The 137,119-nt window shown below is 49.6% G+C and overlaps 8 protein-coding genes and 1 long non-coding RNA gene across 17 annotated transcripts in view; 4 read left to right on the top strand and 5 right to left on the bottom strand.

Annotated features, from left to right (window-relative positions):
* SSH1 (slingshot protein phosphatase 1) overlaps positions 1 to 27,087 on the bottom strand; it is a 39,175-nt gene extending 12,088 nt beyond the window's left edge. The window contains exons 1-8 of one of the 4 annotated variants that reach the window (XM_069871192.1): positions 26,980 to 27,087; positions 21,280 to 21,320; positions 6,395 to 6,498; positions 5,015 to 5,079; positions 4,249 to 4,370; positions 2,057 to 2,125; positions 1,560 to 1,625; positions 111 to 305 (exon numbers count right to left, since the gene is read on the bottom strand). In XM_069871192.1, coding sequence (XP_069727293.1) covers positions 111 to 305; positions 1,560 to 1,625; positions 2,057 to 2,125; positions 4,249 to 4,370; positions 5,015 to 5,079; positions 6,395 to 6,498; positions 21,280 to 21,320; positions 26,980 to 27,045 — 728 coding nt within the window. In that variant the 5' untranslated portion in view covers positions 27,046 to 27,087. Of the gene's footprint in view, positions 1 to 110; positions 306 to 1,559; positions 1,626 to 2,056; positions 2,126 to 4,248; positions 4,371 to 5,014; positions 5,080 to 6,394; positions 6,499 to 7,901; positions 8,180 to 9,129; positions 9,526 to 21,279; positions 21,321 to 26,979 lie in introns of those variants that run through there. The other 3 variants (XM_069871191.1, XM_069871193.1, XM_069871194.1) reach the window with 3 other exon arrangements.
* Positions 27,088 to 28,623: 1,536 nt separating this feature from the next.
* DAO (D-amino acid oxidase) lies at positions 28,624 to 37,196 on the top strand. Its single transcript, XM_069871237.1, has 11 exons — positions 28,624 to 28,795; positions 30,109 to 30,314; positions 30,430 to 30,544; positions 30,904 to 30,980; positions 31,442 to 31,507; positions 32,104 to 32,158; positions 32,438 to 32,542; positions 33,177 to 33,259; positions 34,726 to 34,843; positions 35,702 to 35,800; positions 36,124 to 37,196. The coding sequence occupies exons 2-11, from the start codon at positions 30,121 to 30,123 to the stop codon at positions 36,253 to 36,255; spliced, it is 1,044 nt and encodes a 347-aa protein (XP_069727338.1). The 5' UTR covers positions 28,624 to 28,795; positions 30,109 to 30,120; the 3' UTR covers positions 36,256 to 37,196.
* LOC138728134 (uncharacterized) lies at positions 34,312 to 39,517 on the bottom strand. 2 transcript variants are annotated; one of them, XR_011338674.1, is made up of 3 exons: positions 38,399 to 39,517; positions 38,179 to 38,279; positions 34,312 to 34,767 (listed from the first exon to the last, which is right to left on the bottom strand). It is a non-coding gene; the product is annotated as an uncharacterized lncRNA (long non-coding RNA). The 2 variants fall into 2 exon arrangements; XR_011338675.1 differs by lacking the exon at positions 34,312 to 34,767 and adding an exon at positions 37,424 to 37,540.
* Positions 39,518 to 42,008: 2,491 nt separating this feature from the next.
* On the bottom strand, positions 42,009 to 63,181 carry SVOP (SV2 related protein). Of its 2 annotated transcripts, none has more exons than XM_069871235.1 (16): positions 62,990 to 63,181; positions 60,079 to 60,239; positions 58,367 to 58,452; positions 57,214 to 57,312; positions 55,596 to 55,667; positions 54,717 to 54,841; positions 51,982 to 52,045; positions 50,986 to 51,111; positions 49,868 to 49,996; positions 48,555 to 48,628; positions 48,162 to 48,238; positions 46,961 to 47,068; positions 45,483 to 45,594; positions 44,812 to 44,893; positions 44,491 to 44,580; positions 42,009 to 43,837 (listed from the first exon to the last, which is right to left on the bottom strand). In XM_069871235.1, exons 1-16 carry the CDS (start codon positions 63,022 to 63,024, stop codon positions 43,631 to 43,633), a joined length of 1,647 nt encoding a protein of 548 aa, XP_069727336.1. In that variant the 5' UTR covers positions 63,025 to 63,181; the 3' UTR covers positions 42,009 to 43,630. The 2 variants fall into 2 exon arrangements, with proteins under 2 accessions (XP_069727336.1, XP_069727337.1); XM_069871236.1 differs by lacking the exon at positions 62,990 to 63,181 and adding an exon at positions 60,589 to 60,746.
* A 1,370-nt stretch (positions 63,182 to 64,551) lies between these two features.
* Positions 64,552 to 77,313, top strand: USP30 (ubiquitin specific peptidase 30). 2 transcript variants are annotated; one of them, XM_069871316.1, is made up of 13 exons: positions 64,552 to 64,682; positions 65,470 to 65,579; positions 66,263 to 66,445; positions 67,172 to 67,275; positions 68,153 to 68,251; positions 68,996 to 69,035; positions 69,289 to 69,383; positions 69,914 to 69,973; positions 70,420 to 70,506; positions 71,120 to 71,200; positions 72,227 to 72,446; positions 73,125 to 73,230; positions 74,289 to 77,313. In XM_069871316.1, exons 1-13 carry the CDS (start codon positions 64,624 to 64,626, stop codon positions 74,551 to 74,553), a joined length of 1,509 nt encoding a protein of 502 aa, XP_069727417.1. In that variant the 5' UTR covers positions 64,552 to 64,623; the 3' UTR covers positions 74,554 to 77,313. The 2 variants fall into 2 exon arrangements, with proteins under 2 accessions (XP_069727417.1, XP_069727416.1); XM_069871315.1 differs by having other exon boundaries at positions 68,993 to 69,035.
* Positions 68,141 to 79,961, bottom strand: ALKBH2 (alkB homolog 2, alpha-ketoglutarate dependent dioxygenase). 2 transcript variants are annotated; one of them, XM_069871317.1, is made up of 5 exons: positions 79,696 to 79,961; positions 79,059 to 79,257; positions 78,196 to 78,923; positions 77,625 to 77,737; positions 68,141 to 69,618 (listed from the first exon to the last, which is right to left on the bottom strand). In XM_069871317.1, exons 1-3 carry the CDS (start codon positions 79,904 to 79,906, stop codon positions 78,614 to 78,616), a joined length of 720 nt encoding a protein of 239 aa, XP_069727418.1. In that variant the 5' UTR covers positions 79,907 to 79,961; the 3' UTR covers positions 68,141 to 69,618; positions 77,625 to 77,737; positions 78,196 to 78,613. The 2 variants fall into 2 exon arrangements, with proteins under 2 accessions (XP_069727418.1, XP_069727420.1); XM_069871319.1 differs by having other exon boundaries at positions 68,143 to 69,618; positions 78,508 to 78,923.
* Positions 79,962 to 80,387: 426 nt separating this feature from the next.
* UNG (uracil DNA glycosylase) lies at positions 80,388 to 86,160 on the top strand. Its single transcript, XM_069870681.1, has 7 exons — positions 80,388 to 80,506; positions 81,413 to 81,613; positions 81,969 to 82,064; positions 82,812 to 82,909; positions 83,578 to 83,666; positions 84,230 to 84,408; positions 84,911 to 86,160. Exons 1-7 carry the CDS (start codon positions 80,417 to 80,419, stop codon positions 85,049 to 85,051), a joined length of 894 nt encoding a protein of 297 aa, XP_069726782.1. The 5' UTR covers positions 80,388 to 80,416; the 3' UTR covers positions 85,052 to 86,160.
* Positions 86,161 to 86,519: 359 nt separating this feature from the next.
* Positions 86,520 to 113,123, top strand: ACACB (acetyl-CoA carboxylase beta). 2 transcript variants are annotated; one of them, XM_069871229.1, is made up of 53 exons: positions 86,520 to 86,664; positions 87,464 to 87,846; positions 91,063 to 91,195; positions 91,616 to 91,754; positions 92,020 to 92,129; positions 92,292 to 92,373; positions 92,794 to 92,892; positions 93,114 to 93,223; positions 93,432 to 93,542; positions 93,714 to 93,923; positions 94,138 to 94,308; positions 94,855 to 95,016; positions 95,256 to 95,419; positions 95,962 to 96,112; positions 96,192 to 96,295; positions 96,732 to 96,813; positions 97,303 to 97,448; positions 97,525 to 97,675; positions 97,825 to 97,959; positions 98,671 to 98,817; positions 98,994 to 99,182; positions 99,495 to 99,595; positions 99,681 to 99,769; positions 99,853 to 99,977; positions 100,371 to 100,484; positions 100,566 to 100,679; positions 101,049 to 101,138; positions 101,226 to 101,344; positions 101,557 to 101,694; positions 102,034 to 102,133; positions 102,225 to 102,332; positions 102,510 to 102,566; positions 102,968 to 103,009; positions 103,088 to 103,303; positions 103,408 to 103,563; positions 104,197 to 104,400; positions 105,120 to 105,275; positions 105,676 to 105,798; positions 105,994 to 106,263; positions 106,567 to 106,664; positions 106,833 to 106,953; positions 107,138 to 107,248; positions 107,761 to 107,904; positions 107,988 to 108,108; positions 108,265 to 108,361; positions 108,558 to 108,654; positions 108,886 to 109,021; positions 109,151 to 109,328; positions 109,785 to 109,897; positions 110,109 to 110,263; positions 110,501 to 110,671; positions 111,425 to 111,561; positions 111,691 to 113,123. In XM_069871229.1, exons 2-53 carry the CDS (start codon positions 87,473 to 87,475, stop codon positions 111,815 to 111,817), a joined length of 7,098 nt encoding a protein of 2,365 aa, XP_069727330.1. In that variant the 5' UTR covers positions 86,520 to 86,664; positions 87,464 to 87,472; the 3' UTR covers positions 111,818 to 113,123. The 2 variants fall into 2 exon arrangements, with proteins under 2 accessions (XP_069727330.1, XP_069727331.1); XM_069871230.1 differs by lacking the exons at positions 86,520 to 86,664; positions 87,464 to 87,846 and adding an exon at positions 89,282 to 89,440.
* Positions 113,124 to 115,259: 2,136 nt separating this feature from the next.
* FOXN4 (forkhead box N4) lies at positions 115,260 to 130,819 on the bottom strand. Its single transcript, XM_069870877.1, has 9 exons — positions 130,737 to 130,819; positions 120,071 to 120,234; positions 119,104 to 119,219; positions 118,893 to 119,006; positions 118,571 to 118,698; positions 117,783 to 117,879; positions 117,496 to 117,703; positions 116,125 to 116,508; positions 115,260 to 115,510 (listed from the first exon to the last, which is right to left on the bottom strand). Exons 1-9 carry the CDS (start codon positions 130,817 to 130,819, stop codon positions 115,260 to 115,262), a joined length of 1,545 nt encoding a protein of 514 aa, XP_069726978.1.
* Between the last annotated feature and the right edge of the window lie 6,300 nt (positions 130,820 to 137,119).

Genomic DNA, 137,119 nt, shown 5'->3' with positions numbered 1-137,119 from the left:
AGAAAAACATTTTTAAAGATAGGAAATTAGCCAATGAAGGAATAAAAAGGAGAAGGGGAGATTCCTTTCATGAGCCAAGCCAACTTTTTGTAAGAGAATTCAGAACTGACTTGTCAACAAACAGGGCTGGAGAGTCAGGGCGAGTGGACTCCAGGTCCTGCATCGCGTTCCACTCGTTGATGCAGCTCTGGTCGGAGCTGATGCAGCTTTCGTAGTACGTGGCCCAGACCAAGGCCATCCCACCAGGGAAGTAGTTGTACCTTCTTGCAACTTCACAGGCTTTATGGAGGATCTGTAAAGCAGACCTGCAAGTTTGGAGAACAAATGTGAGTGGCAGGAACAGACAGAGCAGTATCTGGGAGGTTTTCATAGCAAAAAGACGACTTTCAGCAGTAGATTTATTGTATCAGCACACAAAGAGGGCACAAAGTGCACCTTGGAGGCCTTCTCAGGACCCAGTCCAAGGCAGAGGCCGAAATCTTCTCCTGATTAACAGGCAAGCACAAGGCATGAGTCGCGCTGGGATCTAATCATTAGCTAACTTGTAAAGCCAGACCAAAGGAAAATAAAGAACATGGATAATTTTCAAACCACCTTCAGCAAGGAGTCACATGCGTATTTACCAGCACTCTTGGCCCCCGACATGCTCCAGGGACAAGGCCTAGATTGGGTCATTTGTTTTTGCAAATTCTAGCACTATTTTTTCCTTCCTTCCCTCCTCTTTTTTTTTTTCTTTTTCTTTTTTTGTTAAGGCTCTGCTCCGAAGATGTCATCATACTGAATACATTCACCACAGCTAAGGCTGCCAACAGGAGGGGCTGAGTCCAAAATTGACGGGAACAAGAGCTTCTGCACCAAATCATCCCTAGCACAACATCCTTCTCTACATCTGTGTCTTCTCTTTATCAGATTCCTCAAGGACAGGGATCTCTCAAGGCTCCAACAGGAGCCAGCAGACTGCCCAGGCCAAAAGAGACGCATTTGTTCTGCGTGGGAATGGGTAGCAGCCTCTCCAAGGAGGAATTTGCTGGCACAGCTGCTGCTGATTCAGTCACCTCTGCTTCAGTGTTTTGGAATCCCTGCACAAGGGAGGGGTGACAGGAGCTGAAAGGTGAACACGTACCCGGGACAGCACGGAAAGTTTCCGTGCAGCAGGAGCCCCAGCGATGAGGCAGAACACAGGGAACGCCATCAGATTGGCAATGGGACCCGCGACTCCTCCTTAGCCAGTTAGAAAAATAAGCAGAGAAAGGAAAGACTGGGTCTGCAGCCTGATGAATTTGAGTTGGTCTTTCATGTCTATTCACCTCACCAGCGCCTTTCCCTTATAGCGAAGAGCACATCGCTGCTCTGAATAGAAGCGAGACCCTGATTTCAGATCAATATTCTCACAGTCCCTTTATGGTACTGCTACCTGCCGGCACGGGCAAGCAGCATCTCTGCTGCAGCTCACTAAACATCAATTACTGGGAATGCTAAAACGCAGTTCGTTTATCCATTTTTAATTTATTCACAGCAATGACAGTCTCTTTCTCAATAAAGCGAATTAACGCACATACCACATGGCTTGCACTGACACCGGCTTGAAGATGTGCATCCTCCCTGCGGTGCTCACGCTGAAGCCACTAAGAGAGCGGGAAAAAAACCAGTAAAAAATGTCTTCTCTGCATCACAACCTGCACTCTATAATAAACAGCTACTGCATGGCAGCTACAGGGGCACTCACAGTCAAAAAGAATCAGGGATGAGGATTTGTATCTCCGATTTTCCAACATCCTCCCAAATAAGAAGGGCAAGCGGACACCCTTGCCGGGGTTGGGCTGCTGGGAATGGGAGCTCCACCCCTTGAGGGGGATTACAGGAACATTCTTTGGGTAACACAGGTTCCACCGAGCAGTACGAGGGCAGCAAGACAAAAACTCACTGTCTGAATAAGAGGACTGCAGCCACGAATCCAAAATTGGAACTTCATTTGCAAGGTGATGGAGAATCTCTCCTAGAGCAGCCCCCAGTAGGGAAGGACATTGACATTTATCCTTTTAATATGGTTTCTTACCCATCACCATCGAGATGGATTTTAGTATCGCTCCACAGGCGAAGAACCATTCCTATAGTGCAGCTTTTACTGGAAGAGAGACGGTTATACAGGATGTTAAATACAGGCCGCAATGCGGTCACACCAATACCCTGAATTATTAATACTCTTTAATTTTTAAAACCCTCAAGTCTTGCTCTAGCAATTCCTGGTAATATCTTAGGCCATCAAACGCACAACACACGAGGAGACTGGTGGCTGAAGTCTAAAGATCTGCTCCGATATCAGCATGCTGATCGCTCCACGGGGCTGGGGAGACATCAGAAGCAAGGGTCAAAATCACCAGCTCTCCTCTCCCTCTCCAGAACCCGCTGCGGCGTTTGCCCCATCATCTTTCCTGCTCTCTCACCCTATAAGCTCCGAGCGAGGCAGCTCCCTAACAGGACATAAAAGCAGATCGCAGCGATCTGGCTGCAGACGTTCGGCTCGCTAAAGCCAGACGGAGAGCAAGCGCTGGTAGGTGGCAGAGCAGCCGCCTGCCCTTCCCAAAGAGGAGCCGAGGGGCCTTTCAAAGGCTTGCACGCTCCGTTTTCACTTCATCACTCTGGCTGGTAGAAGAGACAAAAACAATTTTATGAGTTTCCCTAACCCAAAAGAACACTTTCATTGCAGAGATGCAATCTGGCAAGAAAACCATATTACAATGGGAGCCAATAACTTTCAAATAGTAAATAATTAAGCTACTGAGATATTAAAGTTTTAAAGGAAATTGGGATGCATACAGCAACAGCCAGTTAGCAAAGACGTCAGTTTTTTTGTTCTTTTCTTTTCCTTTATAAGCCTTCAGCCACTTTCTACAGCAGGATCAAAGGATCTGACAGGCCGGTTTGAACACACATACATGGACAATGTGCACTTCAGAACTTTGCAGAAAAAAATGGTTTTATTAAACACATGTAAAAGGAATCAAACCCACAAAAGCGCCTGACTAGTCAAACTGTCAGCAGTCAGAACGCTCGCAGCTCAGCTGTGACATTTCAGCCCCAAAGAACCACAGAGACCCTCAGTAAATTCACTAATGCCAACTGACTTACCCTTAATTAACAAAAACTTTGGCTTTCAGGGGAGGCAGTAACTGAAACCGCAGCAAACCTTACAGTTTGGATGGATTTGTCATAACTTTTCTATCTCTCCTCACATCAATAATCACCGGGAGCAGATTATTGCAAGGCAGTTTCAGAGATGAAGATGACGTGGCACTTTCTCTGCTGTCACACACTCACTGTGCTGTAAGGACACGCTACATCACAATTCCCTCCATAACTCAACCAGCAGTAACTCGACAGCAGATATAAGGAGCAGCAGCAAAGCCAACCACAATAATCTTCTCAAGAAGGCACGGCTGGGAGTTTCCCTACAGGTCTCGCTGCCACCCCCGACCACTTACGCAAGGGAAACAACCGCTAAGGTTCTCCAGAAAGAAAACGAGTCACACAGGGTGCTCCAGCACAACACAGCAGCCTGCTCGATCACCGGAGAGCAGAAACAGTCTGGAAGGTCTGACTTCTAAACCCAGCTCTGCCAAACCAGCCCCATCTCTCCACACCAAGAGTTTTTCTGCCTTGGTTTACTCACCCAGAACTGGAATAATGCAAGAGGGGTCTGTGATAACAAAGTATTTTATTTGCGTTTCAAAACATTACATGCTCTTACCAGTCAGAAAAAAGAGACAGCTCATTACGGACACATTTGTTTGTTGGTTTTGGAGGTGCTTTTGCAGTATTGTGGGAGTTTTTGATGTTATTTGGCAACTAAGCTCCTCCCCCAACCAGCTCCATTATATCACAACATCAAGAGACTTGAAGTCTGGTGGACAGAATAAGTTCCAGGGTTGCAAATGGGTCTGCAAGAGCATTTTGCAGTGAGCAGACAGCGAACCACAGATGAGGTAGATGCCACAGCCCTACAGATGGATTACACGTGAACACTTTGCCCACAACTGCCCAACGAACTCCGAGATTCCAAGGAGACTGAAAGCTCCTTGAACAAACATCACCCTCTCATACTCTCAACAGGTCAGAAAACTCATCACTTATGTCCTCTCTCTTGCTAGATGCGTGAAAACGAACTGCTCGGGGACAGGTTGGTGTTGACAGGCTTTCCATAGGAAAGAGCCTGCCTGATTTCCAAGCCCAGCCTTGCCTCAGACATACCTCTCCTTGCTGGAGAAATCCACACCCAGCAGAATATTCTCTTCTGTGTCCTGTCGCCCGCTGCTGTAGACAACCACCATGTACCGGACTCTGTCTGTCCACACGCTTTCCAAACGGACAGCCTAGGAAAAGGTCACCAAGCTCTGCAAACTAGCTTTTGGATAATTACTACTTCCTTTACCACCTAATAATTTTTTTTAAGGTGTAATTGTGCCCAAAATCTTTATCTAGCTGCAGTATGGAAGACAGAGGGAGAGATGGTCCATCTTCCAGGAAGGCTACGTGCCGGTTCAACTTGGCACTGTGTGGAGAGAAGATCAGCCTGTGTAATCTGCCCCAATTCAAAAGACTACAAAATGTAACCTGGAGATTTCTTTAAGAGAGTTTCAACTAGAAAGGTGGTAAAAACACTGGTCCTTCACTGAACTGAAAACAAAGGCAGGCTCAGAGCAGTCTTCCACTCATCAGCCTTCACTGAATAACACTGGCCGTGCTGGAATGGATAAATGACACAGGCTTTTTTGTGATGACTTTTATAGCCTCTGCAGAACTCTTTAAGCCCAGCCCTATTTGGCTGCAGTTTCAAGCCTGACTTAAGAGCCTGACTTAAGCACAGTGGACAGGAAAACACTGTAGGCTTTGCAGACAGCACAGAGTTAAGCTGACTCCGCAACCTAGGATTTGAAAACACTTTTTGTGAACCTCTACAGGTCTGTTTCAAACACCTCCAACAGAAGAGAGAGCAGGAATATTCATCTTTTCTTACCAGTTTGATCCTGTCCTCACAGCGAAGGAGGTTGATCATCACCTGGAGGTGCTGGGGCAAATCACCTGCAGGGAAAGAAGAGGAATAATCAGAAAGAGTCTCTCTCTGTAGGCAAGAAACTGAACAGGAGAAACTTCTGGGCAGGAAGGGCTGCAGGACAGTCCCAGTTTGGGTGATGGACTCCTTCTATCTCAAAGTGAATGCAGCAACCCCCTTAGGCTCTCAAGGGGTGGTTGCATTTCTGTTTGGTGAAAGGAAGCAGAAGGAACAAGGAATCTGTAAGAAAACAAAACAAGCTTACATCTAATAACTCAGTAATGCACTCATAACTTTCCATACAAGATAAAATTCCTTCCGTAGGATGTTTGCTGGGTATATGAAATTGCTGACAATTAAAGAAACCCAAAGCCAAGCTTGGCATTCAAACACCCTCTTTGTGCTTAGAGTGTTTACTAAGCAGCAGACACACAGTACCACACTGTGCCTTTCCCACATGCTCCTGCACTCAAAATGCTCCGATGATCTTATTTTTTCTTTCCCAGTCATCACTTATTCCAAAACCGTCAAAGGCAGAAGGCACAAAAACACTGGGTAAGTAGAACCCACTTTCCTGAACCCCATTATCTGCTTATCAATCATTACATTTACCAGATTGTGATGAGTTAACTGAAAAGGGGATTTTCCTGAAACCAGGAAAGGGGATAGAAGGGACTAAGAAACCTCCGTCTACCCAGAGAACTAAATCCTGTTAAAACATTCCTCACTCTTAGTGGCAGCATCAAACCAACCCAGCAACATGTAGCTTCAAAAGAACAAATGCTGTGAACTGGCACCAAAAGTCCCAAGCTTCAGATTTTTGGAAGTGGGGAGACTGCTCAGAGAAATGTCCCTGCTGTGCTTAACCAGCACCTCAATAACTACAGAAAAGGTTCTAGAGCCTGATAACTCAGCCTGCCCCCATCTTTCTCCCCCCAGGCCAGAGGGAAGGCAAAGATCAAAGCACTGAAGCAGAAACAAGTGACGTTCCTTCAGCTGCAGCAAACAGAGATACGTACCCCGCGCAGAGCTTCTGGCTCAGCAGGCTTCCCTGCCTAAGGAATGCCATGCTGAATGCCACTGTCTGCACAGAACAAAGCTCGACTCCAGCTACACTTCCGAGATAATGACAAAAGTTTAAACCAAGACTCAATAATTACACGTTCCCATTCGATTCGAGTGGGCTGAAAACCTGGTTTTACTCAGCAGGCTGGACAAGGCCCACGGTGACAACCAGAGGAGTCACCCACCCACCCACACGTGCCATTAACCTGCCTGTGTGGACGGCAGGAGCAGCAAAGCAAGAGGGAAAACGAATTTCATTTAGACGATTTAATCCACTACCTGCGTGTTTGTGAGGATGCTGGAGACTTCGCTGGCCCTGGGAGCTGTTTCCTTGTTGTAAGAAAAGGGCTGCGCCTTTCACCATGAAAAAGCTCTCGCTTAGGCTGGAAAACAAACGAGAGGAAGTTAAAGTGAAGGGAAATATCAGCTCAGGTCCGTACGGCTGGGGAAGGAAGGGCTTCTCTGCATTAAAACGTAGCAGGATTTTGCCCTGAGAAGCTGTTCCCAAAGTCTGATCCTGCCACTCGCGCAGCACGGCTGCAGGTTTACTCATGGATTATTGATGTGTCATTTCCCACCAGCATTTTAATACTTGGCCATTGCAGGCCATATTTGCCTGAGCTGTCACGGGCTGGAGATGACTTTATCATTTGATTATCAAATTCTGCAACTTAAACACAGTAGAGGGTAAGACTGGTTACAGGCTTAGACCTGTGCAGTGACTGACAATCAGGTTCCGAGTCAATCAGTCCCCACTAATTTCAGTTCTTGTGATTCCTCTGGAATGCAAAACCAAGAACACGCAACCATCAATTGTGTGCAGATTCAAAGAGGAAGGGAGGGCAGATGAAACCCTGCACATCACAAGAGAAAGGAAGCTGCACTGAAACCTCAGGGGAACAAACAACCAACACAACAGCAAAGGTTTTGCTTTGCTCTAGCCAGAAACGGCCGTCCTGGAAAACACCGCGGAGAGCAGGCAGCTCACAGACACAAAACGATATTTCCAGAGTCAAGTGACACCCAGGCCCAGAACATCACTACAGAGAAGGCTGAACAAAACCAGCAGTGACAGTCAGCACCAGCCTAATTACACAGTTCCATAAGATACTCGTGTTTTAGAAACAGGCTGGGATAAGCGGTAAAATTAGCGTTTCCCACAGGGCTGAAAATCAACATCTACTGAGCCACCTTTTATTTTACCCAGTAACTGCTTACACAGCATCTCCTCCGCCACTCAGACCATCACAGGAGACATTCCTTGTTTCAAAAGCCAATTTTCTGCCGCCTTCTACTTCCAAACACAGACTGTCATTAATTATTGTCTGCTATCTACTAAATATAAATGCTCCATTACAGACTGCGCTGCTTAAGAGTTACTTATGCTTCGGAAAACGATCCCACAGGAGCTCCTGCTCCCAGCACTCCAAAAGCAAGTGCTAATGCTCCACTCTGCCTTAGTATTTTTGTGAAGATAGACGTGAATTTCACATCTTTTCAGCTTTTGCTGCAAGTTGAGCTTTTCCCTTCTCTGAGAACACAGCCAAGCTTCCCAGGCAAAGCTTCCTCCGTTTTCAACTGAGTCTTACGGTACAAAATTCCCAGAAAAACCTGGATCAGGTTGAAATTGGAGATTTCAGTCACTTTTTAAAAGTGAACTAGAATTTTCACCTAAGCTCCAGGCTCCACGAGAGAGAGATCAGCTCGATACAATGCCAGCAGGACGACTGCACTCTAATTAAGCCAATCTCTTCTCCACTGACGCTCCCGCAGGTCTAGCACTCACCACTCGCTCCACTAGCACAGTGGGTCTGAACACGAGCCGTGCAGAGCTTCCTTGTGATCCAAAACGCCGGCTCCGGCTCAGCTCCGCCTGGCACACAAGCTAGGAGCGAGAATTTCTGCAAATAAGAATTGGGTTCATTCCATAAAAGAGCCAGGAAGAGTCTGGTTTCCTTCGCACCCCAGATCTCACAGGAAAGCGTTCAAAGAGGCCAGAAGTTACACAAAAGCAAGGACACCACCACGTCGTGCAGGATACTTGGCTTCACACACATCTGGTTTTTTTCACTAGGAGGATGGGAACGGGCAGATAACACACAAGGAAAGAACTCACTGTATCTCCGCTTCAAGAATGTTGGGAAATATTTCTTTGGGAAAGTGAAAAAACATCCCAACGGATATTCTTTTATCCCAAATAAAGCACCAACTGGGATTTCTACTGCAAGAAGCAGCACGGCAGAGACAGAGCTCCTTCCTAAAGGCATCTAGCTCCTGCTCAGACTGTTCATCTTGCCTGATGTTCCCCTCTCCTGCAGGCAGGAAATCTTTCACAATAAAGCAGAATATTCCCAGTTGCAGGCAAATGAGAAGGCAGCACTGCTGGAGCAGAACGCGACTGCAGGAAAAGGACAACCCACAGAGCAAAATTTTTGTTATTGTGTACTCATCTGCATGGAAATGAACCAGAAAGCAAAGCCAAAGGATCTGTAGAGAGCGAGATTGTATTTTTTTAAGGGAAACGCTTGTTTCTGAACTGCACACCGACCTTACAAAGCGCAGCTTGCCCTGACTCCAACTGCCTGCACGTCCCAAACCGATAGCACAGAAGCTCCCGTTCCCATCCGGAAGGAACGCATCCAAGCACCTCGCTGCAAACCTTCTCTGTTACACCACCCTGAAACAGCAACATTACCCGACACCGTCCCTTATCTTCGCTCCGGGAACGCGCTCTGCCCTCAGTCGCTTCACACAATTGCTCTAAAAGACAACTAACAAAATCAAAGTGAGAAAAAGGCTAAGCACAATATTCCAACCCGGTTTTAAAAGACCCTTTTAAATCCTGCAGTCCCAGTAAACAACTAAACTCTGACCTTTTTGAAAAGAAATCTCTTCCAGAACAGAAAAATCCACTCATTAAAGAACACCCCCAACTTTTGACCCCTGGAAGCAGTGATAAACGCCCCAGTAAGCAGCATTTGTTAGCAGCATAAAAACGAGTGGCTTATACATACTAATTTGGACTGGTTTTCTTTGAACAGCAGAAGCATTGTGCTGGCCCAAGAGTCAGACAGAAGTCAGTAAATTCAAAAAGATTCATAACGAGCTGTAAAACTCACATCCTTTTGCTTCTAAACCCATTAATAAAAAAAAGAAACCAAAACAAAAAGGAAAGAAGGAAAAGAAAAGGTTGACCGTATATTCTGCCGGAGCAGAGCAATCGCGTCTGTTGATGCTCCCCAGGAACTGGATGACTTTTACAGAACACTGTGTCTTGCGCTGATATCCTGGCTTGAAAAAGCACTTGTCCTAACATATCCTGATGAAAGAGGGCCATTCAAGAGGGGAAAAAACCAGCTGAGGCTCATCTAATCATTTCCCTCCTCCAGACTTGTTTGTTTGTTTGCTTCCTCCCGCATGCTCGGAGCGCCTATCAGCGCCCGCACCGCGCACCAGCCCGGCTCTACGGAGTCCGGATGCCCTGGGACACGACTAGATAAAAATCATCATGTTAATTAATGCCTGCTTGGTGTTTTTACAGTTACAACACTGCATGCCACCGCTGTAATCCAGATATGACAAAGGCATAAGCTGTCACATGAAAATACTTCTTCACTTACTGTACAGCTGCCACGGTTTGATTTGCTCTTTTGCAGGGTGACTAATGAGTTACTAAGCTCCTACTGAACAAGAAAGTCTTTCAGGTGGCTTGGTATTTATTTGTTAGCAGCTGGCAACAACCAAATTCACTGCAGGCTTTTTCCTGCAGACCCCTGGACTCTTTCTCCAGGCATAAACCATCACCACGCGCTGGCATCTCACCGGTACCACCAGCCTAGAGAAGCAGCTTTCTGTTCAGTCCTTCCCCAGCTCGACTGGCATGCGCTGCACAAACCACCCATTCCTCAGACGCCTTTCCAGGAATCCTGACCACTACAGGAGTCACCTCAGGCTCTCAAATAAATGCAGAGCCCATGGGTTTTGACATAGCCCCAGGACCCTGGTGCTCCTTGGTGCTCTAGTACAGCTGAGGACCAGTCCCCCTTCCATTCCACAACCTCAGCTTGCCAAACAGGGTAAAAACCTTTGCTTACAGGCATCTGGGAAATGCCAAGGGTGCCAGTAGGAGGGTTCAGACAACTACAGTGCTTTGCTGTCTGTAAAGCAGGGGCCCTTCTGCACCCAGAGGGATGGTACAGAGAGAGTGCTTAATGGCCTCAGCACCGCTGAAAAAAAGGTTTCAGCATCTCCTGCTTCACTGTCCCTTGCTCCATCCATTGGCTCCGTGCTGCTCAACTTGAAAAGGAAATATTTCTTCCCCTTTGGGAAAGCTCCAGAAAAGCTGCAACAGACATCAATTGCAGTTGAAGATGCTCGAGAACACAATAGGCAGAGCCTTTTAATCGGTACAAAATGCCACCGCCCCACGTCCACAAATGCCAACAAGCAGTCTGCTAAAAATACAGGGTTTCGAAACAAGAGACAGAGCTGCTAGCACTACTGGACAGACTGACAGAGCTGGAAAGCAGCTGCCAGGCACCAAACAACCTTCCCTAAGCAGCTCGCTTTGCCACTGGGGCTTAGGCTGTGGTGTGTCCCAGGAATAGACCTTGCGCACCTCGGGTGTTTGAGTGCCCTGTTGCAATGGGAAAGCTCACACAAGCTGCAAACATCTTGCAGGATACAAGAAAACACTCTATTAGTTTACAGCTCTATAACTCATCTCAATAGAAACACCCATACACAGGAGATTAACCTTTTTTCTTCAGCAACCTCCATGCTGTTGACCTGTTGTGTGCTTGTGCAGCTTGGGAACACAGTTTTATATTCCAGAAAATCTCTGCAATGAAGCCTTGCCCAGACCCAGGCCGTCATGCTCTCCAGGCACTAAATCTCTGTCAAATTAAGTTTCTTAATTCCCCCCTCATTAATGGAACAAAACACACACGATGCGGGGGCAGAGAAGGTCATCCATCCACCAGGGCTGAGCCAGAGCGCTTGGGCACAGCGATGGGCTTTGGGATCACCCCGCACCCGAGCGTCCGTCCGGGGCAGGAGCAGGTACGTTTGTCCTGCCTTTCCTCCCCATTCCACGAAGATCACTCCTTGTGCCCAAAGGAGCTGCTCTCCTGCAACTGTATCTGTGTTTTAGACAGAAAAAAAAGGTGATACTCACTTCTCTCAAAGCTGGCTGCAAGTTCACAAAGCTATGAGCACAGCAGTGTCTATCACTTTCTTGGTTTTCATGGCATCTTCTGCTCATAACGTCTCCAAACTGATAAGGTGAGGAAAAAAACACGCTTCCTAAGCGCCACTAAACTAAACACGCTTCCCTTATCCACAGCCACTTCGATAAGGAGAAAAAGAACTGCTTGTTTTCCCTTTCTTATCCCTCTATTTTCTGGTCAGTCTGGGAAACCCTCACTGTCCCGAGGCAAGTAAGGAAGAACATGAAACGAAGCAGGTAAGCAAGAACATGAATTGTGGCCCCAGAGAGGGGTGTCTCTGTGCACCCCTCACCCTGGAGGCGCGACTCGGGGAGGCAACAGCCCCCTGGGATGCTCCAGCAGCCCAGCACCGCGCCGGAGGGTGCTGGTGAAGACAGGGGCACTGCTGCAGCGAGGCAGAGGCTGGTCACACAGCCCCATCAAAACAGCAACACGAACTGAACTGGAAACCTGCACATCAAATAGAAAGGAAGATGTGGGGAGAGGAATAGCAGGAAGACGAGGCAGCAGCTGCCCCTGCTTCCCAAGCCAAGCCAACAATTCAAGCATGCTGGCCGCTTGCTTTGGCTCCGTAGGAGGCACATCACATAACGCTTCCTGACCAAGAAAAGGACCTTGAGAGGTGTCTCAGCAACACAAAACAGCGCCAGGGAAAAATAAACTTCAAAGCCGCTCACTTGCATGCTACTGCACAACCTGAGGAACAGAAATAAGAGCGTTTAACAGCAGCAATGCGTCACTTCTCAAGCTTTTAAGAATTTTGTGTTTCCAAGTGGCCTTTGCTCTGTGTCACAAACAGAGGCCAGTGGCACAGAAAGATGAAATGAAACAAAGAAATCACCTCCACAAACACAGCTGAGGATATTGTCACGACACTCCTGTGCGCTCCCCACACGGCTGGACTGAGACCTGGTCTCAGCACGTGAACCATCATAGAATGGTTTGGGCAAAACATTTCTTCCTAAAATCTCATCTCAATCTCCCCTCTTTCAGCTCAAAACCGCTCCCCGTTGTCCTATCACTGCCCTCCCTGATCCAGAACCCCTCCCCAGCTTTCCCGGAGCCCATTTCAGTGCTGGAAGCTGCACTACGGTCTCCCTTCTCTTCTCCAGGCTGAACAACCTCTCAGCCTGTCCTCATACAGGAGGTGCTCCAGCCCTCGGATAATCTCCGTGGCCTCCTCTGGACTCCATGTCCTTCCTGTGCTGAGGACTCCGGAGCTGAACTCAAGGCTCCAGGTGAGGTCTCAACGAGAACGGAGGAGAAGAATCTCCTTCCTCAACCTGCTGCTCATCCCTAGGTGAGCTGTGGACCACAGCAAGGTCTGATATTCCTTCAGACATGCAGAGAACATCTCCTCGTCCTCAAAGACAGCCAGGGCACCATCCCACAACAGCAAAAAGTTGCTTGCGAGGGGGTCAGGCTGCAGCCCCCGCCGAGAGGGGGGACCTGCAGTGATTCCCCCAAGAGACCAACATCTCCCTCGCTATTTCAAAGGACAGCAAGACGTCAGGCAGGCAGGAAGACCCGGCAGGCTTCGCTCTCCTGTTTTTAGCAGCACAGCAACAAAAGGGGAGTCTGAGCGCGTATTGTTTGGCTGAAAGGCGTGGGCCACATCCACAGCGCAAGAATGCTAAGAAGGGCTCGAGACACTGCGGGCCATTCACAGCGCCAGATACAAACCCTTCTCGAGCACAAAGGGGAAAGCAAAAAAAATGAAATCAATCATGAAGCCCACAAAAGCTAATTTCCTAACATAAATAGACTGCTGATGATGTGCCTCCAGCCGCTCCTGCGCACCGGGGGAGCGATGCAGCGGGTCTGGGCAGAGCTGGACCAGGGTGGCACAAAGCTCCAAGGGCAGAGCATGACCCAGGCTGTGCCTGCGAGCAACACCAGAGCAGCTCTGATGAACCCAGAGGAAGAGCAAGGAGAGGGAAACAACCACATTCTCCAGATTGCTCCCGGTTCCAGCCGACTTGCGCAAAGTAAGTTAGCAGAACAGCTCCAGAACGGCCAGGAAAGAGAAAATTCTAGGAATCCCTAGTACTTGGATGGTGAAAAGCCAAATAAAACAAGAGATTGTTTCGCAAAGAAGAAGAAACCCTTTTTGCTCATCTCATTAATCGCAGAGTTCAAAAAGGCACAAGGCCGATCACAGCATCGTCCAGCTATGTGATGTGCTTGAAAAAGGAGCATTTCTGAGATTCCCGCTGAAACACAGCATCATGTTTGTGATGGCTGCTGTCTCAGGAGGCCAGAGCCAGATCCACTCCGAGCCCCAGCCTGCACGGCTGCCCAGCCAGCTGCTATGAAGAACCTTCCTCTCACTCTTGGGTGAGGAGAATTAACCCTACAGAGATCCCCGGTGGGAGCCTGGGGACAGATCCCAGCCTCTGCGATCCCCACGCCCACAAAGCTTCCCCATACGGTTACACAGAGCAGCTCGCGCTTCCCTAGGCTCACGGACTCAATGGGCCAGGCTGGAAGGCAGGACAGGGAAGCACGAGAGGCGTATACAGAGCTCCCAGCATTATCAACAACATAGTTTTCCATCCCAGTGCATCCCTCTGCCACACAGCATCCTGGTGGTCCGAGGGAAGACAGCTACTCCCAAACCACTAGCTCCCTTCTTCTGCCCCGAAGACCTAGCAGATGCCCTGTGTTTTCCTACAAGACACTTTTTGGGGACATTGTTGTTGTTGCTATGTTACTGCCATAGCTGTTCGGTGACCGCAGGTAGGGAGGAGGACAGACCACAAGCCTGGGAGTGCTGTGGAGGTGTCTCGGAGCCGTGGTCCAAGCAAAAGGAGAGGTGGGATAATGTCATCCCCCAGGCTCCTGCCGGGGAGGGCACATCAAAAGCAGAGCATCCCGCCCGCGCTCCCAGGCAGGAGCTGATCCTGCTCCTGTCCTCCTCCCCAGCTGAGCTGTCAGCACGTCGGCCAATCCTCCTGCATTCCTCCTGTCAACTCACTGTTTTAATCCTTTAAAACTATTTTATTAAGTCACCCCACTTCACCCACTCAGCGGTTTCTCCCAGAGACAGGGCAGAGAAACGAGTGGAAACTCTCCAATGGCGCCACTGGAAAAGAAAAGGAAGGTGAATAATAGTTTCAAGGATTAAGAAAGCAGCTTCCAAGTGGCATGCGCGAAGGTCAGCCAGGACACAGACAACAGCAGCAGAAGCACAACTGAGAACCCTACAGGCAGCGGTGGCACAGCTACCCAAAAAATAGCTCAGCTGCTGCGCTTCAGAACGACTCCAAAAAAGGCAGCAAGGACCAGGGAGCACTCGACACAGGGGTAACACGCAAAAGTAAGATGTAGGCGGATCACACGGGGTAAAAAGCAGAGCAAGAAAAGTTCTAGTTCAACCCCAAGAGCTGCAGCAGTGCTGAGCTGGACCACAGCCTGCCTTCCCAGCGCCCTGGGGCGTGCAGCCAGCACCCCACGGACAGCCGGCGCAACCCACAAATGAGGAGCCTGCAGCCAGGGGTAAAGGTACCACAAGGCAGAAAAATGTTGGTAAAAATCTCAGGGTCATCCTTCTTCCCAACCCGTCTTTTACAAGCAGAACTGATGCTGCAGAGAGAAGCAGGTATCTGTAGCACAAGAAGTTTTCCCACATGGAGGGACGCTGCAAGCAGCCCCAAAGGCAGCAGCCTCCGCAGGGATGCGGGTCTTGGATGGGACCGTTTGGATGGCAGACAGGGAAAACAAGCAACCTGGCAGCTTTCCGCAAAATTCAGCTGAGAGGGATGTTTTGTCTCATTCCCTGCATTTCTGGATGCCTTGGCCCCCGATGCGAAGCCCCAGAGGTTTCCTACCCAGTGGTTAGCAGCTCAGCGCCACGGATCCCCCAGCAGCTGCTTCCACGAGCGATCCTTGCAGCAAGGATTTCTTCCAAGAAGCATAGGGGAGCTGCTGTGGGTTTGGCAGGTCCCTCTGCGCAGGGACCTGTGCCAGCGAGGTGAGTGTCAGGCACAGACTCCAGATCCTACAACAAACATTACATCAGTACCGGGGCGTTGGGGAGAGCTTGGTGCAATGGGCAATTCCCAACAGCAAGGACTGAGATGGGAACAAACACGCAGCACAGCGGCTGCTCTGCAGGCATGGCTTGTGCTCCTGCTCCCATCCCAGGGCTTGTGGCAGAAGATAAACCTTTGCACTGCAAGGGGTGGATGTCTGAGCACACAGGCTGCTCCGGCAAAGCTGGCAACCATGGCCAGTTCACACCCTGGTTATGGACAATCCTACCTTACGCCACGGAGAGCCGATGCGGAACTGCATGGGCTGCACAAGCTCAACACCGTGGACATCAAGGAGGGCAAAAAGGCTGGTGAAGGGTCTAGAGAACAAGTCTAATGAGAAGCAGCTGAAGGACCATGGGGCACTTTAGTCTGGAGAGGAGGAGGCTGAGGGGTGACCTTATCACTCTCTGCAGTTCCCTGAAAGGAGGTTGTAGTGAGGTGGGTGCTGGTCCCTTCTCCCACGTAACAAGGGATGAGAGGAAACAGCCTCAAGTTATGCCAGGGGAGGTTTAGATAGGAGGAAAAATTTCTTTACCAAAAAAGCGGTGAAACATTGGACCAGATTCCCCAGGGCAGTGGTGGAGTTTCCATCCCTGGAGGGGTTAAAAAAACATGTAGATGTGGCACTTCCAGACATGGTTTAGTGGTCAGGTTAGTACTGTGTTGGACTTGATGATCTTAGAGATCTTTTCTGACCTTAGTGATTCTAGGACTTCTGCCTGGATTGCAACTCTAAAACTTTTGAAGAGGGAAGACAAGCTCTGCAGAGAAGAATCCTTCCGATCCTAGATACACCTAAACAACTAACAGATGCAGTTTGCATGCTAATCCATTAGAGGCTGGCCTTGCTTTTGGCTTATTTTGCTTTCTGGCTTTTTTTTATGTACCAGCAAAGTGATTCTGCATCAGGGATTCCAGTGATGCAGAGGGATGAGTAAACGTTTGGGAAATAAAAAACTCCACACTTTAAAAGCAAAGCCATGCCCATGGAAGCATTCTGTCCTTTTACATTCCCCAGAAACATCTTAAGGGCCCTTGTCAGGCAGACCGTAACTCTGATCGGTATGAGAAATCCCTGACTCACAGATCTTGGCAGCTGATTATCAAAGACTAAAGTATCTAAAATCAAGAGGCATTTGGAATCAAAATGTTTTCCTGACCCAGCTCTAACACCTAAATAAACAGTAACCGCACGGGCCCTTTACAGCAAAAACCGTTCAGTGCAGAGGCAGCACACCTTCGACAGCAGTGCCAGCTGTGTTGGGTTTCATCAAACTGCTGGGTTTTCACGGAAAAAAAAGAAGAAAAAGAGATTTATATACAATTCCAGAAAGGGTCTGATCACCACCTCTCTGAACTGGCAAGCCTCCGGCTCTTCCTCTGCCCACAGCCAACTCAGCTCCTCACGTTGCTCAACTTCAAGTCAGCAAGAGTTTCCTGGAAAGGGCAGATCTTAAAGAAGTGTCAAATAAACGCATGCGTCCTCGGCTCCGCGGTCTCTGAACGTCCTCACACAAGACACTGCAAAATGTAAAGGCCTAATTATATCTCTGTCGGCTTCCACGGCCACACCTACGGGCCAGAAAGTTACTGAGGGTCAGGAGCCTGTGACTTTGCCTCCCCATTGTACGGAGCACGCTAAGGCAGGATGCCGCAGCCCTGCCAGGATGTGATTCAGCGTCCTGTTTTGAACAGTTAAGAAAGTCAGCAACTTCTGCCCAAAGATCTCCCCCCAGATACCTGGAAGACAATAAATCATAGAATCACCAGGTTGGAAGAGACCCACAGGATCATCGAGTCCAACCATTCCTATCAAACACTAACCCATGTCCCTCAGCACCTCATCCACCCATCCCTTAAATCCCTCCAGGGAAGGCAAATCAACCCCCTCCCTGCGCAGCCTGTTCCAGTGCCCAATGACACTTTCCATTCAGCCTGACCCTCCCCTGGTGGAGCTTGAGGCCGTTCCCTCTCGTCCTGTCCCCTGTCCCTTGGGAGAAGAGCCCAGCTCCCTCCTCTCCACAACCTCCTTTCAGGGAGTTGTAGAGAGCCATGAGGTCTCCCCTCAGCCTCCTCTTCTCCAGGCTAAACACCCCCAGCTCTCTCAGCCGTTCCTCATAAGGCCTGTTCTCCAGCCCCCTCACCAGCTTCGTTGCTCTTCTCTGGACTCGCTCCAGAGCCTCAACATCCTTCTTGTGGTGAGGGGCCCAGAACTGAACACAGGATTCGAGGAGCGGTCTCACCAGTGCCGAGTACAGAGGGAGAAGAACCTCCCTGGCCCTGCTGGCCACGCTGTTTCTGATCCAAGCCAAGATGCCCTTGGCCTTCTTGGCCACCTGGGCCCCTGCTGGCTCATGTTCAACCAACACCCCCAGGTCCTTCTCCTCCAGGCAGTTTCCAGCCAGACTTCTAGTCTGTAGCTGCTCAGGGTTGTTGTGCCCCAAGTGCAGGACCCGGCATTTGGCCTTGTTAAACCCCAATACTGCAGCGAGTGGGACTTGTCAAGTACATAATGAGCCGCAGGCCCCACAAATAAACCCTGAAGGTGGCTGCCCTGGTGTAGCCAGCCCCGTGCACCTTCCCAGGACATAAACACAGCTCGAAGCTGTGGACACAAGCCAATCCATTGGTGCTGCCAACAAGACATGCTCAGAAATCCCTAAAAAAGTTAAAGATCAAAGTTTTGATACATTAGAATATAATATACAATACATTATTGTATGCAATGGGGCCCTGAGCAGCCTCAACCGGTGGGAGGTGTCCCTGCCCGTGGCAGGGGGTTGGAACTGGAAGATCTTTAAGGTTTCTTCCAACCCAAACCATTCTGTGATTCATTCTATGATTCTATAAAGTATAATGCAGAAACATCCCCAGCTGCAGTGGGCACTCAGGCTGTGCAGAGCAAACACGCGGCTGCAAGGAGAAGAGCTGGAAGGGTAGGCTGGGGCTGTGTATGCTCTGAGTTTCCAAAAGTGAAGAGGACAACCATAGCGCCAACAAGAAATTAGGCTTATTACAGGGATTTTAACAAAATAGCCTCCCTACAACAAGGCCTTCAGCCTGTGCCAGCCAGGATGATGCTCTGCAAGGAGTCTGGCTGAGCTGTAAAGGGAGTTTTCATCAACTTGAGGGCTCCACATAATCCCTGCAGCAGACGCTGCAGTCCAGCCACTGCCATCAGACCTGCAAGCTGGCTGCACCAGCTGCATGGAGCCCAACTGGGCTGTTAGATCTGCATTTGTGCTCTTTTTCTTCTGCTACAAACCTCTACCCAATGGGGAGCAAGATGGACCCTTGGCTGTCTGCTGGACACAGCGTGGATGGGACCTTACCCAGGCTTCTGCACAGTTTTTGGAGAGTAAGAGAAAAGAAAGACTTTAAAGCATATTAATGTCTAAGAAAACGCAGATAATAACAGTATTTTTGAAAGAAAAGCTGGACCTAGAACCCCTGCTTTATGTTAGGGTAGAAGCTGTTTCAGAGAGAAAACAAGGAAAATCATTTTGGGATGACAAAAAGCATAAACAAAGCCTGTTGCTCTTAGATCAGAGAGCAGCAAGGCAAGAAGCTTCTTTTAAAACCATGATACAGGCCTGTTCCTCCAAGAAAAACATCAGATAACTCATAGCCAGACCCAGCTATGCAGTCTTGAATGAAAATCCTGGAATTTCTTGGAATGAAGGAAAATAATCTGTTCAGCAAGCAAGCAAGTGATGTCGTAAATGAGCAACAGCACATTCATCCTGTATCGATGAAACGCAGTTTGAGCTGGTGGCAACACGGGGTCTTGTTTCCAACAACCCTTCTTTCTCTTAACCACCCGGATCTTTGAGGTCTGCGAATTCAGGTGCTCAGGGCACGCGTGACAAAGAAAAGCTGTCACCTAAGTCTCCACCAAGGCCTAACTGGGATTTGAAGGTTCACAAATGTCATCATAACCCGCTCCTGCACTTGTTTTCAGAGGAGCCCCGAGTTCAGCGGTTGGAGAAGAAGAGGTGAAGTTGAACAATTCTGCCACCCCATGGGCACCGGGTAAAGTCTCCACGAAAGGATCCGGAGCTGCTGCCAGCAGGACAGGGGCAGGATCGACCACCTCCCTCTATCAGGAGCTTCATTTATCACCCACACTGCATCCACACTTTTTCCTCAGTCCTGGGCAGTGTCTTCCCCCGGGTACAGCAAAGACGCTGCTCAAGGACTATCCTTTTCTAGAGGTCTATCAAGTGATTTAATTACCAGATTCTTATCCTGAAAACTGAATAGAGAAGAGCAGCCGCAGGAGACTGAGGAACAGAGGAAGCTCTTGGGATCTCGGTATCTAGAAGCATTTTTCAACAGCCAGTAGAAAAGCATCACCCTTTAAGCTCAGTCTCACTGCATCCAATCTCATGATTGCCCTGGTGAGTGATGGATGCACACGCTTTAGCTGCAAAAAAGACCAAATAGAGCAAAGGGACCCACAAACCCAATGATTTCCCAGCAATTTACCTGTATGTTGTCCCTGAGGTCATTGTAATGAAAAGGGATAAAGCTGTTTTTCCTTTTTCAGCACAAAGAGACCATCATCTGCTTGGTTAAGTGTTACTATTAAATACAACATGTAAAAAAGTACAAGAATTAAGGATGCGTTGCTATTCCTGACTTGGTGGGCTCGTGTGTGAGCCCTGAACTGTACAATAAACCCATGCCTGAGCTGGCAGAAGAACCAGGAATCCTGAATTTTGCTTTTATTGATACAAAACGCATTCTCCGGAAGACAAGCTAATAAATGACATTACAGACTGCCATTAAACGCTCGCACAGCAACTAACCACACCACTTCTGAGCCGTGTGCATGCAAGCAGGACAACTACCAAATACCAGGCTTCCCAGATCAAGCTGCATCCATGGCAAATCCACCTTGGGACAGGGAAAAGGCAAGGCTTGACCCTTTCCTTCTCTGTAAAGAAGCAGCTTTGCTTCTCTGGTCCCTGACTTCGCTCACAGGGTGAAAAGAGTCCGTACCTTAACATCTCCTCGCTGCTCCCAAAACCACAAGGTTAACCAGACTGCAAATCTGCTTTGTCCTCATCTCAGTCCATCCAACCGCAACAGAAAACCCACCGCCACCAGCGTCTCAGTTTATCTCTCACAGCACAAAATGGGATGGAAACAACAGGATCGAACCCCACGCGGCATGACGAGTGGCTTTGTTTTTACCAGAAACCAGGAAAATTGAAGTAGGAAGCAGGAACAAGGAGAGACCAAGCCCGTTGAAGCACTCTTGTGCTCCTACACTTTCACTCCCAGATCGCGGTTTACAGGTCAGAGAGTGAGAGCTGTCTGCAGCAGCTGGGTTCAGAGTGAACAATCCCCATGATTAATTACCCAGAGCCCCGTTATGCCAGGGTCCCACCAAACCAGCTTTACCGTTACCACTTCTGACCTCACCATGACATCAGCTAGGAGTCTCTCTCTTCTCCAGCAGGACATCTCAGCCCTTCCCTCCTCCTTGCTCTACGCAAACCCAATATCAAAGGAATCAAAATCCTGAGAATTCCTCAGACCCCAGGTGCGTCCCCCACCTTCCACACCCCGAGGCTTGAGAGCAGCAGCAGAGATGCTGTGATAACAGTGAAGGACTGTGGCCACAGTCGATGAGAAATTTCCCAATTCCTTCCCACCATGGAAAAAAACCCCCACAAACCCTCTTTTATACCTTCAGTTCATGAAATAAATCTTCATCTCAAAACTAAACCAATAAGGTAGAGTGCACCCGCGTGTTCAGCTCTCCACACAATCCCCTCCAGGCAAGCGTTCGCACTCGAAGCCGGAGCCCTGCGCAGGACCAGGTCTCAGACACATGGCAGACAATTAAAAACAGCATAAACGATGTTTAGAGCCAAATAGCTCTGCTTACCTCACATTTAGTTTACGCTCTTCATCACTGCCAACCTCCAGCTGAGGAGAGAAAAGAGAGATACAGAGAAGGTTACGTGCTGGTTGTTACCACACTACAACTTCAAAAAGCCCCACAGTTTTTAAAGCCATCCCTGCGAAAACTGGGTTTGGGTGGTTGCTCTCCAGGGGGTTTTATTTCTGGTGCCAGGGATAAGTGAGACTCCCTGGCCACCCATGCCATCAGCACCCGGTGGCAAAGGGGCTCACGGGGATTTTAAAGCTATTAGGTCCTAATCCTGCAAGCTGGTCCTAGAGCGCAGATGGGTTTGAAGATCGCCAACCTCAACGTCACCCAGAGTGCTCCCCACTGAGCGCACACGTGAGGGCAGAACCTGTCCTGGGGGAACGGCTGCCAGGGAAGAGCTGGGCTCAAATCAACGCGCTGCCCTTCAGGGTGCGCAACGACAGCACAAGCTCTCGACTGGGGATGCGACCAAAACTGCCTGGCTGGGAAGTGTATGGAAACAGCCACTTCAGCAGATGCTGTTGGGAAGTCCCCCTGGAAGCACATGTGGCATGACCAACCCTTACACTTTATTTACTCTCTTTAAAACAGAAGTGAGCTTGCTGACTTGAGTCTACCTTCAGAAAGAACATTTTCACGTTGCTGTGCTTTCCAGCCACCTCCCTTCATCTTCTCTATGAGCTTCTGGACAGAATTCCTTATTAAAGAAAACCACAGTTGGGGCTAATTGCATTCAGAGCTGACTAAAGGCTCAAAAATAAGTCTTCTCCTTTGGTTCTGCCAACGTAGACAGAAGAGAAAAGGCCCTCGGAGAGCAAGGTTGCACAGAGGAGATGGGATATGATTTAGTATGGTTGGGCTTGATGATCTCCAAGGTCTTTTCCAACCTAGTGATTCTGATTCTACGGTTCAGACCCACCAAGAGAAGCTGGGACCTTATGGATCGCCCTGCAAAGGGAAAAGCTTCAGACTTGTACCACAACAGCCACCAGAGCCTAACAAAGCTGGAGAGACACAAGCCTTTAAGAAACATGCTCCATCAGCGCTAACACTCAGGGAACGCTTTGTTATTTACTACAACATTACTTAAAAACCCACATCAACAAAAGGCCGCTCTAAGGGTTTCCTGTACTCAGGTGGTTTTGTAGGAATTAAAAATAAGAAAAAAGTTTCACATGAAACGATCGGTCTTGAAGTTCTATGTGTACAGGGTCTGGGTTGTTACCCACAGCCCAGGTCAAGACCCAGGAGGGCAGAGGGCACCAGAGTCACTCTGTTTATAATCTGTGAGAAGCAAGTGATGCCAGGAAAAAGACTCCAAATGCAACCGCACAGTCCGGATCTCAGGAACATAGCGATTTGGAGGGGAAGAGATACGCACAGCCCGTCCAAAACGACTGCAGCCGATGGCCAGAAACATACCATCGCTATTTTTAGTCTGTTTACACTGTGCAGGCAGCACAGAACCAGCCTGGCCAGGGCAGCAGGCAGAGCCCCAGCAACGCCCCAAGTGCCCAGTGCCCCCTGCCAGAGGGTCCTTCCAGCCCTGGGAAGGTCTGGCGGGTTTTTGGCCTCTGTAAGGTCACCCTCCTGTTTGTTTGGGTCTATCACATAGCAACAAAGGGGAGAAAAACCTTCTTTTTCTTTTTAAACAAATGTGACTGTTAAGTCATGGGTGCCGTCAGCTGAGGCTGGGCGGCAGAGCTGGCCCCTGAATCTCCTCCAGGCTCATCTTTTGCAGAAGCTGCCTTGCTTTCAAAGTCAAACATCCCTGTTTTTTGCATTAAAGAGCTGAAGTAAAACCCAAACAAGGCAGGAGGACTCAACAACGTTGTTGCTGTTGGCCATGCCGAGTCCTCCCCGAGTTGTTTTGGTTAGAGCATCCCTCCAAGCTAGCAGGTTTTAGGTGCTCAGCAGCATCCTGGATCCCACCACGGACACCAACAGACTCCGCTAGCCGCCTCCGCGTCCCAGGGACCGTGCCAAGCGCGTCCAGGCTGAAGGACCCAGCACGCAGCGGGAGGTGGGGTGGCAGCAGCACTAACGAGCACACAAGAGTTTGAAAGTGTGTGTCAAGGACTTTCTCCTCCTAAGAATTTACAGCACGCTATGTTAACACAGCAGAAAGCCTCTCGCAGGCAGCAGCATCCATTTCATACATTCCTTCAGGCTTGTGAGCAAAGAGAGGCTACAGCAGTGTTCTCATCAAGCACAGAATGGTTTGGGTTGGAAGGGACTCCAAAGCCCATCCAGTCCCACCCCTGCCATGGGCAGGGACACCTCCCATGGATCAGGGGCTCCAAGCCCCATCCAACCTGGCCTTGAACCCCTCCAGGGATGGGGCAGCCACCCCTGCTCTGGGCAACCTGGGCCAGGGCCTCCCCACCCTCACAGCAAAACATTTCTTAGAATCATAGAATCTTCAGGATGGGAAAGACCTTCAAGATGATCAGCTCCAACTGTGCCTGTCCACTACTAAATCATATCCCCAAGAGCCTTATCTACCTGACTTTTAAACACCCTCAGCAATGGGGGGTTTCTTCCTAAAATCTCATCTCAATCTCCCCTCTTTTAGCTCAAAACCTCTCCCTGCTCTCCCTGATTCAGAGCCCCTCCCCAGCTTTCCTGGAGCCCCTTTCAGCACTGGAAGCTGCTCTAAGGTCTCCCCAGAGCCTTTTCTTCTCCAGGCTGAACAACCCCAACTCTCTCAGCCTGTCAAATTACCATTCAGCAAATCAGTCTAATTGTCACAACTAGGAAGGATGTATGGTCGTGATTTTCCATTAAAAAAAAAAAAAATCTTCTAGTAAGTAGGCTAAATTCTTGAAGAGCCCTGATTTTCCTTGCAAGAAAGACCTTCAAAGATACAAGGCCAGTGAAGGGTCTGGAGCACAAGCCTTATGAGGAGCAGCTAAGGGACCTGGAGCACTTTAGTGTGGAGAGAAGGAGGCTGAGGGGAATCGTAATTCTACAATTCTGAGGGGAGACCTCATCGCTCTCTGCAGCTCCCTGAAAGGAGGCTGGAATGAGGTGGGTTCTGATCTCTTCTCCCAGGCAACAAGGGATACGACGAGAAGAAACGGCCTCAAGTTGCACCGGGGGGTTCAGATTGGATATAAGGCAAATTTCTTTACTGACAGAGTGGCGAAGCCCTGGCAGAGGCTGCCCAGGGCAGTGGAGGCATCTCCAGCCCTGGAGGCGTTCGAAAACACATAGATGTGGTACTTGGGGACATGGTTTAGAAGACACAGTGGGGTTGGGCTGGGGGTTGGACTGGATGAGCTTAGAGGTCTTTTCTAACCTCAACAATACTAAGATACTAAGGAGCAGGCTAGCACTTTTTAATGGAATTTTTCTTTGACATTAACTTTATAAAAAGTAACACAGTGAATTTGGAAAAGGAGGGCTTGCAGTTTTAGGGTGCTTCATGCCAGAAGGGACCAGTCAAACAGAACGGGAGCCGATGTCTTCTTCTGGGAGCCACCAAAGCCCTGGGTGCTGGTGGCAAAAACGCCCTGGCAACTTCAAGGCAGCATTTTTGAGAGAGAAAGGGAGAATTGTATGGTCACTGCACTGACAAAATAACCACCAGGGATCCTACATGATGCAATGTCAAACACTGATGTATGTAACGAGCTGAGAAGCAACTGCTTTGATACCTCTCCTGCTTGCACCAGTTTAAATCCAGCCTAATTCCACTGCCTGCAACAGGGTTACAGCTCATTTTCATCTGTGTAGATCAGGTTGCCACTAGGTCGCAGTTAAGGCTCTGTCTAACCAAAATCCAACTGAAAAACCCTTGGAAAAGCATAAGTCCTGTCTCCAAGCTTCTCAATAAACACATTGTGGTCCAAACACTGGGTCCCTGCAGCCTGAGGAGCCCAAATCAAGGGACATGGATCTACCTACAGCAAAAAGGTCAGCAAAAGGAATGGATGAGCCACATCTCCAGCCAAGGCTGTGCCAGGAGAACCCCTCAGGGAGAGGGAGAACCCATGAGCCTTGTGGCACCATCCCCCTTGCGTCTAACCCCCCCTCGGACCAGCTAATCGGGGGAGTCACAGGGACCTGACAGGTGACAAATAGGATTGTTTACCTGGCAGGAACGGGGCCAGAGCGCAGCCACAGGCGGCAGGCGCCAAGGGGAATCGCGGAGGGGAGAGGGATGCACAGGGAGGACATGCAGAGAGACACTGGGCCCACCCTTCGGGGTCACCAAAACATGGGTTAGGAGGAAAAAGGGCTGCGCAGGGAAGAAGAAAAAGAAATCGGAGGGCGCAGCTGTGTTTGGATGGCGTGCGGTGAGGGAAGACGCTACGCTGGGTCACGAAGCCTAATGGTGAGAGAGGGGTTAGCAGGGCAGAGGCAGGTTCCTGGGGTGGGAGGGTGACCAGCAGAGCTGGGACGCTCTGGGTGCGTGTCCCAGGGATGTGTGGGGTGAGGGGTTACAGGGGCAGAGGGTTACACGGCGTGCACGCGGCTACAGAGGCGGCAAGGAGGAGTGGGCAGCGCGGGACACGGCACAGCTATGGGGCAGAGCGGGACAGGAGCTGCTCCAGCAGTGGGGAAAGGATCACAGCCACCTTGGGGAAGGACCAGCGGGAGCTCCCCATGGGGCAGAAGCTACAGCTACAGCAGGGAAAGATGGTGCCCTTGCAGGAGATGGAGAAGGGACACGGAGATGGGGGAGATGGAGAAGGGACACGGAGACGGGGGAGATGGAGAAGGGACACGGAGACGGGGGAGATGGAGAAGGGACACGGAGATGGGGGAGATGGAGAAGGGACACGGAGATGGGGGAGACGGAGACGGGGCGCATGGAGACGGGAAATAGGGGGGATGGAGATGGGACATAGAGATGGGGGAGATGGGAGATGGAGATGGGAGATGGAGATGGGGGGGATGGAGATGGGGGGGATGGAGATGGGGGGGATGGAGATGGGGGGGATGGAGATGGGGGGGATGGAGATGGGGGGGATGGAGATGGGAGATGGGGGGGATGGAGGTGGGATATTGAGATTGGGGGGAATGGAGATGGGACACAGAGATGGGGGGAGAGGGAGCATGGAGATGGGGGGCCATGGAGATGGGGGACACACACACGTGGAGACGGGGATGGAGATGCACACGGAAATGGGACATAGAGATCATAGAATCATGCAATCACCAGGTTGGAAAAGACCCACCGGATCATCGAGTCCAACCATTCCCATCAATCACTAACCCATGTCCCTCAGCACCTCGTCCACCCGTCCCTTAAACCCCTCCAGGGAAGGGGACTCAACCCCCTCCCCGGGCAGCCTCTGCCAGGGACCAATGACCCTTTCCAGGAAAGATTTCATCCTGCTGTCCAGCCTAGAGATGGGGGGCATGGAGATGGAGATGGGGAGGGGAAACACACACACACACGGAGCCGGGGAGGGGACGCGGAGCCGGGGATGCGGAGCTGAGGGGGACGCAGAGTTAGGGCCTTGGAGCCGGGGCGGAGACGCGGAGCTGGGGCGGGGGGGGACCCGGAGCTGGGGGGGACGAGGAGCTGGGGGGAACCCGGAGCCAGGGCCGTGGAGCTGGGGGGGAACCCGGAGCTGGGGGGAACCCGGAGCCGGGGGGGCGCGGAGCCGGGGGGGACGCGGCGCCATGAAGGACGCGGAGCGGGGGGTGCGCGCAGGCCCCGGGCCCCGCGGCGGCGCTCACCTCGCTGGTGCTGGCGGAGGAGGCGGCGCTGGGGGTCGGCGACCGCTGCAGCGTTACCAGCGCCATGGCGGCGGCTCCCGGCGCGGCGGAGCGGGGCCCGGCCGCCTCCCGGCCCGGCGGCTGCGCAGCCCCGGCCCCGCGGGAGGGGCGAGAGGGGCGGGGCGGGGGCGGCTCCCCGGCTCGCTCACCCCGCCCCCTCACCCGGCCCCCTCACGCGGCCCCACCGGGGTGGGGGTCCTGGCTCCCCTGTCTCGCTCCACCAAGTCGTGGGGCTCCAGCCACAGGGCGTTGAGGGCTCCTAGAACCCCCGTCCCGCCCCACCTAGCTTTGGGGGGCTCATGGGGTCCCCGCTCCACCAGGTTGGGGGGCTCCAGGCCCTCCACACCAGGGGGTCATGAGCCCCATCACCCCATCCCACTGGGTTGGGGGCTCCTGGGACCCCCACCCCATCCAAACGGCCTCTCTGAATGGGGGGGATTCACAGGGTCCCCATCTCACCAGCTTGGGGGGCTCTCGGCACCCCTGTCCCACTCCATCAGGATGGGAAACTTCAGCCCCACGGGGTTGGGGGCTCCTGGTACCCCCGTCCCACTCCACTGGGTTAGGGGGCTCCAGCTCCACGGGGTTGGGGGCTCCTGGTACCCCCATCCCACTCCACTAGGTTGGAGGGCTCCAGCCTCACGGAGTTGGGGGCTCCTGGAACCCCCATCACACTCCACCGGGTTGAGGGGCTCACAGGGTCCGCACTTCACCAAGTTAGGGGGTTCCAGCTCCACTGGGCACGGGGCTCACGGGCTCCCTACCCCACCAAGGTGGGGGCTCCAGCCCCTTGGCATGGGGGGCTCATGGAACCCATCACCCCAGCCCCTCAGCACAGAGTGGGTCGTGGGTCCCATCACTCCAAAACTTGTTGGTAAAGGCTTGAGCTTCACCCCTAAAACATGGGAAGAACTTTGGGGCACGGCAGCCAGGAGCATCCCTCAAACCCAGGTGAAGAAAGTGCAGGGTCAATGGTGCCAAATGCAAGAGGCAGATGAGTAATGGGGTAATTAGTGTAAGAGGCTTTGCTGATTGTATGTAAAGCCCTTAACAGTTCAGGCGTTGGGTGGCTGCCTCCCCACCTCTTCCTGCCATGCCCCGGGGTCCGAGGGGCTGGATGCGCCATCAGCTCCAAGGGATTTCTCCTGGCTGCGTCCCTGGGAGGATGCGACCGTGGGGCAGCACATGGTGGATCAGCCTCCTCCCCCATGGCACCTGGAGAGGGATCCCGAGCTCTGGCATCACCAGGTGCCACCCTTGAGGGCCGGCTGGGCAGCGTGGATGGTCACTCGCTGGTGGAAGCTGAGGGCACAGCTCCCAGGAGGGAGGCAATGCTGTTTCTCTCTTACCACATGAAAATCAACACCAAAACATCCACGTTTCCCAGATCCCACAGGAATCAGATGGCTGGGGCCTCCCAGATTTGCGTCCCCATCAGCCAGGACCTACTGGAGCAGCCAGAAGTCAACATGGTGACAAGTGCCAGCGACGGTGTTTTGCTGTGGACCGTGGTGACCCCGTTTTCCTTTTGGAGGAGTGACTCCAGGGCCAGCCGGCGGCGGCACGCGGGATCCGGTGGAAGAACTCCACCTCCTCAGGTCCAGAGCACAGACTTTGGCCCCACTGCCTGGAGGCAGATGCAATCCCACTGCCCTTGGCGCTTAGACCTTGCCCTGTCGGTGGTTTGCTGGGCTGTAAACAAGCTGCCCTGAGAAAGTGGCTTTGTTGAAGACTCTGCAAACTGTGGTGGGTGGCCAGAGGACCACGCACTCTGCAGGTAAGTTGGTGAAAACCGTGTGTTTCCATTATTTATTGACCAGCGAGGCGGATTCCTCCTTGGCTGGCGCTGCAGGGGCAGCCCGAGGCGAGTCCCCACGGCTGCAGGTCGAGGAGGCAGTGCCGGTTCCTGCTGGACCCGGGTTATAAAACCACAGCAGATGGGAAGCAGCGTGGCTCTCCCACTGCTTTCAGTGCTTCGCCATCCCTGTGACTCATCCCTCCATCCCAGCAAATGTCAGTCCCGCTGCGGGCTGCCTTTTGCAGCAAAGATGCTGCACTTCGCCTTGTCCAAATAAAACTGTGGGTTAGAATTTGCTCGGGCTGCCCAGAACCAGGTCTGCTGTGCTGCTGCCATCCCTCCTCTACCCACGCGCTGGCAGGGAGGTGACCCAGGCTGAGGTGATCTGCCCTCCTGTACCCCCAGCCCTTCCTCATGTGGGTCCTTGGCCACTCTCTGCTCGGACGGTGACCACAGGGCTTTTTCCAGGCTGCAGGGCAGGGAATCTCCATCAAGAGGGAAGAGTCAGGGGACTGAGGGAGCTGCTCACCAGCATTTACCAACTGTCGTTCTCCAAGCCAGTACAGGAAGGTTTTGGAGGGTGTCACAGCTGCCTTCACGGCGTGAGGACCTGTCCTTGCGCTGATCACACCTGGCATCGCTCTCTAGAACACACTCATTGTTTCTCATTTCTTTTATCCACACCCATCTCCTTTGTCTCTTCTCTGGGGAGAGGTAGGAGCACCTTGGAGCAGAATTGGGTTGCTGGGTGCGGGGGGCTCATGCTGTCCTGTAGGAGATGGTGCGAGGTTGTGGGTGCTCCTACCTCTCCCCGGCTGCTCAGGCGCTGCTGGGAGGGAGAGAGGAGGATGCCGAGGGCTGTGCCACTCTTGCAGGGCACAAAGCAACCGTGGCTGTTTCTGCCAGGCAGAGGAGTGCGGCCACAGGCAGCTGAGCCGCAGCTTTTCTGCTCACCCAAGGGCAGAGCCAGAGATGCCGCCCCGAGTGCAAGGGCTGCGAGCAATGAGGAAACATTCCGCTGCCACTGTGGCAAAGAGCATCCTCCCCATCTGTGATTTCAGTGCCTGCTCAGTGCAGGCAGATATTGAGGAGGACTTGGGAGGCTTTACAAGAAGCTCACCCAAATGCACCAAGAGTTCAGCTCCTTCCGTGCAGCCCAGCTCTGCTCCAGCAGCAGCGCCGAGGCCAGTTGGATCTTGCAGGAGCTGATACCCTCCCTCCCTGGAAGCCCCAGTTTGTTCAAGCAGCTCCTTGGCCCCGGTGCTGCCCTTCAGGTGTTTCTTAACCTGCAGAGAGCCAGAACCATGCGTGTGGCCGTCATCGGGGCTGGGGTCATCGGGCTCTCCACCGCCCTGTGCATCCACGAGCAGTACCACAGCCTGGTGCCCTCCCTGGAGGTGGAGGTCTACGCAGACCACTACTCACCCCACACCGCCAGCGATGGGGCAGCTGGCCTGTGGCAACCTTACGTGAGCGACCACGGCAACCTGCAGGAGACGTAAGTGGGGAGGAGGCGGCTGGTGACACGTCCTGCCGGGTGCACGAGGGGCTGAGCTGCACGGGCACAGCTCCGTGGGGCTGGCAGAGCCACCGCTCCTCTGTTTTCATTGCAGAGTCTGGAATAAAGAGACATTCGATTACCTCCTTGGGCACCTGGGCTCCCCGGCAGCGAAGGAAATGGGACTCTACCTTATTTCTGGCTACAACCTGTTCACACAGCCGGTGCCGGTAAGGAACAAGTCACAGCCAGGGCTGGGAAGGGCTCCAGCTCGGAGGCTGCCGGGGTGTGGGCAGGGTTGTACTTCTTCCCAGGCGATGCAGTGAATGCTCCCAAATCCCTCCAAGTTTGTCTTGTGACAGTTTGCCCGGGACTCGGTGTTTTCTGGGTCCCGTGGTGGAATATTGGTGTGAAATCAGGGCTGAGCCCTCTGAGAGTGGGAGCTGGTGGAGCCTTGCTGGCCGTGTCCCACAGCTTCACGCATACCTGTGCTCCTTCGAGGTGGCCTGTGTCCCCCTATGGCTTCTGTCCCACCATTGCACGGTGATTTGGGTTCATCAATGAGCTTGGACCTTTTTCCCTCTTGCAGGACCCATCTTGGAAGAACATCGTCCTGGGATTTAGGAACTTGACACCAAAAGAGCTTGAACTCTTCCCTGGTTACAGGTACTTTTCATTCTGCTTGCTGGACAGTCACTGATGTGCTTTCCCCCAGGCAGGATGGGTTTGGCTGGATGGTCCCACAGGTCTGGTTGGATGGTCCCAGACGCCTCCCTCAAGGGGAAGCAAAGACAGGAAACTCTGGGTGCAGAAGTGGCCTTGCTTCATTATAGCCTCTTTCTGTAAAATAAGCAGAAAACACCTGAAATAAGCCAAAAAAAAGCAACAGTCCAGCACAGAAACCATTACAGCTTCTCATACTTCACCAGATGTTGTTAAGCTAGGGGAAGAAAATCAGCAGAAGTTGCTTTGTGCTGTAAACAGGGGGGAAAAAAATCATACACTAATGCAAGGGGGAATTGGGATCGCAGAGCTGCGGTGGACATCAGGAGCATTGGGGCAGGAGGTGGCTGCTGGTGTAAAGCTGCTGCAGGTCCTCATGGCTTCCTCTCCTCCTCTGGTTTCAGCTACGGCTGGTTCAACACGGCGCTGATGCTGGAGTGCAGGAGTTACCTCCCTTGGCTCACCAACAAGTGAGTGTGGAGCTGCTGCTGCACCTCTGAGCTGCTCCGAGCGGTGGCTTCCATGTGGCAGCGCCCACAGGGGACCTGAGCATCCTCCCCTGCTCGCAGCAACCTCACCTCGCATCCCGCAGCAGCACAGCACGATGAGCCAAAGGAGAGGGGAGGCAGGGATGCAGCCTTGAGAAGTGGGAAAAAGGGTCTGGAATTCCCACTCGTTGCCCCAGTGGGGTGACAACTCCCCAGTTTAACAGTCAGCCCGGGAGTGTATTTTTGCAGGATTAAAATGAAAGTAATGGGATGCATAGAACTGCATCTGAGCGCTCTCCGGCTTGCGGCTATGGGACTGGTTGGGGGACTGGTGGCATTTTTGTCGTTTCTAACATGGAGTGGGTGCCCTACCAACAGCACAAAGCCCTGATGCAGGGCTTTGGGCCGTTAGGGAAATCAATTAATGACTGGAGACCATTAGGAACCACCGATAAGACCATGGCTGTTTATTACAAGGAGCAACAAGCCGTCCTTTCTCTGGGCATCAATTACAGGTGCTAATTTGAACAGTACATTTCTTTTAATTTGTCGGTAACAAGTGAACTCATTCTTCCCAGGTTAACGCAGGGAGGAGTGAAGTTTTTCCATAAGAAGGTTGAATCTTTCCAGGAGGTGAGTGGTGATGTCAAGCAGAGCAGGGCAGCTGGCACGGCCCCATCCCAGCATGGAGAAGCAGCATCCAGCAGGCACGTGCTGCTCCAGGATGTCCCTCGGCATGGGGATGGGCCAGGAGCCACTTGCAAGACTATGCCAAGATCCGGGAAACAAATTCTGTCAGGGAAGACAAAGGCTCTTGGGCATCAAGAGATGGCTGAGGGGGAGGTGGAGATGCACCCTCGGAAGCATCACTGTGTGTTCACTGCTCACTGTGTCATGTCTGTCTCTCATTAGATGTTTGCCCAGGGTGTGGATGTTGTAATAAACTGCACAGGGATGCGTGCGGGGGAGCTGCAGCCCGACCCAGAGCTCCAGCCTGGCCGTGGCCAGGTCATAAGGGTGAGGGGGATGCAAGACTTGGGTCCCTGCTCTTTCTTCCAGAAGAGCCATTCGTTAGCTTATCTCATCTTATGAGATATCCCCCTGTGGGCTGGACCCACACTGGGATCAGATTCCCAGCTAACAGTGGTTGTGGAAAACCTTCCTGTAGGGGACAGAGCAGAAAACCTGGATCCCATTCCTGGTTCAGTGGTGGGAACGCCCCGAGTCTCCAGCCTGATTCTTGGGTGGGTGAAAGTGGGGGGAGGCCAGAGATATAATGCTAATAACACAACATAAAATGCTTGGTAGAAGAGGATGATTATTTGTGAAGGAAGCTTCTCTGCTTGCCTGCCTGCTCTCCTATCTCCTTGTCTTCCCGCGGCAGCAGCACAGGGAATCATAGACTCATAGAATCACCAGGTTGGAAAAGACCCATCGGTCTTTTCGAGACCATCGAGTCCAACCACTCCTATCACACACTAACCCATGTCCCTCAGCACCTCGTCCACCCGTCCCTTAAACCCCTCCAGGGAAGGGGACTCAACCCCCTCCCTGGGCAGCCGGCACCATGGTGTGTGCAGAGCCCGCTGCCTCCTGGAGCCGGGGACCCTGCTCTCCATCTCTCTCTGACTCTCTCCCCTTCATCTCCCAGGTCCTGGCCCCCTGGGTGAAGCATTTCATCATCACTCACGACATCAAATCTGGCATCTACAACTCACCGTACGTCATCCCGGGGTAGGTGGCAGCGGGTGCGCAGGGTCTGCCTGGCGTTAGCGATGCTCTGCTCCCATCCTATTCCAAGGAGCAAATCCTTGGCCAGGTCCTCAAAAGACCCAAACACTGATGGTGAGGCAAAGATTTTGGAGGAGATCTTTTGTTTTCATGTTCACACCCAGTTCTTTTATCAATGCTGTTGTCAAAACTGCTGTAGAGCAGCTCATCGTCATCCCCATTAAAACCAGTGGCAGGAATCCTTTTTACTTTAATGAAAACCTACCCTAAAAAGCTCAGCCTTCCCTGCACCGTTACCCTGAGCTGTGCCTGCATCTGTTGGTGAAACGTCTCCTGAGGGAGCCCCATCTGGTTTAGCACCCACACAGGGCTTTTTGCCACCTCCCTGCAGAAACTGAGGAGAAGTTTCAGGAAAAAAAACCTTATTTCTGTGTCCTCACAGGGGTGAGGAGGCCTGAAATGAGATTTTGGCTCTGAAAGCACCATCTCAGCAAGTGGCAGCGGTCGTGCCCAGGCAGAGCCCAGCTTCTAGCACTTACCCTGCACTTTCCGTCTGCTTCCCACCAGCAGCTTTCTTAGGGGATTTAGGATAAATTTGAGGCGGTGGCGTATACATGTACCCAGGGAGATAAACTGCAGGATAAATAAATGTCTGCTGTTCATCCCGCCTCTGTTTCCTTCTGAGAGCCCTTCTACCCCGCTTTGGCAATGGAGAAGGGAGTTTGAGCTGTGAATTGAATGCTGTATTTCTGTCACATCCTATTGTGCTGATATTTCAGGATTAGGCAATAAGCCATTATTTAAATAGGAACTTTGTATGCTCACAGCCCCCAAGCAAAGTATTCTAGGCGGTTTCTGCTCACAGTCCCAGTTATATATGAATTCCTCTCCCTGTGTTTAATTTAGCTTGAGCTGTCATAGCTGGGCACCAGGCTGGCTCCCAGAGGAAGCACTCGGATCCAGCACTCGCACCTCCTCCGCCCCCGGAAAGGAGAGCTCAGCCCCAGGGTCTCTCCTCCTGCGCACCCCTGGCATTCAGCCCTTTTGTCTTTGTGCTTCCCAGAGCTTATGCAAGGTTTTGGAAGGGTCCAGCAGGTTCAGACACCCCCAGCTCCTCCAGCCTTATCCCGTCTCTCATCCTCTGCTAATCCACAGGAGGTTTTGGGGCACAATCTGTTTCTTTGTGCTCCCTGCTGCAGGCATCCCATTCCTTCAAACTCTCTTCCCAGGCAGGCAGGAGCAGACTGCTTGGATAGGAGATGACACGAGCTGTTGGGTTTGCCCAGGCCTTTAGGGTTCTGAGTGTTTAATGACTTGCTGAGGAGCAGACGCTGCTCTTTTGCCTGCATGAGAGTTTCTCCAGCAGGAATACACTGCATAGCAGGATCCATAAATCACACACCCACAGCATCCCTCCACGTGATGGCCCAGCAAGGGATACTCACCACCATTTATCTCTCTTGGTGCAGGAGAGAGTTCACGGTCTTGGGAGGGATTTATCAGCACGGCAACTGGAATGAAGAAAACAGCGCCCAGGATCACAAAACCATCTGGGAGAACTGCTGCAGGCTGCTCCCCGCTCTCCAGGTGGGTGACCTTGACCCAACACCAAACACCAGGAGGGACGGAGGAAGGGGGCATGGGAAGGACAGGTGCTTGGGATGAGATGAGGCTGCAGGGGAAGGATGCTGAGGACAAATTCTGATTAAAATCCAAAATCTGAATCTTTATATGAGTAACACACAGCACCTACCTTCAGCAGGCCAGGAGAGCTGGAGGGGTTCCTGCAGAGCAAACCTTTACTTGTGCAGTGTCAGCCCCCACACCAAGAATCACACCAGCAATGTGCATGAACAGAACAACCCTGGTCTTTTTGTGTGCATCCCAGAGCAGAACCAGGCACTTGATGAGAGGGTAAATCACAGGGTGGTGGCACGGCTCGGTGTTTGTGGGTTGCTGGCTGTGTTCACCCTGCACACATCAGGCTCGGTACACCTGGTGGACAGATGGACAGTGTCTAGGGCTGGCGTTACTTTTGAGACAAGGGTTGTAGGAAAAAAATAATCACCTTATAGCTGGTAAAAAATTAGAATAAAAGCTTTGGAGGTCCCCCCAGCCTTTTGGCTCTGCTGCACTAGAGAAAGGCTGGGGTATGGTGAGGGTGGTTTATCTCCATTCCTGCTGCCACCGTTGCACCCTGGATTAGCAGCAAAACCAGCACAGGGGGTTTGCACGGAGGTTTGCCTTACTGGTTCTGCTGATCCAAAATTGTTCTGCCCAGTCACCCCCTGCAGCATCGCAGGAGCTGGAGCAGCAGTGGGGATGGGGGAGCCTCTTTCCCTGCTCCGTGCGAGAACCTCCTCTCACGGATCACTGAGCGCTGCAACCTTTGGCCATGGTAATTTGGAGAAATGCTGTCAGGTGCTGATGTGCTTCTGCTTTCAGAAAGCAAAGATCGTAGAGGAGTGGAGCGGCTTGAGACCTGCGCGCCCCTGCGTTCGCTTGGAGCGGGAGACCATCCCTCATGGGCATTTCCACACAGAGGTAGTTCACCGGGCAGCATGTAACGTGTCGTGCTCTGAGGAACTTGGGCGTGAGCTCCGCTGCTGTGTTCTGGGGTGGCTGGAGCATCAGGAGCAGAGGATGTTCTGGGATCCTGCTGAACCACATGGAATTGCTTCTGCCTTTCCAGTGGCTTTTGGAGGGAGGGAAAGAGCAGCAGGTCACTGAGCTGTGCACTGGGAATTCTCAGGTCGATCCAAAGACACCAAGGACATTCCCAGCCACTCTCATGGCTCCTTGCTGCCCCAAACCCCAGAGGGTCCAGCGCAGCTTTCCCAGCACCGATCCTTTCTCCTCTCCCCCAGGTGATACACAACTACGGCCACGGCGGGTTCGGGATCACCATCCACTGGGGCTGTGCCATGGCAGTGGCCAGGCTCGTTGGGAGCATCCTCCAGGAGAAGAAGCTGGTCAGATTGCCACAGCCCCGCTTGTGAGTTGCCCGCTCACCTGGGATTATTGTAGCTTAGAAGTCACAGCAGAAAGATGCGAATAAACAGTGATGCACGTTGGCCATTCAACCCTCCCGCCAGCTCCCCCTCTGGATCACGGCGTCTCATTTTCAGGTCACTGCCAGTTCTGTCGCTGCCGTTTGCCAGACGGCGGAGCTCCCTCCGCCCTGGCCTTGCACAACCTACCCAGAGGAAGTGCATTGAAACACGGACTAATTATCTGTGGCAAAGCGCGCTTGTGTGCGGGGGATCAGTCTGCAAAGGGCAGGCAGGGTTCAGCTGAAATCTCGACAGCCCTGCAGTTCATCTGCGTGATGGGACAGGATCTGAAACTGAGCCGGTGCCACCCGAGGTCTTCCCTGACTGCTCCGACACCCAGCATGTAATTAGATTTGCAAGCTTCCCCCAGGAGGCAAAAGCTCCTTAGTAGGAAGACGCTCTGAAGCTCCCAGGGAAGTAATAGCGGCTCTAAAAGCATGTGCTTCAGTTACAACAGCTTTTCTTACATTCATGCCAGGACAAAGCACGGATCTACAGCACCTGGTTAGTGTATCTGGCAATGGACGGCAGCGATTGCCTAAAATGGGCTTTCCAAATGATGTCTTTAGCAACAAAAGGAACATGTTCCAGCCTCGTGTACTTGCCAGACACTATATATAGCGGAGAGCATGGGCAAAATAGCTGTTCTCGTCCTAAAACCTCCCATGGGCCCTTCAGTTCCTCATTCCTCCAGTCGTGAGACTCTGCAGCTCTGGGAGAGGAGGTAACTGCTGTCAGGTTGTGCTTCCCAAGGGAGCTGGGCATGGATCCGGGAGTGTATGGCTCTCCGAGGGTGTTCAGTGATGCTGCTGGAGATCCAATGCTCTGTTCTGAAGGTACAGTTTGGCTTCTCTTCCATGCCACGCAGCTTCCCTGCTCTAAAAAACATCACAGAAAAAAGCGCTGAGGGGTCAAGAAGCCTCAAATCCAAAAGACAGCGGTCGTCCCAAGCCTGACACAGTGCCTGGCTTGCTTTGCTCTGCAGAGAAACCAACTATTTCTTACTCCTCTGCGACGCAGCTTCTCTCTCCCCTTGACTCCGTGTGCCAGAAATAGCTCATCAACCTGGTTTGTGATGTACCAGGCAGCTGCATCTGGTGAATGAGAGATGCTGCAGTGCAGCTGGGCTCGGTTTACCTCCTGGGCACCTGGATTTAAGCATGCTTCCTGGCCACAGCCTAGCACCAGTTGTTCCTTGCAGAAGGACCCGTCTCCTGATGTGCTGCTTCAGCTTCACCAAGGAAGAGAGGAATTTGTGAAGGCTTTGTAGATGCGATGACCACTCGGCACTGCTGGAGATTGTCCAGGCAGAGATCTGCTGCCTCGCATACACGATTCTAGTCACATTTTCAGTGCTGTGGAGGTTACTGTGCCAGCACAGCCCTTCCAGTGACCTCCTTTTCCACTGAATGCTGTGTGACCGTTGTGTTGTTCTCCAGCTTGCAGACACTGAGCAGTCAGAAAGCTCCGATGAGCTCTGCTGAGTGCATCTGCTGCTTGTCTGGCCTTTTAGAAAAGCAGCAATGTTACTTGTGCCATAACAAAAAGAGGGAGACGTAGGAAAATTAGGAGTCCCTGCCATGCCTAGTTTGTCTATCAAAAGGGTTTTCCACTTCATCTGGCAGCTCACCTGATAACACTGCAGTCACATTCCAAGGGATATAATCAAGGAAAGGATATATAAAAAAGAAAACAATAGCTGGAGAAAAATTACCACTGATTGATGCTAAACCTAACGGTCTGTGATATCGCTTCAGCAGAAGCCATTCAGTGAAACAGCCTCCACTCCATTTCACTCAATGCAAATATGAGATATTAAGGACCATATTCTCCTCCCATTTGCACTCCTGTAAATCCCAACCCACTTACCTGATTTCAGAAGAGCTATGCTGGATTAGCAAGGGTGTAGCTTGCAATAAGGCAGTTGATTCTGCTGATCTTGGGGCCCGCGGGAGCAGCTGTCCTGTGATCTGACACAGAAAACAAGCAGAAATGATTAGAAGTGTGATTTATTTGCAGTCTAATTTTGCTTATTTTCCAGAAGGCCAAAATTTAATCTGTGTGCACAATAAAGGTGATATTCAAATACCTCGTGCGTGATGCTTTCTCTCCTTAGCGATGGCATGGATGCTAATTCCACAGGAACATCCCAGTTGATCACCTTTCCATGTCTCCCCGCACATTCTTCCTGAACATTTCACCCTGCAGGAGGATGAGCCGTCATTTCAGACTCTGAGTAGACAAATAAACTTGAAATACGTGTGAAATTACTCGGTTGCCTGCATATTGTTGCTAGTAGCCCCCAGCCCATGAAGAACTCGCTCCCGTACAGGAGTGTTTGGTATGCTCTGATGTAGCTCAGTGGATCTCTCAGTTCTGAGAACGAGAAAAGGTGTTTTACAATGTTGGCAGCCACAGAAGAGACAGTGAGGCAGAAGAGTCATGAGACTAGAGCTCATGGTCGTGGCGAGGTGCGAGCGGGGGGTCTGGAAGCCTCTGCACAAAGCGCTGTCTCCAGCGGGCAGCATCAGCACATTTCATGAACGCAGAGTCCTCAACAACGCCTGCCTGGGACACAGAACAAAGCTGGAAATACATCAAGTATCAGTAAAGTTATCCTCTGTAAGCAAACAGCAGCTCTGGCATTTTGGAAAACAGAATGAGCTTTAGAAAAGGCTGAGGGTGCCAAAAAAGCTCACACAAAACACAGAGGGATGAATATTCCCCCTAAGTATTGCTTCCGCAACACAAACCCTCCTGCAGTTACCAACTGTTTCCATTCCCAGAACTAAAACTCCTCATCCCAGTGGACTTCCAGCGGCTGCACAAGCTGTGAGAAGGAAGATTAATGCACGCTGAGATGAGAACACTCTGTATTAGCATGCAAAGTATTTGCAGATCATTAGTCAAGTCGACTGAGACATGAACCACCTTGTCTGTAAATTACTGGACATCAGAATATCATCTAAAGGGTAGAGGAACACAGCCAGGGTGCACTTAATTGTATTTTATAAAAACAAAATAGGTAAAAGAAAAGTTTACATTAAAAAGTAAATAAATAGAAGGAACCCTCCCTGCCCTGAAGTCCAGACACTGAGCCAACTCCTCCCAACACGCCTGTGCGATCAGCATTAAAGGCTTGGCTAGAAATCACCCACAGGCAAGAAGCAAAACTGACTGGTTTTTACAGTCTCAACTGAATTAAATGCAAGAAAAGCAGCTATAGGTCCTAAAATAATTAAAATATTTAGCTGTAAATATCAATGAGGTGACTTATAATGCGACCATGAATCTTATGACTTTTCTTTATGTCCGATGTACAGAATGGACACACAAAACGAGTCAGATCTGCAAGTGCTGAGCTGTCGTGCATCCCACTGAGTCCACGCAGCAGCATTTATCTCAAATCTTGGGACACTGAGACAATGATAAAGTTACTGACCCTTCACCCAAGTCCCACAGAACAGCTGAAAGCATTTTTACTGAAAAAACTATTTATTTGTTTAACATAAAATATCTAGTGTGGAATTAAACTATCCAATGTCACATCAGTAACATAGGAACGAAAAGAGTATTTTACAACAAGCTCGAAATACACAAAGTTTTGAAACATTAAAACGTATCCAGCTTAGAAACTGTACATTCAAACACAGGAAAACATTCAATGTTCTTTCGGCAAGCATTTAGGAATAATAAATCATTCCAGCAAAGCACACTTGGAGAATTATTTTTCCCACAACAGCTTTGCACATTAATATCTCAGACAGTTAGCAAATCTCTGAACCCCACAGTTCTGTTTGCTCTCGATTTGAATTCAAAATTATCTCACTTGATTGTTTTAAATGAACTAGCTCTAGTAATTCCTTCATCAGTGAAAAATACTTGTCAGTGTGGAAAACAATCTTTGGAAGCTTGTTATATACATCAATGGTGTTGTATATTAAAATATGACTGGTGTTTATTTATAGGCTATTGTGGATCAACCCAAATGCTCTTCGGTGTTCCAGTGAACAATCTAATACATCCTTCCATTATTTGTAACACACAAGGACCCGTAAAACCTGAAATTCAGTTTCTTCAGTGCCCAGTAAGCTCCTACTGATGCCGGCGTGGTGGGATCCGCTGTGGCGGGCTCCTACCTGTCCTCCCCTATCCGGCTGATCCAAAGCCCACAGATGTCCAAGGGAGGTTCTCCCAGACTTCAGGGAGCTTTGGATCAACCTTTAGGCATCGCTGTCTTTAAATCAAAGACCCCAAGTGAGAAGTTGTCTCAGCAGGACCAGTCTTGGCGTTTCTATCATTATATACATTTTCAATGCAGAATTACTAAAAAGTGAAAAGCAAAAAAATCCCTTTGATTTTTTTCAATACTGTAAATGTCACAGATTAAAACTGAGCTAATCAACAGCATCAAAAGGTTTTGCATTACCTATAAATCCTTACCTGGGAAATACTTTATTTGAAGCACATGTGCAAATCTGTGAGATCTATCTACTTCACCTACAACTCTGCACGCTTTGAAGGCCATTGCAACGCAGTCCTTTTAAAACTGCTGAAAAAAAACTCCAAAAAAATGAAGTGATACGTGAACATTAACACTGGAAAAGCAGACTGTTAACCAGAGGCGCTCAAGAGGAGACAAACCCAGCAGCTAGGCTGTACGGTGGCATTCATAGAATCAGAGAATAACCAGGTTGGAAGAGACCCACTAGATCATCAAGTCCAGCCATTCCCATCAGTCACTAAACCATGCTCCTTAGCACCTCGTCCACCCGTGCCTTAAACACCTCCAGGGAAGGTGACTCAACCGCCTCCCTGGGCAGCCTGTTAACAGGATAGACAAATACGAAGGATGCATCACATCAGGCCACAGATTTAACGCACTGTATATTCGTTCTTGCCTCTAATGCAGGCTTACACCCCATGGAATTCTTCTAGGGACCATCTAAACACAGCTAGTGGCGAGCCCACCTGGTGAGAGGCATGGAACTCTGGATGTGTCCTCATCAGGTGTGGACAACGTGCTCCGGAGTGGAGGAAGGAGATGGTAGCCAGAACTGTCATTAAAGGTCAACACTCCATCCTATGCAAAGGCACAGCAGGTTTTCTACCCTCCAATATCTGATCTAAGCCCATCCAGGAATCGCTTCCTCACTGTCAACATCCCATCTACCAGAGGGACGGTGCAAGGGAAACAAGTCCATCCATCCCTACCTCGAGGCAGCACTGAGCAACCCCGGTTGCACAGCGCATTAGGGAGAATGATCCAACCACAGCCCCACAGGAGATGAAAACAAACAATCTGACAGCCCTGTCCGTTAACTGGGGATCTGGACTGGACCTTGAGCTTGCTGGTGACTGAGCACACAGGATACAAAGACAGCAGAGACAGGGGTAACCAAACCACCAGAACAGACAGCGTTTGTGTCCTCAGCCACATCAAAAGTGGGATCCCCTGTGAGATGAACTGCCTTTTCCTACTACTGCGAAAAGGAAAGCTTGCCTGCTCAGACCAATCGCTGCTGGAGTTTTTCATTGCAGCTGAACGTTCACCTCCCTCAGCAGCAGATACCCACGCACAGAACATCTATAACCTCTTTGGCCTTTTTTGTCAGTCTGAGTTTCCTCAGTTTCTTTAAGGAATTATCCACTTGTAATGTTCCTTCAGTGCTATAAACAAACAGCCCAACATGGCTTGGAGCATTACCCTGCGCTACAGTGCTGTGAAACCCTAAGTGAAAGATGAACCCCAACTGTGTTCATTTGTATTGCACCCAAACGCGGACTCAGTGACCTATCCTGGCCCCATAGAAAAGGGGCCTGGTTCCCAGAATACTTAAAATATTCTACTGTGCAAAAACTTGTTGCACACTAACCTATGTTTATGTGAGACGACTGACCACACACACTATAAAAATGTATTGCTTCCCACAGCCTAGTGATTAGCATTTAGTCCATCTCACTTACATTTGGTTCTGTGTTCCAGTCTGGAGTCCTGAAAATAAACTGAGACATGGATGAGACAGACACGTCTCAGCTTCCTTACGCTTTCCCTCACTGCACATCCGTGGATGCCGATACCCCATTTCCTGCACAGTGAAGATTTCTGACAAACAAGACAGACTTATCCTCACTGGACTCTGTTCTATTCTCCGACAAGTCCAGGATCATCAGCCTCGAGGAGCAACATCTGAAGGAGTGAAGCTCCTTGTCGAAGGATGATTGCAGTTCAGCTCTTCCCATGACTTTCGCTCGTTTATGACACGATGCCAAATACATTCCTTCGTCACCAGAGAGATGTTACAGTCAATGCACAATCAGCAGCTATCGAAAAGTTCCATCCTGCTGTCGGGAGGGCAGCTTCTCTTGGGAGACACTTGAAAGCAGCTCCATCCAAAATGCTACGCGCAGTTATCCAAACTGAGGCATTTTCATCAAAGGTTTTGGCTACACCATCGCGAGAACATACTTAGGCAAATTGAGCGGAAACATACCTGGATCCATGCAGAAAACCACAGCATGCATCTCCACACACAAAGAGACACCAGGACAGCTGAAGCAGTCTTCACCAAGCCACAGACAGAGTGCTCAATGATTCCAGGAATGGTAGAAAAGGCAAATGCTGCCCCAAACTGTGAGGATTTACATTTCTTATACAAGGTTCCATCTATGCAACAAACGCCACTCCTCACTGACTTAAGCTACCTGTCCTGGGTGGGAGAAACATTCAGAAAATCGTTCCCAAGCAACCGGTGGCCATTAATTCTCAAGGAATAGAACCCATAAGCAAGGGAACTAGAAAGCATTGGTCAGTTTACCATTATCACATTTTGTTGTTGTTGATGATGGTTAAAAAGTGCAAGGCAGGCATCTAATTCATAAACCCTATTCTGTAGTGTATGGAATCCGCCGTGTGCTATGCCAGGTACACAATAAATATGAATCTGTTGGTTTTAGGCTTCAAGAGTACATTATTTTACTTACAGCTTATACTGAGTTGCATTCAGTTAGCTATTTGCTTGACACGGGACATTTGAAGCTGAATAGCTGACCATGCAAGCACAACGGACTTAAGAAAAACCCTTCCTGATAAACTTCAAATGATATCTGGATCAAATGCCTCTCGATACAGACGTAAAGTTTTTATGAAAGTGAGCGAAGAGCAGCAGAGACACAATTTGCTTGGGTTCAACCCGAAGGTTCCTGCGGTTTGACACATGACATTGGCAGTGACGGTATGGTCAGCTTTCTAAGCTTCAGGGTTGGATTGTTTGTGATCTTGCTCATATCATCCATTCTTTCAGCAGGTTTTCATGTCCCCTCATTCCTGGGATCCAGAGTTTGACCTGGTGCCACCTGGGGAATGAGATCCTCTCCCAACCATCTCCTGTCCCCATTCTTTGTGGCTGGACTCCTGTAAACCACGACCTTTTGTTTCGATGGGCAAGAAGCAGGAAGCCACCGCAGCCAGGAGGCAGCATCCACTGTAAACCACCAGCGTTAAATAGACTGAAGATTCCAACATCACCTGCAGAAAAAAGGCAGAAAATACAAAATAGCATCCCTGAGCCTTACCACAGAAAGAAATACGAATACTACTGCAGTGGTAGAAATGTTAATTACAGTATTACTGTGTATTTTCTTTCCTTAGTGCTTATACACAGCTATTAAACACTGACAACAGTCTGGATTATAAGTACCGTGAGGTGTTGCTGCCCTTCTCTATCAGACAGGAGTTAAAATCACAAGTTTTCTCCCTGTCCATCTGCAGAGCCAGGTGCTTCTGATGCAGTTCTGAGTCCTGTCCCGGTGGAGCCTAGGGCTACCAACCTCCCTGTCCAGCACTTTCCATGTACCTTGAAGGTTTGTAGCCTCCAGGACTTCAGCCTGGGGTTTGAAGAGAAAGGTGGTATTGCACCACTCGCAGAACTTCCTGCTTCTCACAAACCCCATTTCTGGATGTCCTTATACCCATCCAGCAACCTGCTTCTTGGTGATTTATCCACCAACATATGGAGCTCTGGATCATGAGTTAAATTCAGAGATTGAGCCTGAAGTCTCCTGAAGGAGCAGGCAACAACCACCCTCCTCCAGCACATCATGCACTGATCGCCCTTCGCTTGGCCCAGCTTCTCCACCACCTTCCTGTACCCACAGTCTCAGAAGGAGAAGGAATTTTACCTGTGCAATGAATGGGGTTATGAGGGCTCCCACTCTGGCCATCCCACTGCATGTTCCCAGCCCCAAAGCACGCGTGGCTGTCGGATAAACCTGTCAACAAAGTATAAGCTCGTTAATGCTAGTGGGAAGTTCTTGTCCCTCCAGCCTCCTAAAGCAATAGAGATTAATAAGCGGTACTACAGCAAGTTCTATTAGACAACGAGAATGAGATCATCAACTCATATCTGGTGTAAAGCCCACTGTGAAGAGGTCATAAAAATGATGCTCCCACCATGTTCTCACTCCCCTTAAATGTTCTCATTATAAAAACAATCACCTTACCTCAGGAGTGTAAACATAAGCAGCCTGAAATCCTCCTGAAATAAAAGCTCTTGCAATGAAGAGCAGCACAGTAAGAACATTTCTGTGGGAATAAAAAGGAGAGCAGTGTTTGGGATTGTTCTGTACAATCTGTTTGTTTAACCTGGAGGCAAGTGCAATAAAAATGCTAAATCTGTCAGAACGATTCCTTTTGTTTTTTTAATGAACACTTGGTATTTTTTCTGGACCTTTAATACAACAATGATGCCAAACAATCTGCATTCCCACAATCACATCAGCTTTCTAACTGCATTCCTTCCAACTGACAGCTGTGGCTTATTGAAATAAGCAGTAAACGCCAAAGCTTATCTAAATAAGAAAAATATATTCCACATTATGAATGGTGCTAAGAAAACAATGGCACACATGAGAACAAAACGAGAGTGCTGCCTTCCTGTTTAAAAGACCCGAACCTCTGTCCACAAGATAATAGCAAAAGATTTCTCCTCTCCTGCTTCTCTTAGTTTCCTTATAAACTTGGGTGAGAAAACCTAACACCGTCCTTAATTCTTCCTCCAGCTGAGCAAGACCATCTCATGGCTTTTCAAACCATCACTTTCAGTTCTCCTGCTGTAATCAAGACAGAAGGTGGATGAATCAGATATACCAGTTGTTCACCGTGTTTCACTTACCTTCCAACACAGAGAAACAGCAGAAGACTGCAAAATGAGAAGACAAGAAAGGACAGGGCCATGGTTTTCTTGCGGCCTATCCGATCGATAATCCATAGTGTTACTAATACACCTGTGGAAGGAGACAAGTTGACTGTTGGGAACTGAGCAAAGGTGGAGCAGCAGCAGCAGCTAGCTTTTAACATAGGCTGGGTTATTTAGATTTGAAATTCTGTTCTTTCTTTCTTTAAAATACTTGGCTGGCAGAGGCATCAGGCAGGGGCGTGGAATGGATTGCCCCAGCCATTGGTGCCACCCGAAAACAGAAGCTTTGCATCCCAGCTGGTGAATCTTGCTTAGTGTTCACAGTCCCACTGCTCTGCACATCTGTTAACTACTGATTATTGCAGTGGTTACCCATGTGAATGTTAAAAAGCCTGCCTCCTGTCTCACTGGAATATCTGCTGCTCCACTTCTGACGGCTGTTTCCTGCTAATCTTCCCACTGCTGGATTTAAGGGCTCTTTAGAACTTAATATTTTCTTTCCATTGTGTTATTTATAAGCTGCTATCAAATTATTTCTCACCTGCTCTTTGACAAAGGAAGGAGTTCAAGCTCTAAGCCTCACAATGTTAAGTATTTTCTCTTATCCAGATCTTTTTAAAAGCCAACGTATTGCAAATGAGGGGATTATTCAAGCATCAGAGTTGCCAGGTATTGCTGTTAATATTTCTTACTCCTACCTTGGTATGTGTCAGGATCAAATCAGTCCTTTCTGCTATAGCATCAGTCCAAGAGTCTATATTCTCTTTTCTGACCACTGCACGCTGACATCCTTGCCAGAATGACTCTTACATGGGACAGTCCTCCTCTCAGGTAGCAACTATGCATGTTTATCAGTCATAGACTTAAAACTTCATCAATCAAACGGCTTCTTCTTGAGTGTTTGTCCCTGAAACTATAATCTAGAGCAGTGGAAATAACCTGACCACTGCCTCACAGTACTGTTTCACAGATTAACACCGAGAGATCATCTAAACAATCACTATTACACACTATCCTGCTCGTTCCACGTCAGACTGTTCATTAAAATTCACTGAAATTCATGACTGAGGCCGGACACAGAGTTCTCCATTGATTCACTACACCCATGAACCTTTTAAAATAGTTCTGGAAAGCCATTTATGGATAAAAGTTCAAGTGGTTCTGCCCCTTTGATTTAATTGTTACTCTTCCTCAGAATGCCTAATAGGTTGGTTGGATAGAATCCATAGTCAGACAGGTCATTATAGCTTCGCAAAGCAATTAGTAGCAATTTTATCTGTAGTGATCACAAGGGCAGTGAAGAGAGCTCCAGCTACTGTGTGTACATCAAGTAGCGCAAGCAAGGAGCTCCAGTGCTGTGGGAAATCCATAGGCACTAGAGCAGACAGAAGAGCTCATTTCACTCACACTGAGCCACCGGCAGTGAGGAACTGGTGCTTCTTATTGCCCCTTACCAGGGAACTCGGACAGGGTTGTCCAGAGCAGATCAGTGTAGTCTTCCTCTGTCAGGTACTCACAGGTCAGGCTACACTTTGCTTTAACTTCTTGCCTTCTACTGGATACTGTGGGAGGACAAAATAAAAACGCGAATATTCCATCTATTTTAAGTAATCTCTTCCTTGCTTATCTTCCTTTACTCGTGCTATGCCTTTATTGCTTGCACTGCTGAAACAGCTCAAAAGGATCTACTGAAAAGGCCCTGCTGCACAGCAGGTATGTTCTACCTGGAAGATACAGCTGAAACCAAACAGTTTATCATCTTCTTTGTGGCAGGATGTCTTACCTCTGCAACCATCACTATCAAAATGAAAGTTACACTTCCTTATCAGCTGTACAGGCTTAGGTTTTTCAGTCCAGGGCTTATGACAGTGAAGAGAATTAAGAACAATAATGTAGTTCCTCCCTGCACAAACTCGGATACTGACACTTCATTGATTCTTTGAGAAAACTGAATCATCCTGTGTCTTTGTAAAAACAAGTATTTTTAAATGCTGGCTCCTTTGTAGAGGTTAACCAGAGCTGAAACTCTCAAATAGCTAATGCACTCCTGTACAAGCTTGGGATCTGTCTCTTCTCTCAGTGCTACCAATCTTCTTTCTATAATTTTCCAGCTACCAAGCAGTTTGCACTAATTACAAGTGTTCTGAATGCAATCATGTCTCCCCTGGGGAATCAAATTTTTCAAGCCTCTTTTTTTTTTTTAAACACAAAAATCTGAAACAAAAAGGGCGATGGATTCCCACCATTGTTTTTCTCAGCAGGTTTTCTCAAACTGAGAACCTGAGAGCTCCATGACAGCAGCAGTTCTCCCTATCTCAGAACTAATAATCAGGCCTGACAAATCTGGAAACTTACATTTATTCAATCACTTTTTTCTCAAGATGAACAGACACTTTTTCTAACAGGTCTCCCTTGAAGGCTGTCTTGCTGTTTTACATTTTGAGCTCAAAGACACTGCAGGACCTCTCTGTATTGTGCAGGAAACAAGGAATGGTCTATCAAAAATGTTTAAAATAAGCAATTTTATGTAGATGCATTAAAATTCAGGCTGGCAGCCACAGTCCTTTCCAAACTAACAGCAGAAGGCAAGCTAACAAAAGATATTCCACTACCTAACAGGGTATATTTAAAAAGAAAAGATGGACTAGTACTCACTGCTGCAGACATCTCCTGCTTGGAAGAACTCTGTAGTTAATAAAACTAACCCATAATATGAAAAAGCATTGGAAAACCTGAAAGGAAGAAAATGAGAGAGGAAGTCTCAGCTGGTCAAACCTACAGTAAACAGCATGAATCAAACCTGAGCCCACTGTGTGAGGATTTCCACTAAGTAGTACCTCAAAGCTATTTCCTATCAACATTTAGAAAATGAAAGGGCAATTAGATTGAGAATTCTAGCAATTGGATGGTTTAATAAATTACAAATCAATACAGGTTGGGGGTTTTTTTGAGGAGGAAGTTGCTGTATTTTAGTGATCCTGTAAAATACCTCCATTAAAAACCATTTAGAATCATGCTGGCATCAAGCCATTTATATTTTTCTCTTACCATATAAACCAGAGTAACAATGTGGTCCATCTAAAATGGGGCGTAAAAAGGTCCCTCATTTTTCCTCGGTCTTCCTGTTGAAAACAAGAGGAAGTCAGATAATCAGGGCACTCACTGGTCCTGGACTGGAGGATGCATGGTGGCAAAGGACAATGCAATGCACAGGGCTACATACAAGATCTCAGGATGAGCATGTGGCTTCAGCTGAGGGCTCTTTGGGCTGTAGGAGCCACACGGGAGCTGGGATCCAAATAAAGAATTACTCTGCTGAGGGGAATTCTCCAGGAGCACATGGTTATCAAACCCACTTCATGCAAAGGGCACACTGCTCCTCCACAGGGAGGTGAGAACCTGTCACAACAACCCAGGGTAAGGCACCTGGGAACTGCAAGCACCCTCCTGCAAGGAGACCCCTTGTAAACTGAGTGATTCTTAGAGAGATGGAGAGTGGAGGGCTCAGCCTACAAACTTGTGGTTCAGGAAAAGTACTTTCCCATCCCACCCTGAAAACAAAACCATCCAAAACTTGCAAAGCGTTCCTGCGCAGCACGTGAAAATCACCCTGATTGCACCAAACACTCGAGAAAGGCACAAGAGCTCCAATTCTCACTGATTCAGACCTTCAAACCACCGTCTGTGATTAGTGAGATGCTGTTGTTGCCAACAGGCTCCTGCCTAGCTTCACAATTTTGCTGTTTTTCAAACCTATGGGTCTCCCTCTCTGTTCCTCCTTGCTAGCTACATGGCAACTTTCTTTTCTTAGAAAAATCCCCTTTCTGCTCTGTAAATGCAGAGCTGCTTTACACGTTGAGAGGGGTGCTGAAAAGTTGGCCAAATAAAGCTGAAATTAAAAAAAATCCATTGCAACTCATGCAGAAAACACACAGCTCGGAAGAGCTTGAATTACTCCACACATTAGGACCGAACAGGAGCTTGCAGGTTTCCCCCACCAGAATATCAAGATTAGATTAAAAATTAGGTACAGTTAGAGTCAAATTCCATCTTGTCTCATGAGTTCTGAGCTGTGTTCTTCGGTAGCCTCGAGGCTTGATTTTAATAATAGGCTCTTAGAGTGAGGTTAAATAACATTAAAGCCCACTGTAAAGGTCCTTTTCAGGATTTTAATGTAAATACAAGTGAGAAGCTAACACTTTCTCACTGAATGAGGCATGTACGATCATCTCACTTTTTTATTACTCGTTGAGACATTAAAATTAAACTTAACATTGATTATTTGCTTATAAAAATACATATGAATGCGGCACAGTTTCATTGCATCCCATATTATTAATGTGCCTGTTCCCTGTACATACCTGTCTGGAAATAATCAATTTTCCCAGAGGCATCGGAGCTCCATTTTCTGTTGCTATCCGCTTCAAAGTGGCAATTGCTTTTTCTTGATTTCCAGATAATACATCATACCTGGCACTCTCAGGCAGCCACTAAGAGAGAAAAGCAGATCACACACATAGTGATGTCAAAAACACAGCAATAAACCAACTGAGTATTCTCTTCAGGGGCTTACAGTGAGAAACTCAGCAAGTCAAGCAGATTGCTCGCATAGGAAAGGATAAGGGAGCTCATCTTTAACAGTTCAGAGAACCCCACTTGCACCATAAAGTCAAAGCTCCAGCCTGAAATCTTCCTCTTCTATTGCCTTGGGTTTATTCTTGAGTTGCACAAGACATTTTTGCAGGTTCTTTACATCACACCTTCTCAGTAAGGAAGATAAAGCATCCAGGGCAGATAACAAGATTCTCTGGGCATACCAAAATACACATTTTTAAGCTCCTTTTTAAGAACCAGCAGGTTAGCATCTGTATAACTGCAGATATTGCTGAAAAACAATGACATTGACTAAGGAATAGGAGCTTGTAACAACCTGACAAGGACCCACATCTTTGAGGAGACTGAGTGATTGGCAAAAACATTCTTAACAGTGCAATGAAACTCAGCTTTAACTCATAGATGTTTTATTTTGGAATCTGACCTGCCCTATGCAGATTTTACCCTTGATTTGGGTGGGATTTTTAAAAGCACAGTAATTATAAAAGGTACGATTTTGGCAAAATGATTTAATAATCTAAACAGCAATCAGAGAAATAACATCTTTTAATAAAATGTTGATTCCACTGAGCTTAGCTGAACAAAAGTCATTAAATTAGAGACATTTCCAGGCTTGATTTGGTTTCACAGAATTCCAGCCTGCCCTCATCCTTGAGCAATTAGTCACATAAACACGGCTCTCGCTAGAATGTTTTTACCAGCACCCTGTTGAAACAACAGCATTTTTGTCATTATTTCCTATGTTTCAAAGAAGACACCAACAGAGAGTTCAAAACAGTCACTATTTCCTTCAATCGGGTAACAGAATGAGCTAGCAGAGTGGCAGATTGATGGAACATGCATTCATCTAGGAAAGAATACCTACAAAACACAGGACAGCGAAGAGCAAAAGCGGGAGGGCAGAAAGAATGAGAAGCCACCGCCAGCCTAGAGTGGGCATCACCAACACTGCTAGAAGGACTTCAAACACAGTCCCAATGGCCCAAAAGACCTGCCAAAGGGAAAAGAAACAGTCACGAATGAGAATAAGGGTGCTCTTAGGGCCTCTTTCTTTGCAACATTCCAAGACGTGCTCTCTAGGGATAGCTGGAGAGAGAAGTGCCAGAGACATTGCAAATCATGGAATCATAGAGTAGTTCCACTTAGCTCGTTATTTAATGCCCAGAGGCAGTCAAACTGTGGCAGAACAAAAGCGATACAGAAAGGAGTAATTCATCTACTGAACTCTATTTATGAAAGACTAACCAATGGAACGTAGGACCAGCCAGCAGATATCTTAGAAGACTCGTTTTGCATTGAGAAGCAAAGGTTGGTGAGGTTTTCCACAAGGAAGTTTCCTCCAAACTGACTGATGCAGGCGAGTAACAGCACTCTTCTGACCCTTCATCCATTAGAAGGCAGCAATTTTTGCCTCAAAGCATTTATGGGGAAAAACTCTGCTCTCTGTGACTTCTATACGTTTGGATTGAATATGGGGAGCTGAATTTAGTCCTGCATTTACTGAACAGTCTGTTCTCCACTCTCAATTACTGAGTCGTAGATTAATTTCACCCTGAAATTAGCTGACACCCAAATGCTCCCCTCACCTTGTGTTAACAGGACTAACCTAGGCACAGGATACAAGTTAATCTGCAGAAAAACAGATTCAACAAAAACAGTGGAGTGTTACGCGAGTGCTTTATGCTGCCTTTGGACCTTAGCTAGTGCTGGTGTATGGGGCCAAGCTCCACTCCACGCTAACCTGAACAATCAAGATTGACTGCAGCTACTTTTGAGATTCCTAGTCAGTTGGATCAAAGAGATGTAGCCAACAGTAGAATTTGTCCCCCTAGGGACCCGCAGGCACGGCCACACTGCTCACCTCTATTAACAAAATGCATTTGGCTCTGGCTTTCATTGGAAGGAACTCGGCATATAAGGTTACCCTGTAAAGAGTGAAAAGAGAAAAATGTCAGATGAGCACATTGAGAGAAATGCCACGTAAGCACAATGAGAGGTTCAAACACTTTGTTTGCCTTTTATTAAAACTGCCAAACCCCTAGCAGTAACGCAAAGCTCTTCTTAGCCCTCAGAGGCAGCAGGACTGTGGATACTGGTTCAGACTCCCGTATCTACATCAGAACAAAAGCCCTTTGGCTCACCACTGCAGGGGATGACAGAATTTGCTCAGTTTGCGTGATTTTGTAACCCTATAGTTCTTAGCTAAACACAGCAGTTCTTGATGCACATGTTTCCGCAACCCTGCTCTGGTCTGGGACACACGTTATGCACATTATTTTCAGCGTGGTCCATCAGCATTCAACACAAACTCTTGCTGGGTAAAGTCTTTCTTCAGGGCTTTACAACTGGCTCAGAGAATTTCACATCAGTCTGCTCTGATAGGTCTCAATTCTCCATGAGGTGGTTACTTTCATGGTCTGATCCTGTCACTGTTATAAAATAATCTGCACAGCTTTATTGTGGGAATTCAAAAAGAAATCATTTAACTCTGCAGAATCTTTGTTTTGTGACCGTGCCAAAGATTAATGGTACGGCTTCTCCGTATCTCCTGAGGATGAATGCAAGGGCCAGCAGCCAGTCGAGGCACTCTCATCTTCTTCAACCCATCTGGTAAGACTTGTTGTTTTTCACTCCTGCTCTGGTCGCATTCCATAGACTCTTCCTGTTTCTGCCTCTAAGCTCCTTAGGCTTTCTATGATGTTTGGGACAAAAGTCCCTACTAACTAAACAAACGGTGGATTGATTTCTGAGTATCTTCCCAGGACTCAGTTCCCTGAAGTACAAAGCTGCACACAATGTTATATCAAATCAGTCATTAAAAGGAGAAGGAAGTAAAATTATGCAATGCAATATATTACATTTCCCCTATATATCACAGCAGGAAACAAGAGCTGATTAATGCTTTACAGAACTGTTTTCTTAAGAGAACATTCCGTATCTTTGCAAGTCTGGATGTTGGCACTGAGAACGAATAGTCATACTCGGCATCAGATAATATCATGCAGAAAATTCCCAGAGGAGGCCACAGCTTCTATGATGTAGCTCCTACATACGTATGAAGAGAGGAATATCTGCCGTAGTCAGTTAATTTATTACTGCTCGATGATTTCTTTTTAACAGCACCTACCACAAAAATATCTCTCTCATACCCATTACAGAATGCAAAACCACAAAGGTACCCATGCCATTCCATTGGAATCCAGCCACTCGTATTCAAAGTCACAACACCTACTTAAGGATATCGGAAAGGATACTTTTCCTGCTTCACAGATCTTTCCTCCTCTGTCACAGGAATTACTATTAGAGTTAGAACAAGTAACAGGCTCAGCAGCAATGGAATCCACTCTGAGCTCTGTAAGCAGCTCTTCGTTGTCTTTCATTAAGTCCCAGAGCCTTTGTGCATTATCTGCCCCTCTGTAAAAGCTCTGGCTGTGCTGAAGCTGTTCCGCTGGGGCTCGGCGGAACATCATTAATATTTGTTTGTGGCACAAGGCATTATTAACTCTGAAGCTTTGTCTTTGTTGTTCTCCTGCCTCCTTCCAGCTGTGCTCAGAGGGGGTGGCATGGCAGCAACTGCCTCAATACCCAGCAGGCTACGGACTGCCCCTTTTCACACACGCACTTCTGCGCAGCTTCTAGGGGTGGGCAGGAGAGCAGTAAAATCAAATTAATAACACCGTGCTGTTCCATCTCAGCTCTGAATCTTTTATCTGGGAATGGCAATAGAAGAGACAGGATATCGACTTGCCTTGTGAAAAGTCTATGAGCCATGAATCAAAGTTAGACTCTGATTACTCCGAAATAGCACCTCTGTGGGGCAAAATATCAATTATTAATAAGGATAAAAGACTATACGGAGAGAGAACGGCTATACTCTTCCCTCTATGTTTAAAATTAAAAGCCTAGAGCAGAGTTATTTATTCCAGGTGGAAAATTTTGATATCCTCTTCTTCAGCGTGAAAGGAATGACACAGTCACAGAGATGCTGCCTTCCTATTAGGAATGTGTCCAGGTCACCAAGATCCCTTCAGCGCTCCAGGTCTGGACTGTGTTGTTTTGCAATTCCAACTCAGGTTCAGACATGAAAGTTCTAGGCACAGCTACAAAATCCTGCCTGCTCTGTTTTACCCACTGCTAGGGGGGCTCTCTGCCCCTCTCATTTTCATCATAGTTTACCTGAGGAAATGAGAGAAGTTTAAAAGAACATAAGGCACATAACATGTCACCTCTGGGTACCCAGCTTGATCACACAGAAGTCATTGCAAATCTGATTCACCTCAGTGATGTGCGAGGTACCTTAGAATCACACAATCATGGAATGGTTCGGGTTGGAAGGGACCTCAAAGCCCATCCAGTTCTAACCCTCTGCCGTGGGCAGGGACACCTCCCACTGGATCAGAGGCTCCAAGCCCCATCCAACCTGGCCTTGAAAGCTTTAGATCACCAAAGCCTTTACGGAGTTTAATGCATTATTTCCAAAATACTTAGGAGAAAAATAGGTTTGGGACATCTGAACAGAGTTATGAATTCAGTTTGACATAATCGTTTAAAAATAAATAGAAAAGAGAAAGTTTGGACTTGTGAATATTTACTTACGACTGGGGCACTCCTCCAATGCCAAAGCCCACCAGGCCCCTCAGCACCAGGATCCAGCCATACACTGGTGCAAAACCACTGAGGATCCCATAATAGAGCGTCCACAACACGCTGATCTTTAGGCCCTGTGTGTTACAAACACACATGAGGAAAAGAAAGTCTATGCTGTAAAACAAACTAATAAAATGTGAAGTAGAGCCACAAACTCCTTTTATTCCATGGGAGGTCAATTCCGGCTCTGCTTAATCCTGCTTCATACATGCAGATTATGACACTTGTGAGCATCACGCACTGAAACCTCCACACTGTAGACATAGTAAAATCAGGGAACGGTTTGGGTTGAAGGGGCCTTAAAGCCAGGGACACCTCCCACTGGATCAGGGGCTCCAAGCCCATTCCAACCTGGCCTTGAACATCTCCAGGGATGGAGCAGCCACCACAGCTCTGGGCAACTTGGGCCAGGGCCTCCCCACCCTCACAGCAAAATATTTCTGCCTAAGATCTCATCTCAATCTCCCCTCTTTCATCTTCAAACCATTGCCTTCATTCTACCCCTGCCCTCCCTGATCAAGAGCCCCTCCCCAGCTTTCCTGGAGCTCCTTTCAGTACTGGAAGATGCTTTAAGGCCTCCCCAGAGCCTTCTCTTCTCCAGGCTGAACATCCTCAACTCTCCCAGCCTGTCCTCATACAGGAGGTGCTCCAGCCCTCGGATCATCTTCATGGCCTCCTCTGGACTTGCTCTATAGCTGACTCTTCCTTCTTGTGCTGAGGACTCCAGAAATGATCACAGTACTCCATAGGAGGTCTCATGAGACTATATTATTATTATTGTTATTGTTGTTTTTATAGATTATATTCTAGTAGGAGATGAAGACTTACCGTTTTTCTCCCATACTGGTCTGAAATGTTTCCCCAGAGGGTGGAGCTGGACATCATTCCCACAAATACTACCTGTGAAACATCAGAAAAAGACCTTCCGCTCAACAAGAAGACAAGTGAAATTTTCCATACGATAGCAAAGGGGACACAATTTCACAGTGAAACTAGAAATTTCAGCTCTTAACAATAGAGAAAAATGTCCAGGTGCTCTGGGTAGAGTTCCTTTGCAGCTAAGACTACTAAAGATTATTATTTATATAGTGGGATTTTTCACTTAGAATAATTTGCCACTAAATGGAAATCATTGTCCTGTTTCCAGGTTGATTTCTCATGTCAGCTTTGCAATTAAAAGATCCATCCAGTGACAAACCTTTCTGACACTAGCACATGCACTCTGGTGTTAAAGCCCTGGAATATGCTGAGTTTTCCAGCTCCAATGAACATATCGGCATTGCTCGAGGTCTGCAGGATACAGCTGCTCGAGATGCCCAGTGCTGATGCAGTTCTCAGCCAGCTCACCTCCTACTGCCATGCTCAGCAGGTTGTCTCAGATTTGAATGGAGATAAAATTAGATCTTACAACTTTAGAGAAGCCTGAGAAAAGACTGAGGTGTCAAAGAAAACGTATTTTACCCTTTTCAGAGGTGACACCAAAAAATACGGTTTATTCTGTAGACAGAAATTATTCCTGCTCAGTGAAGCTAAAGGCAAAACCCAAGCATGTTTTCCCCACGAGCGCATTAAAACCATAGGAGTTTTGTTTGAAATAGAAGTGCATACTCTAGCAATAAGAGGGTGAAGAAGCAGTTCTGTCTGCCACAGCTTTTATCTCATGTCCACTGACTCTTCTCCTTCCAATATTGCTCACCAAGAATAAAATTGTGGTGAACTGAAAGGAGGAACAAGACCCTCCTTCAGAGGGGCCGGCTGCAGTCAGGTAGCGGAAAGGACATGACCTTAACTGACTGAAATCTACTGAGCATTTTGACCAATTTACACAAGCACAAACATGCCATCAAGAGCTAAACGAAAAGGAAATGTAGGAGTTCAAAGTGTGTGCCATTCAACAGTGGTATATGCTGAGAGAAGGGTCCCAAAACTAATTTTCTTACCCCTAAAGGAATTAAATGTTTCCAGCACCATAGCACCACACTTAGAGGTGGCATCGTAAGAGCTCCGCTTGCAAAGATCACTGCATGATTCACTTTGAAAAGTGATTTCTTGCTCTCTCTTGGGGCTCCCAGTCTGTCTATGTACAAGGGAGCTTAAATATGCTGAGTAAGAAAGATTTTCAAGTAAGATAGTAAAAAATAACCAATTCTTTTTTTTTCTATTTATTAAATGGTTTGAATTTTAGGATGAGTTTGAGTCAATTTGTAGATTTTCCTGGAAATTACATGAAACTTTGAACCTGAAACTTGAAAAATTTCCTCAGTTCTCACTGAGTTTCATTTCTTCAAGCTCTGGCTTTTAAAAAGACACTTATATTCTTTGGAACCAAAGGCAATCTGCAAAGGCCAGGAAGAGATTTAATTTTGGGAATATAAAGCATAATGCCTGAATAACAATGAGTGGAAAAACCTTACAGAATACAGGAGCTGTCAGTTATTTTTCCTACCGATGTGAGCAATGCAACCTGCCAGCTTGGTAATCGCCACTCACAATGAAGCTGAGGAGCTAGGATACTTAAAATCATCATTTCCATAGCATCTGCCATCTAGAAAGGTAAAAGAAAAGACACAGAAGTAAATAACTGCCTGAAAATTAGATTGTCATAGCAGTCAATAATAAACCTTCTTGACATTTAACCTTGGTTTTGCTCCGTGCTATGGGTGAAAGAAAGCAGTTCTGTTTGCAAGGGACAGTGGGCATACACAGTGTAGGAGGAAAAAGGCAAGAGGTGCACTTTTAAAAGGATTTCTGGTTGTTATAATGTTTACTAACACTGTCAAAGAGATTCAAAGAGCTAAATCAAAAGTTATTGGTGAGTGATTTCGAGAAGGCTTGTCTGGCCAGTCATCCAGCTTCATTCACCTCCGTATTTCCTATTACATGGATGAGGTTTCAACTCCACTACACTCAGACTCAGTCAGAACTGTTTATCACTTTATAACTTACTCCTTTCCCTCTCATACACCACTACCAAATATGTATCAAATACATTGATTCATCATCTCTAAACCAAATTGCACTACTGATTTAGGACATACTTCCTAACCTTACAGATCATAACCTTACACATGGACAATATCATTACCCTAACGTATACCACACTAGATATAACATCTAGTGATTCAGAAACAGCAGAAAGGGGAAAACAAAGCCTGGCTTTCTGTTCTTGATATCAAGGTTACAACTGGAAGTACTGGGTTGCTGTTCACTTGAAACTGAGATTACAATAACACTGATTAGTACAGAAACCAGGTTGTAGCCAATGGAATGAATGTAGTAAAATTACTGCATGAAAACTGAGATCCGCTTCTGCAGGACTAGTCTAGCACCCTTCCCATCTGAAACACATTCAGAAACAGAGAATCAAAATGATTTTTCAGACCCTGATTTATAAGAACTTCAGTGACAGAGAAATCAGTATTATTCATTGCCCCCAAATAACAAGTTTGAGTCCAGCTCTCATTTCAGAATTTCAAGTAGAATTCCTTCTTTATTGTACAATTATCTGCTCAGAGACTTTTTGCCAACAGACAGCGGCTTCATTATTTGAGATTCTCTAACCGATGATCATGCAAGTGACCTTGATAACAATTACTTGCCCATGCTAATCCAGTCACAACAGACAGCTTCCACTGGAACTTTCCAAATCCAATGGCTTCCACCGCATCTTCCACCATGAAAGTATCTAGAAAGAAAACAATTCTAGTGCAGAAGAGTATTCCTTTTCTGGTAAGAGCCATCCCTTGAGACAACATTTTCTCTGAATGCAATTATTAACAGGGTAATCTACTGAGGTCTAAAATGCCTCACAGAGAGCTACTTTGCTTGTACACAGTTCCTACTCCAGAGAATCTCTGTGTTCTTCAGCAACTGTGCTAAAGCAAAAATAATTCTAAATCTGCCTAGAATATTTTATTCACTTAGAAGTAAATCAGCGTAGCACCAATGACTCCAGGGAGTGACTCCACCAGCTGCTGAATTGCAGCTTCTTCTGGTGAGAAGTACATGAGCTGTTCAACACAGCAACACCACACAAGGGATGGGAAGGACAGAAGAACATTTCATTGCATGGAGAGTCACACTGTAATTATTTGAACCAAGAATTTGTCCAAGACAGCTAGATCCTAAAACATATTTCTATTAAAAGTGCTGATGGTTCTTGTTTCCCACATATTGTCATGACCTCATTATTTTGTTCTATCAGAAGAAGCTGAGATATCTTAAATCCTTGGCTCCAGTGCAAAATGAAATACACAACAAAAATACATTTTGATATGCAGGTTGTTTAAATCAATATAAGTCTCCAAGTTTTAACACGTCCAGCAGTTTCAAAAGTACTTTGGCCGCAGAAAAGCTTCATCTAGCTAAGTGTCAGAGGTTCCCACAAAGCCAAAGCCAAAGCCAAAAACACAAACCAAAAGGAAATCAAACAAAATCCAATTGATAAAACAAAGCAGAGATGTCCCAAGACCTCCGTTTGTGACTTCAACCCAGGCAGTTGATGGGAGCTCTGAAACTCTGCATGCTGGGTTGTCGCATCGCTGGCACGTTTGTGGGCGACGTGCCAACTGAAATTCTACATCTATCTGCAGACTTGCTCTGATGCACCAACTCTTAGAACCTCGCTGAGCTCACTCCATGGTATTCTGGCTTCCCATTGCATCAACACGACAATAAATAAGTCCCTGAGAAAATAATCATCCTGCACAATGTTAGTATGCCTTGTGCTAAGACAAAAACAACTCTTCTCATATCTCCTAAGCGAGTGTTGCCTCCAGGGCAGTCAGCACTTCTCTGCTGGGCAGAAAGCAGAGGCTGGGATGTGTGTTATTCCGTCCCTCTTGTCCTCTAAGCAAGGAGAAGACGGGAACACTGCAGAGGCTTCAAGTCAGACTTGAAGGGGAGCCACGTGTAACTGCTCCTGTAAACTTGGCAATGTTTTAGGAGCACTGATCACTGCTAAAGGAAATAAAGTCAAGCCTCCTGTATGAAGGAGGTGGTGACAACTGGATGCACAACTCCTTGAAAGGGTCTACTACTGGTAATATAAAAACAAACACATAAAGCATCCCTCAGGACCAAGGCAGCTAAATCATGACTTCTAGATGTAACGGATTTTGCCTGAGTTACTGTTTCCTTCTTTATCTGGGGATCTTTTAACTTCTCTAAAGCCAATGTACTCTGCCTGGTTGCAACACGACTGAAGTGAGGAGGTCACACCTTTCTCCTCACGGGAATCATAGAATAGTTTGGGTTGGAAGGGACCTTAAAGACCATCTCGTTCCGATCCCTAAACAAGAAACCTACTCACCATCAGTTGGGTTGGCAAATTCTTTTGGCACTGCAGCTCCATCCTCCAGTTCAACAGGCTCTAGCTCTGTCCGAACACCCTCAATCTGAATTTCATGTTCTCCTGAGATGACGTCTTCATCCGACCTCGAACTTTCCCCAGTGCGGCGAAACTTGACCACCCTGAGAACACAGAAACAAGGATCAATACTTTGGTGGGTCTTTTCCATGTTGAAGCTGTGTTTGAAGCCCTATTTGCTCAAAGAGCAGCCAGGTTTCTCCCCACCCTCCTGTCTCCATCTCACATTCACAGAGAACGCTGTGACTTCTACTTGTATCTGCTTTTAGAACTGGCATCCTGTTGGTTGCTACTTAGCTTTGGAAAAACTGCAGATACATTGTTATGTGATGTAGTCATTATTTTTTCTAGAAAGAGGCTGTTAATGAGCTAACACAGGAAATTATAAAAACATACAGGTGGTAAAAATATGATGAAATTATATATTTTTAATAATAGCCATGTTTTGAATACCTTGACATCTATTATGAATTAGACATAGCTGTGTCATTGAATTGCAGGTGTTTTGTCCTTGCAGGAAGAACCCAAATTCAGTTTTCCACATTGCTTTCACAGGAATGATTTGTGTCTTAGGAGAAGCAGAAGTCCTGAAACTTGTCAGATTTTTAAAGATTACTTAATGAAGTAGGATTTGCAAGATAATTCAGTAAATTCAGTGATTTTCTTCCATTCTGGAAGAGTCTTTAATATTATGTTATTATTGAAATAGCTGCATTTTAATAACCTATTTGATTTCCAGTACTTGGTTATCCGTGCAACTTTGGGAATCTCTTCGGTAACGAGGTGGGACAGAATAAGAAAGTGAATCAAAGGATACTTAAGTTCATGCCAAGCCTGAGGAGCATCCCTGCCTGCCAGCTACAGCCCTGCTGTACAAGACGATCACGGTCACATCAGTGTCCTGCTCCCAGCTGTCTGTATTTTATATCATTTCTGTATTTTATACCATTTCAGGCACCAGCTGAGCGATAATTGCCTCATCTCTGCAGCACAGAGAGAGTAAGACATGGGAAGAGAACTTTGTTAAATGTACACAATATCCATGTTTTGGTTGGAGTGCAGTGCTTCATGTCTATACAGGGGGCCTGTTTTCCATCAGTTAAGTTTCCTGTGACCAAACGAAATTTTGAAACAGATCTACCATAATTAATGTCGCAGTTTCCTCAAGCTTTCTTCACTTTACCTGCAGTATCCATGTAACTTTCCCCTTGGCAACGGACAATTTCTGGGACTTTAATGAAGGAGTTTTTTGGAAACAGGTGAAATTAGTCGTTCTATGACCTTTTTTGACTTCCAACACTTGAACTTTTTAGTTCTACAACAAAGATGCAGAGAGAGCCTCTTGAACTTCAGCTTAATCCCAGAATGGTTTGGGTTGGAAGGGACCTCAAAGCCCATCTAGTCCCTCACCTGCCATGGGCAGGGACACCTCCCACTGGATCAGGGGCTCCAAGCCCCATCCAACCTGGCCTTGAACACCTCCAAGCAAAATAAACATGCCAAGAAAAACCTTCCTGACTTTCAAGTACCTGATCACAACCCCCTGTAGTACTGTTTCTTATTTTGTAGTATTTATTGAAGCAGACTTTCAGAACTGACCATTTTTGAGATGATAGCTTCAGACACAATGCAAAGGCAGTGACTGAGCTGCAAACTGTAAATACTATGATGACAATCTAAACACAGAGCTATCTGGACACATTCCTCACGCCAGAAAATAAAATGATATGTTTAGCACTTAAGAACTTACAAAACAAATTGATGCAAATGAAGAAAAAAACCAAACCACAGTGATATTTGCTCTTCCATCCTTGCAGAATTCTAAGCAGCTGAGACATCTCAGAGAACTGCATTTGTTTGCAAGACCTCACAGCACCAGAGAAGGCAAATTACACCTAAGCTGAGAGGTACTTTAGGATATTTTTCAGTGGTTTGGTTTGTTTGGGTTTTTTTTATTAAAAAGGGGGGGAATGGCCTAATGAAATCCTGTTCTATTCTTTTCACTGACAAGCTGAGTGCATCTCAACTAAGTATGTGAAAATAACTAGAGCTTGTGCCCATCTTCCCACCTTACTAGGGATGTCATGGGACAGGTTGCTCTGCAATGACACGAGCTCATTAATATTGAAATTAGCTGCAAGCATTTATTTAGAGTCAATGGTTTATCAACAGGAATGTTTCAAAGCACCTGGTGAGGGAGCAGGAGGAGAAATGCACTTGTTTGTAAAGGAAAGAAGGGAGAAGGAGGGAAGAGGAGAGGAGGGAGAAGGAGGGGAGAGGAGGGGAGAGGAGGGGAGAGGAGGGGAGAGGAGGGGAGAGGAGGGGAGAGGAGGGAGAAGGAGGGAGAAGGAGGGGAGAGGAGGGGAGAGGAGGGGAGAGGAGGGAGAAGGAGGGAGAAGGAGGGAGAGGAGGGAGAAGGAGGGGAGAGGAGGGAGAAGGAGGGAGAAGGAGGGGAGAAGGAGGGGAGAAGGAGGGGAGAAGGAGGGGAGAGGGAGGGGAGAGGGAGGGGAGAGGGAGGGGAGAGGAGGGAGAAGGAGGAGAGAGGAGGGGAGAGGGAGGGAGAAGGAGGGGAGAGGGAGGGAGAAGGAGGGGAGAGGAGGGAGAAGGAGGGAGAAGGAGGGGAGGGGGGCCCCGTGCAGAAGGGCTCCGAGCCGCAGTGGCTTCGCAGCGCCGAGACGCCTTCCCTGCCACGGCGTTACTGACAGTTTCAGCATCCCCAGGGCTTTATCCTTCACCCCTACCGCCTTCCAGCCCGCCTCAAACCCAGCTGGAGGGGTTTTACATAACGCGGGGTCCCCGCCGGAGCCTGAGGGGGAGGAGGGGGGTGCCCGGCGGGACGCGGAGCGCGACTCACGGCAGCTGCCTGAGCTGGAACAAATCATCCTCCATTGCCGGGCTGCGTCCGCGGGAGCTGCTCTCATCGCTCTCGCATCGCGGGGCTGCGGGACAGACGGACGGCGGGACTGACGGACAGCGCCGGCGGCGCCCGCCGGCCCGCACGCAGCGGAGCGGCTCCCTTCGGCTCCCTTCGGCTCCCTTCGGCTCCCTTCGGCTCCCTTCGGCTCCCTTCGGCTCCCTTCGGCTCCCGTCGGCGCCGCTCGGCTCCCGTCGGCGCCGCTCGGCTCCCGTCGGCTCCGCTCGGCTCCCGTCGGCTCCCGTCGGCTCCGCTCGGCTCCCGTCGGCCCCGCTCGGCTCCTTTCGGCTCCCTTCGGCCCCGCTCGGCTGAGGGGAGACCTCATCACTCTCTACATCTCCTGAAAGGGAGGTTGGAGGGAGGTGGATGCTGTTCTCTTCTCCCAGGTGACAGGGGATGGGATGAGAGGGAATGGCCTCAAGCTCCGCCAGGGCAGGTTCAGATTAGACATCAGGATAAGTTTCTTCCCCTAAAGGGTTCTTGGGTACCATGAGAGGCTGCCGGGGAGGTAGTGGAGTCCCCATCCCTGGAGGGGTTTACAAGCCAGGCAGATGAGGGGCTCAGAGATCTGGTTCATGGTGGACAGGTAAGGTTGAACTCCATCTCAAAGGTGTTTTCCAACCAAACAATTCTCAAGGCCAGGTTGGATGGGGCTTGGAGCCCCTGATCCAGTGGGAGGTGTCCCTGCCCACGGCAGAGGGTTAGAACTGGATGGGCTTTGAGGTCCCTTCCAACCCAAACCATTCCATGATTGTGTGATTCTAAGGTACCTCGCACATCACTGAGGTGAATCAGATTTGCAGTGACTTCTGTGTGATCAAGCTGGGTACCCAGAGGTGACATGTTATGTGCCTTATGTTCTTTTAAACTTCTCTCATTTCCTCAGGTAAACTATGATGAAAATGAGAGGGGCAGAGAGCCCCCCTAGCAGTGGGTAAAACAGAGGAGGCAGGATTTTGTAGCTGTGCCTAGAACTTTCACGTCTGAACCTGAGTTGGAATTGCAAAACAACACAGTCCAGACCTGGAGCGCTGAAGGGATCTTGGTGACCTGGACACATTCCTAATAGGAAGGCAGCATCTCTGTGACTGTGTCATTTCTTTCACGCTGAAGAAGAGGATTTCAAAATTTTCCACCTGGAATAAATAACTCTGCTGAGCCCTGTCTCCTGGTGTCTGTAAAACTGCAGATTAGCGATCAGGCAGAGAACTTTCTCGTCTGAAAATGAGGTAACGCATTGAACTCTGTGAAAGGGTTGGAACTGGATGGGCTTGGAGGTCCCTTTCAACCCAAACCGCTCTGGGAGTCTGTGACTCTATGATTCTACGATTCTGTGACTGATTCTGTGGTTCTGTGACGGGTCCCTGCGCAGCCCCAGCCCCACGGATCGCCCCCCACCCCTCACCCTCCGCCGCCATCGCAGCGCAGGCCGCGCCGCGCCCCGCGTCCTTGGCAACCGCCGCTCGGGGTCCCGCCCCCACTGCCCTCCCCCGCGCGCCACTTCCGGCGGCGCCTCCGCCGCTCCGGTCCGCCGCGCCGCCCGACCGTGGCGCGCGGGTTCCGGCCGGGGGGCGATGCTGCCCGCGGGGGACGGGGCGGTGCGGCGCGCGCTGCGGGCCGGGGCGGCGGCCAGGTCAGCGGGGGGACCGGGCCCCCCTCCCTTCTCCTCCCGCTTTCCCTTCCCTCTTGTCCTTTCCCCCCGCTTTCCATTCCCTCTCGTCCTTCTCCCCTGTTTCCCCCTTCCCTCTTGTCCTTCTTCCCTTCTCCCCCGTTTTCTCCTTCCCTCTTGTCCTCCTCCCTTGTCCCTTTCCCTCTTGTTCTTCTCTCCCCGTTTTCCCTTTCTCTCTTGTCCTTCTTTCCCTTTTTCCTTTCCCCCTTGTCCTTCCCCCCCTTTTCCCTCTCCGTCATCCTTCTCCCTCCCTTTTCCCTTTCCCTCTCGTCCTTCTCTCCCCGCTTTCCTTTTCTTTCTTGTCCTTCTCTCCCCGTTTTCCTTTCCCTCTTGTCCTTCTCTCCCCGTTTTCCTTTCCCTCTTGTCCTTCTCTCCCCGTTTTCCTTTCCCTCTTGTCCTTCTCCCCTTTTCCTTCTCTGTCATCCTTCTCCCTCCCTTTCCCTCTTCTCCTTCTCCCCTTCTCCTTCCCTTTTCCCTTTCCCTCTTGTCCTTCTCCCCTTCTCCTTCCCTTTTCCTCTTGTCCTTCTTCCCTTCTCCCTCCCTTTTCCCTCTTGTCCTTCTCCCCTTCTTCCCTTTTCCCTTTCCCTCTTGTCCTTCCCCTTTTCCTTGTTTCACTTTTCCTTCCCCCCCCGCTTTTTCCCTCCAGACACCGGGCTGAGGGGGTCACAGTGGGAGCCTCCCTGTGCCCCTCGCAGCCAGAGGCAGCGGCCGCCCCGTGCTTTGGGTTGATTTTCTTTTATTCCCGTTTCAGGCATAAAGTGATGAAGAACTGGGGTGTCATCGGCGGGGTGGCGGCCGCCGTGGCAGCAGGGATGTACGTGCTGTGGGGACCCATCACTGAGAGGAGGCGACGCCGGAGAGGTGCGGGGGATTGGGAAGTGGGGAGCGAGATCGGGGTTGGGGGAGCCTGAGCCTTGTTCTGGGCCAAGGAAACAACCCAGAGAAAACACGGTGCGTTTCAGCTCTTTCCCTTCCCTCTGAGCTGTCAGGAATGCACCCGCTTCTATTTGTTGTGATGCAGCTCGGTAAAGGGTTTCCTGCTAAATATCAAAGTTTGGACACTCCTGTGTGCAATATAAAGTAGAATCGTTAAGGTTGGAAAAGACCCCTGAGATCATCAAGTCCAACCATCAACACAACACCAACGTGCCCAAGTACACGTAGAACAAAGGATTTGTTACTCACCTAATGTATTGATCGATGTGTTTCTAAAATTGTGACTTGTTCAACATATTTTTGTGTCTGTGGCAATGAACTTATCAAACTGCTTTGTTTTATTTTACTTTGCATTGTGGAATGCAAAATCAATGCATTCTTGTTGGATGTCGGTGCAGTAGAAGTGAAAGTCTCTGGCCCGGCAGAGCTGTGCAGAAAAGGCTCTTGCTGATCCCTGGCCACTCAGGGTTTCCATGGGGTACAAGTACCAAATAAACAGAAATAATTTAATTTTAATGTGATTTTAATACCGAACACAGCACTTGCTACCAAAAATACTCAGGCTTTCTTAGATTTTATGGTATAAACTCTTACACTTCTATTTGTAGGGCTCGTACCTGGCCTCCTTAACTTGGGAAACACGTGTTTTATGAACTCCCTGCTGCAAGGCTTATCCTCCTGCCCCTCTTTCATCAAGTGGCTGGAGGAATTTACAGCACAATACAAGACTTCGGAGAACCAGACCACTGAGCCTCAGTACCTGTCACTTACTCTGCTGCATCTCCTAAAAGGTACTTTTAACATTTTCATGTCAGGATAAACAAAGAAGGAAATATTTAGCATAAATGTTATTGTTTCCAGCCTCCTTTCCTCAAGAAGCAAAGCTCATGTGGTCTTGTATGCTTCTCTTCTTAATTTCCCTCAACTAACACTGAAATCATTGGCCAAGTTCCACCAGTTTTCGCAGCGGGGTAGAGATCCAAAAGGGATTAAATTACTATACAGAGCCTGAACAGCGCAGGGCCCAGCTGCCTGTGTCCCCAAAGCTGTGTGTGCCTGGGCCAGCAGCTGAAAGGTTTCAGGTCTTGTTTGCCTTGCCTGGCAAATCGAGGAGCAGTGGGCAGCCAACCCATGGTCATGCACGTTGTTCCAAAGAATCTGTTTGCCAGCAGGTTGAACAGATTGAGGGAGAGGGCAACAAGGGTGCTGAAAGCGTGTTTCTGGAACCTGTTGCCACAGGGTTTTATATATGGCTGTTCACCATGTATTAATGGTTAAAACAATGTGAATATGGGCTCAGTGTAATTGACAAAATAGGAAAACATCATCAGGATTTAGATGGGCGCTTGGAATTCTGTATAAAAGAAAAATAAGGCATTATAAGATGACGTAAGCATTTTTTTCCAAGCTTACTATTTGGACTGTGGAAGTGAGATGCTTTGTCTGATGACGGGTACAGACGTGACCTAAGTGTTCTTTATGGCTCCTTCTGACATTTCTAAATGCAATGTCTCTAGCTTTGTCCTGTCAAGAGGTGACAGAAGATGATGTCCTGGATGCCAGCTGCCTGTTACAAGTTCTAAGGATGTACAGGTGGCAGATCTCATCGTTTGAAGAGCAGGTGATTACAGAACCCCAGTTCGACTGCCCGATACACGCCTCGATGCTTAGATATGGGATAACAGAATGCTATTAATAGCTCTGAGTGTCAAAACTGACTCTTTGCTGTAGCAAAAAGTCTGCTTTAAAAAGTGAAGGAAAACAACCTTGTGACTGAGGAATGGGGTTTTTTGTTTGCTTACATATTTGTCATGGAAACCCGGTCTGCTTCAAAACTTCACATTTAATTACCTTCAGATTTGGTTCAATGGAGCTGGTATTATTAAAATAGAACAGTTGCAGCCCTGATGCTGATGGAGATGATGGAGATGAGGGATCTGTGTTTACACGCCACCCTGCTCTGAGGGATGGGCTCTACTTTACTGCTGTTGCCAAATACAGTTGAATGTAACATACATGATCTCCAGTTCTAATTTTCAGTATTTTCAGCCTCTAAGTCAGTGCAGCTGGCTGATGAGCATGACCAGTTATCTCACTCATAAAATATAGAATCATAGAATTAAAAAATATGGTTCTACTTCTTTACATTTCAGAGCCAAAGCAAACAGCACAAATATCAATTGTGCTTTTATTGAAATCAAGGAAAACAGGCATTTATGCACTCATTTTTCTTTTTCCTTCCAGTATTGTAGTATCTTTTGAGTTTACGTAGCCCAGAATATTTTAAAGAATGTGTGCTGTTATGAAGTGCAGCTTTATAGAAAAAGCTTTTTGTGCAGCAGATGATTCCTATTGATACATTAGGTGGGTTCTAAGCAGCAATTTATCCCTTAATTTCCCACTGCAATGATGTAGTCGTACGTGTATCAGTACTGTCGGAGTATGTTTTGACATGTTCTGGTTTTACTTCCTCTAAGTCTTATACCTCTGATTAATAGGATGCTCACGAGTTATTTCATGTCCTTACCTCTTCATTAGAAGATGAACGGGATCGTCAGCCACGTGTGACACATTTGTTTGATGTGCAGTCGCTGGAGGTGACTTCTTTACCAATGTTATTTCATTATCAGGAGGCGTTTCTGTAGTCTGCCTGGTCTCCCAAGTGTGTCATGTCCTAAGAGTGTCTGTTAGAAACTGAAGACAGTTTCATTACCTTTACTAAGCTGTTGTTTAGTACTCTGATAGAAACGAATCAATAGATCAGGCAATTCAAAGAATAATGAATGCTTTTTGTAATGAATTAAAAATTAATTTGAATTTTCTTGTGAGAGCTTTTGTATTCCTAAATCCATGGGATACAGGGATTCAGATATTATACTGGCACAGAACAGTAGGCCCTCTGAGCAGTTACTCTTACCTGTTAGAGCTGATGCATGAAAGGGGTTTGAAAACTGCAAAAGGGACATTTATGGAATACTCTGTTCTGAGGTGAAATTTACCTTATTTAGTTTAGTTGTAAACTTCACGCAGATGGAAAATTTCTATCTCATCTATCTAAAATAGACACAAAAGGTTTATAAAATCTGTTATGCTTTTATTCTAGTACTCTGAGGCAGAGAATTCTGCAGATTAGTTATTAATTTTATTAGAAATGTGCATTTTGTCAATTATAAATCTGTTGCATAACAGCTTTTTTGGTCTTCCTCCAATATAGAGACACTGTAACACCTGCAATTGTTCTTATGTCACAAAAGCAAATTAGGAATGAAATAAGGACCTATTTAATACTTCATGGTTTCTGAGGTAGGGTTAATGAAATCTTTTATCTTCCTCTGTAGCAGCCAGAAATAACCCAAAAGCAAATAAGCTGCAGAACAAGAGGTATGCTTTTTTTCCATTCCACAATATGAATATTCATAGTGTAGTTACTTTGTTTATTAAGGGTAAATATTAACTGATCGTTGTCTTTATTGGACTGAAATATGTCTCTTCAGCTGTAAAAGAGATGTTAATTGTTTGTCAGTGGGACAGTCATCTTTTAGAGCAGTTACTTTTGTTACTGTGGTTCAGAATTGTGGAATTGTAGCGATGAACGCAGAAGTATTGAAAATACAATTCCAACTTTGTGTTTCAGGGTCTCTTCCCCCCGTGACAAATCACTGGAAATCGCCGCATCCTTTTCATGGAAGGCTGACCAGCAACATGGTTTGCAAACACTGTGAACACCAGGTATAAGAGCGTGTGTCTCGCAGTCCAGTGTGATCCACTTGGTGGGGATAGTAGCTCTCTTATCAGACCTGTCTTATTTTATTTAGTATTGAATACCACAGCTGTCATATACTGTAAATCCACGCACATCTGTACCCCTTTAGGACTATTCATTGAGCATGTAGTAGTGGGATTGCATGTGCAAAGCCAAATTAAGTTGCAGTCCAGTTACCCAGAGTAAAGAGATGGTGATAACCTGGATAAAGAAAACAGAGAGAAAGTAAATCTCACTTGTAGGTCATAACCCAAGATGATGTTTAGTACTTTCACTTTTCAAGAACTGGCAAACAAATTGAAGTGAGCAGGGGCAGAAAGAGGTGAAATAGCTCCTTGTGTGCTGCATCAGGTCTTCCCTAGCGTGGTGGTTTTGGCCTTATTCCAATAGGTAATCGTGGACAGCAGAGGGCACATACTCATCTTTTGTGAGGCTGGGTGCTTTTTGGACTGTCACACATTTTAGCTCACTGGATATCTGAAATATTTTCCTGCAGAGCCCTGTGCGGTACGATACCTTTGACAGCCTCTCGCTGAGTATTCCTGCAGCAGTGTGGGTACGTATCCTTCACTGATGATCCCACCAGTCTGCCTATTGCCTTGTTGTCATAGCTTTATCTTCACTGGTGCCTTTTTAAAATGGTACAGCCCAAGTGTAAATGAGGAGCTACAGCTTATTGCCATTTTATAAATGATCCTGTTGTGCTAATACAGTACCTTATCCCTAAGGTGTTGGTGTAAATTACCAACTAGTAGAACAAGTCTGACACTGTTGACACCAACAGCACTTTCTGTTCCTCCTGGTGGAGTATTTCGTCCTTTCCACATAATTTAAACAGACTAGATTGTATCCCAAGGGCTGTCTTTGGCTGTCTTGGAGGGTGACCTTTGGGGCTATGTCTCTGGGGTTCCTATGGAAGAAGCTATAGAAAACCCTTTCACGCAATTCCGTGCTATTCACCCTAACATTACTGCCAATAATTTGGGTTTTTTTTATACTCAGGGTCGTCCTATGACACTGGACCACTGCCTCCATCATTTCATCTCCTCTGAATCCGTAAAGGATGTTGTGTGTGACAACTGCACTAAAGTATGTCATTTTAACTGATATAACCTAGCTCAGTTTTAAGCCTGCTGACAGAATTATGGCTTCAGTTTTCTGCTTCTTTCATCACAACTTCAGGAAAGCCTCTAGTCTGCCTGGGATTTCTTATCTTTAAAATGGGAGTTCTTATTTCGCAGAATATTTTGAAGCTTTATTTATTACTAATATTACAAACTTTACAAGTATTTTATTCTGTAATTACCAGGCATTATTGATATAATATATGAGATCACTGTTCTCTTCTGGTGTTTTAAACAGGATTTTATAGTTGCCTGTAGTTTGATGATAGTCCAGAGCCAGAGTGGCTTGTTTGAAAACCAACAGAAATGGTGCATGGCTGCATGTAAACCTGGAGACTGGGCTTGTCCTGTAAATACTCATTTCTGCTTGATTTTGGTTTAGAAATCTGACCCATTAGGATAGGCCAGCAATTCCTAAGAAAGTTCTTAGAAAACTTAAGGTGTAATTAATGTACTGAGATTCGTTCTAGACAGACAACTACTTTTGTCTGCAGCACGCAGACCTGCACTATTACCTGATACAGCAGATTATTTTGTTATTTTTTATTTTGGGCTTTATTTTTCCCTTTGGCTTTCAGATTCAGGCAGAAGGGACTCTGAACAGGCAGAGCATAGAAAAACAGAGAACAACATTTGTTAAGCAGTTAAAGTTAGGAAAGGTGAGTAAAGCTAACCCTCCAACTCTGTTTTTAAATCTTATTATACAGTGATTTCTTTGTCTTTTTTTTCTTTTTGCTTGATGCCCACTTCTTGCTATTAGACTACTTTTATGTTCTACTTTAAGCTCGTTTCTCAAATATTGGTATGCACTGAGGCCTCAATGCAGCCAAACACTAAACTCAAAATCTTAAATACCCCGTTTATGCTATTATCACGCAGCAAACCACTTAAACATGAGTTTGCTCAGCCGCAATTCATACATGTTGCATTAATTCTTGCTTTCCTTGATAAGTGAAGTGGTTCACATATACAGTGTTTATAGCATCTTTTGTAGATTTCAAAGAAATTAAAACGTTATCAATAAAGCTGGTTTCGACAAGCAAATATGGTGCTAAATATCAGGTGCAGTTTCTATGAGAAGCGCCTATATTTTTTTCTCTGTAATCACACAGTGCAGAGGACAACAGAGCACTGCTCTGTAATTAAGAGCCATTAATAATAATATGTATTTATTGTTAGAGGTTAACCCTGGCATGACTTTGAATGTCAGCTATTTATAACTACTTGGCCTTTTCCCCCAGTACTCTCACTGCGCAAAGCCATTACTTACTGAGTATTAGCAAACGTCTTATAACAACTCGCCCCAACAAATCCCAATCCTTATTTCCACCTCAAGTTCAACAAGCTAAATGTGATGGACAGGCAGGCTTTTTAGGAAGATTCAGGTATATTTTTATTGATTTTGCTTCCCTTTGGAGAAAACCATTAACATCAGCTGTCTATCCTGCTGCCTGGTGAGAGAGCAGTCATGGTGTTAGCAGAGATCTTGAGAGAGTTGTGAGTTAGGGATCCTATTGCTGATGAACTTATACGCAGATAGAGAAGCATATAAGGTAACTTTTCAGTGATGTATTTCTTTATTCACTAGACTCACCAGTTTGGATAGTGCGCTTTTAACTTAAACAGCTGTTTCTCTTAAATTTAAAATGTATCTGATGCTTTCTTTCTGTGGAATATTGCTGAAGCTCCCTCAATGTTTGTGCATCCATCTGCAAAGACTGAGCTGGTCAAACCAAGGCACTCCCCTGAAACGTCACGAACATGTACAGTTCAATGAGTTCCTCATCATGGACATCTACAAATACCGCATCCCTGTTCATAGAACAAGCCAGAATGAGCCGAATCAGAAAACCTCTGAAGACACAACACCAGGACCAAAGGATGGGATGGCAGTAAAATCTTCAGGTACTTATTTTGAAAATAAAATCTATCAGGTATTTCCATGTTTCAGTGCTAAAACATTGCAATCTGCAGGATAATGTAAGAGCAGTGTCTTTATTTGGATCTTTGCAAAGGGTCCAGGTAGAAACTCCTTTCCCAGCAAACATTAGGACACCCTGTTCCAACATTACAGTTCAGGTTTGATAATTTAACTTGATTCTACTAAATATTAAAAAACCTCACAAACAAAATAAATCCTAGCTAGCACAGAGCTTGCATGTCTTTGATGTCTAAGGGATGAAGGAATGTTGAACTCAGGAAGTCCTAGGAATTATCTTGTTTGTGATCTCTTCTAAGGCTTCAGGACAAGCATAGAAAGAACGCTGGGAATTGTAACTTCTTAAAAAACAACCAGAAAATCCAGCTGTAGCAGGTCTGGCATGCAGACAGCTCAATAGTCTGTTTAGTTGGGATTTTGTAAACATGGTTATTTTTATACTTGCGTCATGTAAAAACAATTGCTGCTGTCTTTGCATATCGTACGCCTCTGCATCTCTTAAGGGATTATGATGTGTAATGCATTAAAATAAGTAAAATACCTCTCTACCCTGTGGAAGGTACTGCAGGAACAGAAACACTGTGATTAGCAATATTAACAGTAGCATTAAAGTTAAATTACTGAATGTCTGCTTTCTCCTGCAGATGCAGAACAGCCACCTGGTACTAAACCGCTCTTTATGAACGGTGCCTGCTCCTCTTCATTAATGTCCTCGGGAACTTTTCCACTTGCAGCATTCCCTGAATGCAGGTCAGTTAGAGATTTGTACCCTATCCTTTAATTTCAATCCCTTCCAATCATGTCTTTATTATCAGGCTGCATAATCAGAGAAATTAACATCTTTCCCAACCCCTGTACAGAAATTCTTTGCTTTTCTCTTGGCCAATTTTTAGTGGTTGTCCTTGGCTCCATTCCTCCTCTAGAAAAGGGAGTAGAGCATATTACAAGCAAAACTCAAAATCTTTCTCTGGTTCACGATGCAGTAAATCGCCCTTATGAGGAGCCATTATCTTGCCGCTTTCCTCTACCCCTTCCCTTGACTTTTAAGTCTGATTTTAAAACTATTGCAGGAAAGCCATAGATCTTACAGATTTATTTCTGAAACATTATAATTAACCAGCCTGCTTTAAGTTCCAGCTGCCATGATTCTACCGAGTCAATCAGCCTTGATGCTTCTTCTGATAATCTGGCTTTTTTGGCCTTTGAGAACATGCATTATTTCATGCTGGTGATTGATGATAGTTCTACACTACTTCTAACTACCTTTGCCCATTTTCCCCACCATCAACCAGACAATTCCCACCATCGGTGTGTGAAATAAGAAGCCTGGAAGCACTTTGTGCCATGTATCAGTGTGAACACAGTTTTAAGAGAAGTCCTTGAAACTCTGTCCATTGTTAGCTCTGGGTTACCTGCTGCAATTTTACCTCTTTTTAGTTAAAAGCACATTCTTCTGGAATAGCTTTTCTGTCCAATAACAGTGCCTTAAGAACTAAATACTGACACAGTGGTAGGTTTGATGGAACACACTGTTGCAAAATTCAGTTATACTGTACAAAATGTCGCCCTCTGTAGCATAAACTCCTAAAAGAAGTGGTTCAGTTTTCTCAATAACAGAATGAGGCAGCGCTGCAGTGAAGACTCGGTACACTGAAAAGTGATTACAAGGCACTGTGTCTTTTGTGAAGTTATCTATTTACTCTAAAAAGAAAGTGCAACTGAAGACAAAGCAAGCAGGGCTGGCTCCTGGTGTGCGTGTGATCCTCAAGAGCTGCTGACCCTTTTTTCCTTTCTCATTTGTCCTCCAGTTCCCCCGTATACCTTTACCGTCTGATGGCAGTTGTAGTTCATCATGGAGACATGCACTCTGGACACTTTGTGACCTACCGCCGCTCTCCACCATCTCCCAAGAGCCCGCTCTCTGTCAGCAGCCAGTGGCTATGGATTTCGGATGACACTGTTCGCAAAGCTAGTTTGCAGGAAGTCCTTTCTTCTAGTGCTTACTTGCTGTTTTATGAGCGTGTTCACTCCAGGGTACAGCACCAAAGCCTCCACTTCAGGGCTGAAGAGTGATTAAAGGAGCAGAAGGAACACAAAAACTGACAAAATTTGTGTAATGAGGTCTGTGTTTCACCTCCTGTCTGTTATGCAAATAACCCACCACAGGCCCTTTAACTTTCCCCTCTCTCCACGGCGCAGGCTGGCTCCTGCCTGCAGTTGTGTTTTGAACCAAAATTACGCTACCCAAGGTTGGTCTGCTACCCTTGTATCTGTATTACAGAAGTATTTATGCTGTTAGGTAGCAATTTTGTCGACATCACAGCTCTGAAACAGACATTTCAAAAAGAATTCCTGAGGCTGCATTCCCTAGTCTGACACACATGTCAATTTTCAAAGGGCGATGCTGAACCCTACACGTTTTACTGCGGATGTTTCTGAGCAGGGGAGCCCCAGAAGCAGTTGATGGGAAGCTGCTGTTATCAAAGGCAATGATTTAAGAAACAAAGTGCCTTGTGCTTATATGAATGGCTATATTCCCATTATCCGAGTCCACTGCATCCTGATAAATGTCTCGAGGTGATGGGATGAACTACTAACGAAGCCAGATTTCTCTTGATATCTCAGCTAATCAATAAAGTAGGGCATCTCAATGCAAAGTGCACAATCCAAAAATTACTCCCCTGTTCACATAATTTTCCTAATATCTTAGTTCTTTATAAATCATATAAGTACATCTGCTGATTCAAACTGTAGCTTCCCTTTTCCAAGAGTAAAGATGATTTTTTTTTTTTTTTTTTAATCTGTTAAGATCTAAGACCCTGATTTATTGCTGTTTGGAATATGGCTGAAAGCAAGAGACAGAAGCACTTGCTTGTGATCAGTATTGTAATTTCCTTCATCACTATGAAGCTGTTGGATAGCGTTGCTTGTAGTATCAACAACAACTTTTAATGCTGTGATTCCCAGGCTACCGTAACTGGTGTTCTAGACTTGGCCTTCACTATTTTGATGCTGAAAATGCCATTTTTCATCAACCATTCAGCTACGTGCTGCCCGGCTCGCAGTTGAGCTTTAGAGCTGGTACTGGTTGTGACTGAGCTGAGCTGTATAGCCACCCAAGCACCCTGGTGAGTTAGCGTATGCACAACTGAATTGGGGCTGGTGGGCACGTGCTTGTCTCATGAAGCAGCAGAGCAGTCCCAAAAGCCTGGTGTCACTGACCCAGATCACCACACAAGTAGAAGGAAGGTGTACTTTGCTCCTCCAGATTGTTTAATGTGTAAAAAAACAAAATCCCAAACAAAGCATGGAGACAGAGGCAGCGAAAATTACCCTTTGACTGCTTTTAAATTACAGAAATCACATAGGTTATTTTTAGTTCTTTTCTATCCTTGTAAACTTGGAGGTAAATGAAGACTAATTAATCAGATAAGCTTTCTCAGTGTAAAACAGCAACTAGGTTTTTAAATGGTAACAGCTGTCTTACTCCATTTTTAGGGCAACTTTGTACCTCATAGATTCATATCAGTGCCTATGAGCTTTGAGCAGAGTTCCTTAACGGGAGGGTCAAAACCAGCCAATACAGGAGTGGTAATGGATGTATGTGAAAAACAGTATACAACTCATCGTTCCAGAGCTGGATTACAATTCCTGCTCCAAGTAATGCTCAGAATACATAAAATACTCTATAAATTCACCAGCCTACTGTTCCTGAGAAGTCTCCCTGTCTGTACTAGGCTAGCAGTAGCATGGTTTTAACCTTTCTATTTTAAGTGATGGAAAACTAATAACAAAAAACTAAAAACAAAAAACCCCAAACCCTAGGAAGATGCAAAATGCCAAAAAACACCCTGGCCATTGAACTAACACCTAACAAACTTGCAGAAGGTGGAAATCCTCCATTGCAGGCAGCACGGGTGTGCAGCAGGAAAAGTAAAGCAGTGCAAGGTGTCACCTAAAGAAAAACATCATGCAAAGCTCCAGCAGGTCTGTTTGTACCTCGGGACTTCAAACCATTTCACTGCCAGCAGTGTATATTCTGCAACACCCATTCTCAACAGCATCTGTTTGGAGTTTTTAACTGCATTTTTGAGAAGTTCATCTGAACAGGTCGCTCCTGTTTAGAAAGCGGTAATGCTGGAGGTGGGTCAGAACATATGCACACAACAGACTGAGTCTTAAACTCATCAGCTTGTGACAGGGACATGAAGTCACACATTACTGAAAGCTTAGCGTTCAGTATATTTTTTCTTTTGCATAAAGCTGCACTCCAGTGGGGGCCAGTTTAATGTGAATGAAAGCACAGTCACTGTACGACACTGATAAACTGCTCCGTTTTGCTCAGCTGCAGCTTTACTCTGAAAACTTCCTCAAGGGCTATAAAGATGTGGGTTGAGTAGTCAGTGTTTGTTCTAGCTTTCACTGTTAGGAAATAGATGTCTTGACTTAGACCTTGGCGTGAGGAATGAAGCAAGTATCAGCACCTCAGTCCTGGTCCCAAGCTATGCAAGACAGTTGCAAGCCTACTGTGAGCATCGGAGACCTCTGCAGGTGTTTGACACCCAGCCCTTTGAGGCTCATCAAACACTCTTGTTTGTTACTCATTAGCTTCCATTGTGAAAAAAGTGTTAATAAAATGTAAAAGGTTAACAAGTGTCAGAGAAGACCTCTGAAATGACATCTCTGCGTTTGGATTATTCTTATCTTGTATGTTATTTAAAAGTGTATGATACTATAGTCAAATCACTGCACTGCTGTTTGAAGTTGCGTTTTCACTTCAGGGTATTTTTGTAACTGTACAGTAGCAATAAAAGAACAATGTTATTAGAAAAAGTAGCTCTTCATGCATGGTGACATCTTGAAAGAAAAACCAAACTGTAAGCCTAACTGCATTCAGTATACGTGATAGAAGCAGCACTTCACATTCTCTGGATAAGAAGCATTCACGCAGGAGCTCTTCAGGCTACATACGGCATTTTCTGGAGTGGCAGAGGGTGGGAAGAACCAACTCCAAATTGTCTAAATAGACATTAATTCCATAGCTCTTAAGGGACCTACTGCTGGAGGGCAGAGTCCGTTGTTAATTCAGGAACTTGTTACATCCTGATTGCACAGGGATCATTTCATTCTTGCTCAGTACTTACCATTGCTTGATTCCACAAAGCCTGGTGGTGACTTCAGACAGTCTTTCCTCATTCCAGCAGGATTCACTGTAAGCATGGAAGGTGATGGCTTCCAGGTGGTCAGAATGGAATCCCTAGGGATAATTATTTAGAAAAACAGACACCCTCAGTTACAGCCTTTCACACTGCCTTGTCCAGTCCTTCCCCAGTCGATGAACTTATGCTCCCTGGTTTCTGTGCAGAGAAGAGACCTAAGGAAGCAGAGGCCACTCCCTGTGCAGCAGCACCTAATGCAGCATAGAATAGTTTGGGTTGGAAGGATCCTTAAAGATCACCTAGTTCCAACCCCAGTTCCATGGCAGGGACATCCCACTAGATCAGAGGCATCTGCCTGCCTGACCACACCATGGAGGCGAAGAACCCCGTCTCCCATACCAGCAAAGGAACATAAGAAGACACAAGTCACAATGACTGCAAAACATCCAGTGCCAGCCACGTTGAGCTCACTAATTTCATATTGTAGCACTATTCTCCTTCACGTCAGTCCCATTTATAGTTTATTTAAAAAAAAAAACAAACAAGAAAGTGTCACCTATTGAACAGTATCAGCTACCAGCTCACTCTTAAGTGATTATATCTTGCACTGTATAATATTTGTAAACTCTTTCTCTGCTATCTGAAACACACAAAGCTTTTTGACCTTTTTGGGACACTGGCCCAAGATCACTTGAGAACAAACTTCCTCCTGAGCAAAACATGAGTATTACTCCTTAAAAGAGCCTATCGGCAGGACTACAGCAACACCGCACAGAGAAAAAGTATTCCTGGTATTTAAGATCAGTAGTTGCAGTCTTTATTAACAAGTTACAAAGTACGCTCCTGGTTTAATTTGTTCATCCAGTACCTTGAATCATCAAAGATGGTGTTTGAACAAGAAAGCGACAACCATGCTGGGGAAGAAAGCTTCTGTTTTCAGAGACAAAAGACCTAGTGCTTGATTGCTGAGTATTTCATTTGCTGGCTATAGTCATCACTTTCCGAAACGTGAGGTTGATTCTTGGGGCGAGTACTCTCTTGCGGATGGGCAGGCTGTGGTACCAGAACACGTTGGTGGGGTACTTCATCATCAGCAGGCTGCCGTGGGCTAGCTGCAGTCTGATGGGCTTGATGTGCCGTGTTGCCTTTTTGCCTCTGGAATCACAGTGCCTGAAAACAAAGTCCCTGCAGGCTCCGAAGGACACAGACGCAATAGGACTGCGCGGAACCAGTTCTCTCTCATCGTCTCGATGTTCACCTATGTGGTCCTCACCGTCTTTATATCTGTATGCAAAACAAATGAGTTAATTCTATTAACTAAATGAATATCAAACAACTCCTCAGGGATCCATCAACAGTGTTTCACAAGCAATTTTTCATTTGAACAAGTTGCTTGATGCAACTGAAAATCAGATATACCTGTTAATAAGAACAAAATTAAAACTGTGTCCCGTGTCCAAGGCGACGCGCTCTCTGATACGGTTGAGAACTGGGATCCATGGCTTTGGAGAGAAGGTAACGCCTGAATACGTGTATGTTAACTCAGGGTCTCCATAGGTTACTTGCTTCCTTGGAATGTCATGCCACTTGCCAAATATGTGCAATTTTGTCATTTCACCTGTTTAAACAAGATTTAAATAAGATTCAAAACAAAGGCTGCATTAGGCCTGCAGTTTCGTTTCAACCGTCACCTTGATTTGGAACTTCTGTGAATCTCCAGTGGGATAGAAGATATGGGGTGATTATGACAACCAAAAATCTGTCATCTGTTTTGCTGTGAGGGAGGGGAGGTCCTGGCCCGGGTTGCCCAGAGCAGGGGTGGCTGCCCCATCCCTGGAGGGGTTCAAGGCCAGGTTGGATGGGGCTTGGAGCCCCTGATCCAGTGGGAGGTGCCCCTGCCCATGGCAGGGGTGAAACAGGATGAGGTTTGAGGTCCTTTCCAACTCGAACCATTCCACGATTCTGTGATTTGCTTCGGGGAGCTGGGAAGCGAGGTGGTGTGATGGGTGCGAGTGGCAGCCGGAGCTGGAAGCCGGGCCCGCAGGAGCCCCGTTACCTTCGAAATACTCCACCTCCTCTTCCAGCTGCTGGAAAATCTCATCCGCCTCGGCCTTGCCGAAAAGCAGCCGGTAATCGCAGCACAGGCCCTGGGCCCGGATCTCCTGCCACAGCGGCTGCCCGGGCCCAGGCTCCTCCTGCAGCTGTAGCCGCGGCCTCTTCCCGCTCCCGGTCTCCCCGGGGGAGCGTTTCACCACGTACCGGTCCATGTACCGGTTGTTCCGAGGCGGCTCCGCCCGGCGGAGGCAGCAGCTGCCGCACTGACCCCCTGAGGGAGCGCGGCGGGAAAAAAAACAGAGGGAAGTGGAGCGACTGCGCATGCGCAATCGATGGTGACGGCGGGACCGGGGACGACTGCGCGTGCGCATTAGGCGCAGAAGACGGGGAATCTGCGCATGCGCACAGGCGCGGGGACGGGGCTGCATGCGCATTGGTCAGAGGGAGAGGTGGCTGCGCATGCGCATAGGGCACCGGCGCACCCTATAGCCCCCTCGGGGGAGGAGCGAGAAGGTTGGAAGTGCGCATGCGCAAACGACGCATAGGCCACGCCCCCTCGTGCGGTGACCACGCCCCCACGCTCATTGATTACACCCCCTCTACGCGGTGGACACGCCCACTCCCGCGGTGGCCCCGCCCCCTCGGCGCACGCGCGCGCTCTTGGCGCGAAATCCCCGCTCTTCATCCCCCGTTCCTGCCTCCTCTCCCCGCCCGGCACCGCCATGATCGGGCAGAAGACCCTGCACTGCTTCTTCAACGCGGCCCCTGCTAAGAAGCGCGGCCGCTCCCCGGAGCCGGGCGGCGATGCTGAGGTAGCGAGCCTGGGGGGGGCGCGGGCTGGAGGCACCGGTGGCTGCGGAGGGAGGGGGGTCCTGGGGGGGGGGGGGCTGGTGACTGCCGGGGGGGGGGTGGTCCTGGGTGGGGAGGGACACAATGTCTTTCCGAGCCTGTTATTTTATGGCGTGCTTTCATTCAGAGAGTGTTTTCCCAGGCGCTGTTCATTCATTGAAGGTGATAACGTGTTGTGCTCAGTCTGTGCTGAATGGGGGGGGGGGTTCCTACCATCCCCTTTGTTTGCAGCCTTTCCCCACCTCAAATGCAAAGTTGGGCACAGCTGGAGGAAAAAGCTCCAAATTAGCAAGAGATTTGGCTGTTGTGAAGCTTACAGTAATGTTAAAATGGGTCCTTGGGAAGCAACAGAGCGTGCATAAGATGGAAAGTAGCAGAATATGCGTAAGATTTCTGCGAGTATTTGCACCCCAGCTCTCAGGATCGATGGAAATCGCTGCCTGGCGGTGCCCAGGCCTGATGAAAGCCCCCCCCTGCTCTCTAACGCTCCCAAACGAGTCGCAAAGACTTTATTTGCCCGCATTTTCCGCATCACGCTCCAAAACCCGCGCGCTCCCGGCGCGCCTGACTTCGCTGCCCAATGGGCGCTGGAGCCCGCCGGTTGCTAGGCAGAACGGCGAGTGAGCAACCAATAGGAAGGAGAGGGCTTTTTCCCGCTGGCCAATGAGAGCGCGCGTGGGCGGGGCTTGAGCGCGCTGCAGCCAATGGGCGCGGGCTGGGCCTTGTTTTTGCCGCGAAAATCCCGCGTGCGGGCCATGGCGGCCGCTGGGGCCCTGCTGGTCGGGCTGGGGCTGCGCTGCTGCGCCCCACGTCCTCTCTGCTGCCCCCCCCGCCTTCTCTACAGCTGCCTCTTCGCTCGCTGTTCGCAGGTTAGCACCCCCAAGAAGTCCAGAGCGGTGGGAGATGAGTCGGGGAAGGCCTCACCCCTGAGCCCCGAGCAGCTGGAGCGGATCCGCAAGAACAAGGAGTTGGCCTTGCAGCGGCTGAGCGAGAGGAACGTCCCTCCGGGCTTCGGGGAGAGCTGGCGGAGGCAGCTGGCAGGGGAATTCTCCAAGCCTTACTTCATTGAGGTGAGTGGCCGGCTGGGATGGGGTTTGGAGCAGCAGGGAGGTGTCCCTGCCCCTGGCAGGGGCTTGGAACTGAATGAGCTGTGAGATCCCCTCCTACCCACACCATTCGGTGACACCTTTACGAAACAGGGATTCCTGTGGCACCCAGCACAGTCATTCCTACCGTGGAGATGCTCAGTGTTTGTCCACTTGGGCTGTAAATGAGTCAGGGAATGTGGGAGAAGCGGCAGTGATGGGATTCCACTTGCCTTCCTTGCCCTAATTCCCATTATCAGCATTATTAGTGTTAGGCTCAAGGGAACCTCGAGCTCTCTGCTCTCCCTGGGCTGAACCTGCTCCCCTTTCTCCCCTTCAGCTGATGAAGTTTGTGGCAGACGAGAGGAAGCGCTACACGGTCTATCCACCCCCAGACCAAGTCTTCACCTGGACGCAGATGTGTGACATCAGGGATGTGAGTAGAGCCTGTGTACGGGGGGTGGAGAGGAGGCCTCCCCAGCTGCTGCTGCAACGAAAACGCAGGGCTGGATGCACACACCTGTTCCTTTGATGTTTGATCTATTAAGCTTCATCGCCATGTGGTGCAGATGTTGTTGTTTCCCTTAAAGAACTTGTAAATCCTGGCTTCTCTTTTATCTCTGATAAGAAATTGTGGTTTTATTGTTTTATTACCCTCCCTCACCACAGAATTTACTTTAAAACTTCTGTTGGACTTTTGACCTTACTGCCGGTGTTGCCAACCTGACTGTTGGTTCTTGTACATCTCATGTTTTTAATTATTTTTATAATGATGGAAAACCCCATAATAGTGTAATTCCATTGCAAATAAACTGTGCCAAAAATAGCACAGCGAATATGACCCAAAACTAACATGTTTAGAGGAAATCTCCTTGGAAAATACCTCAGCAAGGTGTTTTATTGTGGCTCCTTGAAAGCTTTGTTTTTTCACACTGGGAATACCTTCATAATCTTAGCAGCAAAGCTGTGGTGATGTTAGCCCTTAGTGTGAGGTGGGAACTGTGTTCTTTAACTTGTTTATAATGAGATGTCAGTGATTTAACTTCAGTTCCTGAGACGTGGTCGGGTTCTTGGGGTTGGTTTCTCTAGTCTGTGTGTTTGTTCTAGGCTTACTTATAAGGCTTTTTTCTCTTTGGGGAGTGATACTGGTTATAATTCAGTCCTAACGAAGGTCTGCTTTCAGGTAAAGGTTGTCATTTTGGGACAAGATCCATATCATGGTCCGAATCAAGCTCATGGGCTCTGTTTCAGTGTCCAGAAGCCGGTTCCTCCTCCCCCCAGGTAGGACAGTACTCAATTTGCAAAACCCCTTTTGTTTGCAAATTGTTTTCGGTTCTGCATTACTTCTGCTTGTGAGCCAGATAAGTGATAGGAAGCAGGTGTGACTGCAGAAACTTGAGTTGTGTGTTGCCCTTGAAAATTGCCATGGGCAGGGACACCTCCCACTGGGTCAGGGGCTCCAAGCCCCATCCAACCTGGCCTTGAACCCCTCCAGGGATGGGGCAGCCACCACTGCTCTGGGCAACCTGGGCCACGGCCTCCCCAGCCTCACAGCAAAACATTTCTTCTTAAGATCTTCTCTCAATCTCCCCTCTTTCAGCTTAAATCCCTTTCTTCTCATTCTGTCCCTGCCCTCCCTGATCAAGAGCCCCTCCCCATCTTTCCTGGAGCTCCTTTCAGCACTAGAAGCTGCTCTAAGGTCTCCCCGGAGTCTTTTCTTCTCTAGGCTGAACAACACAACTCTCTCAGCCTGTCCTCCTATGGGAGGTGCTTCAGCCCTCAGATCATCTTTGTGGCCTCCTCTGGACTTGCTCTAACGGGTCCATGTCCTTGTTATCCTGCTTCTGCAAATGGCTTTGTTATCTTAAACATCCATGCTCTTCTTGCCTAGTGTAATAGCAGTTAGTGCTGCTGTTTGTTTATTAATTTCTGATGGATTTTGTTTGCAGTTTGGAAAATATCTACAGAGAGCTATCTACGGATATTGAAGGCTTCACGCATCCTGGTCACGGTGATCTGACTGGCTGGGCCAAGCAAGGTGAGTTAACACACACTCTGTTGTGTCCCCTGTAGGGCATTAAATAGCTGATCTAGACACCAGACCTATGACGGTAACGATCTATCTGTAAAATCATAGAATTGTTAGTGTTGGCAAAGCTGTCTAAGCTCATCCAGTCCAACCATCAGCCCAACCCCACTGTGCCTGCTGAACCATGTCCCAAAGTGCTAAGTCTGCATAGTTTTTGAAACCCTCCAGGGATGGAGGCCCCAGCACTGCCCTGGGCAGCCTCTGCCAGTGCTTCACCACTCTTTCAGTAAAGAAATCTTTCCTAATATCCAATCTAAACCTCCCCATGGCACAACTTGAGGCTGTTTCCCCTTGTCCTATCACCTGTCAGAGTCCAGCACCCACCTCCCTTCAGGGAGCTGTAGAGAGTGATGTGCTCTCTCCTCATCCTCATCTTCAGACTAAACAACCCCTGCCTGTTGATTACTGGGCACCTTAGAATGAAAGTTTGATTTATTGTTAATTGGGGCAGGGGAAAGCAGCTAGCAGTTGCTTTTTCTTTTCATCCTCTGTGTACCTGCTTTGTTTGGCAGGAGTGCTCCTGCTCAACGCTGTCCTCACGGTGCGCGCTCACCATGCCACCTCCCACAAGGAGAGGGGCTGGGAGCAGTTCACGGACGTGGTGGTGTCCTGGCTCAACAAGAACCTGCACGGAGTTGTCTTCATGCTATGGGGAGCCTACGCGCAGAGGAAGGGCAGCTCCATCGACAGGGTACGGGTTCCTCCATGCCTTCCCTCTCTCCAGTTCTTCCACAACTAGATAGACACTAGAGGGCACTTCCCATGCAGAGTTTGAGCTTTCTCCTTGCTTCAACTCTGCTGTCAGATTCCATTTTCCTCCTGTCCCAGCTTAGCTTTTGCCAGAATTAAGCAACAAAAGTGGAGCAAGCGTGACATTCTGTTGTCAGAAAATCCTTCAGCTGAGGTTGGAGCTGTGCATTTTCTAGGAAAAGGCACAAAAGGAAGTGTAAACATTGCGGTTGGGGTTACAGCAATTGGAAACAACCAGGGTATTGCTGCTGCTTTACGTAGTCCATCCTCCTCTCGGTGGGACAAAAGTCTTGGGTCTCGCAGCCAATTCTTTGGGTCATCGGGCTGGTGGTTGAGGAGATGTAGAGAGATCAGCCCTGCTTGTTGGAGCAGAAGCAGCCAGCTGTGTCCAGGGAGCTGCCGGCATGCAAATCTAACCAACCGTTTCCTCTAACGCTTTGCAGAAACGCCACCACGTCCTGCAGACGGTTCATCCCTCGCCTCTCTCCGTCAACAGAGGGTTTTTCGGCTGTCGGCATTTCTCCAAGACGAATGAATTGCTCAAGAAATCCGGCAAGACGCCCATTGACTGGAGAGCGCTCTGAGCCACGCGGGGGCTGAGGGTTGGGAGCAGTCCCTGGTTCAGGAGTTGTCTTGTTCCTGAAGAGCCTTTGCTGACCTGAGAATTCCTCTTTGGATGTTGATCGGGGAGGAAATGAGCAAACTTTCAGAAATGTTATATTTTTTTAAAACACTTTTTTTTTTTTAAAGAGCAGATAGAGTGTTACACAGACAACTCTGCTGTTTGAACAGGTCTCAGCCTGGTTTATAGCAAAGGAAAAAGAAATCTATATCACTTTGTGTTCCTTGGTCTGAAGGGGGCATATTTTCAGGCTCTTGTGAAGGGATGTCGGTTCTTACAGGTGAAGCTGTTCAGCTTTTGTAAATACCCTGCTGTGCCTCCTCCTGCTGCTTTCCCTCTGCTGTGCAAACCCAGATCTCATATTTGGGGCTGTGGAGCTGCCTGTGCGGGAGAAAAGGCCAATGTGTTTAGTTTTAGGTTTTTGCTACAAATTGAGATAGAAATACAGCCGCTTGGCACTATAATGACCATACACTGTCAGATGTGTTACTTGGTGTGTCCTTGCTCTCAAGATTTGAGGCTAAATCCCCTCAGTGGCTGAGGGGAGATTGCAACTGAGGCGTTGGTTGTGCCCTGAGGCTTTTGTTGGCATTTAGAGAGGAGAATCCTAAGTTTTTGGATTCATACTGGGTGTGTTATCACTTGGGGAGCTGTGATGACCATGAACTCTGTGGTACCTGCCCATGGTTCGTTCATCGAGATCTGCCAATGGATGGGTTGATGGATGCAGTTGATTAAAGATCTTTTAAGATCTTAAGCCAGAGGGATGTTTGTGCTTTGCCTTCATAGGAGCAAATCGAGGTGTTTGGCCACTGTTAAAAATAACTTTTGAGACTTCCAGGATGGAGGCAAGGCTGGACTTTGCACTTCTGGGTTTCCAGTCCATCTTTGGCTTCATAATTACTGGAAGTGAAGTGCCTTCTTCATTGGGAAATCGCGTCAGTTTTTGTAAAATAGCGCTGTAAATGTTTGGTGTTTGCTCCAACAGGTAACACTAGATGAAGTTTACACTGTCTGTGGCTCTGTTGTGGGTTTTGTTTGTTTGTTTTTAAATAAAAAATACTTTGTTTATGTCGTGGGGTGATCTTTAGTGTCCAGAAGAGCAGAGGGAGGGAGGAGAGGGGTGCTGGGGTGTGACCCTGGCTCCAAAAATAGGTGCTGAGGGTTCCCTGTTCCCTTCACAGGGAGGCAAAGCTTCAGGTGCTGGAGCTTCTTGTCCCCGTGGCTGGTCATGGGGCCAGGCACCTTTGTCCCCCAAGGATCGTGTGTCCCAGCTGGCGATGCCAAGGTCCCCCCCCTGCTTTCCACCCTCGCTTCCAGCAGAAGTTTTCCAGACGTGTTAGTGGGGAAATATTTGTGTTTGACGTCGCTGTCACGTGCGAGAACGCAACCGCGATGCGACAGCGAGGGGCAGGGGCCGGGCAGGGGTTCCCACCAGGCCCTGGCACCACACACTGAATTTCAGTCCGGAGTCGCCGGTGGAGAGAAGCGGGACCGGGAGCGGCGACGTGAGCAGCCGCAGCCGGTGTTTGTCCTGGAAGGGAAGCTGGGGACCCACGGGACTCGCTGCTGATGGTGAGTGGTATCTGCGAAGGGGCTGGGGCTGAGGGGAGGTGGGGGGCTCTGGGGGTTCCCCACACCCATCGCCACCTCTGATTGGATTTGGGGTTCTGGTTTGAGGGGCCAAGGCTGGGGTCACCTTGCTGCCACCCTTAGGACACTGTGAGAGGTGGGGGGCCATGTCCAGAGCTGTGCTCCCCATCATCCCCCACTGACCAGTACCCCTCCTGTTTGGGGGAGTGAAAATAACTGGTTGAACCGAGCAGGGGCCAGCTGGGTGATGTGGGGAGCACCGGGGAGGCGGTCTCAGTGTTTTTGGGGGGTGCTTCTGTCCCCCCAGACTGGGAAGTGGGGGTTCTCCCTGACTGCATAGAATCATAGAATCACCAGGTTGGAAGAGACCCACTGGATCATCGAGTCCAACCATTCCCATCAGTCACTAACCCATGTCCCTCAGCACCTCATCCACCCGTCCCTTAAACCCCTCCAGGGAAGGGGACTCAACCCCCTCCCTGGGCAGCCTCGAACAGGGAACAATGACCCTTTCTGTGAAAAATTTTTTCCTAATGTCCAGCCTAAACCTCCCCTGGTGGAGCTGGAGGCCATTCCCTCTCGTCCTGTCCCCTGTCCCTTGGGAGAAGAGCCCAGCTCCCTCCTCTCCACAACCTCCTTTCAGGGAGTTGTAGAGAGCAATGAGGTCTCCCCTCAGCCTCCTCTTCTCCAGGCTAAACACCCCCAGCTCCCTCAGCCGCTCCTCTTGTTCTCCAGCCCCCTCCCCATCTTCGTTCTCAAGGTGTCTCTGTGCCTTTCCCAGGGTGGGTGAATGCTGCTGGCTGCCCTGCTCCTGCTGGCACTGCTGCTACTCGTCTGGGCCAAGATGTCCAACCTTCTGTCCGGGGAGGAGGAGAAGAAGCCAGAGGATCCCCCCACGCTGCAGCCCCCCAACCCCCCATCGCAGGCCGGCAAGGCCGTGGCGAGGGAGAAGGAGCAGATCGTGGTGTACAACCCCTCTGCCCTCCGCCGGCCGGCCCTGGCCAAATTCGTGCTGGGCTCCTTCGAGGACAACTCCTCCGACGATGAGGTGGTGGCCGCAGCCTTCAGGGTGGGCAGCCGGCGCAGCAGCCTGGCCGGGGCGGGGGGACCCGGCATCGAGCTCCCCACGGCCGCCGCCTCGCTGGAGCCCAGCGCCGGTATGAGGTACGACACGCGGGGCTGGGGGCAGAAATGCCTCGTTTGGGTTGGGCAGCTGCTTTGCGGGTGCGTTTCTTGAGGACCTTCTTGCTAAAATCAGTCTGCGTGTGTGTTTGTGCTTCTCAGAGCCCCGGTTCAACGCCCCAGTTGTGCCTCTTTGAGCATCACTGTGTGCATTTCGCGGGGCGCGCGTAAACCTGCAAGCAGAGTTGAGCCCTTGGATGGGGCAGATGCACTTGTCTGTGTTGAAGGATGTCCTGTGGTCCCAAGGTTTGATCCTACAGGGATCTCCTGCCCCTAGGTTCCCTCTGCTGCTGCGATGCTAACGTGCTGCTGGTATTGTTGGTGGGGAAACACAGCATCCAGGAGTTGGGGGGCTATGTAGGTGCCACTCCTGCCCTTCTTCTGCTCTTGCAGCTCTTGTAGATCAATGATTCAAGGCAGAAAAGTGGTACTTGGTGGGTTTTGCGATCAATCAATAAAAAAATAGAAGAGCTTTGATCCATGGGCAGCTCCTCAGTGCCTTTTCCGCACTGCTGGCAGGGCCCTGGGGCAGCTCCTTGCTCCCCGCTGGCTTGGGCAGAGCGGATTCCCTTGTGAGCGCAGCTGACAGCCCTTATAAATAACTGCAAACAAAGTGCTGCTGCCCAGCTCCTCTGCTCCCAGTTAAAAATAAAAGACCTTCAGCTGCAGGGACGTGTTGTGAAACCCGACAGCCAGCTCCTCGGGTGCAGCCCAGTGGTATCTACTTGCCTGGCTGGGATTTTGGGGGGTTTCACGCTGCCGGCGAAGCATCGCTGCTGCTCACTTGTGATGAGGAATCTCCTTACGTCGCTGCTGCCCGAGTCCCACTGTAGATGCAGTTGGTGAAGTTTGCAGGACGGGTGCAGTGAGCACAGGGTTTGCGGTGGGATTTGAGGCTGCAGGAGGGAAGCGGGCGGCACAACCAGCCCTGGCAGAGCTGCTGAGCATCAGCAGGGATGCGTCTGAGCACAATAAACCCAGCACTGCTTGGTAGAAACCCAACACTGCTTGATAGAAACCCAGCACTGCTTGGTGCCACGCTCAAGCTACTTGGAAAAGTCCCTGAGTGCATGGAGGAGAGATCAGGATGTTTTCCAGCCTCCCAGAGGATTTTGACACTTTCCCCCTTAAAATAAATGTGCCAAGCGCTACTCACGTGAAATCAGCTCATTCCTGGGGAAGCAGGCTGGGCTGGTACCTCTTCCTTTGCTTATTTATAGCACACCCGCTGAATAACAATCGACAGCGCAAAATCTGGCCGAGTTATGAGGGGGGAGAAATGTGGCCATGGTAATTAAAATAGAAAGTTGCTTATAACTCTGGGCGGAGCTGTGGGAAGGCATGTGCCCAGCTGCCAGGGGGGCCCCTGCCTGCCTGGGGAGTGTTCCCACTGCTGCCAGACCCTCCTGCTGGGGCTGCGGTGATGCTGGGATGGGGGAGGACAGTCTCATAGCACTGCTGGGGCTGCTGCCTGGCAGCTTCAACCTGGTTGCTTCAGGGATGCGTGATGGGGTGTGAGACAAGGAACAGGCTCCGGAGGGCATGGAGATGCCATCAGTGGAAAACCATGGCTGGGGTGAGTCGTGGTGAGCTTGGGAAGGTGTTTTGGGGTTGTGGAGCAGGCAGTGCAGGCTGTGCGAGAGCAGAATCCCAAGGCAGATGCCGAGAGAGGTACATCACACCCTTTGCAAAGTTTCTCCTGGAGCGCTGCCTGCTCTCTGTCCTTTTTGACAGCCCAAGCACAGCTCAAGGTGATCTCGGGCAGCTTGATCTAGTGGGATGTGTCCCTGTGCATCGCAGGGGGGTTGGAACTGGATGATTTTTAAGGTCCTTTCCAGCACAAACTATTCTATGATTCTCTGATCTTGCAGGGGCATCTCTGGCTGCCCCCCTGGGAGACCTGGTGCTCGTGCCACGGGTTTGGAGGCAGTATTCCCCCTTGCCTCGAAGGGATGCTCTGTGCCATTGGGATGCTCATCCCGTTGTTTTTCCTGCCATGTATACCACCCAGTTTGGCTGCTCTGGGCGTATTCCAAGGATGTGGGGGATAGAAACAGCTCTGCAACAGGGGTTGGGGTGAACCAGGACCTGCAGGGGCTTTGCAGCTGACCTTGGCCACTGCAAAAGGGGTTTTGTGCATGTAACATCACTGACAGTGGGAGGGAGGATCTGTGCTCAGTGCTGCAATACAGCCTGGTGGGAGACTCCCCATTCCTCACCCCTCGGAGCGGAGAGTGGCACAATTCCAGCTGCAGCCGGGCTGGGAGCTGTTAGTGGCGCGGCAGCAGGCATGGCCATGGCACGGTGATGGCTGTGCTCGGGACACAAACATGCTTCCAAAACACCTGAGCAGCTCCAGCTCCCCAAAACGCAAACCCTGGGACTTCTGTCGGGTGCAGCAGGGTCTCAGTCCAGCTTCTGTGGCTGCAAATCTCTTGCTTCTCCCAGTGTTTGAATGAATGTGAATGCACAGCTGCTGGGGGGAGGGAGGAGGAATGGGAATTTTAATTGCTAAACACACCCTGTTCGCCCCGAATGTCTTGCCCCATATAACTCAGCTGAAAAAAAAATCCCAGTTTTCCTCTGCAGTGTGGTAGTGAGTGTTAAATGTCCCAAGAGAGATCACAGAATCATTGAATGGTTTGGGTTGGAAGGAACCTCAAAGCCCAGCCAGTTCCACCCCCTGCCATGGGCAGGGACACCTCCCATGGATCAGGGGCTCCAAGCCCCATCCAGCCTGGCCTTGAACCCCTCCAGGGATGGGGCAGCCACCACTGCTCTGGGCAACCTGGACCAGAGCCTCCCCACCCTCACGATAAAACATTTTCCCCTAAGATCTCACCTCAATCTCCCCTCTTCCAGCTGGAAACTGTTCCTCCTCATCCTCTCCCTGCCCTCCTGATCCAGAGCCCCTCCCCAGCTTTCCTGGAGCCCCCCCTTAAGTCCTGATGCACAGCAGAGCTGGTAGCAAGGAAAGTGAATCCTGATGTTCCCTGTGTGTGTCAGCAGGACCAAGGGTTTTATTGCTTTCCTTGGAAGAAACAGCGAAGGGGCAAAGTCTGGTCCCCGCTGCCGCAGGCTGCTGGCAGATCCCCCCCTGGGGAAGGAAACCTCAGCCAGCAGCAGCAGCTCTCGTGCCTGGCGAGGGTTTGCTGGCGTCCCTGCGAGCTCGCTGACCGCCGTCGCGTCCCACCGCAGGCCTAGCATGTCGGGGCTGCACCTGGTGAAGAGGGGCCGCGAGCACAGGAAGATGGATCTGCAGCGGGACTTCACCGTCGCCTCACCCGCGGAGTTCATCGCTCGCTTTGGCGGCAACCGAGTCATCGAGAAGGTCTTTCCCCGCACGCCCCTGCTTTTGCCCACCTAGGGGGCCGTGGCTTTTCACGGTGGCATCTTTGAGTATTGCCTAAACCTTCTTTGCCCGGCAAGCTCGGAGCGACGGCAGCCCAGAGCTGTTCAATCCTCAGCTTCACCCACCCTCGCGGGCTGGGAAAGGGAAACCCTCTCGGTGCACGGCGGCTGCTTGCGGTGCCTTGGCATGGCAGGCAAAACGAAGTCCAAAGTCCTGTCCTTCGTTAGTCCAAGCGCCAGGCATCTCAGCCTCCTGCTCTGCTGTCACAGACGGTTGCAAAGTGCCCACGTTAACACGGCTGCTCTGCTTTCCTCTCCTTGCTGCTGTCCCTCAGCCCAGCCCTGCCACCCCAGCAGCAAGGAGAGGTTTCAGCCTCATGTCCCACCCCCTGTCCCCCAGGTCCTCATCGCCAACAACGGCATCGCCGCCGTCAAGTGCATGCGCTCCATCCGCCGCTGGGCCTACGAGATGTTCCGAAACGAGCGCGCCATTCGGTTTGTGGTCATGGTGACTCCTGAAGACCTCAAAGCCAACGCAGGTAACTCCTAAAAGCATCCCAGCAAGGGATGTTCCCTGTCCTGGGGTGGAGCTGGGGCAGCCCTTTCCTTCTCCCTGCGCTCCTGCCTGGGACCTCAGGGTCACGCTTTTCTCCTGTTCATCCATATCTAGGAGAAAATAATTTCCTCCCTCTTCCAGCCTCCCCGGGATGGAGGATTTGGGGAGGGGGTGCACGGGGCAGTGTGTGAGCGGCGTGTGGCTTGGAGGAGCGGCTCCCAGCACCCCCACCACGCAATGTCTTTCAGAGTACATCAAAATGGCAGATCACTACGTGCCTGTCCCCGGGGGGACCAACAACAACAACTACGCCAACGTGGAGCTGATTGTGGACATCTCCAAACGGATCCCAGTCCAGGTAGCAGCCGCTCACAAGTCTCCCACCTCCTTGCTGAGGGAGGGAGAAGGGGAAGAAAGGGCACTCAGAAGGGGGTGGCATCCCTCTCTGCAGAGGAGCTGGGTGTGATGGGGGCGATGGGAGGAGAGTAGCACAAGGGGGTAACGGCTTGTCTTGTGCCAGGCGGTGTGGGCTGGCTGGGGACACGCCTCAGAAAACCCCAAGCTGCCAGAGCTGCTGCAGAAAAATGGGATAGCTTTCCTAGGTAAGGTCTCCCTGTCCTCCCAGCATTGGAGGGAGCGGGGGACATCACGGTAATGAGTGCATGCAGGTGTCCCCGGGGACGCCGCGGTGGGCAGTGCCCGTTCGGTGCATCTGGCTTTTTCACCCTGCGGTGTGGCAGCCCCCAGGCCAGATTCCTCCAGCCGTCCCAGGAACCCTGCTGTTTGCTGGGCTTCCCCTGTAATGCTCACACTAATGCAGCATTCATGGAGGAACCTTCTCTTGGAGAAGGGTCAAGCTCTGTCCTGAGCTGGGCAGTGGGTTTGGGGGGTTCCCCGTGCCCCTACTCTTTGCAGGAGGCCTGATGGTGCCAGCTCGGTAGGCAGCAGCTTTCTGCAGCATCCGTGCAACAGGGCTGTCTGGCCAGGCTGTCTCAGCTCACCTTGTCCCTCCCTGTTTGAAGGTCCCCCCAGTGATGCCATGTGGGCGCTGGGGGACAAAGTTGCCTCCACCATCGTGGCTCAGACAGTCCAGATCCCTACGCTGCCATGGAGCGGGAGCGGTAAGTGTCTCCTTCCCATCCTTGCACACTCTCCCTGCTACTTCATTTCTCCCCTCCCTCTATTTCTCCCCCAAAAGCGAGTGCCGGGGCTGGGATCCGTGGTTCTTCTGGGTTCTTGGAAATGGGGTGCATGGAAGCAAAGGGAATGGCATGGGTGGCCCCCATGAGGTCCTCGGCTCTCCTTGCCCTGGCGCTGACAACAGCCTTGACCGTACCTGCAGGTTTGGTGGCCCAGTGGTCTGAGGAGGACCAGGAGCATCAGAAGACAATCAGCATCCCCCTCGAGACGTACGCCCAGGGCTGCGTGAAGGACGTGGAGGAAGGCCTGGAGGTAAAGCTGAGCCCATGGGCAGCTCATTGTTTCTTGTCCACCAATACTTCTCTTTGGAGCCCTTTGAGCTTCCAGGGCATGTGACAGCCGTTCTCCCCTCTGCACAGATGCTGCTTGAGGCAATCCTGCTTGGGGCTGCTCGGGGCTGGCGGGTTGTTGGGTTGAGGTTCAAAGTACTTTGGTCACTGCAGTCCTTGTTGCCCCTCAGGTGGCCAAGAGGATCGGCTACCCACTGATGATCAAAGCAGCAGAAGGTGGTGGGGGCAAAGGCATCCGAAAAGTGGAGGCAGGGGAGGAATTTGGTGCCTGCTTCCGGCAGGTGAGAGATGCCCAGAACCCTCAAAGCCTTCCCCATCCCTGTCCCATCCTGGGGCATGCAGCGGAGTCCTGCTCCCCCCCCAGGTGCCTTGTGCTTCCCACCTGGACCTGCCTCCGTTCTGGGATGAACTCTGGGGAGTGATGCCAAACACAACTCTCTCCCTCCCTGCAGGTGCAGGCGGAGGCACCTGGGTCTCCCATCTTCCTGATGAAGCTGGCGCAGCACGCACGGCACCTGGAGGTGCAGGTGTTGGCCGATGAGTACGGCAACGCCATCTCCCTCTTTGGCCGCGACTGCTCCATCCAGCGCCGCCACCAGAAGATCATTGAGGAGGCACCCACCACCATCGCAGCTCCCTCTGTCATTGAGGTGATGGAGCAGGTGAGCGACTCCGGGAGCAGCTCAGGGAGCTGGTGAGAAACTGGTCCTTGCCGAGCTTGTTGTGGGTTTTGGCACCTGAGGCTCCTCAGGAAGGGAGGGACTCCCCAGGCTGAGTAGGGAGCCCCATCCCTGCTTGGATCCAGGCAAGGACACTGCTGATGTTTCTCCTGGGATAACCCTGACCCTGCTGTGGTGGTTTCCCCCTCTCCTGCAGTGTGCGGTCCGCCTGGCCCAGATGGTGGGCTACGTTAGCACGGGCACCGTCGAGTACCTCTACAGCGAGGACGGGAGCTTCCACTTCCTCGAGCTGAACCCGCGCCTGCAGGTGGAACATCCTTGCACAGAGATGATCGCAGATGTGAACCTCCCTGCTGCTCAGCTGCAGGTACCTGAGCGCACACCGGTGACTTGGGGAGGTGTAGTAGTTGAAGCAGCCTGGCAATTTAGGGAGAAGTGCTGGATTGGAACCTGGCAGAGGGAAGCTGTCCCATGCACCTGTGAGTAGGGTGAGGGTGGAAGCAAGGTAGCATCCCTCTTGCCTCTAAGGTTGGGTATGAGGAAAGGTTCTTCTCCCAGAGGGGTTAGAGCACTGGAGCAGCTCCCAGGTGAGCAGTCACAGCCTGATAGTATCCCAGCAGCATTTGGCCAACACCCTCAGCCCCACGGTGTGAATGTTGGTGTGTCCTGTGCAGGGACACGAGCTGGAATCGATGATCTTTGTGGATCCTTTCCAACTCAGGACATTCTATGATTCTATTCCATGATTCTATGATCCCTCCTTTGCCCTGGCTCCCCGCTGGGAGCTGCTGCCTGCAGCACGGCTCCTCTTCCCCTCACTCTTCATTCAGACCACCTCTTGATGCCTCCCAGTTATAATTTTGATGCTAATTTCTTGATCCAACAGCTAAAATCCTCCTTGTTTCTCACGCAGATTGCAATGGGCATCCCTTTGCACAGGATAAAAGACATCCGGGTGCTGTACGGGGAGAGCCCGTGGGGCGATACGCCGATCTGCTTCCACAGCCCCACCACCACCCCTGTGCCCAGGGGCCACGTCATCGCTGCCCGCATCACCAGTGAGAACCCTGAGGAGGTGAGCCAAGGGGATGGACTCTCCTACATTGTCCCCGCGTGGGGGACAAGGGGGTACCCTGCCACTCGGGGGATGAATTGAGCACAGTCCTCCTCCTCAGCCACTCAACGCATTCCACCCGTGGCATCAGTGAGATCCGCCTCCGGATCGACACATGGCACAGGGATTCTCTTTCCCTGTGTACCCTGCACGAGTCTCAAGCCTGGTTTTTCCATGCCTTCTCCTCTGTCTTCTCTCAGGGTTTCAAGCCCAGCTCGGGGACGGTGCAGGAGCTGAACTTCCGCAGCAGCAAGAACGTCTGGGGGTACTTCAGCGTGGCGGCAGCCGGGGGGCTGCATGAATTTGCGGATTCACAGTTCGGGCACTGCTTCTCGTGGGGAGAGAACAGGGAAGAGGCCATCTCGTGAGTGTGGTGGGCCAGGGCAGAGAGCCAGCGTCCGTGGGATTACCTGTGCTCGGTGTATGAACTGGGAAAAGGGGCTATTATCAGAGAGGATGGGAACGGTGCCTCTCTGTGCTGCAGAGATTGTCTGAGCAAAGCCAAAGCTTTCAGACTGCGCTGGTGCTACGGCCCCAGTTCATAGAATGATGGAGTGGTTTGGGTTGGAAGGGAACTTAAAGCCCATGAAGTTCCAGCCCCATGGACAGGGACACCTTCCACTGGATCAGGTCATCAACCTGATCCTTCAGTTCAGGTTGTAGTGACCCGCTAAGCACGCGCTTAGTGCCAGTGAGCTGAGATGTTTATTCACTAATCAAGAAACGCTTAACAAATCTGTCCCAGGTATTTAGGTGTGTTCTTAAGTCAATGCTGACTGTGAGACTGTCCAGGCATGAGGGTGCCTAGGGCTTGGGTGCTCATCACCCCAGTCCCTGTGGTTCCCTGGTTTCCTCTGCTGAAAGCTGCCTCATTGGTCGTTAACGGAGGGCTTTGCTCTCTAAAAGGAACATGGTGGTGGCCCTGAAAGAGCTGTCAATCCGCGGTGATTTCCGGACCACGGTGGAGTATCTGATTAGGCTGCTGGAGACAGAGAGCTTCCAGAACAACGAGATCGACACTGGCTGGCTGGACCATCTCATCGCTGAGAAAGTGCAGGTGAGGTGGCTGCCCTCCCTGGGGTCACTGCTCCCCTGCTGGGGGAAGACCCAAACCCTCTTGGTTTTGCCTCGTACAGGCAGAGAAGCCGGACACGATGCTGGGTGTTGTCTGTGGTGCCCTGAATGTCGCAGATGCCACCTTCAGGACGTGCATGACCGACTTCTTGCACTCGCTGGAGAGGTGAGAAGCAGCGGCTGCCTGACTGGGGCTTGGGTGCAGGGGCTGCACATCCTACAAAGGCAGCTCCTGGCAGCCTGCGTGCATGGAAACCCGAGTTTCTCTCTCCTTGGGCCGTCTTCCTTCCCACTTTTGCTGTAAAAGCTTTGCAAATCCGGACGCAGTGCCCAGGGTGCTGCAAGAGCCTGGGAACCAGGGGGATCTGCTGTGACCCACAGCTCCAGCATCTCCTTTATCGCTTTAGTTAGAGTGGGGAAAAAGCTTCATGTGGTTGGGAAAACAGCTTTCAAGGGAAAGTGGCTTGACCGAAGGCAGCTTGCTTTTGGTTTTGCACTAGAATGTCAAGGTTATTCCTCCAGCCTTGGAGGACGTGGGGCTCTCCCCTGCACCCTTATCTGAGCGTGTTTTTCCAGTGCCAGACCCGTCTGTTGTTTTTCAGGGGACAAGTGCTGCCGGCAGCCTCCCTGCTGAACATCGTCGACGTGGAGCTCATCTATGAGGGTGTGAAATATGTTCTTCAGGTGAGGGCTAGGTTGGGCTCCTGCTGAACCAGTTCTCATGGGGACAGGGCTGTGTGCTCGTGTCCTGAAGGAGAAAGGAACAAGGAATACGAGATTGTGTTTTACAAATATGCAACATAAAAATGAGGCTAATAATAATAATAACAACCACCTCATTTTAACTCAACAGACATTTTTGTAGATCTGGTTGCCCTGAGTTTAATAAAGGATGTCCTTTTCTTGCTTTTAAACTCAATTAGTCAAACTTCGTGCAAACCCTCCCCACTTACAGCAAAAGCAGCAGGTGAGTTAAACCAGCTCCAGGCTGCATTGAAGCAGCTCTTTGGGTGCAGCCTGAGGTGGCTGCCTCCACCCGCCCTCGCACAGCCCCATCCGTGGCTTCGTGCTGCTCCTGCACGGAACGTGGGGAGATGTTTCTCACCCCTCGCTGTTCCCACCAGCCCCGAGAAGGGCCGTTTGCTGAGGGTTCTTACCGGCTGCTGCCTGCAGGTTGCCCGCCAGTCCCTGACGACGTACGTCATCATCATGAACCGCACGCACATCGAGATCGACGTGCACCGGCTGAACGACGGCGGGCTGCTGCTCTCCTACAATGGCAACAGCTACACCACCTACATGAAGGAGGAGATCGACAGGTACCTTCTTGCTGCCTCCCCACAGCTTCCCATGCTGACCGGTGGCCTGGTGGTGAGACCTTTCCCTTTCTTTAAGATACCGGATCACCGTCGGCAACAAAACGTGTGATTTTGAGAAGGAGAAGGACCCGACAATACTGCGTTCACCCTCTGCGGGGAAGCTGCTGCAGTACACGGTGGATGATGGTGGCCACGTAGCTGAGGGGAACGTTTATGCAGAGATCGAGGTGGGTTTTGCAGGAGAGCCCAGAGGAGCTCTGCTCCTGCAGTGCTGGCGCACGGATGAAATCAAAGCTTCTGGTGCCTCCGTGGTGCCCAAGGCAGTCTGCACACAGGCGCTTCTTACTCAGTGACCGTTCCACCCCTCCTCGCCCAGGTGATGAAGATCATCATGACGCTGACGGTGGAGGAGGCTGGGCGCGTGCACTATGTGAAGCGGCCGGGCGCGCTGCTGGAGGCTGGCTGCGTCATAGCCCAGCTCGAGCTGGATGATCCCACCAAAGTGAAGCCCGTGAGTCTGCTGGGGGCCAGCCACCCTGCTGTTCATAGAACCGTTTGATTGGAAAAGACCTTTGAGATCATTGAGTCCAACCATACCTGTTCACAACTAAACCGTAGCCCTGAGCACCTCATCCATTTGTCTTTTAAATCCCTCCGGGGATGGTGACTCCACTTCCCTGGCAGCCTCTGCCGGTGCTTGGAAACCCTTTCAGTGAAGAAACTTTTCCTGTTATCTAATCTGAGCCTCCCCCGGCACAACTTGAGGCCGTGTCCTCTTGCTCTCTCTCATCTGCTCCCAAAAACATCCCACAGGGTGTCAAGGATGCTCAAGCAGGGGACAAAACAGAGGAGCTGCCCTGGCTGGGGCATCAGCAAGCATGTGTCCCTATGCTGGCATGGGGTGGTGCAGACATGGTCATGCTGCATCCCCCAGCCAGCTGAGCCGGGGCTCTGGCAGCTGCTCTGCATAAGCATCCCATGCACACTTGCTCAATGTGCAGTTTTTAATGTATTTATAGTGCTCTGTCTACATCTCCAGCTTATCTGCAGTGGTTTCAGGATGGGGAATTGGCAGAGACGTGAAGCTGAGTGTTAGATGCTTCCTCTGTGTCTAACCAAAAGCTGGAGGGGTTGTGCTGGTTTCTCTGGGGCCGTCAGGGCTCTCGGGAGGGTCGCATCCCGTGTCAGCGAGGACTCTGAATGAGCCCACCTCTCTCTCCAGGCACAGCTGTTTACAGGGGGGCTCCCGGCACAGGAGGCCCTTCCCATCACCGGAGAGAAGCAGCACCAGGTTCTCCGCAACGTGTTGGAGAATCTCACCAACGTCATGAATGGCTACTGCCTGCCCGAGCCCTACTTCAGTGCCAAGGTGGGTGCTGGGGGCAAAGGTGGTCCAGGGTTTGCTTGCCCCATTGCTTCATGTTTATCATGGTGGCAAGACATGCGGTGCTTGGGGATGTGGGCAGCTCCAGTGGGTGAAGGCATCTCTGGAGCGTTCAAGCAGCTCCAGTAGGTGCAGGCAGCACCACCTTCTGCTCCCCACAGGTGAAGGAGTGGGTGGTGCAGCTGATGAAGACCCTGCGGGACCCCTCGCTGCCCCTGCTGGAGCTGCAGGAGATCATGACGAGCATTTCGGGGAGGATCCCTCTGTCCGTGGAGAAGTCGATCCGGAAGGTGATGGCACAGTACGCCAGCAATATCACCTCAGTGCTCTGCCGCTTCCCCAGCCAGCAGGTGAGTGAGTGGTTCAGGGGCTGTGCTCCCCAGCTTGGCCTTCGCTCCCCTTTTAGCTGGAGCTGCTTAGGAGGTTCTGCCTGAATATGTCCTGCCTAGTGATAATATAGAAACTTAGAAGAGTGTGAGAAGCAGTGCTTTGATGCCTGTGTTTCTATATCTGTGTTTCTATATTTACTTCTCACTTTGCGTTTTTACCTTGGGAGAAAAAACCCAAACCCAAATGTTGCCGCAGCGCTGAGCTGGGGGAACAGGAGCCCTGCGGCCGCTCTGTCCCTGAGCTGCACCGCTCCCCGTGCCCTCTCCCTGCAGATCGCCAGCGTGCTGGACACCCACGCGGCCACGCTGCAGAGGAAGGCCGAGCGGGAGGTCTTCTTCATGAACACGCAGAGCGTGGTGCAGCTGGTGCAGAGGTGAGCCCTGTGTCCCACCCTGGCCCTCCCCAGCCCCCTTGTCATCTCTGCTGCATCGCAGCACGCCGGGCTCTCCGCTCCCCAGGTACCGCAGCGGCATCCGAGGCTACATGAAGGTGGTGGTGCTGGACTTGCTGCGACGCTACCTGCAAGTGGAGACACAGTTCCAGCACGGTGAGGGCTTGAGAAGGTCTCCAGAGGGGTCTGCAGGGCTGTCTCGGGGAGATCTGCCTGGCTCACCACGCTCTGCCCCGCAGCTCACTATGACAAGTGTGTCATCAGCCTGCGGGAGCAGTGCAAACCTGACATGACCCCCGTGCTGGAGAGCATCTTCTCCCATGCCCAGGTGGCAAAGAAGAACCTGCTGGTGACCATGCTAATAGTGAGTACAGTCCACGCCCCGAGACGCCAGACGTAAAGGGTGGTGCCAGGGAAAAGCCCATAAGCCGAGGCAAGCTCTGTGTCGCTGTGGGATGGCACGTGGCTCTGGGTGGCCACCACCGCCCTCTGCTTTCTCTTCAAAAGTGGGCAGACACCCAAGAAGCTGATTTTCTGCTCCCATTTAGTGCATCCCCAGGGTTTGAGTTTTACATCCAAGCATCTTTTCCTGTGTCTCTGGGGTGACTGTGTCACCCCTCTGCCATGTTGCGTTGCTTCACTCGGTTCAAAGAGCAGCATTTTTCCCCTTTTAGCCTGTGCAGGGGCAGAGGCGCAGGGCAAAGCTCTCCTGCAGCGAAGGGACCCAAGCTGGGCTATGGTGGTGTGTGTGTTGCAGGATCGCTTGTGTGGCCGTGACCCCACGCTGACGGACGAGCTGACAGCCATCCTCCAGGAGCTGACACAGCTCAGCAAGACTGAGCACTCCAAAGTGGCGCTGAGAGCCCGGCAGGTCAGCGAGCGCCACACCGCGCTGTCCCCATCCCCGTCCCCATCCCCGTCCTCCACACTCCCAGCCTCCTCTCCTGTGCAGGTGCTCATCGCCTCTCACCTGCCCTCCTACGAGCTGCGGCACAACCAGGTGGAGTCCATCTTCCTCTCCGCTATTGACATGTACGGACACGAGTACTGCCCTGAAAACCTGAAGGTTGGGAATCGCGTGTTTTTCTGTAGAGGGAAGATGGGTGGCTTTGGTGAGGAGGTCAGGCTGCAAGGGGCTTGGTCTCAGAAACAGCCAAGAAAGCAGTCCCAGCCTTTGTGCAGCGTCAGTGCCTGTGTGGAGCAGAGGATGGGGCACGCTCTATTCCTGCCTGTCCTCATCTCCTGCTCCTCACCCACTTTGGTTGGGGACTGACCTGTGGATCCACATCATCTGGTGGTGTCCCATGTCACCCCAGTGGCCAGTCCCGCACAGCCTCATGTTGCAAGACCCCTTTGGGACACGTCTCCCCCACCCTGCAGTGGGGCAAGGAGGTCCAGCTTCATCTTTGCCACCAAGTTTACTTTCTTTCCCCAGAAACTGATCCTCTCAGAAACCACCATCTTCGATGTGCTTCCAATTTTCTTCTACCACACCAACCAGGTGGTGCGCATGGCAGCGCTGGAGGTGAGGGCTGGGGGGGACACTCGAGCACTTGGAAGGGGGTGTGTTGGGAGTAGGGGCGCAGCGGTATCTCCTGCTGACCCCTCCTAGGTGTACGTGCGCCGTGGGTACATTGCCTACGAGCTGAACAGCCTGCAGCACCGGCAGCTTTCAGATGGCACCTGCCTGGTGGAGTTCCAGTTCATGCTGCCCTCTTCCCACCCAAACAGGTATGGGCGTCACCACACGTCTGTCCTGCTCCCCTGGACATAGTCCTTTCACAAAGCTGTTGGGACCCTCAGAGGGAGCTGCTTGGCATGCTCTCCCTTTGCCAGTGGAGCAGGAGGTGCCCTCTCTGGCTCAGGGGACCTGATTGTTTCCCATCAGACCCAGGAGAGGTGCCTCCACCCACGACTGATGCCTGCCTTCCTCCCCTGTGCAGGATGTCTGTCCCCATCAGCATCTCCAACCCTGACCTGGCCCGGCACAGCACTGAGCTCTTCATGGACAGTGGCTTTTCTCCCCAGAGCCAGCGGATGGGAGCTATGGTGGCCTTCAACAGATTCGAGGACTTCACGAGGTGGGGGTGCAGTGATGTTCATTCATGTTCCTTTTGGGTGCTGCTGCAGCCACTAGAGAGCAAAAGTGGGTGGCAGAGCCCAAGTTGATGGTGTCTGGACAATGCTCGGGACAACTCTTGCTCCTCCCAGAGCTGGAGGTCGGGGCTGACTGATATTTTCAATACAAGTTACTTGGTGGGGATGTGACATGTCATTTGGGGACATGTGGAGCCAGCGCGTGCCCCCAGGCTGCTGTACTGCTAGCTGGTCCCTGCCACAGCAGGTCCTGGTATCGTCCCCTCGGGCAGTGGGTGGGCACAACGTGCTGACTTGTCACCCCATCCCCACTGTTTGGGCAGGAACTTCGATGAAGTGATCTCGTGCTTCACCAACCCACCTTCAGAGAACGTGATCTTCAGTGAGGCGCGAGCCACCATCTACGAGGAGGAGGATGCCAAGGTGGGCACGATGCCACTGCTGTCCCTGCTAGATGGTGCCAGGAAGGCTGTGGTGCTGCTGGTCAGGCTTGACTGGGAGGTTTTGTTGCCAGAACGTCCATGAGGAGCCAATCCACATCCTCAACATCGCGCTCCGCTGGGCTGACCATGTGGAAGATGAGAAGCTGGTGCCCATCTTCAGAGCCTTTGCCCAGTCCAAGGTAGGACACTGGGGCCAGATGCCCTTTTTGCAGACCCTGTGAGCCAGGGCACTGTTCCCCTCACCTCCACACCTCCCCAAAACACTGCACCCCGTGGCTGCCGCTTGGGTTTTGTTTGCTCTCTCGGGGAAGGTGCTTAAGGTCTCATGACTGGTGGGATCTTCTGTTTCTGTCTAGAAAAACATCCTTGTTGACTGCGGACTCCGAAGAATCACATTTCTCATTGCCCAGCAGGTGAGTGCACACTGAGCTGTGGATGGGTGGAGTGGCTTTAGAGATATCGTGCTTCTTCCTCCCTAAAATGCCTGGAAAAGACCTTATAAACACGGCACTGAGTGATGGATGCGCTTCATGTACATTGGGAGCTGGGAGTTAATTAATGAAGGAATTCAATGAGTGACTCTTCTCCTGTATCATTCTTTATGCTGCTAATGTCTCCAATAATGTGGTTCCTGTGTGGCCTCTCCATAGCTTTAAGCTGCCTTTCAAAAGCATCAACTCTTCCCAGCTCTTTTTCCTTTTGAGGGAGGAGGAAGACTTCAATTTTTTTTTCTTTGTAATGGATTCACTGAAAATCAGAGAAACCCTTTGTGTGCCAGGATTATTCATGTTTTCCTCTCTCTGCTTTCCTCTAGAGAGAATTCCCAAAGTTTTTCACGTTCAGAGCCAGGGATGAGGTAAGAGGCGTGGTTAGAGTGGGGTCCATGTGGTGCTGAGCTGTCTGGCTGCTTGCTCACTCCTCCTGGCCACCTTAGTTTGCAGAGGATCGCATCTACCGGCACCTGGAGCCAGCACTGGCCTTCCAGCTGGAGCTGAGCCGCATGCGCAACTTTGACCTGACGGCCATTCCCTGCGCCAACCACAAGATGCATCTCTACCTGGGCGCTGCCAAGGTGCAGGCGGGCGCCGAGGCCACCGACTACCGCTTCTTCATCCGCGCCATCGTGCGCCACTCGGACCTCATCACCAAGGCAAGGCGGTTGCTGCTGGGTTCCCTGCTTGGTCAGGGAGAGGTGGGGGCTCTCTGGGTGCAGGGGTTGCTCTGGTGGCTCCTGAACCAGCCGGTGCCCTGCAGGAGGCTTCCTTCGAGTACCTGCAGAACGAGGGTGAACGGCTGCTCCTGGAGGCCATGGATGAGTTGGAAGTGGCTTTCAACAACACTGCCGTCCGCACTGACTGCAACCATATCTTCCTCAACTTTGTCCCGACTGTCATCATGGACCCCTCCAAGGTGTGTTTCTCCATGTCCTGCTTCCCACTGCCAGCGCGGTGCTGCTGTGAGGGTGGAGGCTGCGCCATGCCCTGTGCTTGGTGCTGCCACATGGATGGGTGGCATCCCCCACGGCGGCTGTCAGACCCCATCCCACCCAGTGCCCACCCGACCCTGGATGGGGGATGGGTTTGGCAGCCCCAGAGACCTCTGCAGGACAAGGGGGAATGGCCTCAATCTCCGCCAGGGGAGGTTCAGGCTGAACATTAGGAAAAAATTTTTCACGGAAAGGGTCATTGGGCACTGGCAGAGGCTGCCCAGGGAGGGGGTTGAGTCCCCTTCCCTGGAGGGGTTTAAGGGACAGGTAGACGAGGTGCTGAGGGACATGGGTTAGTGATTGATGGGAATGGTTGGACTCGATGATCCGGTGGGTCTCTTCCAACCTGGTGATTCTATGTCTGTAGGACACTGTCATTCTCTGATGCGGAGAGGCTGGATGGCAGCACCAGCCCCCAGGGATGGAGAGAGCGAAGGGGCTTGCCCAAAGCAAGTCTGAAATGGCAGTTTGGGGTGGAGATACACCAGGGCTTCTCCAGCCTCGGCATCAGGGACAGTGGAATCCCTGAGACCACGTGTGTCCTGCCCTATGCCTAGATCGAGGAGTCGGTGCGGTCCATGGTGATGCGCTACGGCAGCCGCCTCTGGAAGCTGCGGGTCCTGCAGGCTGAGGTGAAGATCAACATCCGCCTGACGCCCACCGCCACTGCCATCCCCATCCGCCTCTTCCTGACCAACGAGTCTGGCTACTACCTGGACATCAGCCTCTACAAGGAAGTGAGAGACCCCAGCACCGGCAGTGTGAGTAACCGCAGGCAGTAGTGAGTGGGAACCCAACCACAAGTGCTGGGGCTGCCATCGGCTATGACAAAGCTTTGGGGTGGTTTCTGCAAAAATCCTCATGTTGCTGGTGCAGAATCGGACAGTATTTAGGTCTGGTAGGTGAAGGTCAGTGTTCTGATGTTACCAGTGCTTGCAGCACAGCAGTGTTGCACTCTGTGCTCTAAATGGAATCACAGAATGGTTTGGGTTGGAAGGGATTTTGAAGTCCATCGAGGTCCAATTGCCATGGGCAGGGACACCTCCCACTGGATCAGGGGCTCCAAGCCCCATCCAACCTGGCCTTGAACCCCTCCAGGGATGGGGCAGCCACGGCTTCTCTGGGCAACCTGGGCCAGGGCCTCCCCACCCTCACAGCAAAACATTTCTGCCTAAGATCTCATCTCAATCTCCCCTCTTTCATCTTCAAACCATTCCCCTCATCCTATCCTTGCACTCCCTGATCAAGAGCCCCTCCCCGGCTTTCCTGCAGCCACTTTCAGTCCTGGAAGCTGCTCTAGGGTCTCCCTGGACCATCCTCTTCTCCAGGCTGAACAACCCCAACCCTCAGCCTGTCCTCATATCAAAGACTGGGGTAGAAAATCTCATTATTTGGTCTAGCAGAGCCTTGCACCTCAGTGTTTCAGAGGGGACTCTCCTGCACACTGAGGGAGCGTAGCCAACACTGCCCTTCTCTCCAGATCATGTTTCATTCGTATGGGGACAAGCAAGGGCCACAGCACGGGATGCTCATCAACACCCCCTACGTCACCAAGGACCTGCTTCAGGCCAAGCGGTTCCAGGCACAGTCCTTGGGCACCACCTACGTGTATGACTTCCCTGAGATGATCAGGCAGGTGAGTCTGGCTGAACAGAAAGAGGCTCCAAGTGACTGCATTCGCTTTTCTTCCCCACCTTCCCCCTCCCCCAGACATTCCCATCTAGGGAAAAGAATCCTCTCACCTGTGCTGGCAAAGGAGGAAAAGAAATGAGCCCAAGCCCCAACGCTTTTGATTATATGAAATATTTCTAAGCCAATTCCTAGCTTTTGCAAATTGTTGTAGCTGTACTCATGGAGAACGTGAACCAGAAAGCACTGTGCAAGGAGGTTTGGCAGCAGGGAGGGTGGCTCTAACACGAAGCTGTGCTCCTACAAGTCCCATCCAGCTGCAGGAGTGTGTGTCTGCGCTTGGTGACAGCCTCGGAGCTGCTGCGGCCCCGTTCTTTCAGCTTATCCTCTGTGTGATGCATCTGCAGGCTCTCTTCAAGCTGTGGGGCTCCTCGGAGCTGTACCCCAAGGATGTCCTGACGTACACTGAGCTGGTGTTGGACTCACAGGGGCACCTGGTGCAGATGAAGAGAATCCCTGGAGGGAATGAGGTAGTGGGGGATGATTTGGGAATGGGGTGAGAACATGTGGTGGGTGGAAGCTGTGCTTCCCCGGTCTGGCTGTGTTTAAAGCCCAGAGCATGTTCCTCAAGCAAGTATTTTTGTCTGTCTGCTAACGTGGTCTCTGGCTCTGACCCCGTTCCTCTGGAGGAGCCTGCCCTGTGACCTCGTGCTCTTTTGGGGCAGGTGGGGATGGTTGCTTTCAAAATGAAGCTGAAGACCCCCGAGTATCCGGAAGGCCGGGACATCGTTCTCATTTGCAATGACATCACGCACAAGATTGGTTCCTTTGGGCCAGAGGAAGACCTGGTGTTCCTGAGAGCCTCAGAGCTGGCGCGGGCCGAAGGCATCCCTCGTATCTACATCGCTGCCAACAGCGGCGCCCGCATCGGCTTTGCCGACGAGATAAAGCACATGTTCCAGGTGGCCTGGGTGGACCCTGAAGACCCCTACAAGGTGTGTGGGCATCTCCCTTCCAGCCATCACAGAAAACAGCAGGGGGTTTATTTGGGGAAGGAAGGATCAGAGCTAAACTGGGGCATAAACCCACAGGATCGGTGCTGAGGGGGGAGCACAAACCTGCCCCCAGCGCCACAGGCACCAGTGGAGTGGAGACAAAGGGTGGTTGCTCTGCCCAGCCCTGGTCCCTGAGCTGCTGTTGATGCATGGGATGGGTTTGGGTTGGGATTAGAGAAGAGCCATGTCCCACTTGAATATGTGCAAAGGGGGTCCATAAGTTTTCCTCCTCTTTATTTACAGGGGTTCAAGTACCTCTACCTGACTCCCCAGGACTACACGAGGATCAGCACCATGAACTCAGTGCACTGTGAGCATGTGGAGGAAGGGGGCGAGTCCAGGTGAGCCCCGCTAGACCATGGGGTGCAGAGAGCCACCCCAAACCCTGCCCTACCTCCCTGCCAGGACGCAGCTCCCACATCCTGGCTCAGCATCCTGCTGGATACCTCATGCAGGCACGTGCTTCCTTTGGTCCTGCCCACAGCACCGTGGCTCTGCTTTTCCTGCAGGTATGTCCTCCTGGACATCATCGGGAAGGATAATGGATTTGGGGTGGAAAACCTGCGTGCTGCTGGGACCATCGCTGGGGAGTCCTCTCGTGCTTATGATGAAATAGTGACCATCAGCATGGTACAGCTGTCAGCCCTGCTCCTGCTCTGTTCCTCCCCTCTCTCCTGCTTGCTTTTGAGGTCATCCTGGGGGAATAACAGATTGCAACCACCAACCTGACTGTGCAAACCCCTGCAGAGCATCGCTGACCTGCTGCTCAGGGACCGTGCTGCAACCCTGCTTGTCCTTGTGTGTGTGTGTCCAGGTGACCTGTCGGGCCATTGGCATCGGTGCCTACCTGGTGAGGCTGGGCCAGCGCGTCATCCAGGTGGAGAACTCTCACATCATCCTCACGGGCGTCACGGCTCTCAATAAGGTACTGTGCTCCGGCCGCGTGTCCTCCACCAGCACTGGCCCTCGTGGCAATACGTGAGTGGGCTCCTTCTCTGACCTGGGAAGAGGAGGTCAGTTCCTTGCACATCATCTCATGGGACCTGTCTGGAGGAGTTGCAGGGCAACTGCAGCTGGGCTCATCTCTGAGAACTGAGAGAACGCTGCCCCACAGCTCTTTGATGTCGCTTTAGAGGCCACTTTATGGGGCATCGCTCCTAGGGGAGCTCACACAGGAACTGCTCAGCGCTGGTCCCGGGGACAGGACTCATCCCTGCGCAGAATAACACTGATTTGAGCTCATTTAAAACCAGCTTAGCTAAATCCATGCGCTGTGTAAAGCAGGATTTCCCTCTAGCCTGGTAGGCTGAGGTGGAAATCCAGCCTCAAACCAGAGGGAACGTACCTGTACAGATGTTTGACTTGACAAACACAGCAAGGAGGAGCGACTCCTATGTTAGCAGAAACCAATTTGCTTCTGTTGATGATTCTGGCCAGGTGCTGGGGCGTGAAGTTTATACATCCAATAACCAGCTGGGAGGTGTGCAGATCATGCACAATAACGGCGTTTCCCACGTCACTGTCCCAGATGATTTCGAAGGGGTCTACACCATCCTGCAGTGGCTTTCATACATACCCAAGGTAGGAGGGTGCTGCAGGACACTGGTGGGAGGTGTTACCCCAGTCCTGACTGGTGACGTGCCCTTCGGGGCTCTCATTTGCAGGATAACCGAAGCCCAGTGCCTGTCATTGCCATAAGTGACCCCATTGAGAGAGAAATCGATTTTGTCCCTTCCAAAGTCCCCTACGACCCCAGGTGGATGCTGGCAGGGAGACCCCACCCAAGTAAGTCTGAGACCTGTGCAGCAACACTCCCCAGTGCATCTTGTGACTGCAACCCCCCCATTTCAACGCAGAAGGTGCTTTTTGCTTTCGGTCGGTGCACAGGGAGCCATTCAGCACTCTCTGTGGCACCGCTTCACTTTTCCGTGTGCTCTGCAGCTCTCAAGGGGACCTGGCAGAGTGGCTTCTTTGACCAGGGCAGCTTCTTGGAGATCATGAGGCCGTGGGCTCAGACAGTCGTGGTTGGCCGAGCAAGGTACTATCAGGTGCAAGGGATGGAGTCCCAGGGCAGAGCACGTTGCCTTGAGCCTGCATGCATCTCAGGTGCACCTGAGCCCTGGCCATGGCACTGCTTTTGGGGTGCTGGAGGGGGTTCACGTCTCTGGTGGGGCTAGGGTGGAGCACGGAGGGGAGCTGGTGGCCTCTGCTGAGGCCATCCTGCCTCACTGCAGGCTGGGAGGTCTCCCGGTGGGTGTCATTGCTGTCGAGACTCGCTCCGTGGAAGTGACGATACCTGCGGACCCTGCCAACCCAGACTCGGAGGCAAAGGTGTGTGGGGAGACCTTAGTGTAGCCAAGAGGCAGCTGGGAGGGGAGAGCAGGGAAAAAGCTTATTGTAACCCTTTGGCATGTCTTGATTTTCCTTAAAGACTGGGGAAATCAAGGTGGCTCGGTCAGTTTTCTTTCTGTGCTTTTGCACCGCGTGCTGTTGACCTACCAGTGCGGTGTGCTGGGAAGCGCCCGCGCCAGTCTCAGCACTGCTGTTCACCTTCTTCTCCAGATAATCCAGCAGGCTGGGCAGGTCTGGTTTCCAGATTCTGCTTTTAAAACAGCCCAGGCTATTCGGGACTTCAACCGGGAGCATCTCCCGCTGATGATCTTCGCCAACTGGCGAGGCTTCTCCAGTGGCTTGAAAGGTATCCGTGCTCGAGGTGCCCAGATCCGCACGCTGTGCCGTGCTGCCACCACTCCTGCCACCCCAAGGGTCCTGGGATGACCCAGCCTACCCGGGTCTGCTCGCACCACTGAGTCCCTTTGGCTTTCAGACATGTATGACCAAATGCTGAAGTTCGGTGCCTTCATCGTCGATAGCCTCCGGGAATTTAAGCAGCCTGTCCTGGTCTATATCCCACCACACGCCGAGCTGCGAGGAGGCTCCTGGGTGGTCATTGACTCCACCATCAACCCCCTGTGTGTGGAGCTCTACGCAGACAAGGAAAGCAGGTCAGCGTCCGAAATACGTGGGCATCATCCACAGCCCATGTGCAGAGGAACAAAGGACAGTGCATGGATCTGCAGAGCCGTAGTTCCGCTGGCAGGGATCTCCAGTCGCTTGAGATGTCTATTTTTGACCCTTTGGTTAATCAGAGCCATCAGCTAAAAGTTTCAGGGCTCTTACAGAGCAGCATGGCAGGTATCTTCTCAGAGATATCTACATCCAGCAAAGGCTGTGGGCGTGTACAACATGCTTGTGAGGGAGAGAAGGCATTTTCTCTAACCTGAATTAATGCACATTGGAGTAAGGAGTGGGAGGACAGGCAAGAATCCCAGACTGGAAACAGAACTCTTTCAGGATTTCTTTCTCTCTAATTCTTAGAAGAGAGGGTTGCCTGAACATTTTGTCCCAGGATTTATTCTTCTGTGAAGACAAATCCCTGATTTACCAAACTTTCCTTCCAGGGGAGGCATTCTGGAGCCTGGAGGAACAGTTGAGATCAAGTTTAGGAAGAAAGATTTGGTGAAAACCATGAGGAGGATTGATACGGTCTATGCCAGGCTTGTTGAGCAGCTGGGTAAGGGAAATCCTTTGGTGTTCTGCTGTGAAAATTCCTGGTGGCTTTTCTGATGGTGGAGCCTGACAAGGGGATGTGGTGGTGCTTCAAAATACTTTTACCTCCAGGGGCCTCTGTAAATGCTGTTCCCTGGTGGAGATGGTTGATGTAGGAGCGCTGGACCCCATCACAGTGGTGGGGGGTGGGCTACTCAGCAGAGTGTGTCCTGCAGGGACCCCCGAGCTGTCCGAGGCGCAGCGCAAGGAGCTGGAGAAGCAGCTCAAGGCCCGCGAGGAGCTCCTCCTGCCCATCTACTACCAGGTGGCCGTGCGCTTTGCCGACCTACACGACACCCCGGGCCGCATGCAGGAGAAAGGCGTCATCACGGTGAGCCTGGGCGTCGGTGGGAAGGGACTTGTGGTGGCACGAAGGCAGGAGGCAAAGTCCTCTCTGGAGATCTGGGCTGCAGCTCCATGTGCTGTTCCTGCCCTGCGTCCTTCTTGCTGCTCCAGCCCAGCAGAGCTGCTCTCGAGCAGCGGCTGCACATCAGCTCCTCGTCTCCCTGCGCACCGGCTCCTTTTGTTTCTGCAAAGGTGAACCTGGGCCGTGTCCCTGTTTCTGCAGGACATCCTGGAGTGGAAGAACGCTCGCTCCTTCCTCTACTGGCGGCTGCGACGGCGGCTGCTGGAGGAGGCGGTGAAGGCGGAGGTCCTGAAGGCCAACAGTGAGCTGAGCCACATCCACATCCAGTCCATGCTGCGGCGCTGGTTCATGGAGACAGAAGGAGCTGCGAAGGTACTCTCAGCCCTGGCTTCCCCAGGTGTCCTTGCATCCCGTGCGGTTCCCAAAGGCTGTCGCCTTGTTCTTCTGTTGCTCAGTCATTTCATTGGTGCCTCCCTGAGGGTTTATATGTGCGATGGGAATCACCAGGGTGGGTGGCTGAGTAGCCCTGAGGCTGGGGCTGTCTTCTCAAGTCAGGTGACGCTAGTTGGATGCTGCTGTCTAGTGGTGGCAAGGTTGGCCTCCAAATAAAGATTTTCTACCATCAGATAGGGCAGAAGTGAGACCTGGGATCTTTGCATTTGAGCTGCTTCAAATGCAAGTGCTGTGACATGAATCTTACCAGGTGAGCCCTGTGCTTGCTGACCTGGGGAGCGAGGGCTTGCAAAGGAAGCATGTTTTACCTTAACTTTTTACCTTAACTCATCCCTGGAGGTGTTCAGGGCCAGGCTGGATGAGGCTTGGAGCCCTTGATCCAGTGGGAGGTGTCCCTGGTTGGAACTGGATGGGCTTTAAGGTCCCTTCCCACCCAAACCATGCTATGATTTTAAACAGTCCAGGAAGCTTTCCCTGGTTTCAGTTTCCAGACTGATCCTTTTCCCTGGTGGCGATTACAGGGGAGTGGGGGAGCATGCCGTGCCGCGTCATATGTGCAGGACTGAGAAGAAAAATCTCCTTGCCTGGTTCTGTCACGGGAGGAAGAAGCCTGGGGCCACAGCAGGAAGGGTGGGCAGCAGGAGCCCCTGCTCACGGTGTTTCTCTCCTCAGGGCTACCTCTGGGACAACAACCAGGTGGTGGTGGAGTGGCTGGAGAAGCACATGCGGGAGGACGACAGCACCAAGTCGGCCATCCGGGAGAACATCAAGTACTTGAAGCGGGACTATGTGCTCAAGCGCATCCGCAGGTGAGCGATGGCGGGAGGCGCGATGCAAAGGGCAATGCTTGCCCCTGGGTCGGGGACAGAGGGTGGTGGAGAAGAGGCAGATCTTGCTACAGCCCTTGAGGCAGCTGCGTTCTTCTGTCTGCCTCGCAGCTTGGTCCAAGCCAACCCTGAGGTGGCCATGGACTGCATCATCCAGATGGCTCAGCACATCACCCGCGCACAGAAGGCCCAGATCACCCGTCTCCTGTCGACAGTGGATGACGATGGCCCGTCTTGAGCCCGTGGCCAGCGGTGTGCGGGGCAATTGCCGTGGGGCAGGAGGGGCGCCGGGACACGCTGCTGCTCAGAGGCCAGACCTCAACTCCCCACCTGGTCCCTCAGCCCTCGACCTGAAGCCTTGGACTCTTACTCATGTGCCTAAATACAGGATGTCAGTGTTTGCTTTTTAAGCCATGAAGATGGTCTTGCCATTCACGCAAAGTTCCCTCTGGTGGTGGGAGAGTTCGCCAGAGGAGCAGCTTGGCAGAAGATAAAATTGTCCCAAGCCAAGTCTGGAGTCTGGACCTGGTGCAGAAGTCGGTTTTGAAAAGAATCTGATCTCTTTTACTGTGTTTTAGCTGCAAGCCCTGGTCTTCAGTTTTAAAACAAGCTCCAGTGTCAGACACGTCTCATGAGACTGAACGGAGCTGGAAGCACAAACCCACTGACCCAGGCACCACAGGGACATGGAGGAGGAGGAGGACTCCGTACGGTCAGGTGGAGGCTGACCAGACACCGGCTCAAGGAAAGGTAACCCTGCTTAAGAAACAGTCTCAAACTGACATTTTAGAATAAACTCAGGAATGCGAGGAGCGGTTTGTCTCATCCTTCCTCTTGCTGGGGAGTGAACAGTAGGTGTGACTCTGAGTAGCTGATAGCCCAGAAAAGACAGCAGCAAGCCGTGCTGGGAGCTGTTGCAGCAGGAACATCAAGGGATTCACTATGGTTTGACTGACCTGACTCTTCCTCTCGCATCTTGCATCCTTTGTGGCTCCTGCCAAAGCTTCTTCAAGTGTTCTCAGCCTGTGGCTCCTGTGGAGGATGGAGAGAAGGGTGGACAGTGCTCTGTGTGCTCCTGCCCCCGTGACCCAGTTCCTCCGCTGAAGCACTGGAGGCAGGGTGAGCTCTCTGTCTGTTGGACCATTTTGCTTCTCGAGTGGCCTTTAATCAGCTTGGTTCATGGAGAAGAAATCTGAGTATGTGCCTCCCAGTGCCTCTGGCTGTGTGTGCGCATCATTTCACCAGCACAGGTTTAGCCTTGGCTGGCAAAGGAGGAGGCACGAGGTGGGGTGCCTGGCTGGAGCACAGCGCTGCTATTGCTGTGCTCTGGAGGTGATGGTCACTTCCTCGGTCACTTCTGGCTGGGGAGTCCCACCAGGCTGTGTGGGAAGGTCTCCCTGGCCTGGAGGCTGGGAGAGAAAAGGTGTTATGAGGTGCTTTCTGGTCTGAAAGGTGCCACTGCACAGTGTCAGGGAAGGGGGTGCTGATGTTCGCTGTACGAGAGCCAAACCACTGCCAATAAAGTCAGCACAGTTCTCAAGAAAGTTTTCTTGAGTGGTTTCTTTTGTCACTGCATCAATGTGGCAGCTCCAAGCAGGGGCCCCTTCCCTGCCCCGCAGAAACTGTTTAGGCACAGAGCAGCTCGTAGCAGCCCTCCTGCACACGCCTGTCCCTAAGCCAGAACCCTGCCACACCTTTAGGCACAGAGATTTGTAGGAATAGGTTGATGGAAGGGAAACCTAGAGACTGGATAGCAGGGAGAAATTCTTTATTGTGAGGAGAGAAGCCCTGGCCCAGGCTGCCCAGAGCAGGGGTGGCTGCCCCATCCCTGGAGGGGTTCAAGGCCAGGTTGGATGGGGCTTGGAGCCCCTGATCCAGTGGGAGGTGTCCCTGCCCATGGCAGGGGGGGAACTGGATGGGCTGTGAGGTCCCTTCCAACCCAAACCATTCCCTGATTCTATGAAAAAAGAGTTCATGGAGTAAATAGCTGTAAACCCTTATTCTCCTGGAAGATTTGAGCTAGGCATGAAGTCTCAACTTAAACATTTGGAGACACCGGAGCAGTTGTAGCAGCACATCCACAATGACGCAGGCTTAGTGCTAAGAAATGTTTATTTAAAACAACGAAGACATCGTAATTGATGCCCATCACAGCAAATGATCATGAATCACATTTGTTATCAAACAATAAATTATAACATGGAGCATCGTGCCCTTTTGGAAGAGGTTGCCATGGATATAGGGGAAAGGCACCGAGGTTTTCCAGCCCCAGACCTTCCCAACAGTGATTTTCAGCTGGAAGGGGGGGCTCCAGCATTCCCCATGCTCTGGGTTTTTAGCACATGGACCAGGCTGGGAGAGAGGAGCCTGGGAGCACATGGATACTGGGAACCAGGCAGGGGGATTCTATTAATGCAGAGGAACAGACAACACACAAGATATAAATATCACTTCATGGTCACAGAGGTATAAGTAAACTAAATGCTAAACTCCAACATAGAGGTTGCTTTTTATATTTTCAGATGTTTCATCACATTTTTTCACAATGTGTGTTACCAAGTACAAAGCAGGGTTTGAAAATTTAAACTACATTAGAATTGATTTTACTTGGTTAATCAGGAAAGAAAGACTTATTATGGACCAGTAACGGTACAGTTACAATATTTGGTCTCTGAAGTTTTGAGTTTCACAGTATCAAAAGTGCTTATTTAAAAGAAATGTAGTGTAAAAACCAGTGATGAAAATGTTTGCATTTTTGATTATGAATAATTTAGTGGATGTGAAAGAGGTTACTGCAGCATTTTAAAAAATTGAACAGTGCTCAGTTTACATAATTTCTTTTCATAACAATAAATATAAATAAATTTGCAAATAGTAATACTGCCTAGCACAAGAATAGACAGAAGCACAATACACAAGGCTATAAACAAATCTAATCTTGTTTTTTAAAAACCTAAATAAAATAGGCACAATTCCTAAAATCTTCTAGCCAGCGATCAGTTTAATAGTTCAGTAGCACCACTTCCTTCACCAGGCAAGGACTTTGTTTTTAATCCCAGAGATAACTGCTATGGGTTTACATTTCTGTTCCTTTTTTTTCCCCTGCCTCAGAACAATAAATTAACAATAGTTACATCAGGAAAGAATTAGCGGTGCCAGTGTCTGCAGAAACCACGTGGGGTCTTTCTTCAAGGGCAAGAGTCATTTGGCAATGTAAGAAAGAAAAAAGAGATACGCATGGTACGTGATCAGCAGTTTTGGACTCCAACTTGGCGCTAGGCAGCCCGCTGAGGGGTGTTGGCTTCTGTGCAGGTGGTGAGCAGCATCCACATCTGGGTGACAGCGTCCGTTACGTGTATTTGCCTTAACTGGACTCTTTTCTTCTTTAGTTCAGTTCCATTCTAGTGAACGTTCCTGCTGACCGATGCCTTCCACGTCCTTCTTGAGAGTTCACCAGTCCTGCAGCTTGAGTGTCCATGCCCATTCCTCAGTGTTGTCACAGGTGAAAGTGGTTCTACTAGCAAGAGTTTAAGTTATTTTGGCATCACATTCTGTGTCTCAGTAAAAACACGTTCCACACGGCTGCAGAAGGAGCTCTGTTATTGCTTTCAGGTTGGATTTTCAGGAGAATTGGCCCCTGGGTCAGAGGTCCATGGGAAAACTGGAGTGGTGCAAAGAGCTCAGAGCAGAGCGATGGGTTTGTTGCCCTGGGTGTTCATGTACTGAGCTGCCGCTACGTTGTCCAGCGTCGTGTAGGTGGTATAAAGGCCGGTGACCTGCAAGTCTGAGAAGGAGTGATCGCTGCCGCTGGAGACCGGGGTGAGGCCAGGGGTGCCCAGGTCACAGTCTGAGAGGTGGAGTGGGGAGTTGCTGAAGGCAGCCAGGGTATCAAGGCTGAAGCTGTCATCTTTCATTTCCTCCCATATGTTACCTTTAAAAGATTAAGTTCAGGTCACAGAAAGACATTTAACCCACTCGGGCACTGTAATTATGGGGTCAGTCCACAACTAAAAGGCTTCACCTGCTGCTTAGGACCAGTGCTGCCTTGCAGATGGTACTATTTGTAGCGCAAGGGCAGTAAAGCGTGTTTGTTCTCCTGATTTCTCTGGTTCCAGCAGGAGTCCAGACCTTTCCAGGCAGCATCTGCTACCACGTGCTAACCAGAAAACGAGGGGCCACGCTAGGCAGCGTCATAAACCATAAAGTTCTGTCATGAACCACAAAGTTCTGCTTCTACAGAACAGGAAAACCAAGACATGAGTAGAGCGATGGTTTCCCATGGGCAGAGAGATTTGGTGTCCCCAATCCAGCTAGCTGGACATCCTCGCTTACACCTATTGCAGTGCCTGCACTTGAGCCACGCAGGCAGCCTGCTGTCCCCACCTAACGGGGCAGAAGTGCAGCGAGGAAGGGCAGGGAAGTCACAGCACAGAAGCCAGCACCCAGCACAAGTTTTTAGCTCAGTTACATCCCTCCTAGAGCATTCAGTGACTACGTAACCACATAAATCATGACCTGCCACACCCCAGCGTCGCTCCCCCGTACCTTGCAATGCAAAATCCATAATGCTTGGGTCAAGCGCATCCACCTCCGTGTTCATGTCTGCTGCCACGTTCAGGAATTCCGGAGGCGCGCGTCCCAGGGGGTGGTGGGGAAGAGGGCTGTGGCTCATGTCAGGCAGAGTGTGGAGAGGAGGCGTTTGGGCAGGTGCTGGCGAGTCTGGGGCGATGCGAGCCTGGGTCTGGATCTGGTGGTGGAGGGGGATGGACTGCAGCGAGAGCGTCATGATCGGCTGAGGCTGCAGCTGGGAGATGGAGATTCGGCCTTGAGCTGCTGCCATGTGGTTCAGGGCAGAGACCTCAGCCTCTGCCTGTTTGCTGGGCCGCCTGCAGTTCTCAGGTCTGTCAGTAATCAGCTTGTCTAGCTCCTCTGCACCAGCGATACCCATTCCCAAGGAAGAAAAGAGACAGTTTAACCCTTTTGTTCAAGGAGAGCCCTACCAAAGCATTGCAAAGGGAGCACAGCCACAGGCTTTCGCCACAAAACTGGACACGCAGACAGTGTCTGTCACCATGTAAGCAGCACAGAAGGCAGGCATTGAGTGAAGAAAGCAAAGAAATGCCATCTACTTCCCTAACCCTAGCCCTTACCCTAGTCATCTTCCATGGAAACCCCTAAGTGAGGAAAAGGAATGATCACGAGACTTACACAGAGCATCCAAACCACCACCGGTGGCAGCTGACCTGCAGCTGCAGAGCTAAGCGTCCTCAGGAGGTCTCCTGCTCCTAGTGATACTCTGAATCCTCCTGGTGTCTCAAACAAGATTCGCACGAGAGACTCCCGACAGTTTCATTGGAACTTTTGTTTTAAGTAATGGAGAATTTATCATTGATTGTATGTTACAGATTTTGCAGCAAAAAACTCCAGTTGATTTTGCCAATCCTGAGCTCCGGAAAGCTTCAGTAGTGTGTGTCTTTATAAATAAGAACGAAACAGTCCTAGTAAAAGGAGAGGTTTGCAAAGTAAAAAGCTGCATTAAAATGTGACACTATAAACACCAACACTGGAGGCAGCATAACTCCTCAGAAGGCCTCAGATGTGCTAGACAGGTCAGTACGGGGGGAAAAAAAGACAATTCATTTTGAAGATGGAGATGCATTTGCACTGAGGGTCAGGTCAGTTGCCCCCTCCTGCTGTAGCTATCGCACTGTCACATCCTCAGGGCAGCAGCAGTGACTGCGTTTGGTGCAGGGATGGGGTATTTCAGCAGAGCAGAGGAGGAGGTCCTTGCAAGGCACGAGACTTTGCACCAACCAGCTCTTCTATACCTTCAGGTTTATGCATTCCTGCTGAAATAGCCTCCTCACCCTGCCTTTGCCTCTCATACACACAACAAAAGCATAATATAAGCCCTACCTGGGTTAGCCATGCTCCTGTGAATAGCAGCCAAGTCCTTCCGCTTCCACTTCTGCATCTCCTCTTCCATCTTGTCGATCTTGGCAGGATTGAGAGCCCAAAGGCACCCTTTGCGAGAGGTGCCACTCATCTTGTTCTCCACCTTCTCAAAGCATTTATTCAGAGACAGGTTGTGGCGCACAGAGTTCTTCCAGCCATCAGGGGCTGTCTGAAAGACGCAGGAGGGTGTTAGTGAAATAAGCCGTGAACAAAGTATTTGTGGTGTCTTACTTCAGGCGTGCGCATACCTTGAAGTAGGGAAAGTGCTCCTTCATGAAGCTGTAGATCTCACTCACTGGGAGGCTGCCCGTTTTGCTGTTCTTCAGCGCCATCGCAATCAAACAGCTACAGAACAGAGAAACAGAGGAAATAACGGATTGCCTGTACCTAGCTGTCACGCCTGGTCTAGCAACCTTGGACCCATCTCTTGAGACACAAAGGGCTGGCTGATCCTGGGATTACCATTCTCAAGTGCTCAGAAGCCACCCTCTGATCCTGCAGATTTTACTTCTCTGTGCTATTACTCCATGGTTATCTCCAGGAATGAGTTTCCTTGTTCATTCCTGCGGCCCCTCAGAAGCAGCTTCCACAGACTCCCCAGCAGACAGAATCATAGAATCACCAGGCTGGAAAAGACCCACTGGATCATCGAGTCCAACCATTCCTATCAAACACTAAACTATGTCCCTCAGCGCCTTGTCCACCCATCCCTTAAACACCTCCAGGGAAGGTGACTCAACCCCCTCCCTGGGCAGCCTCTGCCAGTGCCCAATGACTCTTTCCATGAAAAACTTTTTCCTAATGTTCAGCCTGAACCTTCCCTGGCGGAGCTTGAGGCCATTCCCTCTCATCCTGTCCCCTGTCACTTGGGAGAAGAGCCCAGCTCCCTCCTCTCCACACCTTTCTTTTAGGTAGTTGATGATGGGATTTTTGCTCCCTTCAAAAGGAATCAAACCCTCTTGTGCTCCCACATCTACAGTGTCACCATCACCCCACTGGAGGCTGTAGGCACTACACTGTTCCGCTCCCTGCTCACCTATAGGAGTAGATCGGCTTGGGGTAATGCTTTGGATGCAGTTCTTGGGCAGAGTGAGGAGCCAGGCGTGGTTGGGGATAGTGTGGCTGAGCCTCATAGGACGTGTTGTAGATCGCTGCTGGGTTGCACTGGATGCAGAAGGAACAAAAGGAAAATGTCAGATGCAAAATGTCCACGGGTATGCGGGTTTAGGGATATTTTATTGTTTTTCTTCAAAAAGATTTCTAGATACGACCTTGGCAGGTATTTCAAGACTCAGATAACAAGCAAATAACATATAATAAAAGCATAAAGTACCTGATAAAGTACCAAATAGCACTACCTGTTGTGTGTTCTGTGCTAGGGCAAACACTTGCTGTGAATGAGGAGGAGGGAAGAGTTGCTGCTGTGTTTGTAAACTAGGAGACAGCTGCCCACCTACAGCATACTGGCTCATCTGCTGAGATAAAGACAACAGACATGTCAGTCTTGAAATTACCAACATCTTTTCCTAAGAAGTGGTGCAATAATAAACCATTAAGGCCCGCTCTTACATTTGGTCCGTGTGTTGAAAGAGAATTGAGGCCCAGGATTCCCTGTGGCAGGCTGGCCTGGACATGAATCATTGCTCCGGGCGCTCCTGTTGAGTGCAGGCTGCTTGCTACAGGACCTGTTTTGGAGATGGCAAAGACAGTGAATGTTCATATGAAATTACACTTCAGAAAAGCGAGTTATGTGTATTTTATAGAGGCAGTTGAACACAGCTAAGCTCTGGAGTGGATAATCACACCTCGCTCCGGCTTTCCATCCCCAAAGAACCCAATTGCAAAGATGACATCAGCTGCTTCTAAAACTTGTTATGCAGGGAATGAAAGATGACAGCTGTTTAACAGTCCGTGGTGGTGTTACAGACACAGGATCTTACAAAAGAAAGAAAACCATATTCAGCATTATCTATGCTCCGCAAGGATTTCTGCTCTAAAGCAAGCAAGATGATATGCTGAGCCCTCTTAGCAGAATGCCTCGGGGAACAAGTGTGTTTACCTAAAAGATGTTCACAAAGGGAAGAAAGGTGTTCAATGAACATATGCTGTAAGTCTGTGTGGAGCAAACAGCTATGGGGCAAATCAGATACTCTTAGACTTATCAATGTTGAAACAAACAAGAAAGACTAATTACCTAATTTCAAAGCTGTTGAAAACCTTTGAAATGCAAGTCTTAAATAGCTTGGCCCAGGTTGACGCAATGAGGCACCAGCAAGTACACCCAGCAGAAAAGCCAATCGGACCCCAAGATCTCTGTTGTCGCTGCTAGGACTCTCATTTTCCTTCTCAACGAAGGAAATGGTTCAGCAAGAGCCTTATCAGAAGACAACAGGCTCTGCGCTTTCTGACAAGAAGCAAAATGTAATGCACTTCTATGGCATCCACCAACAGGTAAGCTAGCCTGGGGTGGGGGGAAGAAAGGAGGCAGCAGGCTGCGTGGTTTGAAAAGGAGTTATTTAACATCCTAAGAGTTTACCTGTCTGTTGTAGCATGGCATTCTGGGCACCGAGGCTAAAATCCATTCTTCCACTGGCCATCTGTTGTAACCGAGGAACATCGACAGATGTCAGCCACGACAAGGACTGCAAGTCACTGGGGAGGTCATCTTCACTCAGCTGGGAGGGGTCAGAAGCTAAGAGTCTGCAAAACAGCGTGAAAGGTTAGCAGAGAGCGGAGATGCTGCTGCACTGGACCCGGTAAGAGTGGGGATGACTGGGACGCCAAAGCTCACGTAGCAGGGAAAACACATCAGGCTGGAATCCCATTTGCAGAATTCAACGTGCTCTTTGGTTTCACAGCTGCCTACTTACTGTCACCCTTCACCTAATCACGTGTTCCTTCCTACAGTTTGAAATGTTCTGGTTAAGAAAACTTGTGCAGTATTTGTAGGGGAAGAAGGCATAAGAACCCAGAAGAGAAACCACCTAGGAACAAAACCAAAGTCGATTCATTGTTTTCACATCTGTCAGAAATTTGCACTTGATGTAGAAGAAAACCTGTCAGGACTTTTAACCTGCCAGTTTTGTATTAACCTTGAAATCCAGTGACCAGCCAGCCTTGGAAGGAGGGTCTGTGCCTGGATCCTCAAGGACCTGTGCGTTCTGCTGGCTTGTACACCTGGAGAGAGCTTTTCTCAGACACCGCATGCCGTCAGTGGTGATGGATCAGCAGGGAGCTGCTGCATAAACAAAACTAGACACAACCAACTAGTCGTCTCTTTCACTCAGATGTATGAAGTTATTGATATCGAACAAGGAACTATGAAGCACAGGAAACAATTTTTCAGGCAGTTTTTGACATCATAAAGGATCAGAATGAAAAGCTAGTGAATGAATGCACAGTAACACCCAGTCTGCTCTTAGTGACAAAACTGAGGCACGATGATGCCAAACTGCTTTTGGTTTAAAGCTCTTTCTGACACATTCTGCATGCTCCATCCCACCTCTTTTGTTTAGCTTTTGATAGAACATTGGGTACAAAACCGAAATGTTGGCATATCTTTACAGCACTCAAAAACTCCTCTGAGCTCAAAGCTCCCACTAAAGTCAATAAAAGAACTATTGCAAATGAAACTATTTTCACTCATGTTAAACAGTATTACAGAAGTCACGGGTATCTCAAGGAGTAACACAGAAATTAGGGCACATCAGGAAGACATCATTAGACAGCCAGGGGAAACCCAAAGGGATTCAGGTATACGAAAACATCTTCCTCATTCAGAAGAACACAGTTTAGTTGTTTGTAGTTGATTTTGCTTTCAAAACGAAGGCTTTAAAGAGCTCTCTCCTAGCTATGTTAAAGCCAGCTGTGTGGTACTAATGCCTGTTCATTGCTAAATGACAATGCAGAAGCCTCAAATAAATCTGGTCTCTTGCTGAAGTATCTTTTATGTTTTACACAATTCAACATCAGCTTAAAAGAACAAGGCAGAACTCTAGTGCCTGGCTGCTCAGGAGCTTTCAGCTCCTCTATTCATGATTCCCACAAACATGTATCAAAGTTCCCTAAACTATTATCTGGGAAAGCTTTAAAGCAGAATCTAATTTATTTGTTTATAAAAAGAATTTGAAAAGAAAAGGGAAAAAAAAGCCACAACACCTGACTGGGAGCCAAAAGCTCAAATCCTGGCCAAAAAACATCTTCAAATCTCTCTTCCAGCCTACGCTGTTTTCTTTCTCCTACTGTAGTTATAGTGCAATAATTAGCATTGCCATGGTTACCGCTGTTCAGTTATTTTGTGAGGCCTGGGACTTAAATACATAAAAAGACCATCAGGTGACGGCTCTCCCGGCTTGGAGATTGGCTGGATTGGAAGTAAACAAGAGCATTAAATGATTTGAAAACTGGGCAGGCTCATGTCGTTTGCAACAGTTGGGCCCATTCATGAGAAGCCGATAACCCATTGTGCGGCCAACGAACGCTGCCCGGTGGCACGTGGCCTCGATTGTTTTTGGGATTCTTGCTTAATTGTGTTTTTTTTTTCTCCTCCCCCCTCCTCTTTCCTCCTTTTTACAAACTTCACATTAATCTGGCTGAATGACAGCTGACACACAACACATCCACATGCCATCTGGCACCCCGGCCGCTGCCAGTCCTCCCAGACAAGTCAGCTCCTTCAACAAATAACGGGGTCAGATGGGCGGCGAGGGTCAGCACCCACCGCACACGCCTCCTGTCAGGCAATGAATCCGCCACATGCCCTCACGGCTCCTCCACATGGGACAAGCGGCTCCACACTGGAGGACCGCGGGAGCCACCGTGATGCTCGGCAGCCTTCCCGGTGTTAGCTTTTTGGGAAACGAAGGTCTCCGCTTCGCACTCGCCCTAGATGCGCCCGTCCTGGTGCTCCTTCTGGATGTAGGAATGACTGGCCAGACCCTGGGCACACTTGGATGCCATCAGAAGCTTAAGCCACAACTCTCCTCCTGGCCCGTAGCGGTTCCCCCTCAGCATCCTCGGGATGCAGAGCCATGTGGCTCCCTCCCTCTCGCACGAATGCTGGGAATCCAAACGGGGCAAGGAAAGTGACTGAACTCTTAAGTTGATCCAGCAGACATTAAGCTCCATTTTAAACAGACATGAAGATGCCATAATACAAAATAACTAGACAAACAGTGCGAGTCAGCTCTTTTACCAAAGCTGTTTTCTTCCCTTCCCCATTCCAGCATAGAATCATAGAATCACCAGGTTGGAAAAGACCCATTGGATCATCGAGTCCAACCGTTCCCATCAAATACTAAGCATGGCACAGCTGCTTGAGTTTTAGTTTACAGTTCTTTTAAACCACCTCTGGTTGTTCACTAACACAATTTTTCATGGGCTTGTTAGTTGTCAGAATAGTTGTTTTCATTATTTCATGTATATCAGAACAAAATATCTTCCATTTAAGGATTATTCTTTAGGTGGACATTTCATATGTCTTAAAGAAGGTGAAACTGTTCAGAGCATGCCTGTTGCTGCCTGAATGAGGAGTTTGAAATGCCCAGGTATATTCTGCAGAATCATAGAATCAGAGAATCATAGAAAAACCAGGTTGGAAGAGACCCACCGGTTCATCTCACAGTACAGCATCCTGCTTTTAGTGCAAAAATGCTAATGTAACTCCCTGTGGAAAAATCACGATGCGCAGCAACACCTAACACTGTCATCTCACAGGGTTCAATCTTTCTGACCCGAGAAACCGCTTGTGCCAAGCCAAATAAACAAGCACACACTGTAATATCATGTGTGCTTTGATTCTGCTCCCCTCCGCCACCCTTTCACCTCACGTTTGAGGGTAAACTTCAGGAGTCAGAGATCCTGCCTTTCGCTGGGAGCCCCTGGCACAATGAGGCACTGTGGTAAACGCAGCCATCGCCTTTCAGCGCATGTAAATGAGATAAATAGTGATACGCTGTAATTAATGCACACTACTGAGAGTGTCCCAGCTGCACATTCCCCAGGGCTGCCTGGTACGTCGCTGAACTAACAAACCCCTGCAAAGAACAGGTTACAGTCACACTGAATATGTTGCAAACGTGACATTATTATAAAGGTGTGGTGAAACGATGCAACTCTGGTTTTACCCCTCTCCTTTCAAATCTCTGCAGGAAAACACCTTTCTGTTTCTACATGTTTCTGACCTAGAAGGGCACCTGCATTGATAAGAATCCACACGGTGCCGTGGATGTATGTCCCAGTGGTCCTCTGTCTGTCAAAGGATGCTGGCTTCCTGTGAAATGTGTCCTGAGAACTCTGATAGAGGACACAGAAATGCTCACTGATGCCATCAGTCTTTGCTATCTGCTCCATCATGCAGTGCCCTAAATACTTATCTAATCAAGGGAACACCAGCCAGGCTGCAGAAAGTTTATTTTTCTGGAATCAAGAAAAATATGCCTTGGAATGAACCCCCTTTCCAGGTGTCCCAGCACTGAGCTCCAGACCTGGCTGCTTGCAGTCACAGAGAAACTGGACTCCTGCACTGGTTGCACATCTGACAATGCTCACCAGAGCCTATCAGCAGTGCAAAATCAAAGGTTAGATGTACCTAAAGATATCTCTACCTTTTTTCCCCCTGTAAATACATCCTGCTGACCCAACGGCTGGCTAGATGGAATGAAGTTCACTCCTGGCATAACCTGTTGCGAATTTCCAACTAACTTCAGAGCTGAATTGGAATCTATATTCACAGATTTAGCTTTACCATCATGCTGAGCTGTTCTAATGAACTAGATCCGAGGTAATTCATCTCCACAGAAACTGCTGTCAAGGTGAACTGTCAACATCTACATTTGCAAACACCATCGCAGAGTGAACTTATCGCTGGAGACTACAGGGAGCCTCTCTCCAACAGAACAGTCTGCCAAACAAGTTTGTTAAGACTAATGGAAAGCTCAGCAACGACAAGCATACGTTATTTTATCTCCATGTAATTTAGTCAATAACGGGGTGTCTGACGTGGTGTGCAGAGTTACATATTTCTATGCATATTACACTGTCCAGACTTCAGAGGACTCCGTTTCTTTGCTACGGAGTCTTCACCTAAAATACACACAGGACTCAAACCAGCTGATGTTGTAGAGCAAATCTAATGCCACAGCTTCTCTCAAAGGGATTAGTGCACAGTGGCAACTCATTGTCACCTCCATTCTAAACAAAGTCAGACCAAAACACCACAGATTCATTTGACATATTCAACTTAATCAACGTTTTATGTCTCTTCCCTGATTTTATAACGGCTACCAGCACTGACATCTGAGCTTCTTGCCTACGCTAAAGTAATACAACTGTCCAACAGGGATGAGCAATCCGGGGTGATAGGCTCTTAATTAGCAGTTTGCAGTGATTTATCCAGCGTAAGTGACAACTGAACAGGAAGAGCCTCAACAAAGCCTCCTCTTGAAAACGTGACGAGGAACCGTTTGCTGTTGTCTGGGATTATGCAATGTCCTCAGAACAAGCGCAGTGATTTCTCATATGTAAAACATCACAACGAAAAGAGTTACGTTTAGTGGCTCCTCAGTTGTCTCCATGGTGAGTACTCTCCCTTTGAAAGAGTCAGCTTCACGGTCTCCTTTTGCTCCTCACTCCATCCACTCTGTTCCTTCCCTCTATGCACTTCTCTTCCCGTTTTCCTCCCTTGCAGGTGCTTTTCCCTGCACTAAGATCTGTTTTCCACACTCACAACCATCTGCCTCTCTCCTCACTATTTCTGCACCAGCTCCTCTCCTGTTTCAGGCAGCAGCTCCCACTGTTGTGTTCAGTCTACGATTCCTCTTTGAAGACGCACCACCCATCCAGTCCCAAGCCACCAGCTTGCCTTTCTCCTCCCCTACTTCAAGTTTTTTGAGTAATTTCTGGCCTTGCCAGAAAGAAGAACTCAAGCAGCTTTCCAGGGACAACCAGAAAGTCCCTCTTCAGTTACAACTCAAGAAACTTTGGATTACAGGAACCAAAGCCAGCGAGAAAAAAGCAAATAACATGATTAACCTGTCAGGTGTGCTGTTCTCCTTTTCTTACCCCATGGTTCAGAAGAGAAGACGGTTGTCCAAACCACTTCTGCAAAGGAACTTAGTGCAACAAAACTGGCTATAGGTAAGCTCTGGGAGTCTTTTTATACACTTCAGCTCCAGTTTCACAACCCGTCATTACATCATTTTGGTACGGGATGAAGGGAAACTGAATTACAAGTGACCTACATGCTTAAGCTCAGGAGGAAGTTAGCAGCAATGTCAGCACTGAAATCGCAGCCACTCACTCCCTGCTGGGCTTTACCCACATAACCATGCCTAGGTTCAGATTTGTCAAATGCAAAACTGACTCCACGATCTGTTTTGTTAAAAAAACAAGCCGAACCAAAAACAAACCCCGTGACTAATGTCAAGATAAGTTTCTCCTGGATGTTAAATTATGTTGAAGTACCAGGCACTACAGGAATGTTTTCTGTTCAAACCAGGAATTATAGAATTGTTAAGGGTGGAAAAGCCCTCTAAGCTCATCCAGTCCAACCATCAGCCCAACACCACCTGCTAAACCATGTCCCAAAGTGCCACATCCACACGCTTTGTGAACCCCTCCAGGGAAGGAGACTCCACCACTGCCCTGGGCAGCCTCTTCCAACATTTGACCACTCTTTCAGTAAAGGAGCTATCTGGGAAGCTATTTTTTCCCCTTTAACATTGCTTTAGCTGCTGTTTAGTAGCTGCCCGCATGGGATCTTAAGTAGTTATTTACTTCAGTGTAAAGAGAATATAAAATACATTATCCTCTGCTTTACGCTGTTGTAACAACCTGTCCCCATTGCATTACTTGCTGTGGTCATGCAGCAATTCTGCTGGTATGAGACTTTTAAAATGGGTAAAATAAAAGCAATGTGCTGTGAGCACCTGAAATCTCATAGAAATGCTGAAAATGTCCAAATTCCTTTTCTACCTCCTTGTTTTGAATGGGATGTTAAGCACCATTTCTGAGGTAAGATAACTTTACTCTGGTCTCACTGGAGGCAGAGAAGCCTGCAAGGCATTGCCTGGGTACAAACCGGTCCTTCCTGCCTCTGCCTGTAACTGCAAGACAGTTTGAGGAGCAAGGGCCACAATTTTTTATTAATACCGATTAGCACATTTCAGGAACCGCATAGGAATCAGTTGAGCTAATCCACTTAAATCAATCCACAGTGGCCGGAGTTTGACTGATTCCTAGGAGGTTTCTCACATTTTTTTGAAAGAATGAAGCAACTACTGTGATGAAATTCCTCCGACACATCGAGTCATTATCTCACTCCCTGTCAGACACACATGGTGTCAAGGGAATGGACACTGACATTTTCTTCAGGAACAATTACGGTTTCGTTAGTTATGCATTTGTAACCTTTTGTCTGCGGAAATTTCCTTCGTGCAAACTCCCAGACTCCATCCATCCATCCATCCCCGGAGGTGACAGCCAGGAGCCCTGAGCTCTGGCTCGCTTTCCAGAAACCAAAGTGCAAAACCAGATATGAGACTACCACTTAGGGGAGCTAAAATGCACCATGTGCCATCTAGATAAAGGCTTTCCACCTTTTTCCACCACTGTAATGTCAAGTTCATGGCTGGAATGTATGGAATACAGCAGTTGGGTCTTTTTGTGTCTATGCTTGTTAACAGGATTTTCTGCTAAGCTAGGTTAGCATAAAGTAATTATTACAACAAAAAAAAAATTCAGGCTGTCTAATGAAATAATGAATATAGGCCACTTCTAAAAGAATACAACAGTGAAGGAGGATATGGTCTACTCGTATGTAGAGTGATTAACAATTAAGTAACATATTTTGATCAAAAATAGGTCTATCTAAAACTTAATTCCTGTTTAACACGTATAGAAGGTGCATTGCAAGGCTTTCAAAATACTGCGTAAGGCTTCTACCAGCTGGAAATACATAGTAATATTAAAAAAACCAGAAATGGGATCCTCACAGCAAATCTTGAGGGGCAAAACATGAAATTAATTTGTCTAGGGTTACCTTTACATCTTAAATAATGCCATTTCTTCATATAGAATTATACATTTTAGTTATTCAATTCAAAATACAGATTCCACGTTATCTAGAGTGATGATTTGATTCCTCTCCGGAGGTGTTCAAGGATGGGGCTTGGAGCAACCTAATCCAGTGGGAGTTTGGATGGCAGTGGGGTTTGAAAGTAGATGGGCTTTATGGTCCCTTCCAACCCAAACCTTTCTATGATTCTATGCCAAATAATCTGTAGAAAGTTATTCTTTGTCTCCCTTCTAACAGCCTGTTTTTCATGTGATGATTTATTACGTGATCTGTAACAAACCACAAATAACTGTACCTAGTTTGGGATGGGATAGTCCCTGAGAAAATTAAGCATGTTGCTGCGTTTGAAAACCAAAAATGTTGAATTAGGATAATATCGAGCCTTCTTTGGAAGAGAACTTAGAGCTCTGTAAGTGGTTTTGAGTCTTAGTCCAGGCCCACCCTTGACTCTCAGCTGCCTCCCTTGGCTTCTGCTGCTCAGGACCTGCACGTTAAACCCAATTCTGCACTTGTGTCCATCACAGTAGGTGTTTTACTTCTCTTGCACTTGTTACGTACATTAAATCGAGTTAGAGTGCGAAAGGATAGACTGTAGATTTCAATTAAAAGTACCGCTTGAAGATGTCAACCTTCATGAGCTGAAGACCCAGCCCAGAGCCCACTGGAGGCCATGGGAGCACTCCATGAATTCAGGAACCTTTGAGGTGGTGCCTATAATTTACATATCTTTGTGCTGAAACAACGGCAAGTGCTGCACCACACAGCAAACTTTCTAATTGCTTTGATTTCAACATCTGACTACTTACGCTAAGACATAATGTTAGATCATTAACTGTAATTAACAAGAATACAGTGTGAAGGGTTAAAAAACCCAGTGTGTGACAATTCCCTGCTTTCATCATCTGAAAGATAAAATGAACTCGTTAGGAATATTTGCTTCTACTACAGCTATGAGAATATTGAAGGTAGTGATGTTTTCTTTGGGAGAGGGAGAGGCATCTGTTAATGTGAAATATCATTTTACATTGGTACCCAGGCTGTAACAGTGACACAAAAACACGGGCATCAGAGAAGATATGATGGCCCTTTATCAGTCCTGGACAGTAGGATAGTTTATATCCCACAGCTGCAAGGTATATTTGTCTAAAATCATTTCACTATGGTGCCAACAGTCCCTGGACTTCACACAGTAGCTTAATCCTCACAACTCTATGTGCCAATTCAAATTTACTATAGGATCCACAGAATACAAAGTTCTGCTACAATTAGGGATTTTTTTCCCCCTCCTCATCCATTAAAAAAAAATAATAAAAGAAAAATGTCATCATTTCAAACTGTCAGCACTAGCCACATGAAAACTTATTGGCATTTGCTGCTCCCCCGCTCACGCTCTCTGCGCTCCCTCCCTTTTCAGCGTTTCCTCCTGCACTCTCGCAGGAAAGCCTGGGCTCCTCCAAGTCCAACTGTCCCATTGAAAGATTCCAAGTGAGACAGAAGAGTATTCTGAGCGCAGCCCCAGCCTCCCTCTCACTAATTGGAGCCCATTCCCCATTTTGTGGAGCCTTGATGCTCCCCCATGGAGAACTCGGGACTGTGGGTTCCAGTCTTGGACTGTGGTGACAGCAGGAGAGTAAACAGAGCTGATAGAATTTGACAGGTCTATTCTTTTCTTAAAATCATTCAGTCTAAAAGATTTTCTTTTACATAATCCAAAGTGTTTTCTCATGAAGTAGGACAAATGCTGCTCTGCATTTATGGCGCAGTTCAGATTTTATGCATTTTTATCAGAATTTGCCACTATTAAATGAGGTCAAATAATTCATTTTTAAGCTGCGTTAAAGAAATCACAAGTGGGTTAAAAACTTTAGAGATCTTTGAGTTCAAAATGTTTAACAGTGAATTGAAAGTGGTTTTTAAAAGCAGCTGACTTCTGAATAAAAGAAGACACTCTTACAATTCCTATACTGGAAGTACGATAAATCTTATCTTTTTCTCCCCAAAAAATGTGTTTTTTTCTGCAGCTATGAGCTAAAGAATAGCTCTCTCCTTAAAAAGGGTCTTTGTTAAGGCGGTACGTTCTTCGGGGCACTGAAGATACAGGCTTAAATATAAGCACCCAGAAGCCTCTCTCGCCCACAGCCTTCATTAAATACTGAATAATTTCTTCACAAATATTTACACAGCCAACAAAAATGCCTGGAGCAAACAGCGCTTTAATAAACAGCAAAACAGAGATCCACAAACCTTTTTCCACAGTAGCTTCAGAGAGCATAACAAACCACTTGTTGAGCTGCAAGAGGCTGCAGCGCAGCGTTTGCATTTTGAATAGAGGCTGATGGAAGAATACCTGTGGCAGCCCTAGGAAAGGACAAGAATGCCCTCGAGCTGGGAGGAAGGTGATTTTCTCTCACCCCTCATTTTAAAACAAGAAGAAATATATATATTTTTTTATTTTTTTTTTTACTACGAGATCACGTTCTGCTATTCTGTTTTTCTTGGAACTTTGCATCATGAGACAAGACATAACCTAACTTAACCCAGTGCACTGGAATTCATGCAGAACTGCCCCGGGACTTCCAACAACAAATGGATGTGCAGCGGTGGAGCTAAATTATCAAAAACTATCAAGAAATCCAGGTTTGCTCCCACTGGTATAAGAAGACCTTTGACACCTCAGTGCTTTGGAGAACTACCTAAGTACTTGTTTTAATGGAAAGATCTTCTAGTGTCTATTGCACAAGATTTAGTCTCTCCATAGCCGCTTCGTAATAATACAAACTGTGACCTGAAAGGGAACTTTTAAATAATTCTCATTTAACAAGAATACCCTTCTCTGGCAACGCTCCTACAGTAGAGAGAGGTTACTGGGAGGTCAACCCAAGGCTTTGAAGGTGGATTTATCAAACAGAGTCTAGTATCAAAATACTTTAAAACAGGAATGTTTCTAAAGTAACACAGTCACTGACATAGAAATACAATTTAGAGTGGAGAAATAATGCAGTTAATGTATTTTTTTAAAAAAAAATAGTTGATTTCTATACGCTAAGGGGTTTTTTTGAGGAAACAATGAGAAAACAACATCAATTAGCAGGCTGTGAGATCTGTTTGAAGCCGAGAAACGCCTCACCTGTACTCCTGGGAAGGGTGGTGATTGTGCCCTGAGTTCCTAGCGATGCCTGACATTATGGAGGGGATCTCGCTCTCTATCATCTCCTTGGCAAAGAGAAGAGAAGAGCGAGGCGGTTGGGGCGCAGTAGCTATCCAGCACTTCAGCAGCGGGCGGGAGCGCGCGGCATCCCCACGGAAAACCGGGACAGAGGGAAGGAAAGCCCTAATTTTCACCTCCAGGAGAGCCGCTTGGGTTTGGGCCAGGCAAACAGAGTGAGATGTTTTACGGCGGGGCAAAGAAAAACCAGCCCAGGATGGAAACTTTGCCCTTGATGGAGGGAGCGTCCGCAGACGGTTGGGATGGCAGGAGGCTGGTGGTACCAGGAGCACCCGAGGCAGCCGGGAAAACGCTCCTGTCTTGGGATTGCTCTTAAAATCCCATGAAAGCACCCACGTAGCACTTAGGAAAAGCCGGCTGCAGTGGTTTAGATGCACCTGGGGAAGAGGGGAGCGCCAGCTGCGGTGGTGTGCGATAGTCTGAGTGCGTCGTGGGAAGAAGGGAGCCTCCCAGAGAAGAGGGGAGACCTGGAGAGCCTGGGGAAGGGGGAAGTGTGGGGAGCCCAGTCCTGGGGAAGTGGGGATCCCAGGGGAAAGGGAGGAGTGTGGAGAGACCAGCCCTGGGGAAGAAGGGATCCCAGGGGAAAGGGAGGAGTGTGGAGAGACCAGCCCTGGGAAAGAGGGGATCCCAGGGGAAAGGGAGGAGTGTGGAGAGACCAGCCCTGGGGAAGAGGGGATCCCAGGGGAAAGGGAGGAGTGCAGAGACACCAGCCCTGGGGAAGAGGGGATCCCAGCCCTGGGGAAGGGAGAAGTGTGAAGAGACCAGCCCTGGGAAAGAGGGGATCCCAGGGGAAAGGGAGGAGCGTGGAGAGACCAGCCCTGGGAAAGAGGGGATCCCAGGGGAAAGGTGGGGAGCTCAGCCCTGGGGAAGAGGGGATCCCAGGGGGAAGGGGGGAGTGTGGAGAGACCAGCCCTGGGGAAGAGAGGATCCCAGTGGGAAGGGGGGGAGCCCAGCCCTGGGGAAACAGGGAGCCCCTGCGAAACCCCGGGAAAGAGGGGAGCCCAGGAAAAGAGCCTGAGGAGCACCGGGGGAAGAGGGAATCCTAGGGCATGCGGGGGCAGGGGAGGTGGGGGGAACCAGTTTGGTGGCGTGGGATGGTCTAACCGCACCCGGGGAGCCCAGCCCTGGGAAAGAGGGAGTCGCTGGGAAGAGAGGAGCCCGGGGAGCCCATCCCCGTCCCCTCCGTTCGCACCAACCTGCGGGTCCCGGCGCGGCCAGGGCAGCGGGCGGGGGCGGCGGCGGGTTTAAATTTCCCTCTCTGGAGCTGTCCAGAGCCGAGCATGCGCGGCCGGGGCCGAGCCCAGCCTCCCCCAGCCCCCCCGGGACACTCCAGCGGGGAAAGAACACCCCCTCCGATTGCAACTCTGCAGGGGAACACAAAACAGGGGAGAAACAGCACCCCCCCCATTGCAACTCTGCAGGGGAAACACAAAACAGGGGAGAAACAGCCCCCCCCCCATTGCAACTCTGTAGGGAAACACAAAACGGGAGAAACAGCACCCCCCCCATTGCAACTCTGCAGGGGAAACACAAAACAGAGGGAGGCAGCACCCCCACCCACTGCAACTTGTTGCAACTTTGCAGAGGAGCACAAAAAAGAGGGGAAACAACACCCCCCTACTGCAATTTTGCAGAGGAACAGAAACAAAAGGGGGAGAAGCACCCACACACACACTCCCACTCCAACCTTTGCAGCCGAGGGGGAAGGGGACCCCCCAGAGCGTTCGAACCGGCCCCGGGGGGCTGAGCGGCGGGGGGGGGGGGGGTTCGAGGGGGGGGGCAGTCGCACTGGGGCCGCTCGGTGCCTGCAGACCCCTCCCGCCCTTCTCGGTGCCCCTCTCGGTGCTCAGTGCCTGCAGACCCCCCTGCACCCCTCAGTTCCTTGATGCTCGGTGCCCCCCCTACCCCTCTCGGTGCCCGTAGCCCCCCTTGCACCCCTCAGTTCCTGATGCTCGGTGCCCCTCTAGGTGGTCGGTGCCCGTGGCCCCCCTTGCACCCCTCAGTTCCCGATGCTCGGTGCCCCCCCTGCCCCTCTCGGTGCCCCTCTAGGTGCTCGGTGCCCGTAGCCCCCCTTGCACCCCTCAGTTCCCGATGCTCGGTGCCCCTCTAGGTGGTCGGTGCCCGTAGCCCCCCTTGCACCCCTCAGTTCCTGATGCTCGGTGCCCCTCTCGGTGCTCGGTGCCCGCAGGCCCCCATGCACCCCTCAGTTCCCGATGCTCGGTGCCCCCCCTACCCCTCTCGGTGCCCCTCTAGGTGGTCGGTGCCCGTAGCCCCCCTTGCACCCCTCAGTTCCCGATGCTCGGTGCCCCCCTGCCCCTCTCGGTGCCTCTCTCGGTGCCTCTCTCGGTGCTCGGTGCCCGCAGCCCCCCCGCCCCGCACCCCTCAGTTCCCGATGCTCGGTGCCCCCCCTGCCCCTCTCAGTGCCCGGTGCCCCCCGTGACCCTCTCAGTGCCCGATGCTCGACGCCCCGTAAGCCTCTCGGTGCCCACAGACCCCCTTGCACCCCTCAGTTCCTGGTGCCCGGTCCCCCCCCCGGCTCGGTGCCCCTCTCCGTGGCCGCAGCCGCCCCCGCACCCCTCAGTTCCTGGGGCCCGGTGCCCCCCCCGCCCCTCTCGGTGCCCCTCTCGGTTCTCGGTGCCCGCAGGCCCCCCTGCATCCCTCAGTTCCCGCTGCCCCCCTGCCCCTCTCGGTGCCCCCCGCGGGTCCCGGTCCCGCTCTCCTCGGCCGCCGCGGCCCCTCCTGGGCGGGCGGGAAGCGGGAGCGGCGGGAGCGGCGGCGGGAACGGGAGCGGGAGGGGAGCGAGGGGGGGGAGGAGGAGATGTGGCTGCAGGTGCCTGGCGGGCACGGGCGCCTTTCTTTGGTGATGCTTAAAACCAAGTCGGATCGGCGAATCACGCAGAGTGGTTTGGGTTGGAAGGGACCTCAGAGACCATCCAGATCCAACCTCCCTCCAAGCCCCATCCAACCTGGCCCTGAACACCCCCAGGGATGGGGCAGCCACTGCTGGGCAGCCCCCTCCAGAGCCTCCACACTCCTATCATAAAGAAATTCCTCTTTATATCTAGTCTAAATCTGCCCCTGGCCAGTTTATCCCCGTTGCCCCTCGTCCTGTCACCACAAGCCTCTGTGAACAGTCCTCCCCAGCTTTCTTGTAGCCCCTTCCCGTCACTCTAAGGTCTCCTCAGAGCCTTCTCCAAGCTGAACAACCCCAACTCTCTCAGCCTGTCCTCATACAGAAGGTTCTCCAGCCCTCAGATCATCCTCGTAGCCTCCTCTGGATTTGTTCCAACAGCTCCATCTCCTTTTTATGTTGAGGATTCCAGAACTGGACACAACGCTCCAGATGAGGAGTATCAACATGAGAAAGGGCTTTCCAAATCTTTGATGGAGTTCTTTGTTTCCATTTTCTTCCTGGCAGTGGCTGAAATCACTTGGTCTGTTCAGCCTGGAGGAGTCTGAGGGGCAACCTCATCGTGCTCTGCAGTTTCATAGAATCATAGAATAACCAGGTTGGAAGAGACCCACCGGCTCATCAAGTCCAACCATTCCTATCAAACAGTAACCCATACCCCTTAGCACTTCGTCCACCCGTCCCTTAAACCCCTCCAGGGAAGGGGACTCAACCCCCTCCCTGGGCAGCCTCTGCCAGGGACCAATGACCCTTTCCGTGAAAAATTTTTTCCTAATGTTCAGCCTGAACCTCCCCTGGCGGAGCTTGAGGCCATTCCCTCTCGTCCTGTCCCCTGTCCCTTGGGAGAAAGTGACAAGTCCTGACAAGACGAGGAGGAACAGCGAGCGCTGAGCTCTTCTCTCTAGCAACTAATGGTAGAACTAGAGGGAACGGCAGGAAGATGTGCCGAGGGAAGGTTAGGAGTTGGACTCGATTATCCTTGTGGGTCCCTTCCAACTTAGGATATTCCATAATTCTATGAAATGACTGAACTAGAGCCAAACCCTGACCCAGAAACCAGAGGCCTGGACTTGCTGGGTCTCTTCTTGAGACCAAAGTCTTCTTCCTCTAAGCCCATCATCAAACATACTTTTCTTGAAAGGTGGCCTTTATGCAGAAGCACTTTGAAATCAGTGATGAAACTAGGTCGTTTCAACTCCACATAAAGCATAAATGTAGAAATACTCTAAACGTATTTGCAGAAAACCCAGAGGATCTCATGAGAAATGTATTTCCGTCCGCTTGACACACGGTATAGAGGGAATGAGACGTGAGGACCGGGGAGATATTTTCTTCTGCTCTTAATGAGATTCTGTTCATTTTAATGAGCATCAAATCACTCTCTGTTAATTACTGTCAATAGAAATGAAGAGTAATCAATACTTCTCAGCATCAAGGCCTATACTCACCACATCTGGAGAACCAAAAAGCAGAGTAAAATATAAAGTCACAGTACTGCTAGAGCCTAAGGCACGGAGTTTGCACAGTTGCAAGTGTTCCCTTAATTAAAGGACATGTTGTGCCATTTCGTAACTTATTACAAGGTCAACTTATAGCTGCGTCTTAAAAAAACACTTTTTTTTTTTTTTTTTTCCACAAAATGCCTTGCTGTAACTTCGTATTTGCAGGAGGGGTAAGGATAAAACATGCCATTTCTTTTAGACTTTCTCCCAATCTGCTGGAGCCATTGTGTTGAACTTTTCGCTTGACTGCTTTCCTTGTAGCCGTACATTCAGTGCACAGATTCGTTTCTCTCACGCAGGTGATTTGCATACCTCCCGCTTGGAAGGGCCAGATTATAACAGGTAAGGAGTCCAAGGGTGGCTTATACCCGTCTTGCTCACTAGGGGAGCTTGAACTGAAATGTGAAGGGATAAAGAGCTTAGTTCTCTAAACACTTAGCAGAGTGCGCGGCAAGTTGCAACAAGGAGAGGTCTAGTTCAACCTTACGAAGGAAGTTTCCCCAGCGAGGGAATCCAACGTTGCAAGAGGGCACAGAGGGATGGTGATTCTCTGCCCTTGGAGATTCTCAGGCTTTGACTGGACAGAGCTCTGGGCAAATTGATCTGCATTGACCCTGCTTTGAGCTGAGATCTTTGGAGGTCCCCTCCAATCTAAATTACTCTGTGTCTCCGTAGTGGTGGCAGGCAGTTCTCCTTGGGAAACACACACAGGAGCGTTTGCAGGCTGGGGTTTTTGTGACTGTTGAGCAGAGCCTGGAGGAGCCTGCTAGTTCCCAGCTGAACTGCTGTTAACGTTATCAAATAGTTGGAAAAGCAGTTTCCTCAACTGGCTTTCAAAGCCACCACAGATGCTTTTGCTGTTACTTCCATACGTTTTTGTCAGAAATTCTTTGACTGCTCTGTGTTACATCCCATCAGCACCAAGTTTGAAGGCAGGTAATCTGCAAGTTGATGATTGCATTTAGAGAGACTGATTGTAGCCAATCTTTTGTTGTTTTAGGTGTTCTCTCACCCGGTTGCACTGGAGACATTATTCTGTCAAAGAGAATAGCATGAAAATAGCAAGAAAAGGAATATTCGTGGGTATTGTTTTCTTATAACATTTGCTGGAGTCCTTTACATGATTTAAAATGAGAGAAAACAGAATACGGGCAATTGTTGTTTTAGTTCACAGTCTTGTCTAAGTAACAGAATGGGTCAAGTTCACCTGACACAACTGAAGTTATTTTTACAGTGAACATTAGCAAAGAAATATGTATTAGATATTTCTATCTAATTTATTTGGCAGCATGTAAAAATCACATCTAGCCTTTAAAAGAACAGCAATTACATGTGTCCTTTCTTTGGAATAACTAGTTTGTAGCAAATAAATAATACAATAAAACAACAGAGATGAAAGAGGATTTGCTTTGTAAAGGCATTGGTTTCTCTCTGTGTGAATTTCTCTTAAAATTACCTGGCATTTCTATAGACTGTCATTTAAACTGTAGTTGCTTCCTTTGGATGTTGAACCAAATTCATTTTGCTACCAGCTGAGGTCATCATAAAACAACTTTGTTTTATTTTCCCTGCTCTCAAGTGTGCTTTGGGAGAGAGGTAAAAAAAGTAAGGGAGAGTTGTGGAACCCTTAAATCCAGGGATTTATAAGAATTCCATGAAGACTTTGATGACCTCTCTGTTCCCTCCAGTCAGGCTGTAATATCAGAATCTCTCTCCCACCTCAGACCAATTCGGACTGGGACTCAGCTTCTGTGTTGAACCCAGTGTGGCTGAAAAGCAGCTTCACGTTTACTCATCACCTTCCTTATAAAAGGACATTAGTGCATCCTGACCCTCGATCCTCGCTTGGCATTTTTTCTAGTTCTACTTTG

Source organism: Phaenicophaeus curvirostris, chromosome 17 (genome assembly GCF_032191515.1).
Source record: "Phaenicophaeus curvirostris isolate KB17595 chromosome 17, BPBGC_Pcur_1.0, whole genome shotgun sequence".
Taxonomy (NCBI): domain Eukaryota; kingdom Metazoa; phylum Chordata; class Aves; order Cuculiformes; family Cuculidae; genus Phaenicophaeus; species Phaenicophaeus curvirostris.
The sequence above is the reverse complement of the archived record's forward strand: the minus strand, read 5'-3'. Positions and strand labels throughout refer to the sequence as shown.

Excerpts from the sequence above, each read along its gene's own strand:
- DAO (XM_069871237.1), top strand. The coding sequence starts at position 30,121 with ATGCGTGTGGCCGTCATCGGGGCTGGGGTCATCGGGCTCTCCACCGCC. Across the intron at positions 30,545-30,903 it reads TGTTCACACAGCCGGTGCCG|GACCCATCTTGGAAGAACAT; the intron begins GTAAGGAACAAG and ends TCCCTCTTGCAG. Across the intron at positions 32,159-32,437 it reads AGGTTGAATCTTTCCAGGAG|ATGTTTGCCCAGGGTGTGGA; the intron begins GTGAGTGGTGAT and ends GTCTCTCATTAG.
- SVOP (XM_069871235.1), bottom strand. The coding sequence starts at position 63,024 with ATGGAGGATGATTTGTTCCAGCTCAGGCAGCTGCC. Across the intron at positions 48,239-48,554 it reads TTGTTACTCTGGTTTATATG|GTTTTCCAATGCTTTTTCAT; the intron begins GTAAGAGAAAAA and ends TCTTCCTTTCAG. Across the intron at positions 44,894-45,482 it reads CTGTTTCTCTGTGTTGGAAG|AAATGTTCTTACTGTGCTGC; the intron begins GTAAGTGAAACA and ends TTATTCCCACAG.
- USP30 (XM_069871315.1), top strand. The coding sequence starts at position 64,624 with ATGCTGCCCGCGGGGGACGGGGCGGTGCGGCGCGCGCTGCGGGCCGGG. Across the intron at positions 64,683-65,469 it reads CGGGCCGGGGCGGCGGCCAG|GCATAAAGTGATGAAGAACT; the intron begins GTCAGCGGGGGG and ends TTCCCGTTTCAG. Across the intron at positions 69,384-69,913 it reads GCAAACACTGTGAACACCAG|AGCCCTGTGCGGTACGATAC; the intron begins GTATAAGAGCGT and ends ATTTTCCTGCAG.
- ALKBH2 (XM_069871317.1), bottom strand. The coding sequence starts at position 79,906 with ATGGACCGGTACGTGGTGAAACGCTCCCCCGGGGAGACCGGGAGCGGG. Across the intron at positions 79,258-79,695 it reads GGAGGTGGAGTATTTCGAAG|GTGAAATGACAAAATTGCAC; the intron begins GTAACGGGGCTC and ends TTGTTTAAACAG. Across the intron at positions 78,924-79,058 it reads AATTTTGTTCTTATTAACAG|ATATAAAGACGGTGAGGACC; the intron begins GTATATCTGATT and ends TTTTGCATACAG.
- UNG (XM_069870681.1), top strand. The coding sequence starts at position 80,417 with ATGATCGGGCAGAAGACCCTGCACTGCTTCTTCAACGCGGCCCCTGCT. Across the intron at positions 80,507-81,412 it reads AGCCGGGCGGCGATGCTGAG|GTTAGCACCCCCAAGAAGTC; the intron begins GTAGCGAGCCTG and ends CGCTGTTCGCAG. Across the intron at positions 82,065-82,811 it reads AGATGTGTGACATCAGGGAT|GTAAAGGTTGTCATTTTGGG; the intron begins GTGAGTAGAGCC and ends GTCTGCTTTCAG.
- ACACB (XM_069871229.1), top strand. The coding sequence starts at position 87,473 with ATGCTGCTGGCTGCCCTGCTCCTGCTGGCACTGCTGCTACTCGTCTGG. Across the intron at positions 92,893-93,113 it reads GCTGCCATGGAGCGGGAGCG|GTTTGGTGGCCCAGTGGTCT; the intron begins GTAAGTGTCTCC and ends CCGTACCTGCAG. Across the intron at positions 101,695-102,033 it reads AGATTCGAGGACTTCACGAG|GAACTTCGATGAAGTGATCT; the intron begins GTGGGGGTGCAG and ends CTGTTTGGGCAG.
- FOXN4 (XM_069870877.1), bottom strand. The coding sequence starts at position 130,819 with ATGATAGAGAGCGAGATCCCCTCCATAATGTCAGGCATCGCTAGGAAC. Across the intron at positions 119,007-119,103 it reads TTTCAACACACGGACCAAAT|ATGAGCCAGTATGCTGTAGG; the intron begins GTAAGAGCGGGC and ends TTATCTCAGCAG. Across the intron at positions 115,511-116,124 it reads TATGGATTTTGCATTGCAAG|GTAACATATGGGAGGAAATG; the intron begins GTACGGGGGAGC and ends AATCTTTTAAAG.